The sequence below is a fragment of the Notechis scutatus genome, chromosome Z (assembly GCF_049901735.1).
Source record: "Notechis scutatus isolate UNSWTSFEM ecotype Mainland chromosome Z, rNotScu1.2, whole genome shotgun sequence".
NCBI lineage: Eukaryota > Metazoa > Chordata > Lepidosauria > Squamata > Elapidae > Notechis > Notechis scutatus.
Window position 1 is genome coordinate 117,320,342 of NC_142025.1, and position 129,044 is coordinate 117,449,385.

At 45.9% G+C, this 129,044-nt stretch overlaps 3 protein-coding genes across 4 annotated transcripts; 2 read left to right on the forward strand and 1 right to left on the reverse strand.

The window, feature by feature from the left end:
• Positions 1-13,738: 13,738 nt before the first annotated feature.
• Positions 13,739-74,932, reverse strand: CARMIL3 (capping protein regulator and myosin 1 linker 3). Its single transcript, XM_087946891.1, is given in 42 exon segments — positions 13,739-14,376; positions 14,464-14,588; positions 16,163-16,303; positions 17,399-17,588; positions 18,558-18,715; positions 19,015-19,104; positions 20,225-20,294; positions 21,559-21,693; positions 22,701-23,028; positions 24,518-24,611; positions 24,614-24,629; positions 26,123-26,328; positions 26,968-27,031; positions 28,344-28,472; positions 29,808-29,895; positions 31,531-31,706; positions 31,921-32,034; positions 33,348-33,476; positions 33,702-33,800; positions 35,072-35,165; positions 38,330-38,398; positions 39,112-39,284; positions 39,634-39,688; positions 42,556-42,652; positions 44,218-44,299; positions 45,082-45,151; positions 45,961-46,065; positions 46,163-46,239; positions 47,005-47,082; positions 47,849-47,958; positions 50,007-50,093; positions 50,780-50,874; positions 51,050-51,138; positions 52,264-52,339; positions 53,669-53,742; positions 54,364-54,434; positions 55,426-55,523; positions 56,065-56,186; positions 56,384-56,443; positions 58,288-58,338; positions 61,410-61,504; positions 74,828-74,932. Coding segments are annotated over 42 exon segments (4,572 nt in total). The 5' UTR covers positions 74,868-74,932; the 3' UTR covers positions 13,739-14,124.
• A 6,461-nt stretch (positions 74,933-81,393) lies between these two features.
• On the forward strand, positions 81,394-97,274 carry LOC113422249 (dehydrogenase/reductase SDR family member 4-like). The gene is made up of 8 exons (XM_026683055.2): positions 81,394-81,785; positions 86,263-86,440; positions 88,717-88,818; positions 89,329-89,399; positions 90,523-90,574; positions 91,956-92,087; positions 93,280-93,335; positions 96,297-97,274. The coding sequence occupies exons 1-8, from the start codon at positions 81,667-81,669 to the stop codon at positions 96,409-96,411; spliced, it is 825 nt and encodes a 274-aa protein (XP_026538840.1). The 5' UTR covers positions 81,394-81,666; the 3' UTR covers positions 96,412-97,274.
• Positions 97,275-98,235: 961 nt separating this feature from the next.
• Positions 98,236-123,801, forward strand: JPH4 (junctophilin 4). 2 transcript variants are annotated; one of them, XM_087947919.1, is made up of 6 exons: positions 98,236-98,408; positions 99,681-101,281; positions 103,314-104,103; positions 115,459-115,577; positions 117,049-117,657; positions 122,106-123,801. In XM_087947919.1, the coding sequence occupies exons 2-6, from the start codon at positions 100,903-100,905 to the stop codon at positions 122,183-122,185; spliced, it is 1,977 nt and encodes a 658-aa protein (XP_087804045.1). In that variant the 5' UTR covers positions 98,236-98,408; positions 99,681-100,902; the 3' UTR covers positions 122,186-123,801. The 2 variants fall into 2 exon arrangements, with proteins under 2 accessions (XP_087804045.1, XP_087804044.1); XM_087947918.1 differs by lacking the exon at positions 122,106-123,801 and having other exon boundaries at positions 117,049-118,058.
• The last annotated feature ends 5,243 nt before the right edge of the window (positions 123,802-129,044 follow it).

The following is a 129,044-nucleotide window of genomic DNA, read 5'->3' on the forward strand; positions in this document are numbered from 1 at the left end:
ACCTACATGGAGATAATTTGGATGTGTTTGGCCGCGCTGTGATTGTGCTTAAGGCAAGGCAGGGCCCATATGTTAATTTAGGGATTGGTTTCCTTAATTCAGATTATCTAAAGTTATTTATTTTGTCAATTAAGTTCATCTCAACGGGTTGCAGCTTCAGAGCAGGGCAAATTTGGCAAATCCCTGACGAATCCTTGCAAACTTAGAATTCACGTGTTTTCCCCCTGCAGGAGTGTAGGATGGGGTGTGGACTAAACAAGCACCTGGGATCTGGAATAATGAGCTTTGGAAATTCGACAAGGAAAGACCGGTCAAGTTGCTAGACCTCAGGATGTCAGAGAAAATCGAAAGCTGCCGGGATGGGTTTTTTTTCCCTCCACGCCCAAGTGATGCTGAACTTCTAAGAATGCAAGTGGATTTCCTGAGCTTGAGACAGTCCTTTTAAAAAAACTTATCTAACAGATTTGGGTCCGTGGTGGTTTCCTTGCAGATGTTTCACAACCATACTAGGTAACATCATCAGTACTCCTCCTCCCCCCTCCTCCTCTTCCTCCTCCTCTCCAAAAGTCTCCCACCCTTCTGGCACTGATAATGTTTCCTAGTTCGGTCATGAAACGTCTGCCAAGAAACCACCAAGTTCAGAGACTACCAAGGACCCCACAGTCCTTCTCCCATTTTTCCTCCCTCCCTGCCTCTTCCTCCTCCTCCTCCTCCTCCTCCTCCTCCTCCTCCTCCTCCTCCTCCTCCTCCTCCTCCTCCTCCTTCCCTTTCTCCTCCCCCTCTCCACGATCTCCCCTTCTATCACTGGTGATGTTCCCTAGTTGGGTCATGAAACGTTTGCAAGGAAACCACTAAGCTCAGAGAGCACCAAGGACCCCACAGTTTTAACCTTGAGATACAAAACATTCTCTTTTATGAGTTTGGTCCTTTACACAACTCCTGTGTTTTCCCAAAAATAAAACCCAAGCGGAAAATAAGCACTAGCGTGCTTTTTCAGGACGCTCATAATATAAGCCCTACCCCTTACAAAATAAGATCCAGTTAAGATAGTCAGCCACGTGTTTTGTGCTGTATTTCCTTCCCATAAGACTTAACAGGAAAATAAGCCCAAATGCATCTTTTGGAGAAAAAATTTAATCTAAGACCTGTCTTATTTTCCGGGAAACACGGTAAGCATGATTGGTAAATTTGCACAGAGGAATTGCAACATTTCAGAGATTCTAGCTGTTTTGGGGCTCATTTTTTTAATGCTTCCCCTGGGACCAGCCAGATATTTTAATATTCCACCCTATTTTGCGGGTCAGCCCAGCTCTATTAATCTCCCTTAATCCCATTTATTTAAATGCCCTGTTCATTCAAATGGCTGTGAGCATCTCTTTTGCATCCTCCTAAATCCCCAGAGCCAAGATCCCCGGATCCCACAAAATTAGGGACCGAATTCTCGTGGGAATTTTCCGCTGAAAAAAAAATGCACACACAGCATGGGAGAACCGCTGGAAGCCTGCTGGTTCTTTCTATTCTGGTAGAAGCCACATTCACTCATTCGTCACACGCTGCGAATTCTGGGAATCTTGTTCCTAATTTACTGAGGGATCCTGGGAATTGCAGAGGTAGTCCTTGACTTACGACCACAATGGAGCCCAAAATTGATGTTGCTAAGCGGGACATTTGTTAACGGAGTTTTGCCCCATTTTACAACCTTTCTTGCCATGGATGTTAAGTAAATCCCTGCAATAGTTCACTGAGGAATCTGGGAATCGTACCCCTAAACCACTGAGGGATCTGGGAATCATACCCCTAACCCACTGAGGGATCTGGGAATCGTACCCCTAACCCACTGAGGGATCTGGGAATCATGTTCCTAACCCACTGAGGGATCTGGGAATCGTACCCCTAAACCACTGAGGGGGTCTGGGAATCCTATCCCTAACCTGTAGAGTTGTAATTGCAGGAATGTTCCTATCTCGGATGGCAAACCTCAGATAAAGAATGTTTCCAAACAAATACAACTCAGGTAAACAAAGTCACCTATCTAAAGGAGGATTAGAGAGAGGAAGTAAACATATGTTAGACTTTAACTAGAGATAATTAATTGTATTTAGCACAGATTACTGTGCTAAACAGTAACGAAAGTTAAGCAGTAACCAAAGTTAACCAATGATGGAGGATAATTAAAAATGTGTATAAATGCAAGACTAGACTCCAATAAAGATCATCATGATTCAGTTGTTCATGATCAAACACCTCAACTGCCTCGTCATTACAACAAGTGGCGCCTGAACAGGGACCCATTTACTTCATCTGGCAAGGTTTTGGTGCACCTTCAACCCTTTGTGGTTTCTTCAACCTTTTGGTTTCTGTAAGTATGGGGTCTTCGCTTTCAGAGGAACAAAGGAAGCATGTAGATGAATTAGGCTATTTGTTGAAGAAGAAGAATACTGAGGTACCACAGAGAAATCTCTTAAGGCTGGTCCAGGAGATTGCAGCTCAGTGCCTATGGTACCCAGAAAAGGGGTCTTTAAAATTAACTGATTGGGAACGTATTGGGAAAACATTGCATACTGAACCTCAAGCAAAAATAGAAGTTTTGCATGTGTGGCATTTATGTAGGCATGCAATTGAAAAATTTGGTCACAATGAACTTTCTCTTTTAACACCTCCACCTTCACGTTATACTAATGTTGTCATTTGTCCTCCTTCTTCACCTGAATATATGTCTTCAATTCCCTCAGCTCCTGCAGATACAGGGCAAAAGCCTCCTGACTCTATTATTCAGTCTTCTTTTCAGAAAATGGTAGAGACTTGTAAAAGGGATGCCTCTGTCTCAGGAACAGAACTTGCAGAATTACTGTCTGTTTGTCCAGTACAATATCATCCTGGTCAGGGGCCACAGCTTGGACTGCAAGTAGCAGAACGGGAGGGTCTGCCTTATCAGATCTTAAGAGAGTTAAAAAAAGGCAGTTACAGATTAGTGGTATTTTTTACAAGAGGACTTGTAGAAGGAATAAAAAATGGTTATACAATGATCCCTGAAGATTGGAAGCAAATATTTCACATGATTTTAACATCCATGCAATATGTGGTTTGGGAGAGTGAATATATGAGACATGCTCAAGCTGCTGCTTTAGGAGGGGGAAGAGCATATACAGTTGAGCAGCTATTTGGTTCTGGACCATTTGGTACAATTCCTACTCAAGTTGTTCTTCCTCCAGCTACGTTAACTATTGTTTCTGAACGTGCCTTTTGTGCTTTTCTTAAGGTACCCCAAGCTGGAGAACCTAGAGCAAATTTTTCAAACATTTGACAGAATGCCAATGAGCCTTATGCTGACTTTGTTGAGCCAAAGCAATTAGACAGCAGTTTGATCATCAGGAAGCTGCTGGTGAACTTCTTCGCCAGTTAGCTATTGAAAATGCTAATGCAGATTGTAAAAGAGCTTTACAGCTGTTAAAGGCTACTGCTCATTACACTCTGGCAGATATGCTGCGAGTCTGCCAGGATATTGGATCACAAACTTATAAAATGCATATGTTAGCAGCTGCTATTCAGAAAGGACAGCGACCAATTGGTAACTGTTTTAAGTGTAAAAAGCCTGGCCACTTTCAGAAGGACTGTCGTTCTACACCTTCTATGCCTCAGAATCGTCCTTCTAAGAAGTGCCCTATTTGCAAAAAGGGATTTCATTGGGCCAATCAATGTCAGTTTCGGTTGGGAAACTTGCCAATGGGTGTGGCACCCACGCAGAATCCAAAGCGTGCCTTTCCCATCACTCTGACTCCTCCAGCAGTCTCTCTCACTCCTCCCCAGCCACAGCCGGTAGCGCTGGGATTGATTTAATCACTCAAGAGGAAATTGAGTTTAAATTTCCCATGGAAGTTAAAATAGTTCCATCTCAATTTAAAGGTCCCTTCGGGATTAGTTGGCTTAATTTTGCCTCGTTCTTCTGCACACAAAAAGGGCTATTTTGCTGTGCCTGGGGTAATAGATTCAGATTACACTGGTATCCTCATGATTCAGATTTGGGTGAATCTTCCTCAAATTCTTCCTCATAATTCTTCTGTTGCTCAATTGCTTCTTCTTCCACATGAAATTCCATCTCCTGGTATAGGTAATCGTGGGGATGCAGGATTTGGATCAACTTCTTTATCTGTAGGCTTACTTCATCAGCTGAACTCCTCTCGTCCTTTGTTAACGCTCTTCCTTAATAAACAACCATTTCAAGGGTTATTGGATACTGGAGCCAATGTTACTGTCATCTCCTCTTTACAGTGGCCAGTACAGTGGCCAAAAATGACAGTTTCTTCATTGTGGGGAATAGGAAGTTCTACAGCTGTTTGGCAGAGTGTTCAATAAATTAATGTTACAACATCTGCTGGTAAGTCCTTTTTCCTACAACCGTACATTCTAGATATTCATACTAATATTTGGGGCCGTGATATCCTTTCTCTTCTTAATGCCCATTTGATTCTTGATGATAGCTCTTCCTCTTAAATGGCTCTGTTCTACGTTTGTTTGGGTGGAACAATGGCCATTATCAAGGGAAAAACTCGTTGCTTTACAACAATTGGTTCAAGAACAATTGGCTGCTGGTCATATAAAACCTTCTACTAGTCCTTGGAATACTCCTGTTTTTGTTATAAAAAAGAAAAATGGGAAACATAGAATGTTGCACAATTCCTCCATTCCAATTCTTCCTGAATTACAAGTACAGAAATCATATACATTAGTACAATGGCAAAAATTACTTGGCATTATTAATTGGGCACGCCCATTCTTCTACATTACAACTGGTGATATGTTGCCCTTATTTCAGTCTTTGAAGGGAGCACAATCACCAGGAGATCTAGTTGTATTAACTGGTCCTCAAAGAACATGCCTTCAAGAAATATTGAATAAGTTTAAGCATCGATATGTGGACAGGATAACATCCTTAACAATAGGACTTTGCTTAGCAATTCTTCAGACTACACCCTTACCCACGGGATGTCTTTATTCTAATGCGTCCCCGCAAGCAGTCAACATTCATGAATGGATTAATTTGTCAGCTACTCTGCCTAGAAACATTTATCCTTATCAATCAGCATTAGAGGAGTTGATTATTAAAGGTCGTAAATGAGCCTTACATCTTACAGGACAGGATCTCATTAGCATAGCTTTCACTCGTACAAAAGTTGAACATGAGCATTTGATGATGATTTCAGAATCATATCAGATAGCCTTTTCTCAATATGTGGGAAACTTGTTGTATTCTTTACCCAAGGATCCTAGAATAGTGGTTACTACTACTTTAAATCCGGCCTTTTATTCCATTTTTGTGCAAAATCCTATTTCTAAAGCTCTCATAGTCTTTACTGATGGATCACCTACACGGGGTGTGGTTATCTGGCAGATTCAACAACAATGGTATTCTAAATTTACTGCCACGCAGACTTCAGCTCAACATGCTGCGCTGGCTGCTGTGATTTTGGCTTTACGATTGTTCCAATGACCAACCTATTAACTTGATCGTTGATACTCAATATGTGTATTTAGCTATGCAATCTCTTCCCTTTTCTTATTGTGCTCTCTCTTTGGATAAGAATTTATTATCCTTGTTTTTATCTTTAAAGAATAGTTTGGAAACTTGCTTGTATTCTTTGTATGTAGAACACATTCAAAGTCATACTCCCTTTACTAATGCCTTGACTGAAGGAAATCGGAAGGCAGATGAATCCTTAAAGGATGTTGCATCTTTGTTTGCTGATCCTGTTGCTAGTCATTCTTATTTTCATCAAAATGCCAAATCGCTTGCAAAGCAATTTAAAATTTCATTATCTCAAGCCCGGGATATTGTCCGTGCTTGTCCAGCTTGTCAGCAACTGGCAGTTCCCTTTCCAGTGGGTGTCAACCCACGAGGAACCCAAGCTAATCAAATTTGGCAAATGGATGTAACTCAATTTTCAACCTTTAAGCCATACTGTTATCTTCATATGTCTATTGACACTCATTCACACTTCCTTTGGGTTACTGCTTCAAAACATGAACGTACTTCAGATGTTATTTCTCATTGCCTATCCTCTTTTGCTGTAATGGGTCGGCCTTCTCAGTTTAAAACTGACAATTGCCCCGCTTATATTAGTAAGGAACTTCAAACCTTTTGTCAGAAACGGAATATTACTTTAGTGCACGGAATTCCTTACAACTCTCAGGGTCAAGCTATAGTTGAGCGAGCTCATCGTACTTTTAGCATTGCTTCAGAAACAATTACAAACTGAGTCTGGCCCTTACCATCTGCAAAAGATTCAAAATCTCATTGCTGTAGCATTATATACTTGGAATTATTTAACCTTTTTAGATTCTCTTGCAGACTCACCTGTTAATTTGCATTTTCGAACTACTGAATCTTTAGCAAGGCCTTTGGTAAAGTATCGCCAAGCTCCAGATCCAACCTGGAAAGGCCCTACACCGCTGATCACCTGGGGTCACAGTTACGCCACCGTGGAAGATCCTTCTACACGACAAGCAGTGTGGGTTCCAACACGCTGTGTTTGTCCGTATCATGGCATGGCATCAGGGCCTTCACAACCCGATTCCGGATTTCAATCTTCATCTGAACATGGAAGTCCGTCTTCCAAGGTCGACGCGCCCGCAACCCATCACTTGGGGCCAGGTTAAATCTACTACATATCAAGCTCAACAACAACTGCAACAAGCCTCATTACCTCAGACTCCTGAAAATCTTGTTGCTGCTGTTTTTGCTATTATTACTGCTAACTCTGTTACCATTTTACTTTGTATTTTCTTGTTTATGGTTAATGGTGTTTCTGCTCAAAATGACACTTCTGTGGTTCGTCTTAACCCTAATTTGTGGGTTCATCATGCCCAATACATGTTTCTGACCCATGGCACAAATATTATTTTATACTATGAGCCCCCAATGGCATTTGGTCAAATTTCTTTTACCCCTAACTTGATCATGTCTTCTACATTTATTGTCTCACAACTACAATCTATTTCACACTCCTGGCTATTTTCTACACCCCCTATGCAGTTGAATTCTGTCCGTTGGCATTACTTGAAAGTTAGTCAATTTACAAGGGGTCTGTGTTTCTGTTGTCATGCTAAACACACTTGGCTTCATAATTGGTCTGATTATGATGCTGCTCAGCACATATTAAAAAAGCTAGGGAATTATAGTTATTGTTTTGACTACTATTGGTTGTCAGGTACCTTTAATTCTTCTTTGCATGGAATTAATATAGCTCCTGATATGTATCCTGACAATTTTCCTATTTTTAATGCCTCTGATCAATCTAATACAGGATCGATATGCGCTGGTTGGCAGCTTAAGGATCCTAATATGTGGTTCTTTTTGATAAATATGCTACTAATGTTCATCCTCAGAATTATCAATGTGCAACTATAGGTTATTTTACTCTACCTGTTCAAATAGGTACGCTCCCATCAACTCGACAGCGGCGTTCCTCTCTGGGGCCTACATGTAATGATGAAGTCATTATTGACACACAATTGTCTTCTGGTTCTACATTTGGCCATGCATTGGCAGGGGCCATTACAGGAGTCCTTACTCTAGGCTCTTATCCTGGCATAATTGCTCAAGAAAACAGACGATCTATTCTTGGTCTCACCTGCAGACTTGAAAAATCCATCAATGCTACCGCTGCTATTATTCGTGATTTGCAGCATGAAATAGAAGACTTAAATCAAGATGTCTTACAGCAACGTTTTGCCATCTTTTAGCCTGTCAGGGAGGGTTCTGTACGTTAGTTGGATGCCGTGGATGTGCTGTATATTTTCATTCTTTGAATAAAACTATTGAGGATGAGCTTGCCAATTTACAATCATACATTCAAAATAATATCCATGCTCATTACTCACCTTTTGAGTGGCTAACCAATTGGCTCCATGATTGGTCTTGGCTCAGACAGTTTTTCTTTTATGCTATAATTATTATTATTGTACTAATTGCAACCTGTTGTTTTATTCAATGTATTCCAAATTTATTCGCATTTTTTCGTCCTGCTTCCCCCTCTCTTAATCCTCTACAATTGCGATACATTCATAAATCTTTGAATCCTCCATTTAAAATAAAAAATTAGGATATGTAGAGTTGTAATTGCAGGAATGTTCCAATCTCGGATGGCAAACCTCAGATAAAGAATGTTTCCAAGCAAATACAACTCAGGCAAACAAAGTCACTAATCTAAAGGAGGATTAGAGAGAGGAAGTAAACATATGTTGGACTTTAACTAGAGATAATTAATTGTATAGATTACTGTGCTAAACAGTAAAGAAAGTTAAGCAGTAACCAAAGTTAACCAATGATGGAAGATAATTAAAAATGTGTATAAATGCAAGACTAGACTCCAATAAAGATCATCATGATTCAGTTGTTCATGATCAAACAACTCAACTGCCTCATCATTACAAGACTAACCCACTGAGGGATCTGGGAATTGTACCCCTAACCCAATGAGGGATCTGGGAATCGTACCCCTAACCCACTGAGTGATTTGGGAATCGTACCCCTAACCCAATGAGGGATCTGGGAATCGTACCCCTAACCCACTGAGGGATCTGGGAATCCTATCCCTAACCCAATGAGGATCTGGGAATCGTACCCCTAACCCACTGAGGGATTTGGGAATCGTACCCTAACCCACTGAGGGATCTGGGAATCCTATCCCTAACCCACTGAGGGATCTGGGAATCGTACCCCTAACCCACTGAGGGATCTGGGAATCCTATCCCTAACCCACTGAGGATCTGGGAATCGTACCCCTAACCCACTGAGGATCTGGGAATCGTGTTTCTAACCCACTGAGGGATCTGGGAATCCTATCCCTAACCCACTGAGGGATCTGGGAATCATACCCCTAACCCACTGAGGGATCTGGGAATCGTACCCCTAACCCACTGAGGGATCTGGGAATCGTACCCCTAACCCACTGAGGGATCTGGGAATCGTACCCCTAACCCACTGAGGGATCTGGGAATCCTATCCCTAACCCAATGAAGGATCTGGGAATCGTACCCCTAACCCACTGAGGGATCTGGGAATCGTACCCCTAACCCACTGAGGATCTGGGAATCGTACCCTAACCCAATGAGGGATCTGGGAATCGTACCCCTAACACACTGAGGGATTTGGGAATCGTACCCCTAACCCAATGAGGGATCTGGGAATCCTATCCCTAACCCACTGAGGGATCTGGGAATCGTACCCCTAACCCACTGAGGGATCTGGGAATCGTACCCTAACCCACTGAGGAATCTGGGAATCATACCCCTAAACCACTGAGGGATCTGGGAATCGTGTTTCTAACCCACTGAGGGATCTGGGAATCGTACCCCTAACCCACTGAGGGATCTGGGAATCGTACCCCTAACCCACTGAGGGATCTGGGAATTGTACCCCTAACCCACTGAGGGATTTGGGAATCGTACCCCTAACCCACTGAGGATTTGGGAATTGTACCCCTAAACCAATGAGGGATCTGGGAATCGTACCCCTAACCCACTGAGGGATTTGGGAATCGTACCCCTAACTCACTGAGGGATCTGGGAATCCTATCCCTAACCCACTGAGGATCTGGGAATCGTACCCCTAACCCACTGAGGGATCTGGGAATCGTACCCCTAACCCACTGAGGGATCTGGGAATCATACCCCTAACCCACTGAGGGATCTGGGAATCGTACCCTAACCCACTGAGGGATCTGGGAATCGTACCCCTAACCCAATGAGGGATCTGGGAATCGTACCCCTAACCCACTGAGGGATTTGGGAATCGTACCCCTAACCCACTGAGGGATCTGGGAATCCTATCCCTAACCCACTGAGGGATCTGGGAATCGTACCCCCTAACCCACTGAGGGATCTGGGAATCGTACCCCTAACCCACTGAGGGATCTGGGAATCGTGCCCCTAAACCACTGAGGGATCTGGGAATCATACCCCTAAACCACTGAGGGATCTGGGAATCGTGTTTCTAACCCACTGAGGGATCTGGGAATCGTACCCTAACCCACTGAGGGATCTGGGAATCGTACCCCTAAACCACTGAGGGATCTGGGAATCGTGTTTCTAACCCACTGAGGGATCTGGGAATCCTATCCCTAACCCAATGAGGGATCTGGGAATTGTACCCCTAACCCACTGAGGGATCTGGGAATCGTACCCCTAACCCACTGAAGGATCTGGGAATCATGTTTCTAACCCACTGAGGGATCTGGGAATCGTACCCCTAACCCACTGAGGGATCTGGGAATCGTATCCTAACCCACTGAGGGATCTGGGAATCCTACCCTAACTCACTGAGGGATCTGGGAATCGTGTTTCTAACCCACTGAGGGGTCTGGGAATCGTGTTTCTAACCCACTGAGGGGTCTGGGAATCGTGCTCCTAACCCACTGAGGGGTCTGGGAATTGTGTTTCTAACCCACTGAGGGGTCTGGGAATCGTGTTCCTAACCCACTGAGGGATCTGGGAATTGTACCCTTAACCCACTGAGGGATTGGGGAATCGTGTTCCTAACCCACTGAGGGATCTGGGAATTGTACCCTTAACCCACTGAGGGGTCTGGGAATCGTGCTCCTAACCCACTGAGGGATCTGGGAATTGTACCCTTAACCCACTGAGGGATTGGGGAATCGTGTTCCTAACCCACTGAGGGATCTGGGAATTGTATCCCTAACCCACTGAGGTCTGGGAATCGTGCTCCTAACCCACTGAGGGGTCTGGGAATCGTGTTCCTAACCCAATGAGGGATCTGGGAATTGTACCCTTAACCCACTGAGGGGTCTGGGAATCGTGCTCCTAACCCACTGAGGGGTCTGGGAATCCTACCCCTAACTCACTGAGGGGTCTGGGAATCCTACCCCTAACTCACTGAGGGATCTGGGAATCCTACCCCTAACTCACTGAGGGATCTGGGAATCCTACCCCTAACTCACTGAGGGATCTGGGAATCCTACCCCTAACCCACTGAGGGATGTGGGAATCGTGTTCCTAACCCACTGAGGGATGTGGGAATCATACCTCTAACTCACTGAGGGAATCCGGGAACTGTGTTCCTAACCTACCAGGGAATCCATTGGATCCCCACCCAGGGCTGCTGAGGGAAAAAGCTGAGTTTTTTGGTTCATGAGGACCTGCTTGGTGTTTTGCCCCCTTCCACTTAGGGTGTCCCTGGGGGCCCGGCGTGGGCGTGGGACAGCTGCCTCTGCGCAGGCTGGCATCCCACTGGTGCGCACCACATGGGGCCCCAGCCTGCCATTTCACGCTGAGCAGCTGCCAAGGCCTCTTTGCGAAGGGTGGGATCATCTCCCGCGGCTCAAATTATGGTCTTCCTAGCCGATCGTTATCTGGCAAGGAAGCCCCTCCCGGCTTTGCCGTCAGCCGGAGGAAGGGAAGGAATCATACGCGGGGCCGGGAGGGAGGAGGGGGAACATTTGGCAGTGGCTGCTGGGCTTGGGGATGGATGTTTTCAGCTTGTACATCCAGCCTCATTTCTGGACGGGAGGGGGAAGGGGAGAAACTTCCAGAAAACTTTCGTCTCCACAACTATTTTCAACGACTGAGCTCAGCCAGGTTTTGGGTCAGGAGAGACTGTTTCTGAGCATGTGCAGAAGGCTCTTCCTTCCCCAGGACCTGCAACTCTCCATCCCATCGACTCAGGATTGCAAAGGTTCAGAATTTTTTTCCCCCTCAACTTTATTTTATCATTTGCAACCAACATGGCGATGGGAAGTTCCAAGCCACAAATAAATTCAGGCTTACAACAGCTCATTTAGTGGCCGTTCGAAGTTACCACGGCCCTGTAAAAAATGACTTAAGACCCATTTTCCACACTTTCGACTGTCACAGCATCACAAGATCAAAATTCAGGCGCTGGCCAACCGGCTCTTTTTTTTTTTTTTTTTTGGCAACCTTCAGACGAGCAAAGTCAAGGGAAGCCAGATTCATTTAACAACTGTGTTGCTAACTTAACCACTGTGGTGATTTACACAACAGCTGTGGCAAGAAAGGTCGAAGGTAGGAAGAGAGAGATAGGGAAGGAAGGAAGGAAAGATGGGAAAGGAGGAAAGGAGGAAGGGAGGGAGGAAGGAGATGAGCGGGGAAGGGAGGGAGGAAAGAAAGAGGAAGGAGGGAAGGAAGGAAGGAAAGAGGAAGGAAGGAAGGAAGGAAGGAAGGAAGGAAGGAAGGAAGGAAGGAAGGAAGGAAGGAAGGAAGGAAGGAAGGAAGGAAGGAGGAGATGGGTGTAGGGAGGGGGAAGGAAGATGGGAGGGAGGGAGAAAGGGAAGGAAGGTAGGAAGAAGAAGGAAAAGAATGGGAAGAAGTGGAGGGAGGAGGGAATGAAGGAATGAAGGAAGGAAAGGGGTATATGGAATGACGAAGGAAGGAAGGAAAAGAAAAGGAAAAGGGAGTGAGTGAGGGAAGGAAGGAAGGAAGGAAGAAGTAAAGGAAATGGGTGTAAGGAAGGAGGAGGGAAGGAGATGGGAGGGAAGGAGGGAAGGGAGGGAGGAAGAGAAAGAAGGAAAAGAAAGGGAAGAAAATGGAGGGAGAGAGAAGGGAGGGAGGGAGGGAAGGAGGGAGGAAAGAAGGAAGTTGCTGGAAAGCAGAGATTTCAGAGAGAAGCAAAAGCGAATGGGAAGAGCCAGAAAAAAAATCTTGATGTTCTCAGCCAGGTCTTTCTGCAGCACCACTGCTGCCATCTGCTGACCGGTTAGGCATATCACGGCTTATCCATCTCTCCCTTCCTTCCAGGTCACAGGAGGCTGGAAACTCACACTCACAAATACACACAAAATACACCCACACACTTCTAACATCTTTTTTCCTTGAGGAAGTGTTCATCATCTGAAAGCTTTCTTCTCAACCCAGTTGAAAAAAGGTGTTTTGCAAGATACTCATCTGGATCTATTGAAGTTGAAAATTGTTAAATGGGTTTTGCCTAATTTTTACGACCTTCCTTTCCTCTTCCCCATTCCTTCATTCCCTCAATATTCTTCCCTTTTTCTTCTTTTCCTTCCTTCCTTCCTTCTCCATCTTCCCTTCCTTCCTTTTCTCCTTCCCTATCTCTCTCCTTCCTTCCTTCCCCCTTTTCTGGCCACCGTTGTTCAGTGAATCCCCATAATGGTTAAGTCAGGGACAGAGTCGTTAAGTGAATCTGTCTTCCCCGTCGACTTTGTCAGGAGGTCGCAAAAGGGGAATCACAAGACCCCCTCAGGACACTGTGACCGTCATAAATAGGAGTCAGTTGCCAAGTGTTCTGAATTTAGATCGCGTGACTGTGGGGATTTTACAATGTCCGTTAATTGCGGGGAAAGGGTGATTTAAGCGGGGGGGGGGGCTGCTATTGGTTCGCACAGGTTTGGGTGAACCGGGTGTTAATTTTACATCTGGTTCACCAAACCGGTAGTTGCAACGGCTGGCTGGCCACATCCACCCCTCCCCTCCCCGGAGTCTCCACGCGGCACATTTTGGATCGCAGGTAAGGGCAGGGCCCATGTGGAGACTCGGGGTGGGTGAAAAACGGGCCTCCCAGAGGCTTCTGAAGGCCGGAAACGGGACCATTCATGCCGTTGAAACAGTCCTTAAATGAATGGTCGTAAGCCGAGAACTATCTGTACCGTCACAGGACCACTGAGTTGGTTGGAAATCACCCCAGAGATGTGAGGGTGGAAGGCGGAATTTTCCTAAGAGAAAACAACCCAAGACTCAAGATATATATATATTTTTAAACATCCATATATAATTTATTACGGTTCTCTTTTATTTTATTTTATACAAGCTGAAAATAAACCGCGGAGGAAACGTAGGGAGGATGGCAGGCAGGCGGGTGGGTGGGGGGGAACAGGTTGGAAATCTGGGTCCACTAGGATGGGGGGGACACAGGATGGGGAGGGGGAGGAGGAAATTGGGGTCCAGAGATTTGGGAAAGGGGGCGGACTAAGAGAAGGGAGTCCTCCCCCGGGGGACAGGTGGTAAGGAAGAATATTTTGTGGCTTTGTTGTTTTTCTCACCACCCTGGTTAAAAAGAAAGCTGGGGTGTGTGTGTGTGGAGTGGGACGAGAATCTCCCCCTCCCCAGGCAGGAGAGGGGTGGGCTTTTGACCAAAAGTCAGAGAAGAAAGAGGCACAAATGGAAGGAAGGAAACGAATGAAAGGATTCCGCTAGGAACCTTTTGGAGCAGGACAGGTCTTTTTTTTTGTGGGAGGGGGAGGCAGCTTGAAGAGACCCTCCCCATGGTTTGCTCTCCCCCTTGGTCTTCCGGCCAGACGTTGGAAAGTTTTCAGAGATTCGTCTCAATATCCCCACCCCACCCCCCCAGGAAAGGGTCTCTCCGTCACTCTGGCCCAGTTCGGGGACCTCCTGCAGGGAAGAAAAGACGATCAAAGGCGAGAAATATTGGAGTGATTTCCTCCCACCACCACCCACCCAGGGGTCATCTATACTTACCCCCGTTCCAGTCTGCTGGAAAGAGATGAGGAGGAGGAGGAGGAAGAGCAGGGCGAGATTTCCAGCCGGGTGGGTCAAGTAGAGGGGGAGGTGGTGGTGGGTCAGGCAGGGAAGGTCACTGGCACCTGGGAGGGAAATCGAGGCAGGGGAGAAAGGGAGAGAGAGAGGTGGAGTTAGCCACGGGGGCGGGGGAGAGAACCGGGTTCGAGGGGAGGGCCACGACACCGTAAGCTCGCCTCTTCAATCGCTGTGGGATTCCCCGCGTGAGCCGGTGGGTTCCCTGCTGAGCCTCGTCTTTCCGACTTCCCGGGGGAATAAGTCATACAAAGTTTTTACGAAATTTTGCAAAGTTTCGCGAAGATTCACAAAGATTCGCATTATACAAAAGTGCACAGGCAGTCCTCGACATACGACCACAGCGGAGCTCCAAATTTCAATTGGGAAGCGAGACAGTGAAGCGAATTTTGCTCAAGGGACAACTTTCGTAACACAGTTGTTACGTGAATCATCGCAGTTGTTCACTTAGTAACCTGGTTGTTAAGCAAATCTGGCTTCCCCCTCCCCTGACTCCGCTTGTCAGGAGGTCACAAAGAAAGGATAATAACGTGACCCTGGGACGTGGTGACCTTCCTAAATACATGCCCGTGGCCAAGTGGTTGAATTTTGATCACGTGATCATGGGGTTTCTGCAATGGTCGTTAAGTGTGAACAGAAGTCAAAAATCCCTTTTTTCAGTGCTGTTGCAACTTCAAATGGTCACTAAATGAAGTCGAAGACTACCTGTACGAAGAACAGCATGCACCGAGGGCTTTTTCCTTCACCAACAAACCTGTACCACTCACCCCAGTTCAACCCAATTTGTTTCTTGCGAAGAGCTTTTGTCAAGGGCCAAATATCACATTCACGTGCAAAGGTTCAATTTAACCGCTTTATTGCTGAAAGCCCAGGCGCAGGAATCTTTCCAACTAACCACAAAAATTCAAGGAAGTTTCACTCAGTTCATTTGCCAAGTGTTCTGAATTTAGATCACGTGACTGTGGGGATTTTAGGGAGAGATTCTAGGCCAGGGGTGTCAAACTGCATTTCTTTGAGGGCTGGATCAGCATTATAGTTCTCCTCCGCAGGCCGGAAGTGGGGAGTGGGAGAGATGGGATGGACGCCTCCAGCAGCATTCCGGCCAAAATGGGGCATGGGTGGTGGTGGTCACACACGGCCCTTTCTGCACCCTATTTTTGGCCTGGATGGCCTCCTGCGGCACTTTGCGGGGTAAAGGGGGCTGTGTGGAGACTCGCACGTCCATCATGGCCCATTTTCGGTCTCTATAGCCTCCTGCAGGACTCTTGCCAGCCAAAAATGGGCTGTGGGAGGAGCTTGCGTAGCCCCCCCGGCGGGCCATTTTCGGATGGCAGAGTGCTGCAGGAGGCTGTAAACAGGCCATGGGGGCTGTGTGGGCCCCCCATGACCTGTTTTTGGCCAGTGGAGGCACCATGAGCTGGTCCTTTGATATTTCCAGGCCGGAACCGCGGGCCGGATCTAAACAGTTTGATACCTACGTTCTAGGCTGATTCCTCTTTTGACTCTACCCCTAGTTTTCTGTCATTCCTTCCCTACAGCTTTGCTGCTACCCGCTCCAAAGGTTTCCTACCACGACCACCACCTTCTGAATCCCACGAGTGTGGGAACACCGGCCACGCCTTACCTCCAGATCCCAGGTTCCGTCCCCGATCGGACTCCAGCTTGTCGCAGGACTGTGCCCGCCGTGTTCTCTTTGGTTTGAGAGGCGCCGTCTTGCGTCCCATCTCAGGCTCCCCTGGAATGGAAAGAGGAGCATCAGAGAGTCCTGAGCCCCAGGGAGAACTTGCTGGTTAAGGTGACCCTCTCTGGGATGATAAAAAAAAAAAAAAAAACCCACACGATTTCATGGGCCACTAGAGGGCAGCACAGCATTCATAATTTTTCCTCCATTGCTCGTTGCTGCCTCCTGCTGGAAAGGTTTAAATAAGAGTTTAATAATATGGGTCGTTCTCAACTTACAACCGTTTGTTTAGTGACTATTCGAAGTTACAGTGGTTTATGTGACTTATGACTGTTTTTCACAGTTATGACCTTAGCAGCATCTCTATGATCACTTGATCAAAATTAAGATGCTTGGCAAAGGATTCATATTTACGACGGTTGCAGTGTCCCGGAGGCATGTGATCCTCTTATGCGACCTTCTCCCAAGCAAAGTCATTGGGAAAGCCAGATTCACTTAACAACGGGGTTACTAACTGATCAGCTGCAGTGATTCACCTAACAACGGCGGCCAGAAAGGTTGTAAAATGGGAGAAAACTCAACAAATGTTTCACTTAACAACAGAAATTTGGGGCTCAATTGTGATCTCCCTCCATCTCTTTCTCTCCTATACAAGTATCTTTGACTTATAACCATTTGTCTAGTGACCGTTCAAAATTACAACAACACTGAGAAAAGTCCTTATGACAATTCTTCACACTTGCAACCACTGTAGCGCCCCTGTGTTCACGCGAACAAAATTCGAATGCTTGGCAATCGGCCTGTCTTTATGACGGATTCCGTATCCCTGGGTCATGCGATCGTCTTTTGCGACCTTCTGGCGAGCGAAATCAATGGGGGAAGCCCGATTCACTTAACAACCATGTTACTAACCTAACAAGCACAGTAATTCGCTTTAACAACTGTGGTGAGAACAGTTGTAAAAATGGGGCAAAGCTCACTACTTAACAACGGTCTCCCTTAGCAGCAGAAATTTCAGGCTCAACTGTGGTCGTAAGTTGAGGATTAATTGTACCACAGAGAAAATGCTATTATCCCGAAGTATAAAGTTCCTGCCCTTTGGAATTCTTCTTCTACCAATTAACCCAGGACCTGAGTCATATAAATTGAGACCTTGTCTTAGGATCTGAGGGCCTTCACCTTCGTTTTCCTGCTCCTTGGGTCTACGCCGGGGTTGAGCAACGGGAGGGAAGGTGCAGGAATCTTCTAGAATGGCTCCGCTGCCTTCCTCACTGCTGCGACTTCTCTCTGGTTGGCTGGGAGTCTTACGGCCCCTGGGGAGGGCAACCGGCTTGGGAGGACGTTGTGTGGATGAGAGATCCCTGAATTGCTGGGAAGTGAAAGTGGAAGATATAGACATATGAAAGGACAGGAGGGAAAAAAAATAGAAATTTCTCAGCCATTTGGCAGAAAAAGCTTGCGGCTATTACTGGACTACGTTTCCCAGCAAACCTAGCCAGCATGGAATGCTGGGAATCGTAGTTTTCAACCTCCAGAGCAAAGCCTCTTAACCTGGGCCACTTGTGAGGACTTCAACTCCCAGAATTCCCCAGCCCACCATAAACCATTCATTTAGTGACTCTTCAAAAGCGACTTACGAGCTGTTCCTCACGCTGACAACCATCATCCCCATGGTCGGGTTCAAACTTTGGGTGCTTGGTAAAACCAGCTTGTATTTATGACTGTTGTAGCACCCTGGGATCACATGTTTGCCATTTGTGACCTCCCCAGGTGGCAAAGCCAATAAGGGAATCTGGATTCGCTTAACGATCATGTGAGTCACTTACCAGGATGATTCACTTAACAACTATGGTGAAAAAGTACCAGTAGTCCTCGACCTATGGCCACAATTGAGCCCCAAATTTCTGTTGTTAAAACATTTATTAAGTGAGTTTTGCTCCATTTTATGACTTTTCTCTCCACAGTTGTTAAATCAATCACTGCAGCTGGTAACCTGGTTGTTAAACGAATCTGTCTTTCCCCGTTGACTTTGCTTGTCAGAAGTTCTCAAAAGGGGGATCACGTGGCTCCGGGACACTGCAGACGTCATAAATATGAGTCAATTGCCAAGCGTCTGAATTTTTATCACAAATTTAGAATTGAATTGAATTTTGAATTTTGAACAGCCATTAAATGAACTGTTGTACAGCGAGGATTTACGGTACCTTTAGTAAAATTGGGCATGACGGTCTTGCTTAGCGACAGATATTCTGGTCTCAATTGTGGTCCTTCATCCCCCAACCCCCCAAGCCCCCAGCCCCCAAATAATTCTTTCCCACCCCTTGAATTCCAAAAATACCTGTTGCTTTGCACTGGCTGATGTCATCAGTCGGTCCTTCTCAGAAGTTTGTGTGGCCTCCATCAGGCCCCTCACATCGGCCCCCGTTTGCTTTTCTTCGAGGGGGTGGTCTCGCAGGGGGTCTTTGCCACCACATTCCCGGGTGGAGCTCTCTTCAGCTGCGGAGTTGGGAGAAGATGAACAAGGAATTAGTTCAACTGATTCTTAACTGCAGAGAGTCCTTGAGTTACAACCGTTCATTTAGCGACCGTTGGAAGTTACGATGGAAGTTAAGGCCACTGGACTTCATCTCCTAGGGTTGCCAACTGGGGAATTCTGGGAGTTGAAGTCCACTGGCCATCTTAAAATGGCCAAGGTTGAGAAACACCAGCTAAGCTGGGCCTCCAGATGTTATTTCTGGCCCAGACTTGCTCAAACATTGGCCAAAACTTGGGCAGTTCTAGGAATGTCTACCCACCAATATCCCAGCTGGCTTCTGCCCGCCGAATGGTGGCAAAGCTTGGCTTGGTGCTCTGCAGGGGAGGGTGAGGCCTCCATCCTCTTTGTCCTGTGTGGATTTAACACAAAATATATATATATTGATCAATATCACACACTGTCCTAGAAATCGGGAGATGGGGAGTTCTAGTCCTGCCTTAAGCTTGAAAGCCGGCTAGGTGACTTTGGGCCAATCATCAGGAGATGGGGAGTTCTAGTCCTGCCTTAGGCATGAAAGCCGACTGGGTAACTTTGGGCCAATCACCAGGAGACGGGGAGTTCTAGCCCTGCCTTAGGCATGAAGCCAACTGGATGATTTGGGGCCAATTACCAGGAGATGGTGAGTTCTAGTCTAGTCGTGTTTTAGGCATAAAAGTGCACTTGGTGACTTTGGACCAGTCACCAGGCAACCGTGAGTTCTAGTCCCAACTTGAGCATGAAGTTGACTGGATGATTTGGGGCTAATCATTAGGAGATGGTGAGTTCTAGCGTAGTTCTGCCTTAAGCATAAAAGTCCACTGGGTGACTTTGGGCCAGTCACCAGGCAACAGAGTTCTAGTCCCACCTTAGTCATGAAAGTCAGTGGGTGATGTTAGGCCAATCATCTGTCAACAATGAGTTCTAGTCCCACTGTAGCCAAGCCCAACCCACCTCACAGAGGTGTTTTTGTGGGGAAAACAGGAACTTGGTACACAGATGACTTACTCTCTGGAAACAAATATTATGGAGGTAAGACACCCCTAACACCCCTCACTATTAAGATACAGCCTGTTGTGCCTTCAAATGGCTTCTACCGTACTGCCTTAAAATGGCTTCTACTGTACAGTGCTGTGGAGTTGCCATGGTAACGGCTTCACAGTACTCCACAAGGGGCTCTCTCTGGTAAGGGGGGAATCAAACATTAGAAATAATGTTTGTTCCGGGTCGCCGAAATCATGTATCCCTGTCTAATACAGGAGTAGGATAAATAAATACCAGGGTAATGCCAGCTATTGGCTAGTAAATAAATAAAACATTAATTTTCAGGGAGGAACCCCTTCAGGAGAGCACTTCCTTCTTTGATATCCTCGATTTTAAGCCGCAGACCCCTTGAAGTGATCCGTATTTCGAAAGAGCTTCCCTTGGCCACATGATGCCCTTGGACTCATATTCGCAAGGGGAGAGGAAAACGAGCTGAGAAGGTTGCCTACCTGTGTCATCCGAAGATCGCCTTCTTTGCTGCTCCCGCAAACTTCCCATCTTTTGCTCCATTTCAACGCTCTAACCAAGGAAGAAAGCTGATGAATTGCGGGCCACGGACAAGGAAAACAGACTTGGAAGAGGCCTTGGAGGTCTTCTAGTCCAACCCCCTGGTCAAGCAAGAGATGCTACACCAGGGGTGTCAAATTGAAGGGCCGAATCTGGCCTGCAGGGTGCTTAAATCTGGCCTGCGGGCCTGCCCTGGAAATATCAAGGGACTGGCCCGTGGTGCCTCTGGCAGCTGAAATGGGCTGTATGCGCCCCCACTCGTTTTCAACCTCCATGGCCTCCTGTAGTGCTCTGCTTGCTGAAACTCAGCTGAAAAATGGGCCCAAAAGAGGCTGGAAAATGGGCCAAAAAAGGGCCAAAACAGGCCAAAAAATTAGCCCCAAACAGGCCAAAAATGGGCACAAAACAAGGCAAAAATGGGCACAAAACAGGCTAAAAATGGGCCCAAAGGCTGAAAAATGCGCCCAAAACAGGTTGAAAAACAGGCCAAAAATGGCTCAATATGGGCCAAAAAAGGGCCCCAAACAGGCTGAAAAATGGACCAAAAATGGCCCCCAAACAGGCCAAAAAACAGGCCGAAAACAGGCTGAAAAAAGGCCCAAAAGGCCAGAAAACAGGCCCATTTTCAGCCAGCAGTGCTGCAGGAAGCCACAGAGGGCGAACATGAGGCGCAGGGGGGGCCACAAGCAGACACCCCCCCATGCCCCGTTTTGGCCAGCAGGGCACTACAGGAGTCATCCATTCTCCCCCCTCCCCCCGCTTTTTCTTGGATGAGAATCAAAATGTTCAAGAAAAAAAAAACACCAAGTCAGTTGCTTCTTGAAAAAGCACCTTTGAGACAACCATGATATGGACTATTGAAAATGGACAGGTGCTGCTCTCGTGTCACGCCCTAGTCCTTCATCAAACTGGACATACCCAATTCCTGCAACCGTTCTTCGTATGGTTTAACCTCGATCCCCCTGATCCTCCTCGTTGTTCTTCTCTGCCCTCTTTCCAGAGTCTCAACATCTTTTTATATTGTGGCGACCAAAACTGGATGCAGTATTCCAAGTTTGGCCTTACCAAGGGATTATAAAGCGGTATTAACACTTCACGTGATCTTGATTCTGTCCCTCTGTTCATGCAACCTAGGTTGTTTTTTGTTTTGTTTTGTTTTTTTGCAGCTGCAGCACATTGCGGGCTCACAATTACGTGATTTTTTCCACTTAAAGCAATGACAGTCCGTGTTCCCCCTTTCCCAGAATCAGGCTTTCTTCCCGTGATGGACAGTTACCTCCAGTTTAGCATCCAAACTCCAACCTTTAGCCCGTTCCATTCCTGGCAGCGCTACTCCTTGGACCCGTAATGGCTGTAGCAGCTCGGTCCTCCGGGCGTCCGCCGGTGCCCTCTCTGAATCAGGAGTGGAAATCTAGTTTCGGATGGAAAAGAAATTGGCTTAGTAACAACCAGAATAGAGCTGGAAGGGACCTCAGAGGTCTTCTAGTCCAACCCCCTTCTCAAGCAGGAGACCCTATACCATCTCAGACAAATGGCTGCTCAGTCTTTTCTTAAAAACCTCCAGTGATGAAGCCCCTTACAACTTCTGGTGGCAAGCTGTTCCACTGGTTAATTGTTCTCACTGTTAGAAAGTTTCTCCTTAATTCCAAGTTGCTTCTCTCCTTTGAACAGTTTTCAAACATTGTTTCTTGCCTTCTGGTGCTTTGGAAAATAATCGTGGCAGCCCCTCAAATACTGGAATACCCCTATCATGTTCCCTCCCTCGAGACGGACCAAACCCGAATCCTGTAACCATTCTTTGTATGTTTTTGCTTCCAGGCCTTTAATCGTCTTAGTTGCTCTTTTCTGCACTTTTCCCAGAATCTCAACATCTCTTTTGTAATGCGGTGACCAAAACTGGATGCAGCACTGCAGGTGTGGCCTCACCAAGTCTTTATAAAGGGGTATGAATACTTCACGTGATTTTGATTCTATGCCTCTGTTTGTACAGCCAAGGATTGTATTCGCTTTTTTGGCTGCTGCCGCACACGGCTGGCTCCTGTTTAACTGATCGTCCGCTAAGACTCCAAAGTCCCTCTCACAGTTATTGTTTCTGAGCCAGGTCTCGCCTACTCTGAACTTATCATTATTTTCTTTTAATGACCCTTGCAGGGTGGAGACTGGGCAACTGAATGGAGCCGAGTGTTTACTGGCCAGATGCCCTTCTTGTCGCCAGTGTGGAGTTTTATTCAGCAGATATAATCTCATTGTGCCCAGAGAGAGAAATATCAGCCTCTACCTAGGATTGAACTCACAGGCGAGAGCTCCACCTCAAGGCCACTGCACCACTCCTACTTTCTGTACTTGTTTTGGTTTTTTTCCTGCCTGGGTGTAACCTTCCATGTCCCAGCCCTTTCCCCCGGAAATAAATTTCCTCACCTGTTTGGAACGGCCTGGGAGGCCTTTCACCCCACTTCCAGGCACTCCCGTGACCGCCATTCCTAGAAGGGGCATGGACCCCCCTGTGATATCCTGGTCGAATTTCCAGTCTTTCTCGTGGGCGACGGAGTGCATCAGGGGTTTCGGCTCCTCCCCGCCCAGGGGAGGCGGGGGAGGATTGGGGGGCAGGTCATCGGGGTCCCGCTCTCCTTTAATGCTGCGGTATCGACGAAAATGGAAGAGCCCCTTTTTCCTCTTCCTTTGAAGGGGCGGGAGGGAATCGGACATGCCCGGCCGTACCGCACAGCTCTCCGAGATCCGAGGATAGCTGCGCGGGAGAGAAACGGCGGAACTAAGATAGCGGGAAGTAGTTTGGGAAGACAGAAGGGAGAAATGTTAAGATTTATAGGTGGTCCTCGACGTACGACCACAAGGGCACCTGAGATTTCAAACACCAAGTGAGACGTGTTCAGTGAATTTTGCCCCATCTTATGACCTTTTTTGCCGCGTTTGTTAAGTGAATCACTGCAGTTGTTAAAGTTAGGTTGTTAAAGGGAAATCTGGCTTCCCGGTTGACCTGGCTTGTCAGAAGTTCGCACAAGGGGCTCACGTGACCCCAGGACACTGCAACCGTCGTAAATACGAGTCAGTCGGCAAGCGTCTGAATGTTGACCACATGTCCCTGGGGATGCTGCAACATGTGAAAAGCCACATTTTTCAGTGACGTCGAAACTTCCAACTGTCACTCTACGAACTGTTGTAAGATGAGGACGGCTTGAAACACAGCATTAGGAAGATAGCCAAAGATAACAGACCCTGAAACTAAATTGGAAACTGCTTTCTTTCCATGCTGAGGTCAGCAAAGGCAGAATCACCGAGTTGGAAGGGACCTTGGAGGTCTTCTAGTCTAACCTCCTGCTCAAGCAGGCAACCCTATGCTATTTCAGACAAATGGTTGTCCAATCTCTTCTTAAAGGCCTCCAGTGTTGGAGTACCTACAACTTCTGGTGGCAAGCAGTTCCACTGGTTAATTGTCCTCACTGTTAGGAAGTTTCTCCTTAATTCCAGGTTGCTTCTCTCCTTGATTAGTTTCCACCAGTTGCTTCTTGTCCTTCTTTCAGGTGCTTTGGAGAATAGCTTGACTCCCTCTTCTTTGTGGCAGCCCCCCAAACACTGGAACATTACTATCCTGCCTCCCCTGGTCCTTTTTATCTCTAGACTAGCCATACACAATTCCTGCAATTGTTCTTCATGTATTTTTTTTTCTCCAGGCCTTTAATCCTTCTTAGTTGCTCTTCTTTGCACTTTTTCCCAAGTTCCAACATCTTTTTGAAATTGTGGCTACCAAAACTGGATGCAGGATTCCAAGTATGGCTTTACCAAGGCCTTATAAAGCGATATTAACGTCTCACGTGATCTTGATTCTATCCCTGCAGACTAGGATTGTGTTGGCTTCTTTGGCAGCTGTAGCACACGGCTGGCTCCTAATTAAGTGATCGTCCACCAGGACTCTCCGTACTTATCATTATCTTCTTTTAATGACCCCCTAATCTTTTGTGGGGTGGAGTTTGGGCAACTGAGTGGAGCGGGGTGTTTACTGGCCGGATGCCCTTCTTGTCGCCAGTGTAGAGTTTTATTCAGCAGATAAAATCTCATTGTGCCCAGAGAGAGAAATATCTGCCTCTACCTAGGATCAAAGATCCCTCTCACCGTTCCCGGGATGGAGCCGGGGGCCACCTATTCCACCCCTGCACCTTTGGTTTTTCTTGCCTGATTGTATGCCAACCTTGTCCTATGGAGAACCTCCCTCAGCTCACCTGATAGTGTTGCTCAGAACTCTCCGGTTAAAAAACTCCTCGAGACCCTCATCCAGCCTGGGCCCCAGCCCGTTCTCCTGTTCTCTAGATTCCAGGAACGGAAAATTCGGTTCTGAAAGAGAAGAACGGCACCCGGATCTGTTAATTCATCCCGTAGATCAGGGGCATCAAACTCGATTTCATGGAGGGCCGCCTCAGGGTTGTGTTTGAGCTTGGGGGCGTGAGGGGCGTGTCCACTTGTGTTGGGTGGGGGCGCCTGCAATGGCCCGAGTGTTTTGCCAGAGAAAACGGGCTCCGAAACTTAGTTTTCGGCTGGGACGGCCTCCTGCAATTCTCTGCCAGCCCAAAACGGAGCTCGGGAGGGCGTGTCCTCTATTTTTGCTTGGAAGAGGCACCCTGAGCCCGTCCTTTGCTATTTCCAGGGTGGCCTGAAGGCCAGATCTAAGTCCCCACCGGGCTGGATCCAGCCCCCCGGGCCTTGAGTTTGAGAGCCCTGCCATAGATTGAATGGAATTTAAAAAGAACCGGTAAATAAAAGAGAAGACTGGAAAACAGCTGGATTGAGAAACCTGTTCAGGTGGTCTTCAACGTGTGACCAAAACCAACTGCCACGTTTCTGTTGCTAAGTGAGATCGTCGTGAAGCAAGCTTTCGCCCGTTTTACAGCCTTTCTTACCACCGTCATTAAGTGAGTCACTGCAGTCAGGGTGTTCAGTGAATCTGGTGGTCCCCTGTTGATTTTGCTTGTCAGAGGTCGCAAAATGAGATCCCGTCACCCTGAGATATGGCGACCGACATGAATACACGCTGGTCGCCAAGGGTCTGAATTTTAATCCCATGACCACGGGGGACGCTGCAATGGTCGTAAGTCTGAGAACCAGTCAGAAGTCACTTTTTACAGGACCGTTGTAACTTTGAATGGTCACTAAAGAAGTCGAGGATTACCTGTCGTGGTATGCGGGAGACGGGGGAGGTGGGGGGAGACATCCTGCCTAGGGAACAATCAGATAACACAGGGGTCCCCCAACCTGGGCCGTGGACTGTCACTGGGTCGCGGCATGCTAAAAACCAGGCCGCACAAACAAGCGAAGCCCCATCTGTGGGATACAGGTGGCACGTGAAATCATGCCACCTCTGGTCCATGGAAAAACCCCTCTTCACGGAACCGGTCCCCGAGGCCCCCCAAGTTGGGGATGGCTGAGATGAGGGACAGCCTAGCCCAGAGCTGTATAACAGACAGAGGAAAAAAAAGCTCAGGAAAGAAACTAAGTTTATCGGGCTTTAAAAGCAACTATTGTGGCCTGTCAGCTGCCGGCCCCTCCAGCGGCCGAATCAGAGGAGGAGGAGGAGGAGGTGTGGGAGTCGGGGTCATCTGTCAGCCCTCAGCCTGGTCTGGAAGTGGCTGATGAGGAAGAGGAGGTACAGCTGGGTCCAGTGCCTGACGCACGGATGAACAGAAGGCAGAGGAGAGGAGAGCAGTGGAAATCTATGGGCCGGTCCTTGGGATGGAAGAGCCACTGCTTCTAACGAGGCCCACCCAAGCTCTGGGGATAAAAGGCAAGTGGAGAAAAAGGAAAGAGAGAGATATTTTGGATAAGCTACTCACGCTGGAGCGGAAGCGAGTTGAGCGAGGTGGCCGGGGTCTGCCGCACGTCCGGTGTTCAAGCCGACTCCCTTCCGTGGGCAGCTCGAAAAGCCCATCGAAGGAGGCGCTGTGCGAATAGGAATACGGTGCGTTGCCGACCAGAGAGATCCACCCAAGTGGGGAGTTCATATTAGTGGCGGTGAGGTCACCGTCCTGCTCCGATCCACCTAAAAAGGGAGGGACATCATCAATCGTTGCCATCAAGACACCACGTGACTGGATTCGACTTTACGATGGTCGTTTGGGGAATCGCATTAAAAGAATATCCAAGGGGAGGGTTTTTTGTCTTTTTTGCCAAAAAGAAAATTTGGGGGGAGATCTGCAGCCGCTTTGCACTCAAAATGGACCCAGTTTTAAGGCTGGAATCTTTTTTCATCACCTGGAGACAGGCAGTCCTCAACTTACGACCGCAATGGAGCACCAAGATTTCTGTTGCTAAGCGAAATGCGTGTTAAGTGAGTTCCCTCCCATTTTACGACCTTTCTTGCCACCGTTGTTAACTGAATCAACACATTTGATAAATTAAGTCACACGGATCTGGCTTCTGCCGTTGACTTTGCTTGTCAGAATGTCGCAAAAGGGGACCCCGAGGATGCCGCGACCGTCATAAATGCGAGTCAGTTGCCAAGCGTCCAGGTTGTGATCATGTGATCATGGGGAGGCTGCAATGGTCGTAAGTGCGAAAAAGGGTCCTAAGTCACTTTTTTTCAGTGCCGTTGCAACTAAACGTCACTAAACAAATGTCGTAAGTCAAGGACTACCTGCATGGATTAAAGAACAGGGTCTGGGAAACTCGTTGCACTCACTAATAAAGGCAGATGCGGGCCGTATCCTGCGGCAGTTCTTCTGTCTTTTGATAGCCATGGTGTCCTGTAGGAGAGAACATAAAAATAACAGAGTTGGAAGGGACCGCCAAGGTCTTCTAGTCCACCCCACTGCTTAAGCCAGAGACTTTATACCATTCCAGACAAAGGGTTCTCCAACCTCTTCTTAAAAACCTCCAGCGATGGAGCACCTGAAACTTCTGAATTAACCAATGATTAATTGTTCTTTCACAAAATTTCTCCTTAATTCCGGGTTGCTTCTCTCCTTGATTGGTTCCCATCCGTTGCTTCTTGTCCTGCCTTCCGGGGCTTTGGAAAATAAATCTTCTTTGGGGCAGCCCCTCAAATATTGGAGCACTGCTATCATGTCTCCCCTAGTCCTTCTTTTCACTACTCTAGACATACATAGAATAGAATTAGAAGAGAATAGAAGAGTAGAATAGAATAGAAAATATGGAATAGGAATACATTAGAATAGGATTTAGAATAGAATAGGAATAGATTAGAATAGGATAGAAAAGATGGAATGGGAATAGGAATAGATTAGAATAGAAATTAGAATAGAATAGAATAGAATAGAATAGAATAGGAATAGAATAGGAATAGATTAGAATAGAAATTAGAATAGAATTAGAATAGAATAGAAATTAGAATAGAATAGAATAGAATAGAATAGAATAGAATAGAAAATATGGAATGGGAATAGGAATAGATTAGAATAGAAATTAGAATAGAATAGAATAGAATAGAATAGAATAGAATAGAATAGAATAGAATAGAATAGAAAATATGGAATGGGAATAGGAATAGATTAGAATAGAAATTAGAATAGAATAGAATAGAATAGAAATTAGAATAGAATAGAATAGAATAGAATAGAACAGAACATATGGAGTAGGAATAGGAATGGGAATAGAATAAAATAGTTGAAAGGGACCTTGGAGGTCTTCTAATCCAACCCCTGCCTAAGCAGGAAACCCTATTCCGTTTCAGACAAAAGGGTTGCCCAATCTCCTCTTAAAAACCTCCAGGGTAGACATACCCAACTCCAGCAACTGTTGTTTACATGTCATAGACTATCGAGTTCCCCCAATCCAAGTCTGGCCTTACTAAGGCTTTTTGTAAAGCTGTACTAGAACTTTACGTGATCTTAATTCTATCCCTCTGCTAATGCAGCCTAGGATCACGTTGGCTTTTTTGGCTGCCGCTGCATGCCATTAGCTCCTATTGAAAGCGGTGGTTGGCTTAAATATGAGCCAACAGAGAGCCCACGTCAGTCACGCTGTCCCTCAAACTCTACACAAGGCAGGGCTTGCTTCAATAAGGGTTTTGGGCGGAATCAGCCCGGAGCCACTTACGATGTTGGAATCGAGTTCGTGGTCGGTGAAATCTTTCGGGGCCTGGAGTTGGGGTTTCCCCAGGTGTTCGGGAAGGATGAGGTTGTCCTGGCTCTCCGAAAGCCGGTGGAGATGGCTGATGTGTTGGGCCTGGGGTTGGAAACAGGAGGGAGGGGAGACAGAAGCGGTCAGATTGCAATTATCCTGATAACAGATCTGCGGTACCACAGCTCAAAACAAAGTGGGTCAAAAGTAAAGTAAAATAAAGTACAATAAAATAATGAAATAATAAAGTGAAGTAAAGTAAAATAAAATAGAATAGAATAAGTAATAATAGGTAGTCCTTGAGAGAACTTGTTGGTTAAGGTGACCCTCTCTGGGTTTTATATTTTTATAAAAAGCAGGGGCCACTAGAGGGCAGCAGAGCAGTTATATTTTTTTTCTCCGTAGCTCTTTGCTGCCCCCTGCTGGAAAATAAGTGTTCAATAAATAATACAAGGTAGTCCTTGACTTACAACTGTTCAGTTGCTGACTGAAGTAACAAAAGAAAAAAGTGACTTATAATTGTATTTCGCACTTATGACCATGGCAGCATTATTGTGGTCATTTGATTTATATTCAGATTATTGGAAAACTGGTTCATATTTATGACGCTTGCAGTGTCCCTGGGTCACATGATTCCTCTTTTGCAACCTTCTGACAAGCAAAGTCCGGGGGCAAACCGGATTCACTTAATAACCGTGTTCCTAGCTGAACAATGGCAATGTTTCAATTAATGATTGTGGCAAGGAAGGTTGTAAAACGGGGCAAAACTCACTTAACAAATTTCTTAGGTTCTTAACAACACAAATTTTGGGCTCAATTGTCATAAGTTGAGGTAATCCTCGAGTTACGACCACAATTGAAGCCAAAATTGATGTTGCTAAGTGAAACATTTGTGAAGTGAGTTTGCTCCATTTTATGACTTTTCTTGCTACAGTTGTTAAGTGAATCATTGTGTATGTTAAGTTTGTCACATGGTTGTTAAGTGAATCTGGATTCTCCCCTTGACCTTCCCTCCCCTTTGCTTGTCAGAAGGTCACAAAAGGGGATCACATGACCCTGGGACGCTGTAACCGTCATAAATATGAGCCAGTTACCAAGCGTCTTAATTTGGATCACATGTCCAGAGAGATACTGCAATGGTCATAAGTGGGAGGATTGGTCGTAAGTCCCTTTTTTCAGGGCCGTTGTAACTTCGAACGTTCACTCAATGGTTGTATGTCGAGGCCTGCCTGCATCCAGAGGTTCTACTGCCAATACTGGGACTTCCTTATGTCTCCCATCCAATTACCAACCAAGTCCGACCCTGCTTAGCTTCCAAGTTCAAACAAGCTCAACCGGACACTCTGATCGACTGAGATACCAGGCCGCAGATCGGAATGAAATTATGACATGGAAGTGAGGGAGGTGGGGTCATTGGGACACCCTAGAGATCATCCTTACCAGGTTCTTGTGAGCGTAATATAACTCCTCCAGAAGCTCCTCCACAATGGTGTTGGTGAGATATGTCACGACCGAAAGCTTCACCTCACTAGTGGAGAATCCAGGTTGAGGAATATTAGAAGATGAATAACAAAATAACAGAATAACCAAGTTGGAAGGGAGGACCTTAGAGATCTTCTAGCCCAACCCCCCTCTCAAGCAGGAAGCCCTATGTGCCATTCCAGACCAATGACTGTCCAATCTCTTCTTAAAAACCTCCAGTGTCGGAGCACTAGTGGCAGGTTGTCCCGCTGATTACACACTTACGACCACAACGGAGCCCCAAAATCTCTGTTGCTAAGCGGGACCTTCCTTAAGGGAATTCTGCCCCATTTTAAAACCTTCCTTGCCCCAGTTGTAGTTCTATCGCGGCAGGTAGTTCTAGCGACGTGATTTGTACAGTGAATCCGGCTTCCCCCCGTTGACTTTGATTGTCAGGGGGTTGGAAAAAGGGGATCATGCAACCCCCCCGGTGACACTCCGACCGTCATAAACACGAGTCAGTTGGCAAGCACCTGAATTTCGATCTCGTGACTGTGCGGAAGCGGCAAAGGTCGCTAAGTATGAAAAACGGTCCTAAGTCACGTTTCTCAGCAGCGTTGTAACTTCGAACGGTCACTAAATGAACCATTGTAAGCCGAGGACTATCTATAATTGTTCTTCTCCCTGTTAAGGAATTCCTCCTTCATTCCAGGTTGCTTCTCTCTTTGATGAGTTTCCACCTGTTGCTTCTCGTCCTGCCTTCTGGTTCTCTGGAGAACAGGTGGACCCCCTCTTCTTCTTTGGGGCAGCCCCCCAAATGTAGAAAGACTGCTATCGTGTCACCCCCCCTAGTCCTTCTTTAAACGCCCATCTTCTCGTGCTCAAGGTGCCATTCTTCCATAATAACCTGTCACGCCCCTGTCGGAGCCTGAATCTGCGGGGGAAGATGAGCGGAACGAGGGAGATCAAGGGGGCGGCTTCGTTGGCTTGGGGGGGAAATGGGGAGGAGAAGGCCCAGTCAGGCCAGGGCCTTCCAGTGATTGGGACGGCTGGTAGGCAGGGAGGAAGGAGGGCAGGACGACCAAGAGAGGCTCAGCGGGTGAACGTGAGAGACGGAGCTCAGGCGATGAGCGAGGACCGGCCCCCTCCTGATCCTCCGGCACAGAGAATGGAGAGAAAGCGAGGAGGACAGCGCAAGCTAAGGAGAGCGCCCTGACCCTCTTCACAGGGCACACCCCGGGGGACTGAGACATAAGGAGACGCTGTGGGGAGGGGCGTTCGTCGGGAACAAACAAACGCGGAATTCCCGGAGTTTGAACTTTCCTGGGTTCCTGGCATTCCTTCTCGATTTGGGGTTTACCTTCCATGCTCCTTTGATTCCTGGACTCCTCGACTCGCCCTGATGGATTTCTTGCTTTGCGGCCATTGTGCTCACAGCGTCAGGCTGGACTATTTGCAGCCAGAGGCTGCTTTGTGAGTGTGTGTGTGTGTGTGTGTGTGTGTGTGTCATCACTTTGCTCTGGGACTTGCCAGAAATGTGGGAGCAATTAAGGGGCGGTTTGAACTGGCAGCTGCCTGTGTTACCTCTGTTGCCGTACCTCTGATCATCACGGTAACTTTGATCAGGAGCTCACCTCCACCACTAAGCCTTCCCTACACCGCCCCCCCCCCGCCAACAAAAATCTACCCCCTCAATTCTTACTTCAGCTTGTTCTGGATATCCTGGCCAGCTTGTTCCAGCAAAGCGCCTCGGATGAAGTTTCGGGGCACGGTGATATGCTCCGAAACAGCTGCCAACATCTTGTGATGCTCTTCAGCGGCCTGGACGGCGTGCGGACACAACTCCTGCGTTAGAGCCACCATGGATTCCAAGATCATCTGGCAGAAAGAAAAACCAGGAATCAGGGGTTATCCGAAGAAAGCGTTCAGGTAAATCGAGGTGGTCACCTTGAATTCTTCACCACCACCACCCCGCCAAAGGCCCCCTTGTTTCAAATTCCCAAGACCTTACAACCCTGGGACGTCCCGTCGGGAGGACTTGCCACCATAAATAGTGTGAACGTGTAGAAGGTGATCGTGATGCTTTCCTCACCTGCAGTTCCTTGTCGACGGCTTTCGCCACTTCATTGGCCATGGATTCCAGGCGGTGTCGCACAGGCCCCTCACTGGCCAACAAGTGCCCAAGTTCATACAGGCTGGGAAAGAGCTGTAGGAAAGAGATGATGAAGAATGTTCCTCAAACTTAGCATCTTTAGGAAAGGTAGACCTTAATTCCAAGAAGTCCTTAGCCAGCTCTGTTGGCTGGGGAATTCTGGGAGTTGAAGTCCACCCTTCTTAAAGTTGAATTCTATCTTTCTTAAAGTTGAAGTCCATCCTTCTTAAACATGAATCCCACCCTTCTTATACTGGAAGTCCACAAATTTGAAGTCTGTCCTTCTTAAACTTGAAGTCTACTCTTTTTAAACTTGGTCCACCCTCCTTAAAATTATAGCCCACCTTTCTTAAAGTTGAAGTCTATCCTTCATAAACCTGAAGTCCATCCTTCTTAAACCTGGTCCATATTTCTTAAACTTGAACTCTTATCCTTCTTAAACTTGGTCCACCCTTCTTAAAATTATAGCCCACCTTTCTTAAAGTTGAAGTCTATCCTTCTTAAACTTGAAGTCCATCCTTCTTAAACCTGGTCCATATTTCTTAAACTTGAACTCTATCCTTCTTAAACTTGGTCCACCCTTCTTAAAATTATAGCCCACCTTTCTTAAAGTTGAAGTCTATCCTTCTTAAACTTGAAGTCCATCCTTCTTAAACCTGGTCCATCTTTCTTAAACTTGAACTCTATCCTTCTTAAACTTGGTCCACCCTTCTTAAAATTATAGCCCACCTTTCTTAAATTTGAAGTTGATCCTTCATAAACTTGAAGTCCATCCTTCTTAAACCTGGTCCATCTTTCTTAAACTTGAACTCTATCCTTCATAAACTTGAAGTCTAGCCTTCTTAAACTTGGTCCACCTTTCTTAAATTTGAAGTCTATCTTTCTTAAACTTGAAGTCCATCCTTCTTAGTCAAGATTGAGAAACACTGCTTAAGAGGAACCTGATACAACCATGTTCCTTGATGACAACAGTGATGTTGGAAAACCTAAAAGGCCAGGTAGGTTGAGGAAGGACTAAAAGTCAACGCTGATACTGTTTAATAATCAGCCCATCAATCAACCCGACAACCAACCAATCTTCCCCTCCCCTATTCATGGGATCCTAGAATGGAAGACAACTACAAATTCTGGGAATCAAAGTCCAACAAGTCTGAAGACACCAGGTTCCAGAATAACACAACTGGAAGGCGCCTTGCGGGTCTTCTAATCCAAACCCTCTGCTCAAGTGGGAGACCCTATGCCATTTCAGACAGATGGCTGTCAAATCCCTTCTTAAAAACGGCCATCTGTGCGAGGACCGGGTTTAAGTCACTGCTTTTCAGTGCCGTTGTGACTTTGAACAGTCCCTAAATGAGCATCTGTCTTACCGCTCTTGAATTCTTGGCTTCTTTCATCAACTTCCGGGCATATAGGACTTCCTCCTGGACAGAATCAGCCGAGCACGTCCTCAGAACACGTAGTTCCTCCTGAACTCGCACACAAAGCCGGCTCATCATCTAAGGAGGGACAGGAGAGGAGAATGTTAACTCAGACCGCCACTCTTCGACATGAAAACCCTCCGATGTGTCCGTCGCCACGAACCCATCAGAGACCCCGGAGGCATTCAAGGACACCCGAATCCCACCCGGTCTTGCGGTATCCCCCTTGGTCATGTCCACAAGGCCCCCCAGCCCCCCAGGACGTTAAGGATGGAGAGGAGAAGGGGAGATGGGAACGTTTACTTGCTCGGCGCTATGGGTGACGATTCCTTGGTGGAGGCGGAAAGCGTGATCCTGGGAGATCTTCGAAGAGTGGTTGTTCCGCAGGAGACACCACTGGATCTGAGGAGGGAAGAGAAGACGGAGATAGCGGTGGAGACAGAACGGCTGAATTGCCAAAGGGAGGAAAAGACAGATGGAGTGAAGGCACAATGGCTAAATAGCAGAAGGGATGAGAAGACGGAGATAGCCGTGAAGGCAGAACAGCTGAATTGCAAAAGGGACGAGAAGAGAAAACGGAGATAGCGGTGAAGACAGAACAGCTGAATCGCAGAACGGAGGAGGAGACGGAGATAGCGGTGGAGACAGAACGGCTAAATTGCAGCCGGTCTTCGAGTTACTATCATCATGGAGCCTGTGCATTGCAGATATAAATCATAGCATTAAACCAGGGGTGGGCTGCTAAGGGGTCGCCTGGTTTCGGGTGAGCCCATAGCTAATGTTATGGCTGGTTCGGCAAACCAGCAAATGCCCTACAGGGGTGGGGTTGAATTTTTTTTAACGACCGGTTCTGTGGGCGTGGCTTAGTTGGTGGGCGTGGCTTGGTGGTCCTGTGACTGGGTGGACATGGCTTGGTGGTCATGTTATTGGCTGGGTGTGGCCAAATCAACATCACTCACATCGAGGCACGCATCTCCTCGCCTGGCCTCTCATGACTGTGGGGATGCTGCAACAGTCGTAAGTGTGAAAAATGGTCATAAGTCGCTTTTTTCAGTGCCATTGTAACTTTGAATGGTCACTCCACACAAGCAAAGTACCAGCAAAGGAGGGGGAAAAAAACTCCAGAGAAATTCCTGAGACAGGAAGTCTAGTCCTGCCAAGAATGTAATAAGGGTTAACGGAGAGGCTGTTTCTGTAAGCAACACCAGAATGTTTCCTTCCTGCCTTCCTTACAGGATTAGCCCAGTAATTTCTTCTAACATCCGGTTCTCCGAACTGCTTAGAATGTTCTAGCGAATAGGTGCGAACTGGTAGAATCCAACCACTGATCCCATCCCTGGCTGGCCCTGCCCACTCCATCCCGCCCCTCTTACTCCAAAGATCGTAACAGTGAAAAACGGTCCTAAGTCCCTTTTTTCAGGCCCGCTGTAACTTTGAACAGTCCCTAAATGAACTGTCGTAAGTTGAGGACTACCTGTAACTCAGTGGGAAGGGACCTTGGAGGTCTTCTAGTCCAGCTCCCTGCTCAGGCAGGAGATTCTATACCATTCTGGACAAAATGGTGGTCCAGTCTCTTCTTAAAAACCTCCAGTGTTGGAGCACCCACTACTTCTGGTGGCAGGTAGTTTCACTGGTTCATTTAATTAATGCCAGATTGGTAGGAGGGGGCTCACCTTTTGCCAAACCTCGTCCGTCCGGTCGGGGGCATTGCGGTAAGCTGTGGTGATGTCACTCATGGGCAAAGCCATAAACTTGAGTGTGTAATTGCTGAAAAAGAAGACAATTTGAAAAAAAAAAATCTGTTCAGGTTCAAACCAGCATGCAGTGTGCCAAAGGCTTACAGCTGTCCCTGGACTTACGACCATAATTAAGTCCAAAATTTCCTTGTGGCTAAGCGCGGCAGTTGTTAACAGCAATAGCACTTAGACTTAGATACCGCTTCGCAGTGCTTCACAGCCCTCTCTAAGTGGTTTACAAAGTCTGCCTCTTGCCCCCAACAATCTGGGTCCTCATTTTACCCACCTCGGAAGGATGGAAGGTCGAGTCAACCTTGAGCCGGTGAGGATCGAACTGCTGGCAGTTGGCAGAATTCACCTGGTAGTACTATATTCTAACCACTATGCCACCACGGCCCTTCCTCCCTCCCTCCCTCTTCCTTCCTTCCTTCCTTCCTCCCTCTCTCCCTCCCTCCATCTCCCTTCCTTCCCTCCATCTTCCTTCCTTCCTCCCTCTCTCCCTCCATCTCGCTTCCTTCCCCTCCCTCCCTCCCTCCATCTTTCTTCCTTCCTTCCTCCCTCCCTCCCACCATCTCCCTTCCTTCCCTCGACCCTTCATCTTCCTTCCTCTCTCCCTCCCTCCTCCTTCCCTCCCTCCATCTCTCTTACTTCCCCCTCACTCCATCTTCCTTTCTTCCTCCCTCCCTCCCTTCCTCCCACCCTCCCTCCCTCCATCTCGCTTCCTTCCCCTCCCTTCCTCCTTCCCTCCATCTTCTCCGTCCCTTCCTTCCTTACTCCCTCTCCCTCCCTCCATCTCCCTTCCTTCCCTTCTCCCTCCATCTTCCTTCTTTTCTCCCTCCCTCCATCTCCCTTCCTTCCCCCTCGCTCCATCTTTCTCCCTCCCTCCATCTCCTTTCCTTCCTTCCTCTCTCTCTCCCTCCCTCCATCTCTCTTCCTTCCCTCTCACTCCATCTTCCTTCCTCCCTCCCTCCCTCCCTCTTCCTTCCTCCCTCCCTCCCTCCATCTCCCTTCCCCTCCCTCCATCTTCCTTCCTTCCTCTCTCCCTCCATCTCGCTTCCTTCCCCTCCCTTCCTCCCTCCATCTTCCTTCCTTCCCTCGACCCTTCATCTTTCTTCCTCTCTCCCTCCCTCCTCCTCCCTCCATCTCTCTTCCTTCCCTCTCGCTCCATCTTCCTTCCTCCCTCCCTCTCTCCATCTCTCTTCCTTCCCCTTGCTCCATCTTCCTTCCTTCCTCCCTCCCTCTCTCCATCTCGCTTCCTTCCCCTCCTTCCTCCCTCCCTCCCTCTTCTTCCGTCCCTTCCTTCCTTCCTCCCTTCCTCTCCCCTCCCTCCCTCTCCTTTCCTTCCCTTGTCCCTCCATCTTCCTCCCTCCCTCCCTCTACCTTTCTTCCTCCCTCCCTCTCCCTTCCTTCCCCCTCGCTCCATCTTCCTCCCTCCCTCCCCCTTCCTTCCTTCCTTCCTTCCTTCTCTCCCTCCTTCCATCTTCCTTCCTTCCTTCCTCCCTCCCTTCTTTCTTCCCTCCCTCCTTCTTTCATCCTCCCTTCCCTCTCTGTCTGCTTCCTTCCGTCCCTTCCTTCCCATCTTCATTGCTTTTATCCTCATCTTCCTCCCTCCCTCCCTCCCTCCCTCCTCGCTTCCCACTTAGCGCTAGCACTTAACTTATTCACGCTTCGCAGCCCTCCCTAAACAGTCATCGTAGTGCAATCGGGGGGCCTCATTTTACCGACCTTGGAAGGGCGGAAGGCTGAGTCAACCTTGAGCCTGGTGAGATTCGAATTGGCGACCTGCAGGCAGCCAGCAGGCAGCAGGAGGAGCCTGCAGGGCTACCTTCTAACCACGGCGCCACCACGGCGCAAGGGAGTTGTGTCTTTAGAGTTGCCTAGTTTGGAGATTCCTGGACTAGACGTTTCCAGTTCCTGCAATTATTCACCATATGTTCTAGCGAGTCCCATCTAACCTTCAACCGCCAGGCTCTTCCAAGGCTAAGTCAGTCGGTCACCGTCTACCTCCTCCATGAACCTCAAATTCCACCTCCTTCCACCTCCTGCCCTAGGCGGTAAGGAAACCCAACCCAGCGCCCCCAACCCCACGCTCAACCAATCCAGAACCCAAGTTGACCTCTCCTCCTTGGTTGGCCACCCAACCGCTTGCTCCAAACTTCGGAGCAGAGCTGGACAAGGGCCAGGCCGGTTGGTTGAGCGGCTCGCTCCATGATCCATCACCTTCTGCCCCTGGAAGGACGTCTCTACCAAAGCCAATGGGAGGAAGCTCATCGGTTCCCTGACTCGTCCAGGTTCATGATTCATTGATGCCACGGTGTGGACCCATTATCCCGTGGCTGTCTTCCCACTGAGGGGGACACGCCAGTAGCGGAGTGGGCCAAAACCCAAGGCATACGGGGCAGTATGTCTCTCCCTACCTCCTTTTTTGTGGCACCTCTTTTTCTTTCTCTTCCTTCTCCTTTCCCCCTTCTCCTCTCCTCCTCCTCCTCTTTCTTCCCCATCCCTTCCTCTCCTCCTCCATTTCTTCCTCTTTTTCTTCTCCTTCTTCTCCTTTTTTCTTCTCTTCCCCTTCCTCCATCTCCTTCTTCTCCATCCCTTCTCCTCCTCCTTATGTCTTCTCCTCTCCATCCCTTTTCTTCTCCTTTTCGTTTTCCTTCTCTCCTCCACCCTCCTCCATCTTCTCCTCCTTTTCCACCCCTTCCTCTCTTCCTCCTCCTCTTCCTCTTTTTCTTCTCCATCCCTTCTCCTCCTTCTCCTTTTTCTTCTCTTCAATCTCATCTTCTTCTCCATCCCTTCTCCCTCTTCTTCTCCTTTTCCTTCCCCTCCATCCCTTCCCTTCCTCCTCATTTCCTCCTCCCTCTTATCCTATTCCTTCTCCTCCCCCCCTTCTCCTCCATCTCCTCCTCCTTCTCCACCTCTCCTCCTCTTCCTCCTTTCTTCTTCATCTCTTCCTCTCCTTCCTTCTCCTTCTCCTCAATCTATTCCTATTTTTCTTCTTCTTCTCCATCCCTTCCCCTTCTCTCTGTCTTCCTCTCTGCCCAGCTGAGCTGTGGATCCTTTCCAACGGATGCTTTAAGAAGAACTCTGGCATCCTCAAACCAAGGCTTTCCTTCTGTTTCCAGTGGCTCGAAAACCACCATCCAGAGATGGTTCATCCTTCTCTGTCCAGGTAGACATTCCTTCCTGCTCACTCACTTCTCCAAGGCCCGGGCGATGTCCTGGAAGCCTTGGGCAGTGGTCCCATTCCTGTCCCAGGAAATGCTCCTAGAAAAGAGGAAGACGGTCTGGTTTAGAGTAAAATTTCCTCCCCTTGGATGCATGATTTGGGCCCTATTGTGTTGTGGCCTGCTGGAGGCCAACAGCTGGCGATAAACTCAGACAGTGAGGAGGTCGGGGAGGAACATGGGCCAGTCCTGGAATCTGGGGAAGGCTCTGACGAGGGCTCTGCATCGGACGCAGGGCTGTCCAACAGTTATCAGCTGCCTTTGGAGTCGAAGATCAGTGGGGAAGAAGAACAGCTGGAGCCTGTTCCCAGTGTGCACATGCACAGAGCTGCCAGGAGAAGGGAACAAAGATCAACTTGAGAGTAAGGGCACAAGTGGATGGTGAATGGCCCCTCCCAGAGGGAATAAAGAGGAGCGAAAGGAGTGTGGTGTTTGCAGGACACAATTAGTTCAATTCATTAGGGTGGAGATCTTGTTCCTGACTTCTTGCCAAGTAATTGCTGCTACAGTGTGGCATTTGGAAGGGATCGGCCTAGCAGCTCTCCCAGCCTGATAAAGGTCTGTAGTTGTGAAACCTCATGAAAGACTGTTTGCCGGGACTTTGCGGGAGAGGAATTCGCTTTAACCTAAACAAAAGGGGTTTTATCCGGACGAGGAATCTGCTTCATGATCTTGGGAAGGTCTAGGTCGGAACATCTTGTAGCCAGCTTCCATCTTTGGAGCTTCTGCGGTCAGACGTCATGTCCTACCTACCTGAGTGTGCTGTTGATCTGCAGAGCCTTGGACAACATCTTGGCACCAAGATCTTCCATGTGGTTCCCACTCAGGTCCACTTTGGTCAAACAAGTGTTACTCCCTAGAGCGTTGATCAGGATGCTGCAACGGGTTTTCAGCCGGGAATCAGCCACCGAGAAGGACTGTAAGGACTTTGGGGGACGGGGAGAGAGAAAGAGAGAGAGGAGGAGAGAAAAGGGAGGGGGTTTGGTGTGGAGGGGGAGCTCCCCCCTCACAAACAGGAGGCCGTGAGTTCGATCCTAAGTAGAGGCAGATTTTTTTCTCTCTCTGGGCATAGTGAGAATATATCTGCTGAACAAAACTCCGCATTGGTGACAGGAAGGGCATCCGGCCAGTAAACACTCAGCTCCATTCAGTTGCCCAGACTCCACCCCCACAAAGGGATTATGGGGTCATTAAATGATGAACAACTCATAAGCCCTTTAATTATTATTAATAATAATTCTACCGAATTACGCTTTGGACCGGCCAAGAACTTACGCACTCTTCGTCTTGGATAAATTGCACTAACTTCTGGAGAATTTCTTCCAAGGTCCTGAGATTAAAAAAAAATTAAAATGGCTTCTGTCAACATTACATCCTCCGCAATGTCCCCATACTCTTCCTCCTCCTCCTCCTCCTCCCATTCAAAACTGGGAAGGAACTGCACTCGTTACAAGGCAGTCCTCAACTTATGACCACAATTGAATTCGACATTTCTGTGGCTAAGTGAGACAGTTGTTAAGCGAGTTTTGCCTCATGTTACAACCTTTCTTGCCACAGTGATTAAATGAATCACTGCAGCTGTTAAATAGGTAACACGGTTGTTAAGTGAACCTGGCTTCCCCTTTGACTCGGCTCGTCAAAAGGTGGCAAAAGGGGATCACATGACCCCTGGACACTGCGACCGTCATAAATATGAGTCAGTTGCTAAGCATCTGAATTTTGATCACATGACCGTGGGAATACTGCAACGGTCATAAGTGTGAAAAACGGACATAAGTCACTTTTCTCAGTGCCGTTGTAACTCTGAACAGTCACTAAGCGAATCATTGTAAGTTGAAGACAGCCTGTTGCTAAGTCAGCATATTTGGGCAATATATCAGTGATTCTCAACCTCAGCAACTTTAAGGCTTCAGCTCCCAGAGTTGTTGAGTGAATTTTGTCCCGTTTTACAACCTTTCTTGCCGCGGTTGTTAAGTGAATTGCTGTGGTTGGGTTAAATCGGTTGTTAAGTGAACCTGGCTTTCTCCGGTCGCAAAAAGGGATTCCCACGACCCAGGGACACAGCAACTGTCCGTGAAGTGTGAATCAGTTGCTAAGCAACGCTGGCTGGGGAATTCTGGGAGTTGAAGTCCACCCGCAGTGAGGCGTTTTTTTTTAATCAACCTAGTCTGCCCAATTATGGGATGGCGTATGCTGCCTCCGCTCTCGCCTTTCAGCCCCAATCCAAGGGTCTTCGCAGGGCAGTCGCTTTCTCTGTACTTTGCGTTGAATTTATGTTTTACCAAAGAAGAAATAAAGGGAGACTAGTATAGATCTACCTTAAGCTATTTAAGCTCTCATCGACTAGCCATACCCTTCTGGGAGCCTTCCTTCCTTCTGGGAAGTAGACCGAGTTCGAATCCCAGAAAGGTATGGCTAGCTGATGAGAGATAAATGGAAATAGGCCAACTCAATACCACTCACATCGAGGCACGCAGTTCCTCACCTGGCCTCTCATGACTGTGGGGATGCTGCAACAGTCGTAAGTGTGAAAAATGGTCATAAATCACTTTTTTCAGTGCCATTGCAACTTTGAATGGTCACTCCACACAAGCAAAGTACCAGCAAAGGAGGGGAAAAAAAACTCCAGAGAAGTTCCAGAGAGAGGAAGTCTAGTCCTGCCAAGAGTGTAATAAGGGTTAACGGACAGGCAGTTTCTGTAAGCAACACCAGAATGTTTCCTTCCTGCCTCCCTTACAGGATTAGGCCAGTAATTTCTTCTAACATCCGGTTCTCCAAACTGCTTAGAATGTTAACAACCGGTTCTAGCGAATAGGTGTGAACTGGTAGAATCCCACCCCTGCTTGGGACCCTGTAAGGCCTCCTGCTCCAAGAGGCTGCGCTGGCAAAGACTAATTTCTGGCAGAGCTTGGGGGGAGAGAAAGAAAGACTTCTGCTGCTTTTCTTGCACGCAGCCTGAGAACGGTGCTCAAAAGCAGGCTAGAAATGGGGCTGCTTTGGAGAGGGTGGGTGTGTGTGAAGGAGAGAGAGAAAGAGAAAGAAAATTACCAGCCCTCAAGGTTAAATCGGACCTCTCTCTCTCTCTCTCTCTCTTCTTCTCCCTCCCACCAATGTCAGCAAACCAGTCAAAATTCACATTAGTGGTCCCCAGGATTTAAAATAACAAGTTTGCTGGTCCCTGAGGTCCAAAAGTTTGGCGCCCCCTGCTTTATACTACCCAAAATTTCTTTGGGGTCTTATTTTCTTTTTGGCCCCAAAATAAGTACTAGGGCTTATTTTCGGGGGGAATGACTTATTTTTTTCCCATGTAAGGGAGTCCCTCGTCTTCTGCTTGCTCACGGTGGGACAGGAGGCCATGCGGGGTGTGTGTGTGTGTGTGTGTGTGTGTGTGTGTGTGTGTGTGTGTGTGTGGAGCTGCCCCTCGCGCACTGCACCAACTTACCTCAGGGCTCTTGCAGCCAGGCCACCCATGCTCCAACATGTGCCTTGCCTCACAGCAGCAGCTCCACCAGCAAGACCCCGCGTGGCCATCGGCCCACTTCTTCCGCTTGCTTGCAGCCACGACGGAGCAAGAGACACCAGTGACGTGCCAGTGTCGCAGCCATGATGCAAGGCGGGGGTGGGTGGGGGTGGAGCTGCCCCTTGCACCCCATACCGGCTTACTTCAGGGCCCCTGCAGCCTGTCCATTCCCTAACAACAGCCTCCCCTCGTAACACACCACTTGGCCTCCTGCTCCATTGAGGTCGCAAGCAAGCAGAAGAAGTGGGCCGGCGGTCATGGAGTCTCCTGCTACACATGGATGCTGGTGCTACCGCCACAAGGCAGGTGTCGGGGCGTGGATGGCCTGGCTGTGGGGGTCCGGAGGTAAGCTGGTGCAGGGCGCATGAGGCAGCTCTACCACCACCCTGCCTTGCTCGCACCGCAAGCACCCAGACGGAATGGGTGGCTGCTCAGGCTCTTAAGTAGGGCTTTTTGGGGGGAGTAGGGTTTACATTAGGCACACGTGTAAAAAAAAAAAAAACCCAGCTAGGGCTTATTTTCAGGATAGGTCTAATTTCAGGGAAACAAGGTAATCTCCCTTTATTTCTTAGCCGGTAAAACATCAATTCAACACCCATCGTAAAGTTGCCGGAATTGAGAACTGAGAAACAAACTGTTTTAATGGCCGGTTTATTACAAATTAGATTGTGGCTCACCGGGATTTGACGTTGAAATTCTTTCCGAGCCAGAGATGTTTCAAAGATTTGTTCTTACTCAACGCCGGAAGCAAAGTAATCAAATCTGCGTCGAAGCCTGTTGGGACAAGAAAGCAGCAACCAATCATGTTTATTTCCTTGCACAGGTAATCCTCGGCTTACAAACAGTTCACTTAGTGACCAAAGTTACGATGGCATTGAAAAAAGGGCTGTTTTTCACACTTAGGACCGTTGTAGCATTCCCTGTGGTCATGTGATCCAAATTCAGATGCTTGGCCACTGACTCATATTTATGACGGCTGCAAGGTTTTGGGGGTCACGTGATCCCTTTTTGCGACTTTCTGACAAGCAAAGTCCATGGGAGAAGCCAGATTCACTTAACAACTTAACATTTAAGAACTGCAGTATTCACTTAACAACCATGATAAGAAAGGTTATAGCTAACTTAACAACTGCGGCGATTCACTTAACGACCAGGCCAAGAAAAGATATAAAATGAGGCATTTAACAAATGTTTCAGTTGGCAACATAAACCTTTGGCTTAGTTGTGGTCGTAACTAAAAGACTGCTTGTCATTTATTTCTATTTCCAGGTAGTCCTTGGCCTGCGACCACAATGGAGCCCCACATTTCTGCTGTTTTTACGACCTTTCTTGCCACCGTTGTTAAGCGAATCACTGCAATTGTTAATTTAGTGACATGGTTGTTAAGTGAATCTGGCTTCACTTCACGATGGTGGCACAAAAGATCGTAAAATGGGTCAAAGCCCATTTCACAACTGTCTCACTTAGCCACAGAAACCTGCGGCTTGGTAACGGTCGTAAGTCGAAGACTACTGGAGATGAACTTGCAAATTCGGAATGTGGTCGTTAAGCCAAGGGCCGCCTGCTATTTCCCTGCTTATCACAAACGGTTGGACCAGACAAGGCCGCAGGTCTCCAATTCTCTCCTCAGAACTTGCTTCCAAACAGGATTTTTGAGACTCACCGTTATCCGAAATATCGAGACCATTTTTCAGAATAGAACAGAGCTGGAAGGGACCTTGGAGGTCTTCTAGTCCAGCCCCCTGCTCAAGCAGGAGTGCCTATACCATTTCAGAGAAGTGGCTGACTAGTTTCTTCTCAAAAACCTCCAGCGATTTCTGGTGGCAAGCTGTTCCACGGGTTAATTGTCTTCACTGTTAGGAAGTTTCTCCTTAATTCCAGGTTGCTTCTCTCTCCTTGATTAATTTCCACCCGTTGCTTCTTGTCTTGCCTTCAGGGGCTTTGGAGAAAAGCTTGACCCCCCCTTCTTTGCGGCAGTCCCTCAAATACTGGAATACTGCTATCATGTCACCTCTAATTCTTTTTTCTCTCTAGTCTAGCCAGACCCAATTCCTGTAACCATTCTTTGTATGTTTTAGTCTCCAGGCCTTTAATCATCTTAGTTGCCCTTCTCTGAACTTTTTCCAAAGTCTCAACATCTTTTTTGTAATATGGTGACCAAAACTTGGTGCAGTAATCCAGGTGTGGCATTACTAGGGTTTTGTAAAGCCGTAGTAATACCTCACGGGACCTTGATTCTATGCCTCTGTTTATGCAACCCAATATTAATGATACAATTCTCAAATTCTACCCTTCCGTTTCCACAGAACTTGCTTCCAAGCAGGATTTTAAAGACTCACCGTTATCCGAAATATCGAGACTGCTTAAGGCGTTTATCCCGGGCATCTGTTCTTGAAGGACCTGAGCTCCCGGAGAACGCAGCTAACATAAAAAAAGGCGAAAAGAAATCCGTATTTATTTATTTACCGTATGGCCCACTCATATCTTATTTCAGTAAAAAAAGGAACACAGGGCTAAAATTACAAACGTAGAATATAAAATTGGAGACCTTGACGGGAAAATTACGAACGGATATCTAAAGTGCAAATATAATTCTTTACAGGTAGTTCTCGACTTACAACAGTTCACTTAGTGACCATATGAAGTTACAACGGTGCTAAAAAAAGGGACTTATGAGCATTTTTCACACTTGACCGTTGCAGTGCCCCTTGGTCACATGATCAAAATTCAGGTGCTTGGCAAGTGGCTCACATTTATGACGGTTGCAGTGTCATATAATCCCCTTTTGCGACCTTCTGACAAGCAAAGTCAAAGGGGAATCCAGATTCACTTAACAACCGGGAGACTCACGACAATTGGAGCAATTCATTCATCAACTGCAGCAAGAAAAGTCATAAAATGGGATAACCTCACTTAACAAATGTTTCACTTAGCAACATAAATTTTGGGCTCAATTGTGGCCATAAGTCAAGGACTACCAGCATAAAGTTTAAACTTTATATAAAAGTTTGAGTGCTCAGAGTCTCCTGCTTGGGCAGGGGGTTGGACTAGATGACCTACAGGGTCCCTTCCAACTGTTTTCTTTTCTTTTCTTTTGTTTTGCTAGAGGCCGGTCGAAGAAGAGATGTGCCAAAAGGTTTATGCACTTCATGGACAAATATCCTAATTTTATATCCTAATTTCATCCCATATCCCAATTTTACCTCACATCCGCTCAGATCCAGGTGCAAGTCACTGAGGTGGGTATTGGCAGACAAACCTTGCATGAGAGACCTGTGTGAAGGATGCAAACATGGATTATGTTTTCCCCAATCTCTTGAGCCTTTGAAGAGGGAGGTTTAATTTAATAGGGTGGCCTATCAAACCACCAAATATTTATAAACAAAATGAACTCAAAAGGCTAAACCACAAAAAAAGATACGAAGTCAGGAATGGGGTGAAATTGTTAACTGGTTAGAGCCTCTGTTTTCCCAACAAACACTCACAACACTTGTTCAAAGAACATGCGTTAAAGAGCCAGTTTGGTCCAGTGGTTAAGGTACCAGTTTAGAAAGCAGGAGATGTGAGTTCTAGTCTCACCTTAGGCATCAAAGCTGGCTGGGTGACTTTGGTCCAATCACCAGGTGACTGTGAGTTCTAGTCCCACCTTAGGCATGAAAGCCAACTGGGTAATTTTGGTCTGATCACCAAGTGACTGTGAGTTCTAGTCCCGCCTTAGACATAAAAGCCGGCTGGGTGACTTTGGTCCAATCACCAAGTGACTGTGAGTTCTAGTCCCGCCTTAGATATAAAAGGTGGCTGGGTGACTTTGGTCCAATCACCAGGTGACTGCGACTTCTAGTCCCACCTTAGGCATGAAAGCCGCCTGGGTGACTTTGGTCCAATCACCAGGTGACTGTGAGTTCTAGACCCGCCTTAGGCATGAAAGCCGCCTGGGCCAATCCCCCTCTATCGGCTCAATCCATCCTTACAGGGTTGTTGGCTCTTTTTTTGTGACTTGACATCCCGATAATATTGCCCGTAAGACAATCACGCCCCCAGTTTTGTTCCAGCCCAACGTGGGGGCCGTGTTTGAGACTCACCGCAAGGCTTCTACGGGGACCCTGATGCCGGACAGGTTCACACAGTTGAGTGAGTAGGCACTGCAAAAGAACTGCTTCAGAGAGGGCGGGAATTCCTTTCCCTTCCTGGGGTGGGAGAGAGAGAGAGATCCTCTTATTTCTTAGCCAGGAAAAGGGCCCTCTCCTCTCCCTTCGCAGGCGTTCAAAAAAATATTATCCTTACCGGTGGGGAAAGGAGTTTCGTGAAAGATTGAGGTAGCAGAGACGAGGGCAACAGCCGTGCAGCAATGCACTAAAAAGCTACGGGAAAAATTCACACCCGGGTGTGAGCCGTGGTCCTGCTTAATAAAACCCAGGACACCCTCGAAAATTGGCAACCCGCCACACCACAGGTACTCCATAGCCCAGCGAGCACCCATTATTCTGGCTTGGCAGATTGTTCTGTTGAGCGACAGGCGTCCACCCCGACTCCATTTGCCCGAGAAGTGGGCACACGCGCCCACCGCTCCCGCGAATGGAGCTGCTGGCACGCACAGCCCAGTTATGAACGGGTCGCGGCCACAGGTGGGTTGCTACCGGTTCACACCGGTTTGGGTGAACCGGATGTTAATTTTATATCTAGTTCGCCAAGGCAGTAGTTGCGACCTTTCCGTCCCCCCCCCCCAAGAGTCCTCACATGGCCCGTTTTGGATCCCAGTTAATTGCAGGACCCACGCAGAGGGCGATAAACGGGACTCCTAAAGGCTCCGGAAGGCCAGAAACGGGCCTGTTTCTGACCTCCACCCAGCCTCCGGAGCCCAGAGAGGCTGTTTTTGCCCTCCCAGAGGTTCGAGAAAAGCCTCCGGAGCCCGGGGAGGGTGAAAACGTGCCACCCCCATGATGCAGGAGGCCGACTAGGCCATGACCACCATGGCCAGGCCCACCCAGAAACCAGGCCAAGAACCGGTTGCTAAATTTTTTGAAGCCCACCCATGGTCGCGGCCCGATAAATGGGCTGCGGCCTGCGGGGTTGGGGACCCCAGCTGTCGCCCACCTGTCCCCGTATCCATTCTCTGAAATCCTTACCGCGTCTACTGCACAATCCGTGGAGGACACGTCCAGGTGTATCAGTGCATTCGGCTGGGCCAGGAATGAGTAGAAGCTCTGTAGGAAAACCAAGAAGGGAAGGCATAAAAGCGAGCAGGGATACACAGGCAGTCGTACAAAACGGTTCATTTACTGACTTCCCAACATTACAAAACGGCAAACAAGTGAATAAATTGTTTTTCCACTCCGCCCCGGTCGCGCAATCGAAATTCAGGCGCTGGGCCGCCCGACTCCTCTGTGGTTGCAGTGTCCCAACCACAACCCAGTCCAGCATTTCCGTTGCTCAGGGAGATACGTGTTCAGTGAATTCTGCCCCATGTGGCGGCCTTTCTGCTTTCTGGACACCGTTGTTAAGTGAAACCCTGCAGTTGTTAAATTAGTCACAAGGTTAAGTGAGCCTGGCTTCCCTGTTGACGTGGCTTGTCGGAAGGTCGTCAAAGGGGAATCACATGACCCTTTATTTTGTTTTATTTTATTTATTAGAATTTGTCAAACAAAAACGAGAACAAGAATAAGGGAATAAAAATACAGTGGCAGGGACAATAGGCAGGCCAGTGCATTTCTGCATGCCCCCTCAAATGGCTGTCCCATTTCTTCTTAAAAAGAAAGAGAAGGAGCAGAAGGAAAGAAAGAGGGGGAAGAAGGAAGGAAGGAGGGGGAAGAGCAGGAGGAGGAAAGAAAGAGGGAGAGGGAGGAAGGAAGGAGGATGAATAACAGAATCACAGAGTTGGAAGGGACCTTGGAGGTCTTCTAGTCCAACCCCCTGCTCAGGCCGGAAGCCCTCTACCATTTCGGACAAATGGATGAGATGCCAATCACTCACGTTCGCCTCGTCAGTGCCCAGAAGGCCGGGATTTTTGCTTAAATCAAGATGGCGGAGAGAACTGGTAAAGGCTGGGTTGGCACTGAAGGTCTGGCACAAAACGGCAAGTCCTGAGCAAGGAAGCAGAGAACAGTTTGGGTCCTGAGTGGTCAAAGCCAACTTCCCCAATGGGGATGGGAGGACTTCCATTCCCAGAATTCCCTGCACTGGCTATGCCGACTGAGGAATCCTGGGAGTTGAAGTCCAGTAGACATTCAGGGACATGAAGGTTTCACATCTGGAGAGGCCCCAGTTAGTCTTAAGCAATATTTCTTAATCTTAGCAGCTTGAAGATGTGTGGACTTCAACTCCCAGAATTCCCTGGCCAACATGGGAATTCTGGGAGTTGAAATTTAACTGTCATCAATTTACCAAGGTTGAGAAATACTGGCCTGGAATATAAGATTGGTTGAATTCCCCAATCTGACAGGAACCCATATTTTATCCACTTATATTTGGTGCTTCTATTCTAACTGTTAGCCACTTAGCGTCATCCAAATATAAATGTATAAATAAAAGTAGTGAATTAATTCCTTCCTTCTTCCTCTTCCTTTCGTTCCTTCTCTACTTTTTTCCTTACTTTCTTCTCATTCCCATCTACTTCCTTCTCTCCTTCCCTTCTTCTTCTTTTCCTTTTTTCCTTCTTTCCCTCTTTCCTCCATTCCTTCCTTCCTTCTCTTCCTTTCTTTGTTCCTTCCTCCTCTTTCTTTCCTTCTCTATTCTTTCCTTCTCCCCTTCCTTTCTTCTCCTTTCCCACCTCCTTGCTTCCCTCCCTTCCTCTTTTCCTCCTTTGCCTCTTCCTCTGTCCCTTCCTTCCTTCTTCCTTTGTTCCTTCTTCCTTCCTTTGTACCTTCCTCCTCTCTTCTTTTCTTCTCTTCCTTTCTTCTCGTTCCGATCTCCTTCTTTCCCTCCCTCCCTCCCTCTTCTTTTCCTTCTTTTCCTCTTTCCTCCATCCCTTCCTTCCTTCTCTATTCTTTCCTTCTCCCCTTCCTTTCTTCTCCTTCCCACCTCCTTGCTTCCCTCCCTTCCTCTTTTCCTCCTTTTGCCTTTTCCTCTGTCCCTTCCTTCCTTCTTCCTTTGTTCCTTCTTTCTTCCTTTGTACCTTCCTCCTCTCTTCTTTTCTTCTCTTTTCTTCTCATTCCGATCTCCTTCCTTCCCTCCCTCCCTTCCTCTTCTTTTCCTCTTTCCTCCATCCCTTCCTTCCTCTCTTTCTTTCCATCTTTCTTCCCTCCCTCCCTCCCTTTCTCTTTCAGCTACCTGGAGCAAAGAATTAAAGATCCTTCTGTAAAGCAAAGGAAACCACAGACCCCTCTTCCATCTTTCTCTCACCCCCCCTCCCCCACTTGCTTCCTTGACCCCAATGGTCAGAATGGGACAACTCGCCGTGGTCAACTCCCCACAGCCAATTTGGCATGGCCAGCTTGCCACAGCCAACTCACTGCAGCCAACTCACCACGAGACAACTCCCTTGCGGGACAATCCAACAATTCCATATAATTGCTGAAAACAGTCAAAAAAGCCTTTAATATTTGTCGTTCACATTTCATCCCTTCTTTGGCATCCCCTGTCAACCCTGAAGCTGGTCTGACTGAGGCCATTTTGAGACTTCAGTGCTGACACACCGGAGAAGAGGAACAGGGAGAGGGGAGTAAAGATAGCTGGGGTGTCGTAGGCAAAACAAAATTATTTCTCGTGGGAACCAAGGACAATTCCTGCAGGTGCTCGGAAGGAGGGGCCTGGAGTCACCCAGCAACTGGACTGTATCCTGATTGGACAATGTGACTGATCCATTTTGGCAAAGTGACAAACTTTCACTTTTAACTAGGGGAAAACCATGGGAGCATTCAGAGTCGGTTTTCACCAGCTTGTGCCAATATGACACATCCAACAAACCTATTCTTTGAGGAATTTGCCTGCCTTAGAGTTTGGTTTGCTATGGCTATGCTACTTGGAACCCTGACATCCGTTCTGTAATGGTTCTGTTCCACTACTTCTTTGCTATGGGTGTAACTCTTGCCCTGCAGCAAGTTGTCCCGTTGGTCATGGCAAGTTGTTCTGTGGCTCGTTGTCATAGACACACAAACACACACACACATATCCGCAATGGTGCCCGGGGTACCTTTAGCAGTGACGCCGGTCTTGGAAAGGCAAAGTTTGCTAAGGCCTTTGGGGAAACACAGGAGCTGCTGACTTAGGGCACCCAGGCCTGTGCAGAGGGGAGAGAAGAAAAGGGTCAGAGGATCCTTCCCCCACCCTCCACGAGAACCAAGCTTAGGTCGCCCCACAGTCTTCAGCAGGGTCCAGTGTTCGTGGACGCTGCTGGATCCCCCACCTTCACACACCCCCGCCCTCAAGATATGGTGGGGTCTGAACTGTCTGAGCCCCTAATTCAAAAATTTCAGCAACCAGTTTTCTGCCGGGTTGCTGGGTGGGTGTGGCCCTGGTAGGCGTGGCCTAGTCGGCCTCCTGCACCACGGCGGGGGGGGAGGCGTTTTTACCTTCCCCGAGCTCTGGAGGCTTTCCTTGAACCTCTGGGGAGGGCAAAAACAGCCTCCCTGGGCTCCGGAAGCTGTGTGGAGGCCGGAAACGAACCTCCAGGAGGCCTGTTTTTTTACCTTCCCCGGGGTAACCTCCACGCGAGCCCTGCACTTACCTGGGATCCAAAATGGGCTGGGAGAGGCGTGGCGGGGTGGGCATGGCCAACCAGGGGTGGGATTTGCCGGTTCACCGAACTGGCTATAAAATTAGTTACCGGTTCTCCTGAACCGTGACGAACCGGTAGCAGCCCTCCCCCCCTGCCTAACTCTAGCCAAGTCTGGATCCTGGGAGCTCAAGTTTGCCTCCCTCCCCAACTTGTGGGGAGTCCTGGGGTGGGTAAGCTCCATTAATCACCTTTGTCCTCCAGCGGGTTGTGTGAGAGCGTCAGGGCATGGAGGGTGGTGTTGGGGTTTTCCGCCAAAACGTTGGCAAGTTTGATGGCAAAATCCCTGCGGCCAAAGAGAAGGAGAGCAGATCAGGCGGGAATCTTACTGGGGAAGCGCTGAATGAAAGGCAAAGGTGAGAGAAGAATGGCAGAAAGGCGAGAAATTCTCTCTCCTGCAGCAGCGTCAACCTTTGCATGTCAGTCAGTGGGGAATATCAAAATCTAGACAAGAGCCTCACGTTTTTAACCCTGCATTGTCCAGCACCAACTCCTCCAGGTGATGGGACTTGCTCACTGTGTGCAAAATCTGTTCAGCTACCTCGGAGCCCTGAAAAAGGGGAAGGAAAGGGTGGAAAGAGGAGGAGACAGGAGAAGGACTTCAGCTGGCCTGGATGACTGGAAGTCCAGCCAAACGTTTGAGCTTATCCATCCATCCATTTATTTTTCCATCCATCCCTTCATCTATTCTTGCATCCATCAATCCATCCATCCATCCATCCATACTTTTCTCTATCCATCCATTCACCTATCCATCCATCCCTTCATCTATCCATGCATCCGTCCATCCATCCATCCACCTATCCATCCATCATCTACTCATCCATCCATGCATCCATTCTTCTCATCCATCCATCCATCCATCCACCCATCCCTTCATCTATCTTGCATCTATCCATCTGTCCATCCACCTATCCATCCATCATCTACTCATCCATCCATCCATCCATCTATTCTTCTCACCCATCCATCTATCCATCTATCCACCCATCCGTTTATCTATTCTTGCATCCATCCATCCATACTTTCTTCTATCCATCCACCTATCCACCCTCATCTACTCATCCATCCATGCATCCATTCTTCTCATCCATCCATCCATCCATCCATCCATCCACCTATCCATCTATCCATCCATCCTTTCATCTATCCTTGCATCTGTCCATCCATCTATCCATCCACCTATCCATCCATCATCTACTCATCCATCCATGCATCCATTCCTCTCATCCATCCATCCATCCACCTATCCATCCATCCCTTCATCTATCTTGCATCCATCCATCTGTCCATCCATCCATCCACCTATCCATCCATCATCTACTCATCCATCCATCCATTCTTCTCACCCATCCATCTATCCATCTATCCACCCATCCCTTCATCTATTCTTGCATCCATCCATACATACTTTCTTCTATCCATCCACCTATCCACCCTCAACTACTCATCCATCCATCCATTCTTCCCACCAATCCATCCATTCATTTTCCATCTATCCCTTCATACATCCTTGCATTCATCCATCTATCCACCCACCCATCACTCACCCATCTAGCTATCTATCCACCCATCCATTCTTCCCACCATCCATCTTGTAAGTCGAGGACTACCTGTAGTGTACAGGAGGTGACCCCAGATAAGAAAGGACTCAAGAACAGTCATAAGAACTTACCAGCCGCAAATCCTTGCAGTAAAGTTTGGTAAACCACTGGTTGTAAGCCAAAGCTGCCACAATCAAAGCGAGGTCTCTGGGACGAGAAGAAAAAGAAGGAAGAAGAGGTTAAAATAGAATAGAATAGAATAGAATAGAATAGAATAGAATAGAATAGAATAGAATAGAATTCTTTATTGGCCAAGTGTGATTGGACACACAAGGAATTTGTGGTGCAAATGCTTTCAGTGTACATAAAAGAAGGATAAACCAGCGATACTTCATCTCAAAAAGTTGTCCCCTGCTTTTAAAAGTCACTCTTGAATTTTGAAGTACTGTTTCTTGACCTAAATCCCTTTAAAGCTGCATGAGCTAGAACTCCCAGAATTCCCCAGCCACCATTTTGACTGGCGAATTCTGGGAGTTGAAGCCCACATAACGTAATGTGGTAGAAATTGAGAAAGAGCCTTGGAGTCCCTGAGAAAAGAACAAAAGGAGAATGGAAGAAGGGACTGAAGGAGGACAGATCCTTGGTTGATTTATGGCACTACAACTCCCATGTTCCTTGGCGGGAAGGGAGAGGTGCCATCTTGGATTCCCCCAATTAATGATTTTCCAGTTTTAGAAACCATCCTTCCCCTCAAAAAGAAAGTGCTTTCAAATTCTGTATCTTATCTGAGATGACCAGCAAATCACCACTTTGGAGATCTCCATAATAATTTAGGATTAAGATGAGGAGTGGGATTTAAGATTTAGTTAAAAGTTCCAGGGTTATCTGACACAAGAGGGGGGGAATTAGAAAGACAAGATGTCACTGTGGCTGCACCTAAGATATTTTTGTCGTTTTTTTGCTAGGTTAACACAATACTCTTCATTCAGTAACTGAATTCACCCGTTTCCAGATTCACATAATTTTCTGGTGATTGTGAAATGAGTTAAACCATGTGGTGATGGGTAGAATTCAACTCCCAGAATTCCTGTGTCTGGCTGGAGAATTCTGGGAGTTGAAGTCCAGCCCATCTTCAACTGACCAAGGTTGAGAAACGGTGAGCTAAACTGCAAAAAAAAAAAAAAAAAACCCACAAAAAAAACCCCCAAGGTAAGTTTTAAACTACGCAAGCTTAGCGTGTTGTGCAAATGTACCCATGAGCTTTTTCACTAACTAGGTTACGTGTCTTACGAGGTGGGTGGAGGTTGCAAATATAAGCAATGAAGCAGAAAAAAACAACCCTTCCCTCATTTCATTCAAAAATAATAATAATAATTCTCTTCTACTCTCAGGTTGTGTTGAAAGGGCTTCACACAATTGTGGGCACTGGGCTCGGCAACCGTTGGAAGGACCAGCAAAAGAGGAGACCAATCAACCCAGGAGGACGTGGGGTTGAGGAGGTAGGGAGGGTGGAGGGCCCCAAAAGTGGCTGCTCACCGACTTTCCAAGTGGGAGAAATCCAACAGGTTGAACTCCCGGTTGTCTTCGGAATGATAAATCGTGTCCACATCCTGGAAGTGGTTGAAGCGCCAAAGATAAGAAAACGTTCAATTATTTTTACAATTTCCGCAGATTCCTCCCAAGGCCTCCAACAGCTCCTTAAGCACCCCTGTTCTTTCCATCTTCACCTCCCCGCCATTGTCATGGCCTGCGAGAAGGACTGTGGGAGCTGGAGGGAAAGCCGCAAAGTACAGAACAGATAGATAAGAGGCTGCTGAGCCCTCAGAAGAAATGGGACTGGAGAAAAATTCTGGGAGAGGGAGAATGGAGGAGAGGGAGAGGGAAGGAGAGGCACAGGGAGAGGAGAGGAAGGCAGGCAAGCAGGGAGAGGGGAGAGGGGGAGGAGGGAGGAGAGGGAGGGAGAGGGAGAAAGGAAGAAGGGGAAGGGAGGGGAGGAGGAGGAAGGAAGGAGAGGGGAGGAGGAAGAAGGAGGAGAGGGAGAGAGAGGAAGGAGAGGAAGGAGAGGAAGGAAGGAAGGAAGGAAGGAAGGAAGGAAGGAAGGAAGGAAGGAAGGAAGGAAGGAAGGAAGGAAGGAAGGGGAGGGGAGAGAGAGGAGGAGGAAGAAAGGAAAGAGGGAGGGAGGGAGGGAGGGAGGGAAGCCACCCCTTCCTCTTCTTGGCTGGTCAACTCACCCACTGAACTTCTTCCCGGCAGGACTGTCCATTGTAATCGCAAAGGGCGGCATACGTTTCTGAGAAACCTCCTGAAGACAAGGCAAAAAAATAAAAATAAAAGAGTTATATTCCCCCTCATCCGGCCTTCACGGCCAAGCTTGACAATCTGAGGATCCCACTTATATACTTGCAACCTTCTTACGAGAGTTTCTATTTTATTCTTAACCCAAACTTGGCATTTTAGACCAAGGCTGCATCAGGGTTGTGTTTGACCTCAGGGGGGCTGGGGTGGGCATGGCAGGGTTTGGCTTTGCCAGGGTGGGCATGGCCAGCTCGACATCCTGCAGCCCTCTCCTAGGGCTCCATTTTCGGCTACTTTTGCTGGCAGAATCACCTTCGCTATTTCCGGAGCGGTCCCACGGACCAGATCTAAGCACCCTGTGGGCCTGGGGCCTTGAGTTTGACACAACCCTGATCTGGACAATCTAGTGTCTCAGAAAGGCCACTTAGGAGACAAATATCTCACTGAGATCCTCACAAACGGTTTGTTCCAAATTCTTCTTTCAAAGATGGCTGGAGCCCTTCATTTCTGATTAGGCTTATAGCGTTCATATTTATAATCTTTAGCCTACGCATTATCAAACGTTTAGAAGGAGCCACAACAACTAGCAAACCGTGATGTTTAAAATGGATTTTTTTCTGCGTTCAGCTTCCTTGAAATGAAACCTCAACCTCTCCAGGCGGGAAACCTTTGATAGCCAAGAAATGGGGTGGGTGGGGGGAGATGACAGAAATCTGATTTATACGCTTCTAAAGGCTCGGTGGCTACGAGCGCTTAAAAGCAGAATTACGTGGCTAAGTGGACATGGCCGCATCCAGCAAAGCAATTTGTAGCTTTTTCTAAAGAATGCTTCCGGGATTCAGGTCAGTGGGCTAAGTGTATAAAATATACCATCACTATAATTAAAATTTCATACAATTTGCTTGGCAGGAAGATGGCAGCGCCCAAACTCTCTGGAGTACAAGGATGCGGGGCTGAAAAACTCCGCCGGACTCCGCCCATCAATCGCCTTCTCTTACCGCAAATGCTGTGAATGGTGGAATTCGAACTTTCTGAATTGGGGGAGACATCCCGGGAGGTCTCCGGCGTTTCCACGTTCCCATGACGGATCAGGCAGCTGGAATGCAGTAAGGTGGGGGGGGGAAAGGAATTTATATCAGGGGCACCCGAGTTCTGAATTTTAATCACGTGACCACAGGGGCGTTGCAATGGTGCGAAAAAGGGTCATAAGCAGTGGTGGGTTGATACTGGTTCGCACTGGTTCCAGCGAACCGATACGAACGACGATCAGTTGGCCCCATCCACCCACCCCTGCGCTATCATGTCTTACATTTCCTCCTTTTGCAGCTCAGCCGATTCGTGTGGCAAAGTGGATTACCGCACCTCAGCTGTTCTACTTACTGGGAAGGCTAGAAGGTGAGCTGGAGAGGTTCAAATGGTTGTTTATTGAATGCTGCACGCACACGCTCACAAAACCGGTTGTTAAACTGGTGGCAGCCCAGCACTGGTTATAAGTCACTCTTTTCAGAGCTGTGGTAATTTTGAATGGTCACTAAATGAACTGTCGTAAGTTGAGGACTAGCTGTACCAGCAAAAAAAAAATCATCAAGTATTTTTTGATGATTTTTCTAACATTCTTGCTGTTCTCGTTTACTCACACGGAAGCCGGGTTTGGGAAAATTTTGGCTAAAGCAGAGTTGACATGTCTGGTCATCTGTCCGGCACTTTCTGGAGTTGGAAATTTCAGGTTATAGTTGGCTTTCTCTGTTTCCACCAAGATCTGAATGCCGGGAGGGAGGGAGGGAGGGAGGGAGGGAGGGAGGGAAGGAAGGAAGGAAGGAAGGAAGGAAGGAAGGAAAGGAAGGAAGGAAGGAAAGGAAGGAAGGAAGGAAGGAAGGAACTTTGTAAAATTTGATCCCCAAGCCAATAAATAAAACCAATTTTATTTTACTTTTAGCGAAATGAGCAGTTTCTTACCTGGTTGTGATTCAATGGGTTTAATGCTCGGATCTCCAAGACGTTGAATGAGCTTTCGGGCTACACGAGAGAAAGAAGAAATTTAGTCTGGATTTCTACAGGTATCATTTCATTCAAGTCAAATGGCATTTCAGGCATTTGACCATGTGTTTTTTTTCTTGACAACAATACAGAATAGGTCTCTTCCTAATTCCTATGTGATTTTTTTTTAAGCCACAATGTTGGCATTTCCAATCTCCAATGTCTAATAATTCTGTTCTGTTCTGTTCCATTCCATATTTTCTATTCTACTCTACTCCACTCCATTCCATAATTTCTGCTTCTATTCTGTTCTGTTACATTCTGTTTCATATATTCTATTCTATTCTGTTCAATATATTCTATTCTATTCTCTTATTTCTATTTCTATTCTATTATGTCTTTGTATTGTATTGTATTGTATTGTATTGTATTGTATTGTATTCTTATTCTATTCTATTCTATTCTATTCTATTCTATTCTATTCTATTCTATTCCATTCCATTCCACTTATTCCAATCTTCTATTCTATTCTATTCTATTCTATTCCATTCCATTCTTATTCCAATCTTCTATTCTATTCTATTCTATTCTATTCTATTCTATTCTATTCTATTCTATTCTATTCTATTCTATTCTATTCTTAATCTTCTCTTCTCTTCTCTTCTCTTCTCATTCCAATCTTCTATTCTATTCTATTCTATTCTATTCTATTCTATTCTATTCTATTCTATTCTATTCCCAATCTCCTATTCCATTCCATTCCATTCTATTCTAAATGTTATTCCATTCTGTTCCATTCCATTCATTAATTTTGTTTAGCTTCTCCAGACACAGTTGTGGCATGACTCTTGATCTAGAATTGGCAACTTACAGGTAATCCTCGACTTACAACCCTAGGTTAAGGCCAATATTTTTGTTGTTAAGTAAGACATTTCTTAAGTGACATCCCCCCCATTTTACGATCTTTCTTGCCACAATTGCTAAGTGAAGCACTGAAGTTGTTAAGTTAGTCACGCAGTTGTGAATGGCTTCCTCATTGACTTTGCTTATCCGAAGATCGTAAAAATGGATCACGTGACCCCGGGACACTGCAACCGTCATAAAAATGAGTCAGTTGCCAGGTGTCCAAATTTTGATCATGTGACCGTGGGGATGCCACAACAATCACAAGTGTGAAAAATGATCATAAGTTATTTTTTCCCTTGCCGCTATAACTTTGAACGGTCACTAAATGAACTGTTGTAAGTTGAGGACTATTTATAATACAAGGATGGGACACCACTAGGAAATCCTAGTGGGGTAAATTAGACTGGGACTCACAATCTGGAGGAATCTTACCCTAAAAAGAACAGGGATATATGTTTGTTGAGGTCATCAAGAACTGAGGTCCCTTTTAGACTAGCTTTAGCTAGTTTTAATTTTAATCTATCTATATAAAAGCGAAATACCACTCACACATCATCACAAAATATCCAGAACCGTAAAGCCTACAAACTTGAAATTGGGCCCGTATGTTCCTCTTGGCTTCTAGGTGCTCACTAAGAAAGGATTTTATCAAATGACCATCAGAGCATTTAGAATATTTCCATTAATTATTATTATTATTATTATTATTATTATTATTATTATTATTATTATTATTATTATTATTATTATTATTATTGGTCAGAACCTGCTAAATACCCACCTCTGCATTTAACCCTCTTCCCTTTAGATCAATGTTCTTCAACCTCAACAAATTTTAAGATGTGTGGACTTCAACTACCAGAATTCCTACCTTTGGTGGCTGGGGAATTCTGGGAGATGAAGTCCAGCCACCTTAAAGTTGTTGAATAGCGATACACCTTCTTAAATTAACCTCTTTTCTCCTTTGTTTCACTCACCTTGGCAGGCATCTTAATTCCAAATAGATAAATACGCCAGGTGGTAAGAACCTGTCAAGAAGAAAAATCATCATCATCATCTTTTAATGATCCCATAATCTCTTGAGGAATGGATGTTTACTGGCCGGATGCCCTTCCTGTCGCCAACGCGGAGTTGTTGTTTTTTCAGGAGATATATTCACATTGTGCCCAGAAAGAAATATCTGCCTCCACCTAGGACTGAACTCACAGCCTCCTGATTGTGAGGCGAGAGCTCCATCTCTAGGCCACCGCACCACTCAAGAAGAAAAATAACAACAGTAATAAAACAGAAGAAAGTTAAAACCCGTGAGTTTCACAGCACAAATTGGCTACAGTCAGAGATGGGATATGTGGCTCTTCCTCTCCCCCTCAGAATTTCAGAGATTCTGAAATTGTGTTGTTGTTTTTTTTGTTTAAAGTTTGGCTTTGCTTTCTGATCCATGCTCCCTGCCCCCAACGCCACCCTGGCTTGGCTGGGGATGATGGGTGCCGTAGAAGACACCCAATCAGACACATATAAGAATTCCTCTGCACACTGTGATGCTTTGGAAGGGAGTATTGGAAAGCAGAACCGAGGAAGGCATTTGTGAGTTGTGTGCGATTGAGAACAAAAAAAAAAATGACAAATTGACTAATCAGGGAGAGGCGGGGAGCGAGTGTGAGCCATTAAGAGATCTCATGCAAGGGAAACAAGAAAGGATGAGGCCATCTTCGCCCATTTGCAAGGGAGAAGAGGTGAATTATTGATGGCTTAAGATTTCTCGCTTAGCAACGGGGTTGGGAGGCACCAAGGAGGCCCGGAGATAATATAAAAACCGGCACAATTGCTCCCTAGCCGTGATTGTAAAAATAGAAATAAACTCAGGAGTCTGGTGGCAGCTTTTACGACTCACTCTTTTTATTAAAAAGCAGAAGCTTCCCTGTGCATCCGAGGAAGCAATCAGCAGCTTGTGAAATCTGCTTTCTCGTAAAACGAGTGGTTCAGAAAAGACGCTACTGGACTTCTGAAATTTGGGGGGCGCGACTGCAGAATTACCCCGTTCTTCTCCTTTTTAACGGGGGGTCAAAGTCAAGGCCTGTGGATGCTGAGATCTGGCCCATGGGGCCACCCTGGAAGCAGCAAAGGTCCGGCCCGCGGTATTTGGCAGAGAAAATGGAGCTCAGCGGGCCATGCGTGGCCCTCGCAAACTGTTTTTTGCCGTGACGGCCTCCTGCAGTTCTCTGCCAGCAAAAGAGCTCGGGAGGCTCCATTTTCACTGGCACAGGGCTGCATGAGGCCATCACGGCCCAAAACGGAGCTCAGGAGGCCCATGTGCGGCCTCCCCGAGCTCCGTTTTCGCTGACACAGGGCTGCAGGAGGCCATCGCAGCCAAAAATGGAGCTGGGGAGGCCCATGTGCGGCCGCCCGAGCTCAGTTTTCACTGGAACAGGGCTGCAGGATGCTGTCGCGGTAAAAAATGGAGCTCGAGAGGTCCATAGGCAGCCTCCCTGAGCTCCGTTTTCGCTGACACAGGACTGCAGGATGCTGTCGCGGTCAAAAATGGTGCTCAGGAGGTCCATGTGTGGCCTCCCGAGCTCTGTTTTCACTGACGCAGATCTGCAGAAGGCCATCACAGCCAAAAATGGAGCTCAGGAAGCTCACGCGTGGCCTCCCCAAGTTCCGTTTTTGCTGGCACAGGGCTGCAGGAGGCCGTCACGGCCAAAAATGGAGCTCAGGAGGCCCACACGCTGCCTCCTTGAGCTCCGTTTTCACTGGCAGAGGCCTGTAGGAGGTTGTTGTGGCCAAAAACGGATCTCTGGAGCCGGCTTTCACTGGCAGAGTGCTTGGGCCACAGGCACCCCCGACATGAGTGCCCACTCCCATCCTGGCCACACTGGTCAAGGTGGCCACATCCACCCTCACCACACACACACCCACAGGTCAAACATAATCCTGATGCGGCCCTCGATCGAGTTTGACACCTTAGTTCTTAAGCTGTGTGAAACTCGATCCCCCTTCCTGTTTCCTTTTTTTATCGTTCTGCTCCGCCATGTTATCATCTGCCCAGGGTGCCCAAAAATGATGTTTTTTGCTGTGGGAAAACAGCCCTTGCAAACTCCGACAATCCCTGCACTTCACTCAACCCTCCGTATTTAAGAGATTCCACTTCGAAATTTAAGGTGCCCGTATAAGTGAAATTTAATTTCAGCATCCAAATTTGGCAGCCACTGCTTCATACAGGTAGTCCTTGACTTAAGACCACAATTGAGCCCAATAGTTCCATTGCTAAGCAAGACGTTTTTTAAGTAAGTTTGGCTCCATTTTACGACTTTTCTGGCCACATTGGTTGAGTCAATCATTGCAGTTGTTCAATTAGTAACACAATTGTTAAGTGAATCTGGGTTCCATATTTGGCTTGTCAAAAGGTGCTGCCAAAAATAAAACTCTAAAAGCAGCAAGCTAGCAGGTGTGGTATTCTTGCCTTGGGGTGGGGAAAACTCTACCAGTTGGTTTAACAGCCTAAACCCGATGGTATGGGCAGATCTGCTGGTATGGGCAGATCCCCCTAGGGCAGTGATGGCTAACCTTTTTATCATTGCGTGCCAAAAGTGCAAGAGCGCACGACAGCACACGTGCGTGCCTACATCCATAATGCGATGCACCCGCCCCCATCCTGCTTGCCCCACCCCCTGCGCATAAGCGTGCCCACCCTCCCCCGCTACTTCGCACATGCGCACGCAACTCCCCCGTGCTCCTATTGCTCCCCATGCAACCCCCCTGCACCCCCTTTTGGGCCTAGTAGGCCTCCCTGCAGCCTCCTGGGAGCCTAAATGGGCAGCGGAAGGAGGCCGCGCTGCACACTGGAGTTGAGCTGGGGTGACGGCTCATGTGCCACCACAGTCCTAGGGATTCTGGGAAGGGAGGAGAAATGGGAAAGTTCCCCCAGGGGATTCTGGGAAGGGAGGAGAAATGAGAAGATCCTCCCATCTACTCTTTTCCCAGAGGATTCTGGGAAAAGCACAGACACTACTCCACAAGTCAGCAGCAACGAGTGTGTTTGCACATATCTCTCCACCGCCACCCTCTCTCCGGCCTCTGCCCCGTCCCTGGAAAATCTCACCAGCACCCGGTCTTCATTTTTCTTGGGTTTGGTTTCGAGCTTCACCCTCACCAGGAGATGGACCGCAGGCCGGTTGAGAACCTTCCGGATGCTTTCTGCGAAGGAGAATTGCCAAAATTAGGATGGGAAAGAAGGACTTCCTCGACCGACCACCTCAGTGGATTTGGGATCAGCTTCCAAGGACAAATCGGCCCTCTGGTTTGTTCCCCATCTGCAGTCCCTGGATTAAAAATGCCATAGATAACAGAATAACAGACTTGGAAGGGACCTCAGAGGTCTTCTAGTCCAACCTGCTCCTCAAGCAGGAGAAAAACTGTCCACAGTCACTTTTTTCAGTGCCATTGTAACTTTGAATGGTCACTAAACGAACTGTTTCAAGTCAAGGATTGTTGTACACCTGGAACTTGATATTACTAATATTGTTGTATTGTACTGTATTACATTGTATAATTATATTGTATTGTATTATTGTATTATATTGTACTATTGTATAGCATAGTATAATTGTACTGTATTGATTATTGTATTTATTATTGCATTGTATTGTATTGTATTATATTGTATTGTATTATTATTGTATTGTATTATATTGTATTATTGTACTGTATTGTATTGATTATTGTATTGTATATAAACAATGCTGCACAGTTCAATGGTTAGATGGCCCAGACATTGTTATTTGAACTTTGAACATAGAGCTTTTTTGACATTTATATTTTATTGTGTTTACTAATCTAGGTGAAATGTTTATATTGCTTTTCCGTATATTATTATAATATGTAACAACAACAACAACAATAATAATAGGCTTTGATGGATATCAACTGACCACTGTCTTCCTCTGGACCACCTCTTAGCTTTGGCCCAAAGAAGCTGTCTGGGAAAGGTTATCGTTTTCCATTCTCACCCCTCGGGCCAAACCGAACCCACAAACCTCGTGTGTGCCGAGTGCGAGGCAACAAAGGCCCCGGCTGGGTGCGCAGGGCAGTGGACCGCAACATTAGAGATGACAGTCGTGGTCAAGAAGATGGATTGGTCTTGACAGCCGAGGCAGAGGCAGCCCAGGAGAAGAAGAAGGAGATTGTGGATGATAGGTGTCTCAAGTTATTGAGCCACGTTTGACACTGGGGCAGGGGGGAATAGAGGCAGATAAAAATGGAGGCTGAACTCTTCTAACCATTCAAATATTTAAATAAAAATAAACTCTAATAAAAGACTTAAATATAAACAGTAAGGGATCCCTACCGAATACAGGAAGTCCTCGACTTACAACCACAATTGATTTGATTTGGTTGCATCTATTGTTTGCAAACCACGATGCCCACTTTATAAAGCATTGTAAACCAAATTTTAATTTTTTTATTTAGTATATCTATCTATCTATTTATATATTTATCTATCTATCAATATATTACAGATTAGGGCAGTGTTTTTCAAACTTGGCAACTTTTAAGATTTGTGGACTTCAACTCTCAGAATTCCACAACCAGCCTAAGGAATTCTGGGAGTTGAAATCCATCCATCTTAAGCCTGCCGAGTTTGAAAAAAGATGGTTAGAGTAAGGCTTGAGTACAGCTAAGCATCAATGTCCCACCCTAGATCCTGCCAGCAGGTTCTGATCAGTTCTGGAGAACCAGTAGCAGAAATTTTGAATAGTTCAGAGAACTGGCAAATACCACCTCTGAGTGGCCCCACCCCCATCTCTTCTCTGCCTCCCGAGTCCCAGCTGATCGTCTGGGTCTTCTTTGGTTGCCCTGTACAGGAGAACGGAGCTGGAAAGCAGGTTAGTGGGTGGGGAGGGAATGAGATTTTGCTGTATCCTTCCCCTGCCACGCCCATCAAGCCAAGCCACGCCCACCAGGCCACAACCACAGAACCGGTAGTAAAAAAATTTGAATCCCACCACTGATCCTACATTAAATTTTGAATGTGATCAAAAGGGCCAATTAATAAATTATTTATTATTTAAATTAACAATTCAATTATTAATGAATAATTCTGGGAGTTGATGTCCCACCAATAATAAAGCTATGACTCTACCCTCGTATTGACTGCATTTAATACTACGGTCTTTCATTATATTTAAATCAAATGTATTTATTCTGGGCCTGTCCATTCCTTTTTCAAAATGTTTAAACTTTAGCCGGGCTGCATAATCTTCAAAACAAAGTTTATTTTTATTTATTTTTCATTTCAGGCCTATAATATTTTTTCTCTCAGTTCTCTTAGCTCCTGCCTTTCACTTCCTTTAGTTTGTTATTTCTCAGCCTTTTTCCTGTCCTTGCATAACATTTCTTAACCTGAGAGAAAATAGCAGGTTGGATCTATTTTGTTCAAAGAGGATGCAAGCCAATAACAGTTAAACGAAAAATCACTGGAGGCGATTCCTTGTGGTTCAGCTATTTAAACCCAGTTTTCTCTGCTCTATTTCTTTGTCTCAGGGACGGGATGCAAAAGGAATTAAACCCAATACGGTAGCATTTCGGGATGGGGCAGAAAAAAGATAGAAAATGAAGATTTGGGAGTGGGGGGGGGAATCATGGAATGCAGAGGAGAAAAGGTGTTTGACTGGATTGAGAGGGTTACTATACAGGTAATCCTCGACTTATGATGACAATTCAGCACCAAATTTATGTTGTTAAGTAAAACATTTGTCGAGTGAGTTTCGCTCTGTTTTACGGCCTTCCTTGGCACAATTGTTTAAATGAATCACTGCAAATGTAAGTGAATAATCTGGCTTTCCCCATTGACTTTTCTTGTCAAAAGGTCACAAAAGGGGATCACATGACTCCAGGGCACTGCGACCGTCATAAATATGAGTGAGTTGCCAGGAATCCAAATTTTGATTATCCTATTCCTATTCCCTTCTATTCCATTCCATATTTTGTGTTCTGTTCTGTTCTATTCCATTTTTCTACTCTACTCCATTATTCTATTCTATTCTATTCTATTCTATTCTATTCTATTCTATTCTATTCTATTTTTTCTATTCCATTCCATTCTATTCATTTTCTGTTCTATTCTGTTCTGTTCTGTTCTACTCTACTCCATTATTCTATTCCACTCCATTCCACTCCATTCCATTATTCTACTCTACTCTACTCCACTCCAATCTACTCAACTCCATTCCATCATTCTATTCTACTCTATTCCATTCCATTTCACTCTACTATATCATTCTACTCTACTCTACTCTACTCTACTCTACTCTACTCTACTCTACTCTACTCTACTCTACTCCATTCCATTCCATTCCATTCCATTCCATTATTCTACTCTACTCTACTCTACTCTACTCTACTCTACTCTACTCTACTCTACTCTACTCTACTCCACTCCACTCCACTCCACTCCACTCCACTCCACTCCACTCCACTCCATTATTCTATTCCAGAGGTCTCCAAACTTGGCAATTTTAAGACTTGTGGACTTCAACTCCCAGAATTCTTAAAGCCTTAAAGTTGTCGGGTTTGGGGATCCCTGTTCCATTCCATTCCACTCCACTCGATTCCATTATTCTACTCTACTCGACTCCCATCTCATCCCACTCCATCCCATTCTTGAAGATGGCTTCATTTCTCTTACGATCAGATCCAGGAAACCAGAAATCAATTCTACCCTTAACTGACCCCATGTCCTGTTACAGCTCAGGAAAAAAAAGGAACACCCATTACAGGTAGTCCTCGACTTAAAACAGTTCATTTAATGACTGTTCAAAATTATGACAGCAATGAAAAATGCGACTTATGACCGCTTTTCACGCTTACGACCATTTGCAGCATCCCCACAGTCGCATGATCAAATTTCAGGTGCTTGGCAACTGGTTCCTACTTATGATCGTTGCAGTGTCCCAGAATCACGCAATCCTTTTTTGCAATCTTCTGACGTGCAAAGTCAACAGGGGAAACCTACGACGGGACTAGAACTCACCATCTCCTGGTGATTGGCCCAAAATCATCCAATCAGTTTCATGAGGGGGGAAGCAGGGGGGATTCTACCAGTTCGCACCTGTTCGCTAGAACCGGTTGTTAACAATCTAAGCAGTTTGGAGAACCGGTTGTTAGAAGAAATTACTGTCCTAATCCTGTAAGGAAGGCAGGAAGGAAACATTCTGGTGTTGCTTACAGAAACTGCCTCTCCATTAACCCTTATTACACTCTTGGCAGGACTAGACTTCCTGACTCTGGAACTTCTCTGGAGTTTTTTTCTCCTCCTTTGCTGGTTCTTTGCTTGTGTGGAGTGACTATTCAAAGTTACAATGGCACTGAAAAAAGTGACTTATAACCATTTTTCATACTTACGACTGTTGTAGTATCCCCACAGTCATGAGAGGCCAGGCAAGGAGATGCGTGCCTCAATGTGAGTGATATTGAGTTGGCCACACTGAGCCAATAACATGACAACCAAGCCATGTCCACCCAGTCATATGACCACCAAGCCATGCCCACCACCTAAGCCACGTCCACAGAACCGGTTGTTAAAAATTTTGAATCCCACCCCTGGGGGGCAGTCTCTCTCTCACACCCAGCCTACCTCACAGGCTTGTTGTGGTTGGGAAATAGGACAAGGAAGATGTATTAGGCCATAAAGATCTCTCTAGGGTTCTAATATTACTTTTGTAATATTAGAAAGAAAAAGGAATATATACAGGCTTAGCATTCATATTTTGTGTTAAGCCATAATGTAAGCTTACTTTGGTTTAGTGTAAACAAAGCCCAAACCCAGCATTTGTGGTTTGTCATCTATGGTTTATAGCTTAGCACGCTGTGCAAACTTTAGAAACAAAGGTTCAGGCACTAAACCAGATTTAAAGAAACTAGGGCTCAGCGGGACAGATAAGCCACAGTTTATCTGCCCCGCTGAGCCCTAGTTTCTTTAATCTGGTTTACCGCTTAAACCATCATTTCCAAAGTTTGCAATCTCTCTCCTCCTTCTTTCTATTCCGGTGTTTGCTGTCACTGCAGACAACATGGAGCAAAAGAATATAAAACAGACAGAGGCAAATCTCCCTCCAGACAAATTTGGTGCCCACTGACCATTAACCCATCTGTGTAATTTTCTTGGCAACAATAGAAAAAGGATTTAGCCATGCTCAGAGAGCAGCTAATGGCACCCAGTCCTGTGCAACAAGGAAAGTAACCCAGATTTAAAAAATGCTACTTTAGAATTTTTCCATGACCAATACTGGGGATTTGGGTCCTCCACTCAGAGATTAAAATCCTTCCTCTTCTTGTTCAAATAATTTAACATACTTCATTTGGGATACTTAATATTTTTAAAAATGATCTACCACCCATCGTACAATGTCAGCAATTCTGCTGATATTATTTAGAACAGAGTAATAAAACAGAGTCACAAAATCAGAGTTGGAAGGGAGTTTGGAAGTCTTCTAGTCAACGAAATTCAATGTAGAGAAAAGTAAAGTCTTACACCTAGGCATGAAAAACCCAAAGTACACATATAGACTGGGTGAAACCAGGCTCAATAGCAGTAACTGTGAGAGGGATCTTCGAGTCTTAGTAGACAACCAGCTAAATATGAGCCAGCAGTGTGCGGCAGCAGCAGCCAAAAAAGCTAATGCGATCCTAAACTGCATTAACAGAGGGATACAATCAAGATCAAATGAGGTACTAATACCACTCTATAAAGTCTTAGTAAGGCCACATCTAGAGTACTGCATCCAGTTTTGGTCACCACACTATAAAAAAGACGTTGAGACTCTAGAAAAAGCATAGAGAAGAGCAACCAGGATGATGAGGAGACTGGAGGCTAAAACATACGATGAACGGTTGCAGGAACTAGGCATGGCTAGTCTAGGGAAGAGAAGGACCAGGGGAGACAGGATAGCAGTCTTTCAATATGTGAGGGGCTGCCACAGAGAAGGGGGGCAGTATCAACCTGTTTTCCAAAACCCCTGAAGGCCAAACAAGGAACAATGGATGGAAACCGATCAAGGAGAGATTCAACCTGGAAATGAGAAATTTTCTGACAGCAATCAACCGATGGAACAGAAGTTGCCTTCAGAAGTTGTGGGAGCTTCATTCCTGGAGGCTTTCAAGAAGAGATTGGACTGCCATCTGTCAGAAATGGTGTAGGGTCTCTTGCTTGGGTGGGGGGTTGGACTAGATGACCTACAAGGTCCTTTCCAATTCTGTTATTCTTTTCAGAACTGGACGGATATGGCCCATAAACAAAAGATGGGAAAGGGGGATGGGGAAATCTCTCTCTCCTTTCCTTAGAAAACTGGAAAGCCAGGATGGCTGCATTCACAGAAGATTCAAGACGAAAGAAGTCTTGTTCGCACAATGCATAATTTATGGCTTGTGGCCACCAGCTACAGAGATCAATTGCAGACTTAAATGGCTTGAAAAAGTAATGAAACAGAAAAACAAGGGAGGGGGGGATAAAAGGCAGGGATTCAGAAGCATCAGGTAGAAGAGGTATAAAACTCCTAATGATGGTAACATGGAGCCCTTTAAAGCCAATTGTTCAAAATGGATGCATTCTCCAAACATTTGCACAGTCTCCTTTTTAAAGCTATCTCAGTTTGCACTCACTGCCCTGTCTTGTAAAAATTCAATTCCCTAAGCGAGATTGTTGTTCAGTGAGTTTTGCCTCATTTAGATACAGAGTTGTAAGGGACCTTGTAGGTCATCTAGTCCAACCCCAGCCCAAGCAGGAGACCCTACATCATTCCTGACAGATGGCAATCCAGACTCTTCTTGAAAGCTTCCAGTGATGAACCTCCCACAACTTCTGAAGGCAACTTCTGTTCCATGGGTTGATTGTTCTCGTTGTCAGAAAATTCCTCCTTATTTCCAGGTTAAATCTCTCCTTGTTCAGTTTCCATCCATTATTCCTTGTCTGGCCTTCAGGTGCCTTGGAAAATAGCTTGACCCCTTCCCCTCTAGGGCAGCCCTCAAATATTGGAAGACTGCTATCCTGTCTCCCCTGGTCCTTCTCTTCTCTAGACTAGCCAAGCCCGGTTCCTGCAACTGTTCACTGTATGTTTTAGCCTCCATCATTCTGGTTGTTCTTCTCCACATTCCTTCTAGAGTCTCAACCTGTTTTTTATAGGGTGGTGACCAAAACTGGATACAGTACTCTAGGTGTAGCCTTACTAAGGCTTTATAGAGTGGTATTAGTACCTCCCTTATCTTGATTGTTTCCCTCTGTTAATGCAATTTAGGATTGCATTGGCTTTTTTGGCTGCCGCTGCACGCTGCTGGCTCATATTTAATTGGTTATCCACTAAGACTCCAAGATCCCTCTCACAGCTACTGCTATTGAGCCTGGTTTCATCCAGTCTGCATGTGTACTTTGGGTTTTTCTTGCCTAAGTGCTTGGCAACTGACTCACCTTTATGACCGTTGTCATGTCCTCAGGGTCACGTGATTCCCCTTTTGTGACCTTTTGAAGAGCCAAGTCAATGGGAAAACCATTTCCACTTAACAACCATGTGACTAACTTAATCACTGCAGTGACTCACTTAACCACTGGGGCAAGAAAGGTCATTAACATGGAGCAAAGCTCACTTCACAAATGTCTCGCTCAGCAACCAAAATTTGGAGCTCCATTGTGGTTGTAAGTCGAGAACCACCTATATTATCCGGCTAATAAATTCCTTGGTTTTGCGATGGTTGCCGCATCCTGGGGTCATGTGACCGCCATTTGCAACCTTCCCTGCGGTTTCAGACAAGGAAAAGCCAATAGGGAAGGTCAGATTCACTTAACGACTATGCAAATCACTTAACGACTGCAGTGATTCACTTAATGGCTTTGGCAAACAAGGCCGTAAAATCAGGCATGCCTCACTGAGCAACTGTCTTGCTTAGCGGTGGAAATTCTGGTACCAATTTTTGGAGTTGTAAGTCGAACACTACTTTGTACTATCTATCAGCATTAGTATCTGAACAATTCTAGCCAAGGGTAAAACTTCTTCTTTTATCGTTTATTTCTTGTTTATTATCCTTATTTCTCGTTCATCAGCCTCTGAGCCTTTCACATTCCTGCAAAAATGGCACATTTTGTTGGAAGAAGAATGAATGGGACACAGGAAGGAAAAGAGAAGGGCGGGGGGAAGCATGGGAGATAGCAACACCAAGTACTTAAGATGGTGGACTTCAACTCCCAGAATTCCCCAGCCAACATGGGAGATAGCAACCTCAGCCACTTAAGATGGTGGAATTGAACTCCCGGGATTCCCCAGCCAACATGGGAGACAGTAACCTCAGCCACTTAAGATGGTGGACTTCAACTCCCAGAATTCCCAGCCAACATGGGAGAGATAGCAACCTCAGCCACTTAAGATGGTGGACTTCAACTCTCAGAATGCCCTAGTCAGTCATGGTGGTTGGGGAATTCTTGGAGTTGAAGTCCACATACCTTAAAGTAGCCAAACTTGAGAAACACCGGCTGGCAATCAGGCAAGAAGTCTGGGTATCAATCAATGTCTATAAAAATAGTGTAATCAAAGATGTATGGAAATAAGGATATCATTTGGTGATCGACATGCTGGACGACCTGTTTAAAATGTGTGGGATGGCAACCATCTATGGCTGGTGTTTGGAAAAATGCTATTATTGTTCCTATACAAAACTAAAGAGAAAATGCAAATTGCAAAGGTTTTCTTTGCTAAGAGGCCATTTTTAAAAGGAGTTTCGATGGGAAGGGAAGAAAGAAGGGCTAACACTTTGGAAAAATCCAGTGTGGATTAAACTCAACCAGAGAATTCAGAAAGGTTTTGGGATTTCAGCAAGTTTTTAAGAAATACACAAGGAATGAGAGTTTATTAAATGTTTGCTGATTTGGAGAAAGAGAAGGATATCGATTTTGAACCAGAGTGACTCCTGGGAAGTTTTGTGTAAGAATAAAGTTAGAATTGACACACTGGAGGGGACAGTGAGGGAAAACCTCAAGGAAGTGTCTAATTTTCTCTATCTTGAAGGAAGTTTTATGAAAGATGGGGAAAAGCCTGGGAAAATGTGAAGTATAGGAAGATCTGGTCAAAAGAAGTGAGCAGCGTGGGGTATGTTGTGAAAAAGGAACATTTAATAGTCTAGGTAAGTATTTTTCTACCTTTGCAACTTGAAAATGGGAGGATTTCAACTCTCAGAATTCCCCAGCCATTCTGGGAGTTGAAATCCACCCATCTTCAAGATGCAAGCTTGAAAAAACATGGGTTTATTTTCTGCAAACTTGACTATCTGGACTTGAGAATCGGGCATGGCACAAGGAACACAAAATTATATTGAATGAAGAGAGACGATGAGATTATTCCGATGCATATTTTTGTAAAGCCCCCTCAAAAGAAGATTAAAATGAATGAGTGACAGTGAAAATGGACGTTGTTGGAGGCACAGTCCCCAGAGAGGATGGAAGGAGGGAGGGAGGGAGGGAGAGGAAAGAGTGAGAGAGAGAGTTAGGGAATGGAAGGAAGAAAGGAACAAAGGAAAGAAGCAGGGAGGGAGGGAATGGAAGGAAGGAAGGAGGGAGGGGAGGGAAGGAAGCAAGGAAGGAAAGAATGAGGGAGGGAGGAAAGGAATGAAAAAGGAAGGGAGGGATGGAGGGAGGGAGGAAGAAGAGGTAGGTAGGTAGGGAATGGAAGGAAGGAGGGAGGGGAGGGATAGGGGAAGGAAGGTGGAAGGAAGGAAGGAAAGGAGGGAGAGAGGGAATTAAAACGGAAGGAAAGGACGGAGAGAGGGAGGTAGGGAATGTATGGAAGGAAGGAAAGGAGGGAGAGAGGGAGGTAGGGAATGGAGAAGGAGGGAAGGAAAGGAGGGAGAGGTAGAGAATGGAGAGAAGGAAGGAAAGGAAGGAGAGAGGGGGTAGGGAATGGAGAAGGAAAGGAGGGAAGGAAAGGAGGGAGAGAGGGAGGGAATGAATGGAAGGAAGGAAAGGAGGTAGAGAGGGAGGTAGGGGATGGATAGAAGGAAGGAAGGAAAGGAGGTAGAGAGGGAGGTAGGGAATGGATAGAAGGAAGGAAGGAAAGGAGGTAGAGAGGGAGGTAGGGAATGGATAGAAGGAAGGAAAGGAGGTAGAGAGGGAGGTAGGGAATGGAGAAGGAAAGGAGGGAAGGAAGGAAAGGAGGGAGAGAGGGAGGTAAGGAATGAATGGAAGGAAAGACGGAAAGGAGGGAGAGAGGGAATGGATAGAAGGAAGGAAGAAAAGGAAGGAGCGGGGAGGAAGGGAATGGAAGGAAAGAATTGTGGTCCCTCCCAATTGTGGTCGTAAGACAAGGATTACCTGTATTACGGTGAGGCTGTAGGTAGGTGGGGTCATCCCAGCTACCCGTTTACCAGCTTTGACTTTGCAATTTCCTCTCCGCCCTGCCCATACCACATTGCAGACTGGGGTAAGTACCACTTCCTTCCTCTCCTCCACTGATACCCCAAAGGGCCTAGTTAGCCCCACCCTTTGAAGGGAAGTGCTTCCTTTGCACACTTGTGTGCGTGCATGTGTTTCTGGCAGAAAAACCAGGAACAGAAAATAACAGAATAACAGAGCTGGAAGGGACCTTGGAGGTCCTCTAGTCCAACCCCCTGCACAAGCAGGAGACCCTATCCCATTTCAGACAAGTGGCTGTCCAGTCTCTTCTTAAAATCGCTCAGTGATGAAGCACCCACAACTTCTGGTGGCAAGCTGTTCCACTGGTCAATTGTTCTAAGTGTTAGGAAATTCCTCCTTAGTTCTAGGTTGCTTCTCTCCTTGATGAGTTTCCATCTGTTGCTTCTTGTCCTGCCTTCAGGTGCTTTGGAGAATAGCTTGACTCCCTCTTCTTTGTGGCAGCCCCTGAGATACTAGGGCACTGCTTCATGTCACCCCTCGTCCTTCTTTTCATTAAACTAAACATACCCAGTTCCTGCCACTATTGTTGTTGTTGTTGTTGTTCGTCATTTAATGACCCTGTAATCCTTTTGCGGGGTGGAGTCTGGCCAACTGAACGGAGCTGAGTGCTTACTGGCCGGATGCCCTTCCTGTCGCCAATGCAGAGTTTTTGCAGCAGGTATGTTCTCATTGTGCCCAGAGAGAGAAATATTGGGAGACTGCTATCATGTCACCCCCCTAGTCCTTCTTTTCATGAAACTAGACACCCCCGATTCCAACAACCAATGTCCTATCTTCATGACTCTTCTTTGCACTCTTTCTCGAATCTCTCTCTCAATTTTTTTTTTATATTGTGCCAACCAAAACTGGATACAATACTCCAAGCGTGGTCTTATCCGGGCATCATAACGTGCTATTAACACATTGTGTGATCTTGAGTCACGTGTGTGTGTGTGTGTGTGTGTGTGTGTGTGTGTGTGTAAGGGGAGGGAAATTAACCTGAAAGTACACCATGTAGTAACTGTGATCGCTGCCCACCTCCCTCCTTCCCTGTTTTTTATGAACACCCTGGATGGCATTCCTCTTGGCTGCCGGGAGTTAACAAGGAGAAGAGAGCCTCTAAGCATGTACAGAGAGCTGCTTTGCCTTTTTGGTAGGGCTGAAAGCTTTGTAGGCAAGACACAGCTCTCTAAAGGAGGCTGTGGCCTAACCTGAAAAGGAAGGTGCCACGGAAAAAGACAGGAGGCCAAGTATGTTGGCACATAGGCCCACACACACTGATTTTAACTTTCCCTATTTCCCCCCATGCAACTATCTAGAATAGTGTTTCTCAAGATTGTGGTCGCTGGAAGAAGGGTGGACTTCAACTCCCAGAATTCCCAAGTCAGCATGTCTGACTAGAGAATTCTGGGTGTTGAAGTCCACCCATCTTAAGCGGCTGAACCTCCATGCTGCCTGGGGAATTCTGGGAGTTGAAGTCCACCCCTCTTCAGGTGTCCACAAGTTTCAAAAAACCCATCTAGAACCTACAAGGATTCTCTTACACACACCCTTTTATAAGATTAAAAGCTGTGGCAGATGCCAACAAGCCAGCCCAGCCGGGAATTATGGACCCTATTATTCAATGCCAAGATGAAGCATCCTGCCTCTTTGAAAACCTAAGCAGCGTAGGGCAATATATTTTGGGCACAGACCAAAAAGGATATAGTGAAACACACGCTCACGGAGAGACCCAACCTCCCATAGTCCCCACCATCATCCACAGCTGAGCCAAGAAGGAACAAACCTTCTATTTGAGAAAAATCCTCACCAGACCACCCCTCCCCAACTCTCTCCCCTCTCTAACCCTAATCTCGGCCCCCAATGCAGCCCCCCTAATTGAGGGCCTTAATCTGCAAAATCTGAGTTTTTTCCCACAACAGCCCAAAGTCCTAAAGCTTAGAGGACGAAACACAGTTTGGCCAAAACGTGTTGGGTGAGGTTTGGTTAGCTGCCGATGATGATACCACCTTCCCACACACACCCCACCCCCGTATTATATGAATGCAACTCATGCCTGGATAACTAGTATGGATGTATATCAGGGAGGGAAGAATTAAGCACCCTGGACTGGAAAAAAGGAATAGATTTGGGAATTTATTCCTGGGGGAAAATTAACAGGGGATTTTATTTTATTTTTTTGCAAGAGGAGAGGGTTTTGAAGTGTGCAAGAAGAAGATTTGGGCATTTCTGTATATTATTTATTGAATTTTATCTGCCTTCCATCAGGTAGCAAATGACTCTTTTATGGCGATTGATTGGTGCCCGGGAGGCAGAATCTGTACCCATCCTGCTTCCCATGCGACCCGAAGGAATCGAGGGTCTCTTGATGGGGGGGCAGAGAAGCCCTTGCCCCCTCCCCTCCCGGACTGAAACATGACCCCAGGCTTATCGGAACAAGAGAAGGAGCTGAAATGGGGCTAGTCCTTATGATTTTCAGGAATTCAAAACCAGGGTTTCGGGATTGGGGGGAGGTTTTCCCTCCTGCCATGGCAAAGGGGGCGAAGCCCCCGACTGACATGTGGGATGGAAGAGGAACACACAACCAAAAGTGAAAGGGATAGGGGAGTGGGACTTTGGGGGTCTCCGGGTGGGGACAGCCCCCCTGTCGTGGGCTGGGATGGGGCAGAAGGGAAGCCAAGCAGTGGGGTGATGGGGAACGGGGGGAAGAGAAGAAGGGGGCTGCTTGGGGGGAGAAATCAGTGGGGGAAAGCAGACAGACTCTGGGGGTGGGGGAGAGAAAGAGATGCACCCGGAGACCCTTCCTCACTAGGGCAGCCTCAACCGAAGGGGGCTGTGGGGCAGAAGCATGGATGGAAAGGACCAGCATCCCCCCACCCTCATTTGGGCTGGCGGAAGAGAGGGGGTCTCTCTTGGAAGGAGACAACGGTCTTTTCCTTGGGGGGTGTCTTCCTTGCCCGGCACCTTGCTTGGGGACGATACAACGAGCCGGGGCAGGAATGCTGCGGGCGCGGGGAGGATGCCCTTCTCACCCCCTCCCTCCCCTTCTCTCCCCCACCCCCCACCCCACGGGAGTGGGTGGGGGTCCCTACCTTGCAGCTCGCGAGCAACCTCCCACCCGGCGCGGGCCATCTCAGCTGCGGCAAGAGCCGGCACATGCCTGGGCTGGGGCGGCGGTGGGAGCAACGGAGGCTGCGCATTCGCCTTCTTCTCACCCCCCACACCTTTTTTTTTCCCCCCTCCACGGGCACCGGCTGCTGGGCGGAGGCGAGCAGACGACCCCCTCTCTCTCTCCCGACGCCCCCTTCCCGCCCCAGACTCCCTCCCCCACCAGATTTCTCCTCTCCGGAGGCTTCTTTGAAACCCCTCCCCATTAGGAACCTTTGAGGGGGAACTTCCCCCTTGTGGAAAGCACTGACCCCCCAGGAGAAAGGGCTCTCTGGGATAGCCCCCCTCCTCCCAGTCTTCCCGCTTTCCCTGGGAGGGTCAAGCCCTGGTTTGAATGGGGCAGAGATGGCAAAGGGAGGGGCGCCCTCTTTTCTCCTCCTGCGCCCCCTCCCCCGAGAGACACAAGCTTAAATTTGGGGAAGGGCTCCTTCCGGGACCCCAGGCTGACTCCCCACCCTCCTGCCACTTTCATTGCGAGGGTCAAATCCTGGTTTGAACAAGGGCAGAGATTGCAAAAGGGGGCGTCCTCTTTTCTCCCCCTGCCCCCAAGACACACGCTTAGATTTGGGGCCCTTTCTCGTTATCCTGCAGGACCTCCCTGTCCCCCAATAAGCGCCCTGCGTGCCTCCCAGCAAATTCTCCCGGGGCGACCAAGATGGAAAGCAAACCGCGGTTGCTTAGAAGCGAAATAGCAAGCCGTCCCTCCATTCCTCCGTCCTCTGGTTTCCCCACACAAATCACAAGCCAAAGCTGGCTTCACAGCCCGGAAATCTCAGTTTGTCGGGTCAACAGGTGAGTTTCCCTAAGACCTGCCAACTGTAACTAGCCGACCTGTTGGGCACCCTTGACAGGCACGCTGCAAATTCATCAGCCCGGAAATAATAAATCGGATTGCACTCAGCGGGAGGATGCAAAGAGCTGCCCTTCATTTTGTTTTGTTTTTAAATTAATTTATGATTAAAATTACTAGCAGATCAAAATGATCCAGATCCAGAAGCTGTGAATGCTCCAACACTGGAAGTTTTTAAAAAGATGTTGGATAACTATTTGTCTTAAGTGGTGTAGGGTTTCCTGCCTAAGCAGGGGGTTGGACTAGAAGACCTCCAAGGTCCCTTCCAACTCTGCTATTCTATTCTATTCTATTCTATTCTATTCTATTCTATTCTATTCTATTCTGTTCTGTTCTGTTCTGTTCCATATTTTCTATTCTATTCTATATTCTGTTCTATTCCATTCCATATTTTCTTTTTCCTTTTCTATTCTTTTCCATTCCATATTATTTATTTTATTTATTTTATTTTCCATTCCATTCCATTCCATTCCATTCCATTTTCTATTCTATTCTGTTCCATTCCATATTTTCTATTCTATTCTATATTCTGTTCTATTCCATTCCATATTTTCTTTTTTCTTTTCTATTCTATTCTTTTCCATTCCATTCCATATTATTTATTTTATATTTTATTTTATTTTATTTTATTATTTTATTTTATTATTTTATTTTATTTTATTTTCCATTCCATTCCATATTCTATTCTATTCTATTCTATTCTATTCTATTCTATTCTATTCTGTTCTGTTCTGTTCCTTAGATGATTTAAAGTTACTTGCAGGTGAATATCATCCTTTCTCATGGCTCGGAAGGAGCCACCAGCCCAACGGAAGAGGCTGGCTTGTGAAAAAGGAAACACAAAGCCACATCACAAGTAACCAAACCAACATTGACAGTTCAACCAGGATCTTGTGGCTCAACCGACAGCTTTGCAGCCAAACCAGGGTTACTCCAAATCAGCCATTTTAAAATGGGTGGACTTCAACTCCCAGAATTCCCTAGCCAGCTTTTTCAAACTTTAGGAAAGGTGAAATGGATCCCGTCCTTCTTATCAAAGGATCGTTAGAAAATTCTTAATGAGAGGATCAAACAAATTTGTAATTAGAAGATAAAAACCCATTTGACAATTGTCATTGGCTGACTTTTGAGTAGTTTTGGGTGGGTTAATACAGGTTGTCCTTGACTTACTAGCACAATTGAGAGGAAAAAATTCCTGTTGCTAAGCGAGACAAGTTGTTTTGAGGCGAGTTTCACTTAAATTGCCATCCAAGGTATCCCAGGAAGTCCTCGACTTACAAACCACAATGGACAAGCCCCAAATACATCTGGCTTAAAGGAGAACGTTGTGAAGGGAGTTTTGCTCCATTTTACAACTTTTCTTACCACTGTTGTTCAGGGAATTGCTGCAGGTCGTTAAGTCAGTCACATGGTTTGTTCCATGAATCTGGCTTCTCCATGCACTGGGCTTGGACGAAAGTTGCAAAAGGGGATCGATCATGTGAGCCCCTTCCACCACCACCACCCCCGGGACGTTGCGACCGTCATAAATACGAGTCAAGCTGCCAAGCGTCCGAATTTTGATCCCGTGTCCATGAGGATGCTGCGAGGGTCTTTAAAGTGTGAAGAATCGCTGTAAGTCACTTTTTACAGGGCCATTGTAACTTCAAATGGTCACTGAGCGAAGTGTTGTAAGTCGAGGACTAGCTGTAAAGAAAAAAAAAATCCTAGGAGATTGGTAGAATGGTTGTTAGCCCAATATTGCTGGTCGTTGCTTTTTTTAAATCCGTTTTTTCTTTCCTTTTCCTGTCTGCCAGACATAGAACAGACTTTGGGGCGATTTTGCAAAACTGAAAAAGAGCCAATAGAAAACCAGAAAAAAAAAAGAGAAGCAGCTTTGAAAAACGGGGCCCAATCCACTTCCTCGTTTTCGCTTCCCAAAATTGCTATGAACAGAATTGGATAAGCTTAACATTTAACAATAATGATGATGCAATACGAAACTAAACAAATAAAATGAACAGGTAACTATGGTCATGTTTGTATTGAGATGTGAAACCTGGAACCATACTGCTTGCCAAATGAGTTTATTTAAAATAAAATAAAATGAAAACAGGGAGAAAATTGAATGATGGAATTACTAGGTATGTTTAACTGATATGATGGTAGGCATTTGGAGAGAGTTTTGAAAGGTTGAAAATAAGCATTGAAGGATTATGAATTAATGTGAATATATGCTTTGAGAGATATGATTGGTATTATTAATTTTGCCTATACTAAAATGTATGATATTGATGCCACACTGTTGATGTATTGTGCATATGCAGATTGAAATAAAAAAAATTGAAAAAAAAAAAGCAAAAACAAAATTGCTACGAACAATTTCATGGTTACCAGCAAACTTTATAAATTGAAGATCAATTCCCCTCCCCCGCTTTTTAAAAAAGGTGCCAAGCCCGTTAGAAAGTCGGGAGGTTAAAAATACTTCCTTAACGATACACTTAGTCCACAACTTATAACATTTCACTTAGTGACTGAAGTCTTATGACCATCGCAGCTCCACCGCAATCTCGTGACTTACATTCGTACTCTTAGCAACTGACTCGCATTTATGACAGTCGCAGTGTCCCGGGGTCGCGCGATTCCCTCCCCTTTTGCGGCCTTCGGACAAGCAAAGTTCCAAAGGGGGGGGGACCAGACTCACTTAACGACCATGTGACTAATTTTAACGACTGCAGTGATTCACTTAACAAAGTGGGCAAGGAAAGTCATAAAACGGGGCCAAACTCATGAAGTTCTAATTTAGCAAGATAAATCATTCTGGTCGTAAGTTGAGGACTAGCTGAAATACACTGGACAGCATGACCAATGTTTACTGGACACCTGGAGACTAATATCGTCCATCAACCGGAGAGGTTTTAATCTGGATCGGTGTGCAGAGAGGGATGGGGTGGATTGGATGACCTCGCGGGATCCCTTTCAGGATTCTACAACTTTATGGCACTTTTGGAAAAGGAGGGGCTGGCTCTATCTCCCCCTTTTCACCTCACCTTCCTGGAGAGTTTCGAGGGGAACTAAAACCACCATCCAACCCGTTTTTAACCACATTTAAAAAAAAATTACCTCATAAAACTGAAACCGAGTTTGCCAATTTTGGAGGAAGATTATAAAATAAGGATTTTTTCTTCTTCTTTATTTAAACGGTTTCATTGAAGGGCCCTAAGATTGAAGAGAGGCTTAATCCAAGACTTAAATCTTGGATTTACAAGCCGTGAATAGAAACTCCATTGTGAATTAATTAAAAAAAACAAAACTCTGCGCATGTTCAGGGAACGGCGACTTTTCTTGAAACCTCAAAAGCCAGAAATGTGCCAGGAAGGAATACAAGGGTGTGCTTCAAATGCGGTGGGGGGACGAATAGCAGTAGAATCGGTAAGAGAAAGAGTCTGGATTGCTACAGCTTTTTTTTCTCCATTTGTGAGATGTGTGTGTTTTGCGCTTGACTTCCTGTTGTTGGGGCTTGGTTGCCTCTTTTCTTGCACAACTACTTCCTTTCCATCTGTAAGTGAATTCTGGGCTTCTGAAAAGAGACACTTATTTTTAGTCCTCAGCTTACAACCACAATTGAGCCCAAAATGTCTGTTGCTAAGGAAGACATGGACTCATTTTACCAGGTTTCTGGCCACCATTGTTCGGTGAATCGCTGCAGTTAAATTAGTAACACGGTTCCTTCTTGCTATCTCTTTTCCTTCCTTCCTCCCTTTTTCTTCCTTCCCTCCATTTTTCTTTTATTTATTTTTTTCTTCTTTCTACCTCTCCTTCCTTGCTCCCTCCATTTTTTCTTTTGTCTGTTTATTTCTTTTCTTCCTTCCGTCCTTTTCCTTTCTTCATCCTTTTTTCTTTCCATTCTTTTCTTGCTTCCTTCTTTCTGCCTCTTTTCCATCCTTCCTTCTGTTTTTATCACTTTTCTTCCTTCTTTCTACATGACTTCTTTATCTCCTCCTCCCTCTCATTTCCTTTCTCCTTTCTTTTCATACCTTCCATTTTTCTTTTATTTATTCTTCCTTCTACCTTTCCTTCCTCCCTCCCTTTTCCTCCCTTCCATTTTTCCTTTATTTCTTTTGGCCTTTCTACCTCTCCTTCCTCCCTCCCCCACTCTTCTTTCCTTCCATTTTTCTTTTAGAATAGAATAGAAAAAATAGAATAACAGAATTGGAAGGGACCTTGGAGATCTTCTAGTCCAACCCCCTACACCATTTCAGACAAATCGTTATCCAATCTCTTCTTAAAAACTTCCAGTGTTGCAGCACTTACAACTTCTGGAGGCAAGTTGTTCCACTGATAAATTGTCCTTAACTGTCAGGAAATTCCCCCTTATTTCTAGGTTGTTTTTCTCCTTGATTAGTTTCCCTCCATTGCTTCTTGTCCTACCTTCAGATGCTTTGGAGAATAGTTTGACTCCCTCTTCTTTTTGGCTGCCCCTGAGATACTGGGACACTGCTATCGTGTTGAGTCCTTTTCATCAAACTGGACATACCCAGTTCCAACAACTGTTCTTCCTATGTTTTAATTTCCAATCCCCTAATCCTCTTTGTTGTTCTTCTCCGCACTCTTTCTAGCGTCTCCAGTTGTTGTTTTTACATAGTGGTAACCAAAACTGGATGCAGTACTCCAGGTGTGGTCTTATCAAGGCATTATAAAGAGGTATTAACGCTTCAGGTGATTTTGATTCTATCCCTCCTCTCATGCAGCCTAGAACTGTGTTGGCTTTTTTGGCAGCTGCAGCAGCACACGGCTGGCTCCTATTTAAATGGTTGGAGCCCACTAGGACTCCAAGATCCCTCTCACAGTTACTACTATCGAGTGAAGTACCACATATACTGTACCTGTGAATTTGCTTTTCATTCCATTCTTTCTTTCTTTCTTTCTTTCTTTCTTTCTTTCTTTCTTTCTTTCTTTCTTTCTTTCTCCCTCCCGCTTCCTCCCTTCCATATTTCTTTCTTTTTCTTTCTTTTACCTCTTCTTCCTTTCTCCTTCCCTTTTCCTTCCTCCCATTTTCCTTCCTTCCTTTCTTCTTTTCTTTTGCCTCTCCTCCCTCCCTCCCTCCCTCCTCTTCCTTCCTCCCATTTTCCTTCCTTCCACCTCCCTCTCTTCCTTCCATATTTCCTTTATTACTTCCTTCCTTGCTTGCTCCCTCCCTCTTCCTCCCATCTATTTTTTATTCCTCCCTTTACCTCTCCTTTCTTCCTCCCTCCTTTCTCTTCCTTCCATTTTTCCTTTATTTTCTTCCTTCTGCCTCTCCTCCCTCCCTCCCTTCCATTTATCCTTCCTCCCTTTTATCTATCCTTCCTCCCTCCCTCTTCCTTCCATTTTTCCCTTATCCCTTCCTACCTCTCCTTCCTTCTTACCATTCCATTTTTCCTTCTTTCCTTCCTTCCTTCCTTCCTTCCTTCCTTCCTTCCTTCCTTCCTCCCTCTGCCATTCAATCCCTATTCCTTCTCTTCCCTCCCACAAGGCGGCTGCTCAACCTCATATAGACAAATGCAAAGACATTCCCCCCATTTCCTGGCGCGGCTCGGAATTCGTGCAAGAACTCCCTCAGGGAGGCGACGGCCACCCTCCTCTTCTAGCCCCCCCCCTCCCCGGTCCCCGGGCGACAGCCTCCCAGGGTGTCGTCGAAATCGCGCGCGGAACTCTCGCGGTGTTGACCGCCTCCGCTGCATGCTGCAGCACTGGCCTCGCCCACCAGGGAGCGCCCGCTACCCCTCCTCGTAGCTCTCCACCCCGGCCCCGCGCCCACCCACCCCTTTTGCTCCCCTGCGCCCTTGCAGCCGTGCAAGCGGGGTAGAAGCGAGATTTCGGGTTGCAGTCAGATCGGCGCATTGCAGGCGGAGCTGCGCGGCATCCAGAAGGAGGCTTTGCGCGGGGGGCCCCATGCAAAGAGCGCTGCTCTCCGGCTGCTCTGTTTGGAGTCGCTTTGCCAGGATGAGCAGCGTCCCGGCCGGCCGCTCCCTGGCCGAGAAGGTGGCCCTGGTGACGGCCTCCACCGAAGGGTAAGCAAGCCCCCCGCTCCGCTTGGGGTGGTGGGGAGAGAAACTTACAAAGCTTGGGAAGACTGCAACTCCCAGAATACGCCGGGCTCGGGTCGCCTGCGAACCCCCCTTCTCCTTCTAGGGCATGCTGGGAGTTGTGGTTCTTCCCCTCCACCCCCCAAAAATATATATATCTGGAGGAGGCCCTGATGGAAACTTTGCGCATCCAAATGGAAGAGATGGCCAAATTTTGGAAAGAGGAAGGGAAAGCACTTTGCACTCGCCCAGAGGCACTCTTGCACTCCCGCCAGCCTTGAAACTGTTCTCTTACCAGTCCCCTGCTTCAAATTAAATCTTGGGGTGCACTTGAAGGAGAGATCAGGAGCTGATTCTTGCGGTTCTGCTGAAGAGATGGCTTTTTGTGACCTCTTTGCTTTTTTTTTTCTTCCTTCCCTCCCTTCTTCCCCTTCTCTCTCCCTCCCGCCGTTCTTCCTTCCCTTCTTTGCCCCTTCCCTCCCTCTCTCTTTTCTTCCATTCTTCCTTCCCTTTTTTGCACCTTCCCTCCTTTCTTCCTCTCTTCTTTCCCTTCTTTGCTCCCTCCCCTTCCTTTCCCCCCTCATTTTTTTTCCTTCCTTCCTTCCTTCATTTCCTACCTACCTTCCTTCCTTACTTCCCTCCCTCCCTGTTCCTTTTCCTCCTCCCTTCCTTTCCCAATTGCAATCCCTTCCCTCCCTCCTTTCTTCCCTTCTTTGCCCCTTCCATCCCTTCATTCCCTCCTTTCTTCCTCTCTTCCTTCCCTTCTTTGCTCCTTCCCCTTCCTTTCCCCCCTCATTTATTCCTTCCTTCCTTCATTTTCTTCCTACCTTCCTTCCTCTATCTTCTTTTTCTTCCTTCCTTACTTCCCTCCCTCCCTGTTCCCTTTCCTCCTCCCTTCCTTTCCCAATTGCAATCCCTTCCCTCCCTCCTTTCTTCCCTTCTTTGCCCCTTCCATCCCTTCCTTTTCTCTCCTTTCTTCCTCTCTTCCTTCCCTTCCTTGCTCCTTCCCTCCCCCTTCCTTACTTTCTTTCTTCCTTTCTTTTCTTCCTTCCTTCTTTCCTTCCTTCCTTCCTTCCTCCCTTCCTCTATTTTTCCTTTCTTCCTTTGCTCCCTCCCTTCCTCCTTCCTTTATCTTCTCTTCCTTCCTTCTTTCCTTCCTTCCTTCCTTCCTCTATTTTTCCTTTCTTCCTTTGCTCCCTCCCTTCCTCCTTCCTTTATCTTCCCTTCCTTCCTTCCTTCCTTCCTTCCTTCCTTCCTTCCTTCCTTCCTTCCTTCCTTCCTTCCTTCCAACCATCTATCTCACTCACTCTCTGTCTCTTGTTTTTTTCCTCTTTTCTCTCATTTTTATCCCACCTTTATTACTTTATAAGTGAGTCAAGGTTCTGTTTGCATTTTCAACCCACTTTGCTCTTTCAAAATAAATATTTTGCCATCCTTTGCAGACTCCCCGAGACCAAACAGGACTTTGGAAATAAGCAAAAGTTCAAACATTGAGAATTAATAGCTGATGTTTTAACTGAGACGTGCAATCTTCTCTGCTTGAACAGGGCTGTAAAATCTAAATTCAGTATGACAGGATTTGTTTCTGAGAAAGCAACCACAGATTATAACCTTAGCTCTGTTACCTATCATAGTATTTTAGTCTTTCTCAATCTTGGCAACTTTTAAGATGGGTCGACTTCAACACCCAGAATTTCCTAGCCAGCCATTATTAGCTGTGGAATTCTGGGAGTTGAAGTCCTCTCACCTTAAAGTTGCCAAGACTGAGAAACAATGTAGGCCCTTTTAACATTCATTTTCCCACAATTCCTCGTCCTTCACAAACTCAAGTATTTTAGTCTGAATCATGAAATCTGTCATGTTTTTAGATTTATATGAATAATTTTGCTTTGTGTTCCCTCAGACTTGGGCTAAATAAACAGATCGTTTTCGAAGCCAATCTTGATTCACCTCAGTTACATTTACTTTTGGGTCACCACATGGAGAAATTTCTCTTGCTATGATCTCTTATCAAGTTCCCACCCACGTAGTGCTATTATTCAATAAAAGAAAAATTTTCTTACTAAATAATTTTATTTCAAAATGCTGAACAATTTTGCCTCAAATCCTTTCTTCCTCCGCCCCCCGATCTATTTATCTATCTGTTATCTATCTATATCAACAATCTATATCTATCTATATCTATTTATCCTCTCTCTTATTCACTCACTCACTGTCCCTTATTTTCTTTTCTCTCTTTTTCTGATTTTTATCCCACCTTTATTACTTTATAAGTAAGTCAAAGTTCTGCTTGCGTCTTCAACCCACTTTGCTCTTTTGAAATAAGTATTTTGCCATCCTTTGCAGAGCCCTGCAAACAAGACTTTGGAAGAGGCAAAAGTTCAAAAATTGAGAATTAATAGACGAGAAGCGCAGTCTTCTCTGCTTGAATGGGGCTGCAAAATCTAAATTCAGTATGATCGGATTTGCTTTGGAGAAAACATACAGGGTTTATAATCTTAACTCTATTACTTATCATGGTATTTTAGTATTTTCAACCTCAGCAGCTTTAAGAAACTATGGACTTCAATTCCCAGAATTAATTAATTAATTGATTAATTAATTCTTTTTTTCTTTCTTTTTCCTTTCTTCTCTCTCTTTTCTTTCCTTCCTTCTCTTTCTATCTTTTCCTTCCTTCTTTTTCCTCCCTCCTTCCCTCCATTGTTCTTTCTTTTCCTTCCTTCCCTCTCTCTTTCTTTTTCTTCTTTTCTCCCTCCCTTCCTCCATTGTCCTTCCTTCTTTCTCTCTTTTCCTTCCTTCTCTCTTTTTCTTCCTTCTTTCCTCCCTCCCTCCATTGTTCTTCCTTCTCTCTTTCTTTCTTTTACTTCGTTCTTCTCTCTCTTTTTCTTCTTTCCTCCCTCCCACCCTCCTTTGTCCTTCTTTCTCTTTTCCTTCTCTCTTTTTCTTCCTTCTTTCCTCCCTCCCTCCATCCATTGTCTGTCCTTCCTTCCTTCCTTCCTTCCTATTTGTATCCCACCTTTATTATTTTACGAGTAACTCAAGGGAGCGAGTTTCTTTCCAGTTTCTTCCTAGATCAAGCATGCAGCTACTTGCAGCTTATGAATTCCCACTTCTGTATGCTTTTGCAATGACTTGTTTTGTGACCTAATGAAACTGAATAAGTGTTCTGTTTATATGATGTTTACATGCTCTGAAAACCAGAGCTAATCTTCAAACCAGATCCGCTCCTTTCTTCCTTTCTAACCACCCACATATTTAGATAAATCCTACTTCGAGCTACGATTTTGAAATCCCTTAAAAACACATCATTATTTCACTCTGCTGTAATTTTCGACTCTAGTCAGGTGTGGAAGTTGTCGATCCGGCTGATCTGGATTGGAAAAAAGCTCTTCTCAGGGATTTAATTTCAGACCTGAGTCACTGAAATGAAGGTATAGATATATCGGATACAGTCACTTAACAACTGTCATAACTTCAGTGATCGTTAAGTGAGGACTCCCTGTATACTGTACAGATACTCTTCGACCTACAACGGTTCATTTAGGGACCGTTCAAAGTTACAACACTTATTTTTCACACTTATGACCTTTGCAACATCCCCCGTGGTCAGAGGATCAAAAGTCTGATGCCTAAGTTGAAGCTTAAATAAGAATTGAATGGATAAAATTAAAAGAACAAGGAGAGATTCAGCCTGGAAATAAGGAGAAACTTTCTGACAGTGAGAACCATCAACCGATGGAACAGAAGTTGCCTTTGGAAGTTGTGGGAGCTTCATTCCTGGAGGCTTTCAAGAAGAGATTGGATGGCCATTTGTCAGAAATGGTGTAGGGTCTCCCGCTTGGGCAGGGGGTTATCTGATTCACTTAACAACAGTGACAAGAAAGATTGCAAAATGAGGCAAAACTTACTTCACAACTGTCTTGCTTTGCGATGGAAATTTTAGTCTCAATTATGGTCATTCGTCAAGGACTATCCGTGCCTGTTTTATCTGTAGAATGGCACCAAGAATTGCACGAAAAGGACTTCTGCTGGATACATCCTATTACAGGTAGTCCTTGACGTACGACCACAATTGCACCCCAAATTCCTGACGCTAAGTGAGATGTTGGTGAAGCAATTTTTACCCCATTTTATGACTTTTCTTACCACTGTTGTTAAGTGAATCATTGCAGTTCTCAAATCAGGGACATGTTAAGCGAATCTGGGCTTCCCCATTGACTTAACTGGCCAGAAGGTCGCCAAACGGTCATCACATGACTCCTGGGATGCTGCGACCATCATAAATAGGAGTTAGTGGCCAAGCGTCTAAATTTGGAACCTGTGACCACAAGGATGGTGCGATGGTTGTAAGTGTGAAAAACAGTCCTAAGTCGCTTTCTTCAGTGCCGTGATAACTTCGAATGGTCACTAAACGAACGGTTGTAAGTTGAGGTCAACCTGTGTCGTGTCTGTGTCTTGGCAGAATCGGCTTAGCCATCGCACGCCGGCTGGCACAAGATGGGGCACACGTACTAGTGAGTAGCCGGAAGCAAGCCAAAGTGGACCAGACAGTGTCCGAATTGCAGGCCGAGAATCTCAGCGTGTCGGGGTTGGTGTGCCACGTGGGAAAGTCAGAAGACAGACAACATCTAGTGGATGTGGTAAGAACCCCCTCCTCCGTGGTGTATTTTGACCCATTGCGTCCCTACAGGCAGTCCTCGACTTAACGACCACAGCTCTGTCCCTAAGTGAGAAAGTTCAGTAAATTTCACCCCGTTCTGCTACCTCTCTTCCCACCATTGTTAAGCGGGTCTCCATTGTTAAATCAGTCACACGGTTGTTAAGTGAAACCGGCTTCCCCGTCCACTTGGCTCATCAGCAGGTTGCAAGTGGGGATCACGTGACCCCAGGACACTGCAACCATCATAAGTACAAACCTGTTGCCAAGCAGCGGAATTTGGATCCCAGGGTACTGCAACGGTTGTTAAGTGTGAAAAATGTTCATAAGTCGCTTTTTTTCAGTGCCTTTGTAACTGAACGATCACTAAATCCTCATCTTTCAATGATCCCATAATCCCTTGCAGGGTGTGTCGGGGCAACTAAATGAAGCTAGCAGGGTGTTTTATACTGGCTGGATCCCCTTCCTGTCACCAGTGGGGAGTTTTTTGTTCAGCAGATATATTCTCATTGTACCTAGAGAGAGAAATATCTGCCTCTACCTAGGATTGAACTCACAGCCTCCTGATTGTGAGGCGAGAGCTCTGCCTCTAGGCCACCGCACCACTACCTTCAAGTGGTCGTTAAATGAATGGTTGTAAATTGAGAACTCCCCTGGAAGAGAGGAACTAAGTCTGTTTCCAACTTTTTAGGTGTGAGATTACAAATTCTCTGCTGAATCAACAAAAAACTCAGTAAACAATTTCAAGAGCTTTATTGACATTTGCAAAGGCCGGCACCTTGTCCTCTTCTGGGTAGAGGCAGAAAGGGCAATGAGACAATTGATTTACAGAGTTTTATATACTTCAAGATCCCCAAAACTCCCACCTTCCTCACTGCCCCATTGGTCCAAATTAGCATCGGTTGATTCTAGGATGATTTTTGGGATCACAGTCTGTCCCCATAGTAATATGCTTAATCATTGACTTAACATTGTTTAACAGTTACTACATCCTGACATTATTTGCACTAACTGGTGTCCTTTTCTGGGAATATCAGGACAGTTTATGCCCTGACCTGGGCCAGCGTGACAATTGTCCTCACATGGACTATTTTACCAGGGTCTTCTTAGGTTATATAGAAGAGAAATATGCAGAAAAATAGATAATTCTGCTTTTTTCTTTAAAGGGAATAATTTTCACTTCTCACAATAGGGGAGTGAAAATGGACTCGGCACACTGTCAGCCATGGAATTTCTTCGACAAGTCAGGATTTCCAAGGGAATCCTTTTGCACCTTCGTTTGTGCTGTGTGTGTTGTATTTGTGTGTATGTGGTGGAGAAACCAGAGGCTAGATTGATATATTCCCTCAGGCGAGTATCTTGCAATCGAAATTCTCTGACATTGTGGTTTTCGTGGTACAAGACTCAACCTGCCACAGAGGCAGAGAATTGGGTATTATTTTCCCAGTTTGCATTCCCAACTGGGCTAGGATGAGGTAAAAAAAGTTGTTTCTCATTGCCTGCTTTTCCAAAAGGGGAAAAAAAACTTATTTTATCGAATTTTCAGGACTTCTTCACTCTTCCTCGGTGGTTTTAAGATCCTAAAATGGGAATTTTGCTTCTTTTTAAAAGGGACTGGTTGGTTTCACCATTTTCCTTGGAGTATATACAGGTTGTCTGCAATGTATGACCACAATGTAGCCCAAAATTTCTGTCGCTGAGCGAGACATTTCTGAAGTGAATTTTATACCCCATTTTATGACTTTTCTTGCTACTGTCGTTAACTGAACCCCAGCAGTTTTTAAGTTAGTGAATCTGGCTTTCCCCCTTGAGTTTGCTTGTTGGAAGGTTATAAAAGTAACCCCAGGGCACTGTGACCGTCATAATATGAATCAGTTGCCAAGTGTCTGAATTTTAATCACGTGGCCGAATTTTAATCAACGACTGTTGTAACTTTGAATGGTCACTAAGTGAACTGTCATAAGTGGAGGACCACCTGTAGGTATTTTGTGTCCCAGGAAGCGAATTGGACCGAGTTGCATATAGCTTTCTATCGCATTTGTTTTATTAAACAGTTACAAAAGGAGATTGAATTTGTATTTGGAAGGGTGTTTTTTTAAAAAAAACAAAAACTTTTAAGATGGGTAGACTTCAACTCCCAGAATTCCCTAGTCAGCCAAGCAAAGCTTCTTAAAGTCCTCAAAATTGAGAAATAATTGCATTACAAGCTGGGTTAACTTTTTAAACAACAGGTGTTTAATTCTCCGCTCTTTTCCACAGGCCATGGAGCGCTACGGTGGAATTGATATTTTGGTCTGCAACGCGGCCGTGAACCCATTTTTCGGAAATATGTTGGACGCCTCGGAGGAAGTCTGGGACAAGGTGAGAGCTTGCGGAAGGGGACAGAGGAGAAAAAGATGGGCTTTGTAGTCCAAAGAGTGCACCCTGTGGGGGAAGCTTAGCGTGCCCAGATTGACCCGACCAATCTGGTGGCAAGGCCAAACATGGTTTTGGAAAAACAGTTGGGGATGAAAATATTGCTTTCCCGCTTTATAGCTGGTCCTCACCTAATGGTGGTTCGCATAGTGACCGTTTGAAATTAGGACAGATCCTTCCCCCTCAAACCCAGGACAGTGATTTATTGCGAGTTTCCAGTCTTTTCAGCCACTTTTCCTCCAAACTTGACATACTTTGTGATGGCTGTGCTTGTTTTATGATGTCCGTGTATGCTTTTTATGGTGGGGGCACATGGTTTTCGGCCTGTGGTGATGGCTTTACCATGGAAAAATTGGGGGTTAAAATCAGGTCAGCAAAATCGCGCGGGTGTCTCGTATTACGGCCGTAAGGATGCGTTATGGTCATAAATCCAGGTGCGCCTGTTATTTGTTTCAGATATTGGATATCAACGTAAAGGCAACAGCATTGCTAATCAACCTGGTGGCTCCTCATATGCAGAAAAGGGGGTGAGTATGTCACGGCAACCTTAATATTTTGGGGTTTTTTCTTCTTAATTTACATACAGGCAGTCCTCGACTTACGACTGTTCATTTAGTGACCGTTCCAAACCACAAGGTCACTGAAAAAAAGTGGCTTATTTTTCACATTTATGACGGTTGCGGCATCCCCAGGGTCACATGATCAAAATTCGGCCACTTGGCCACTGACTCACACTTATTATGGGGTCGCAGAGTCCCGGTGTCACGAGTCAGTGGCAAAGCCAGATTCATTTAACAACTGGGTTATGTCACAATAGTGTCGAGTCACTTAACAACGGAGACAAGAAAGGTTGTAAAATGGGGCCTAACTCACTTAACGACGGTCTTGCTTAGCAATGGAAATGTGGGGCTCAATTGCGGTCGTAAGTTGAAGTCTACCTGTACCGTTTTTCAATTTAAAGCAGGGGTAAGATCCCTCAGTATGATGTATATAAGTTTGTCTATATATTATATTCTAAGTTATGTTTGGGCTGAAAACCATTACATTATTATTTTTTCCTCCTCTTTCTTTTTTCTTCTTCTTGCCGATTTTCTGATCCGCTTTGACTATGGGTATTTCTTTTTTTTTTCTTTTTTTTCTCCTCACAAGCATTTCAAGCTTCTAGTCCTAATTGTGAATTTCTCCCGTCCTTTGAAATCTGCTCTGTCTTAAGCCTCCTCCTCTTCCTCCTTCTATAAAGAAAAAGAAGACTTGATTCGAATAAATTCCTGACTTTGTGAAACAGGGCGGCTCCATTTTTTTTTCAAGGGAGGTAGAATTTGCACTCACAGCCTGCTGCATTCACGAGAAACGCCACAAATTCTCAGTCTTCATGGCCAGACCCCTTATAACCTCAAAAAAAAAAAAAAAAAAGTAATTTTCTTGCTACAGAACATTATTTCATTTCACATTTCGATTTGTAAATGCTTCTTTCGGTAGATTAGGGAGATAAATCCTAATTTTGGTTGACAACAACTCTGTGAAGTAGGTTGGGAGAGAAATAGTGACTGATTCCAGGGGAATAAAGGAGTACGAGAGGGGAAGGAAAAGGAATATATATATATATACACAGTATATTTCTGCCTCTTTCAATTCCTTGCTTTGTTCCAGAAACGGCTCCATCGTTATCGTGTCATCCGTTGCTGGATATATGCCATTTCCAGTGAGTTAAGCAAATAATTTTCTATCTGTTTTGCTTCTCTCAAGCTGTCTGTAAAGATGGAATAAAAGAATTAGGTGGGGGGTGGGAAAGGAGATTTCTTTCTCCTTGAACCTGAATAAAAGCCAGCGGCATTACACAGCTGCGAAAAAGGCAAACGCAATTGCTGGCAGCATCTAGGAAGTTGGTTTTCCAAATTAGGAGAAATAAATTATTCCCTTTTATTCTGTCCTGGGCCTCCCAGTTTAAGTGGGAGGATTCAGAGAAGTTAGACATAAGGAAAGGTAAATAAATCGAATGAGCACTTTTAATGATAAGAGGATGATAAGAGAGAGAGGGAGAGAAAGAGAGATACAGATAGACAGATATGGATGGATAGATATAAATATGATACTGATATACATAATTACATAGAAAGATACAATAGATAGAGAGAGATGGATGAAGGGTATAAATAAGATAGTTAACAGGATAGATAGATAGATAGATAGATAGATAGATAGATAGATGCAGATAGATGCAGATAGATACATAGATATATATGGATACAGATAGATATAGCTTCTATAATGGATAAATAAGGTAGATTGATATATAGATAAATAGATGGATATAGATGGACGGATGGATAAATTAGATATGGATCGGGTGGGATTCAACTGGTGTTACTACTAGTTTGGTGGGAGTTGCATTTTGCTGCGCGCGTGTGTACAACATTTGCAAAAAGACATCGGCTGTGCCGCCAGGACAGCTGACAAGCGCTGCACGCAGTTGCGCAGCATTTCAAACTCCTTTCCTGCTTTTTCAATCTCAGCTATGCCGCGCAAAGCAGCTGAGGTTGAAAAAGCAGGAAATAAAGGACAGCCAAAAGCCCGGGCAGGTGGGTGGGCCAAACACCTGGGTGGGTTCGGTGTCTCCTGCTCCTCAGAGCTACCAGTTCTATAGAACCGGGCCAAACCGGTAGCATCCCACCCCTGATATGGATGGATACAGATAGATAAGATAGTTACAATAGATAGATGAACACAGATAGATAGACAGACAGACAGATATAAACAAAGGAATGGATAGATGATATGGATGGAGATGGATGGATGGATGATAGAGACAGATATAATAGTTGATAGACGCATGGTTGGATAATTAAGATGATAGATAGATACAATAGACTAGATGACAGACAGATGGATAGCTAGATAGATGACAGAGAAATAGAAAGATGGAGAGAGAGAGAGAAGAGAAAAGAAAAACTCCTACAAGGAGAGATGCAAGGAGCAGGGCCTGTTTAACTTTGAGACCAGCCTGAGGGAATCGGGGAGGTCTAAAAAAAGGTTGCCTCTTAAAGGTACCCCTGATTCTGCTTCCTTCGCCTCTTCTCTCCTAGAACATCGGGCCTTACAACGTCAGCAAGACAGCCCTCTTGGGCTTGACACGCAACCTGGCCATCGAACTGGCCCCTCACATCCGTGTCAACTGTGTGGCGCCTGGTCTGATCCGCACAAAATTTAGCGCGTCTGTGAGTATTTTTAAGGCTGGAAAGAGATTTTAGAGCAGTGGGGTGTTCCCCACCCGCCACCCCATCTTTGACTACTTTGAAATGGGTGGACTTCAACTCCCAGAATTCCTCAAGCCTCTGGCTGCGGAATTCTGGGAGTTGAAGTCCAGCCAATCTTAAAAACGGGTGAGGTTGGGAAACGCGGCTTTTGGGAGTCGAGAATGGCAACAGCCCAACACAGGAGAGAAAAAAAAAATCAGAACCAAGCTTTTAAAAAATTGTGTTAATTTGACAACTGGCGGGTTGTTCTCTAGCCTCACCATCGCTTGCTTGGACAGGTGAGCCTCAATTTACAACCACAACTGAGTCCCAATGTTTTTGTCCCTAAGCGAAACACTTGTTTAATCAATTTCGCTCCACGTTACGAGCTCTCCTGCCACGGTTTGCTCCATTTTGCGACCTTTCCCGCAGTTGTTAAATTAGTGAAGTCACTTAATCAGTTGTTCAGTGACTCTGTTTTCCCCCATTTGCTTGTCAGATGGTTGTGTAAAGGGATCATGTGACCCTGGGACATGCCGATCGTCATAAATATGAGTCAGCTGCAAAACTTTGAACAGTCACTACTCCTATTTCCCCCAAAATAAGACCCTGTCTTATACAGTATTATTGTTGCCACAAAAAAGGTACCAGGTCTTATTTTGGGGGGATGTCATCAACTGACTAACCTCACTTGCATCTGTCACCCCCGCCCTCCTTTTCGCTGTTATCAGAGGCCTTCAGTAACTTCTTCTGCAGCCGGCAAGGCATTCCTGAAGGCCTCTGCAGCCAATAACAGCCGATAGCTGTTATCAGCTACAGAGGCCTTCAGAAAAGCCTTGCCGGCTGCAGAAGAAATGGGCTGGCAAGGCAGGTATCAGGGGGTGCGAGGCCAGGCTACAACTGTCCAAAGGTAAATAGTAGGGTAGCTCCATTCTCCCCCCCCTCAATCCCCTCCCAGCTTAATTTTTACCCGTCCACCCTGGAGTGGGTGGGATCTTAATTAGGGCTTATCAAGCTAGGACTTACTTTCAGGGTAGGTCGTATTTTCAGGTAAACGGGATAAATGAATGGTTGTAAGTTGAGGACGACCTGTAATTCCAAACAGTGGGACTCGCTGCACCCCAAAATTAAAAGGACGCCATTGAATCATCTCACAGCTGTTCCTTCTCTCTAGTTTTGGCAGGACGAAAACATGGAAAGCAAAGCACTGGAAGTAATGCGGATAAGGAGGTAAAACTTGGGATAAATCAAGAGTTTTGCATTAAAACAAGGGCTCCGGGATCTGATTCTATAAACTTCCAACAAACTTTAGCTGTTCTTTTTTTTTTTTTGAAGTGTTGCAAAACCTTAAAACTGACAACTCTCACCCATTTTGGCACAGGGAAAACTCCACAGCTAGCCATTTATTTTTAGATTTATTTTATTTTACTTCTTTTGTTTAGACATCTATAATTATATCATTCAATTTAATTTGCATTTATAATTAAATTATAAATTAATTTTCTATTTGATAATTATATTTTAAGTAAATTATAATTATTAAATTTCTAATTATATTTATATTTTGAATGCCATTAGAATTTTTGTAATGGTACTGATATTTATAATTGAATTGCAGTTTAATTTAGCTGATACTTATAATTATGTTGATATTTCTAAGTACATTACAGTTTCATTTAATTTAAATTTATAATATTGATGCTTATAACTAACATAATTTCATTTATCTCACGTTTATAATTATATTCATATTGATAACTGCATTACAATTTAACATTTATAATTATCTTCATATTTAGGATGACATAATTTAATTTAACTTATATTTCTAATTATCCTGATACTTATAATTAATATATAAGTTAATTTAATATATATATACACACACAATATATACACACACACACACACACACACACACACACACACACACACACAGAGGTAATCCTCAGCTTATGACCACAATTGAGCCCCAAATTTCTGTTTCTAAGTGAGATAGTTGTTAAGTGAGTTTTGCCCATTTTACAACCTTTCCCGTTGCAGCCGTTAAATGAATCACTGCAGTTGTTAAGTTAGTAACACCATTGTTAAGTGAATCTGGCTTCCCCATTAACTTTGCTTCTCAGAAGGTCGCAAAAAAGGTTCACCTGACCCCAGAAACACTGCGACCGTCATAAGTATGGGTCAGTTGCCAAGCATCTTAATTTTGACCACGTGCCATGGGGATGCTGTAACAGTCGTAAGTGTGAAAAAAGGTCATAAGGCACTTTTTTCAGTGATGTAACTTTAAACAGTCACTTAATGAACTATTGTAAATTGAGGACTATATATCTACATTATATATCTTTATATCTAAGATAGATAGATAGAGAGAGAGAGAGAGAGAGAGAGATAAATACATGATATAAAGATGATAGATAGTAATATATATACGTGATATAAAGATGATAGATAGATAGATAGATAGATAGATAGATAGATAGATAGATAGATAGATAGATAGATAGATAGATACCAGGAGAGAGGGAGGGAGGGAGGGAGGGAGAGAGAGAGAGAGAATAAATGACATAATAGAGAGAATTGTTGATAGATAAATAGCAAGATGATAGAATAGATAAAATAGATGAGAGATAGATGAGAGAGGATAATGGATGGATGAATGGATAGTTAGATGAGGGAGAGGATAATGGATGGATGGATGGATAGATACAGTAGATAGATGATAAATAGATAATAAATGACAGATAATAGAAAGAGAATAGATGATAGATAAATAGCGAGATGATAGAATAGATAGATAAAATAGATGAGAGGATAATGGATGGATGGATGGATGGATACGGTAGATAGATGATAGATAAATAGATAATAAATGACAGATAATAGAATAGATGATAGATAAATAGTGAGATGATTGATGATAGAATAGGTAAAATAGATGATAGATGAGAGGATAATGGATGGACGGATGGGTGGGTGGATGGATAGATAGATAGAAAATAAATGACAGATAATAGAGAGAATAGATGATAGATAAATAGCGAGATGATAGATAGCTACAATAGCTAGATAAAATAGATGAGAGGGGATAATGGATGGATGAATAGATAGATAGATAGATAGATAGATAGATAGATAGATGATAGATGATAGAATTGCTCTTCTATTTGCGGCTTTTCCTGCAGACATTTGGCCTAGTCTCCCTCCCTCCCACTCCGACTTGATCCACAACTGCACATCCCTTGCTTAAAACACCCCCCAAAATAGACCTCCAGATGGGGTTTGATGACCAAATTACCTATAGGGGACCTGTCCAGAATGATACCATAGAAACTACACCCCCACACACCTTCCTACCTAGGAACCATGCTCAGCCTTCTGGGTAAATACAGCAAACATCTGGTTGGTTTGTCATCCAAAGCCATTGCTTATTTTAATTACGAGTTTATTGAGTTCAATTATGGTGCTGCCCGACTCCAGAGTAATCCTGGCGGCATCAAACAGCTAGCGTAACAAGTCATCATAAGCCCGAGTCTCAGACGTTTGCTTATAATTCTTGTAAAAAAAACAAACAGAGGAGAAAGTCCAAAAAAAAAAAAAAAAAAAAAGCCAGGCAGAACATGAAGAGACGCTGAAGGAAATATTTCTTGGGGAAGCTGAAGGAGATATTTCTCTTATTTTTCCACCCCAATCCGGTGAAGCTTACAAGAGATAACACACAGGCCCAAAGGTATATTCTTCAAACAACACCTCACTAACCTGTGGATTTCAGGAGATTGAAGGAAATATGCTGTTAATAGGAAGGTAACGTGAAGATGGATGGCATTCTAGAAATCTGTCCTCCACAAGATTGAAGGAACTCCAGAAGGATAGATTATTTGAAGACCATCAGCATAGACTACATGTGACCTGCAAATTGGAGCAGATACCTCCAAAAATTGTGTCAACTGCAGAAGGACTCTGTCTCCTTGTAGGTACCGTAGACATCTGGTTGACCACCAGTAGATGCAACCTTCTGAACCAGGATGGGCTTTTGAGTGATTCACCAAGATAGTTCTTGGTTTGATGTTCTCCAGTCCTACATCCCTAAGCTTCCACCCGCAAACTATGTTCTGGATGAAGACAACAGATCTTCGGGTCTCCTAAAGTTCCTCTGACCACTAACCAGGTCCCCCTTCTCCTCTCCCCCAGGCTCGGAGACCCAACAGACTGTTCGGGCATTGTCTCTTTCCTTTGCTCTGCCGAAGCCAGCTACATCACTGGGGAGACGGTGGCGGTGGCTGGTGGCATGCTGTCCCATCTGTGACCAGAGTTCGTGTCGCCTTCCGATTCAGCTATGACGATGGATAGATAATCGCACAAAAGGATCTCAGAAATAAGATATGGGGATGATGGGGGGTGATGGGGGGAGGGGTATCCCAGCAGCTCCCAGCTGGGTTGGAGGTTGAATCAGCTTCAAGAGAGGGAGGTGAACTTTCTTGAGAAGAAGGGATGGCCAACAAAAAATGGACCTCCTGCTAACCAAGTTTGAGGTTGGGTCAAGTTCAATAGAGAGGGAGGTCAACTTCCTTGAAAAGAAGTGATGGCCACCCCCCAAAAATGGACCTCCTGCTAACCAAGTTGGAGGTTGGGTCAGCTTCAATAGAGAGGGAGGTCAACTTTCTTGAGGAGAAATGATGGCCACTCCCCAAAAATGAACCTCCTGCTAACCAGGTTTGGGATGTATGTGTCTTCTGTTGGGTTTTAGGTGGAAAACACAAGGAGGCTGTTGCACATGGCTGAGTTGGAAGGATTCATTTGCGGAATCCTTCAACCTCAGGAGAGCCCACCCACCCACGCACAAGCTGTCTCCGAGCTGTGTTAAGCGAGAGGTGGCTAGGTTGATCCTGGTTTGTTTTAACTTCGTACCTCTTGGAGGTTGGGGACGGGGATATTGAGGGAGATGTTGGGGATACAGGAGGCTCCCCTAATGCTTCTTGGGAAATTAGGGGAGAGTCTTTCCAGGAGAAGGTCTTCAGTGGGGGGGAGGGAACCCAGCTTGGATCGGCTCCAAGATTGGGGGAACAGCCCAAATCTGGGGGGTGCAAATAGTGCTTGGTGCTCATTCCGCCCTGCCTCAGTCAGTGCCTTGTGTGTAATAATTAAAATAAAGACATATTTGGAATTGCACACCCTTCGTTGTGTCTGTTTCTCTCTTGGGGAGGGGGGATGCATGGAGGGGAACCCCAAAGCCCACCACCACCAAAGGGGTTCCACCAGACAGTAACCCAACCAACAGCCACCTCTCCCCTCTCCCGTTTCGGATCTGATGCCAACAACCCCCTTCTGCATTTGAGTGAAGGGGGGATGGTTGGCATACCCAAGGAAGACCCTCCCTTCCTAGTCTTCCCCCTCCCCATTTTCCCCCCACCTCCAAGGGACTTTCCCAGGGCACCGCCGCCCTCCCGTCCATCCTTCCATCAGAATAATTCCGATCCTCTCTTTTATTCCGATCCTGATTTTTTTTCTCCCCTCCTTCCTTTCTCATTCAATCTGCCATCTGGGAGGGTGGGAGGGCAGTGGCGGCGGAGAACCCCCAATTTCTCCCAGTTCCCCCCCTCTCCTAACCAGCCGGTTGCCTTCCTAAGCCCCTTCCCTTGTGTGTCTCAGTGCTGGGGGAGGGAGGAGGAAAGTGGTCCAGCCGGGTGCTTTTTAATTATTATTATTATTACTTTGCAAATATATATATATAGGTTCTGCCGTTGGGGGAGCACGGATCAGGGCTTCCCCTCTTCCCCCCCGAAAAAAAACAAGATCTTTTGCTTGGTGCCTTCGGTGGGTTTTCTTCAGTTTTCATTTCATCTCTCTCCATCTCTCTCTCTCTCTCTCTCTCCAGCCATCCCTCTTTCCCAACCCCCCAGCCGCGTCCCGTGCATTTTCCTCCGCCTGATCCCTCCATCATCATCTATTCGTCTGCCTCTTCGCCTGATCCGTTTTGTATTGTTTTTTCAACCCCTTCTTTTCCACACCCCATACCCTCCCCTTCCCCATTCCACGTTTTGGAAGGGTCCCGCCAGCTCTCACCACCACCACCCCTCCCTCCTGCTTCCTCCGTGGGGCTGTATTTTTCCCCGGCCCCCACCAGCGGTATTCCCAGCGGAGATCCCTCTCCATCGATCTACTGGCTCTCGCCTTGGGTGTGTCTCTGAAGCGCATCTGTACCTTTCCAGAAGATCTGGCGAGTGGCTCCCTCCCCCACCCACCCACCCACCCCCTTTCTTCTTCTTCGCCTTCCAGACTCTATCGTGGGAATCCACACACCCGGTAAGCGTGGGGATTATTCGGGGATATTTCTCCGAGAGCGACGGGGGAGCTGTTGCTTTGAGGCTTTTCCTGCATGCGGCGATCGTATATATACATACATAGGTATGCATATATATTTCCGCCCATCCAATGCACCGTGCAGATTTGGGTGAGCAGGATTTGGCCAAGCGTGTTTTTAATGTTCGTAGCTTGTTTCATGCTTCGAGATACATAGGCGATCTGGGCTTAGAATGAGCCCTTGCTAAGGCTTGTCCCCTTTTGCTGGCGAATGTGGGGCACGTTTGGGGCGGGCTCTGCAGCTGACACCAATTCTGCCTGGGTGTATAAAAAAAAGTGAACCTCGCACAACGGAAGCAGAAGGGTGGTACACACCAGACCCTTGCTCGTACACCCTGCCTTATTATTATTATTATTATTATTATTATTATTATTATTATTATTATTATTATTATTATTATTATTATTATTATTATTATTATTATTATTATTATTGCATGTGCACAGGTCTGGATTTGGGGTGTGCAATTGGGTTGGGTGTGCATGCGTGTGTGTGTGTATGTGCAGCCTTCTGCTGACAGCATGAATTCCTGCTTTATTTTTTTGCAGCTTGTATGTGGGTTGGGGGAGCCCTGGTTTTGTGTGTGTGTGTGGTTTTTTAACACCCATTTCGAGTGCCTGATACATGCGTGTGCGTGCATGTGTGTGTGTGTGTGTGTTCACGCGCATGTGTGATCTTTCTTGGGTGATGTCAACCTGCCTTGTGGGGTGGACAGCTTTGATCGTGGTCCTTGTTTACAAAAAAAGTGCCTGTATGTGTGTGTGTACAAGAGTGTGGCGGAGGGGGGTGTTGCACATCTGTCTCCCTTAGGAGGCAACGGTGTGAGATGTTTTCGGTCTTGGCTTGTTAACAAACAGAGGTGAATCTTATCCTTTCCCTCTGATTCTTTGCTTCTTAATTTCTCTCTTTCCCCCTCCTCTCTCTCTCCCTCCCTCGGCTCGCTCTCTCCGTTTTTTTTGTAACATGCATGGATTATAATCTTAGTTTTATTAGCCATCCTGGTATTTTAGTGTTTCTCAGCCTTGATAACTTTAAGAACTGTGGACTTCAAATCCCATAATTCTTTCTTTTCTTTCTCTTTTCTCTTTCTTTCTTTTCTTTCTCTCTCTTTTTCCTTCCCTTCCTCCCTCTCTCCCTCCCTCTCTCTATCTCTCTCCACTGTTTTTGCAATGTTCGCTTGGGTATCTGCCTAATCCTTCTGTCTCTCCATGCAGGTGGTTCTCTGCGTTTTGTCCTAGCTGGTGCTCCTCCTCGCCAATCCTACTGCCTCTCCATCGCTCGGAAGAGGTTGGCTGATTGTGGGGATGGTCTAGATTGCTTCTGATGGGCTCTAGGGAGGGAAACCCCAGGATCCACTTTTCTGTCTGATGCTACAGAGGTTTGTGGACTCTGGATTCCAGAACCTCCATTCAGGGATGGGCTCCTAACTAAGACCAAGAAGAGTTCAGCAAGTCTAGTTGAGGACCTCAGCCACCATGAATGGAGTATCCTCATGCCTTCATGGCCACCTGCACTTTCTGGTTGTCTTCTGTCCCTAAGTCATCACTGATCAACCCAGACCACCCTAAGCTTCTCAACCAAAGAGTTCAGGCCTACACATTTGTCTATATCCTGAACTTGTGACATGGAAATGTTTGTCTCTTGCTGCTGAAGAAGCAAGAGGACTCACCAAAATGAAGTTCTTCTAGGAACTAGCATGTTTGGTCCTCGCCAAGGAAAGACCAACTGGCTGTCCCTAGGCTCCACAAAGCGCTTAGATTGTCTTTGGCGCCACCAGATTCCTCGACAACCTCTGAAAATCCATATCTTCTGATATTCCAGGTGTCCAACACATCTCCAGTTCTCTGGACCTCCAACACAGAGCCTTGAGAAACATCTATAGATAACTCCTGGATAACTCCTTTCTTTGGAGTTGCAAGACTTTTTTGGGGGGTGGGGGAGGTTTCTATTATACTAGGAAGAGTAGTGTAGCTCAGACGATTCCACAGGATTGTGCCCAGACGATTTTTTTTTTTTACGCGTATTTTGCACTTTCACGCCCATGACTTTTTCTAAACTTTAATATAATCCCATCTCCGCCGCATGTTCGTTACCACTAAATGTTGGGCTCACCCTACTGCTAGTTTCTTCCTGCTTCGGGACTCTGGAGCGTCGGTGCTCCTCCTCGGTGCTCCCCGGAGTTGATGCCCAACAAAAGTCGAACGAGCCAGCGTTAGCCAAATTGGAATTGCAGCTCAGCTGAACCAGAGGCTCCTGGCTAGAGACGGAGAACGGCTTGCCAGATCGATGTCTGGCCATCCAAAGGGAGCCATGGAGGACTGAAGCCAGTCTGGGTGGAGCCGAGCCATGTAGAAACGACTTCGACGGGCAGGAGGGATGTGCACGGGGACTCGGAGGTAACTGCAGCCCGACTGGCTGGGGAGAAACATTACATGAATGTCCAACGGAGGCAGATTTGATTTTGATGATGGAGGCTGTTATGTGGGCGACTGGGAAGAGGGCCGGGCACATGGCTATGGGGTGTGCACAGGCCCAGGCGCCCAGGGGGAATACAGCGGGCGTTGGAGTCGTGGCTTCGAGTCTCTGGGTGTTTACACTTGGCCCAGCGGGAATACCTACCAGGGCTTCTGGAGTCAAGGCAAGCGCAGCGGCCTGGGCACGGAGCGGAAGAGCAAGTGGAGTTACAAGGGGGAGTGGTGCCATGGGCTGAAGGGCCATCTGGGCATCTGGGAAAGCCACTCGGGAGTCGTCTACGAAGGCATGTGGCGTGAAGGTCTTCAGGATGGCTACGGGATGGAGACCTACGCGGACGGAGGTGAGTCAGGAGAGCAGGCTGAGAAGGGGGTTGGGGGCTGGGCTGTTATTTCTTCTTGGTCTGGTGGTCCTGATGTCGTATCTGATTGTCCACTTGGCCCACAGCATTGTGTCCCTGTCCAGTTCTCCTCCATAAGTCTGTTGAGGGGCAGTTGGAGAAGAACTGGGTTCTCTCCATCTCTCCATACCCTTTTCATTCCCTGTTGCTTCACTCCTTCGTCGAGATGCTCCTCTAGCATACCTCCTTGGGACATCCACTGTCCTAAGTCAAGGGGTGTCAAACTCAAGGCCTGCAGGCCGAATCCAGCCTGTGGGGTGCTTAAACCTAGGACCGGCCTGCAGGGCCTCTGCGGGGCCCATTTCTGACTGGTAGAGTGCTGCAGCAGGCCATTGAGGCCAAAAATGGGCTGTGCAGGGGCCTCCCATGGTCTCCCATACCTTGTTTTGACTGGCAGGATGCTGTCCCATCTCCCCAGAGGAGAACTACAATGCTGATCTGGCCCTTGAATAAATCCAGTTTGACACCCCTGGTCTAGATGTCCTGCTAGGTGCCGAAGTACCACCAGTAGCATACGTGTACCACAGATTGAAAAATATGGTCCTAAGATATTGGGGGTGATGGTTGATGGTGATGTGGTCCATAGAAAGTAGACCAGGTTTCTCCATAGACTTTTCAATTCCCTCTTGCTCCATTTCCTCATCTAGATATTCTTCCGCCACACCATCTGTGTGTCCTAAGACAATGATGGAGGTGGGAGTGGTAACTAGGTTAGTGTTGATGATGGTGATGTGTTCCCCTGAAAGTTGGTGAGATTTCTTCATGCACTTTTCGTACGCCGTTGCTTTGTTTCTTCATCTAGATGTTCCTCTAGAACACCACCTGTGTGTCTTAAGATAACGGTGGAGTTGGTGGTGGTGACAGTGATGGTGAGGGTTGTGGTGAGTGAGGATGACGCGGTCCATAGAAAGCTGGTCAGATTTCTCCATGTACTTTTCATTCATCCTTGCTCCATCTCTTCATCTAGATGCTCCTCTAGAACACCATCTGTGTGTCCTAAGACAATGGGCGGAGGTGGTTATGGTGGTGATGGATGGAGTGGTGGTGATGAGGATGGTGATGAGGATGGCAATGGTGGTGGAGGTTCTTTCCATCTTTCTCACACACACTGTTGCTTTGTGTCTTCATCTAGATGTTCTTCTACCACACCACCTGTGTGTTCCAAAATAGTAGTGGAAGTGATGGTGGTTGAGGATGAGGTGCTCCATAGAAAGCTCGTCAGATTTCTCCATATGCTTTTCCATTCACCCTTTCTCCATCTCTTCATCTACCAGTAGATGTTCTTCTAGAACGCCATCTCTCTGTCCCATGACAGGTGACGGTGATAGTTGTGGTGATAGTGATGATGGCGGCAATGGTGGTGACACTTCTTTCCACCTCTCTCTCATGCATTGTTCACACACGGTTGCTTTGTGTCTTGATGTAGACGTTCCTCTAGAACACCATCTATGTGCCTCAAGATAATGGGTGGAGGTGGTTGTGGTGTGCGTGATGTGGGCCAGAAAAAGCTGATCTGATTTCCTAGTAGAGTTTCAAACTCAACTGGGCCATGTAATGTAGCAAGTTTTCACACACAGATCGCACGCCGGCTTCAAGCAACCTTAACCTCTTTAAACGTGGGAATAACCAACTAATCTCGTAAATCCTTGAAAGAACAGTAGGAGGCAAACCAACACGAATGAAATCCCATCCGTGACATTTAACCACTGTTTTCAAAAATGAAACCCTCGGGTCTTCTGGGGAAGACACTCCTGTGTAGGTCCTTGACCCTCACTCATGACTTTTCTCCGTGGTCTCCAATACAAACACCTGGGGTTCTTGATCCAGTTTCCATATACCAAGACGATTCTTGGTAGGTCTGAGAAGGCCTGAGTGGTCTTCTTCAGCTGGACTGCTTTGTTGGACATCTCTTGTCCAAGAGATGTGGAATGTCCTTCATCTTCCTTGGTTGACCTCATCTTTCCCTCCATTGTAGGTACTTACCAAGGCCAGTGGCAGTCCGGCAAGCGTCATGGATATGGAGTGCGCCAGAGTGTCCCATATCGACAAGCCACCCTGGTGCGCTCCCCACACCGGACCTCCCTGGAGTCTCTCCACAGTGAGGCCGATCACAATGCCCCTGTGGTACCTCTCCCTCCTCCTTCACTGCCACCTCCACCACTCCCTGGGGACAGCCCTGCCTCAGGATCTAGGGGTGGCTTTGTTTTAGCTTTCCCTGGAGATCCAGACTTCCCCAAAGGGACCAAAAAGAAGAGCGGGGGGTTCTTCCGGCGTTCCTTGCTCCTGAGTGGGCTAAGAGTACGGAGGGCCGAGTCTAAAGCCTCTCTGGGCAGCAAGCGAGGGTCCCTCAAGAGTGAGGCAGGGGTCAGTTCAGCGGGAAGCGAGGCCACCACCCTCAGTTATGCCGAGACCGAACCTCCTGAGCTGCCTTCAACTCTGACCATTGAAGGTTCTTCCACTGAGGTCTACGCGGGGGAATGGCGGGCTGACCGGCGCAGTGGCTATGGGGTGAGTCGCCGCTCTAATGGGCTGCGGTACGAGGGCGAGTGGCTGGGGAACCGGCGACACGGGTACGGGCGCACCACCTATCCTGATGGTTCCAAAGAAGAAGGGAAGTACAAGATCAACCGGTTGGTGAGTGGGAAGGTGAAGAACCTCATCCCGCTTCGACGGAGCAAAGTCAAAGAGAAAGTGGACCGAGCAGTTGAGGTGGCCCGGAGAGCAGTCAGCATGGCTCGTCAGAAGCAAGAATTGGCCATCGCCAGGTAAGAAGGAGAACTGGGGGTGGGGGCGGGAAGAGGATAGAGGGCAGCACGTTCCTACAACCCTCTCATTGATGGTCTCATTCAACGGTTGACATGAGAGAAGGTTGACTTGCCTTGAAGGAATCTTCAAAATGTGGGTGGAGAGTGATTGAGTCAATGAGTTATCCTTACTAGATATCTGTGAACATCAGAACATCAGGTGGTATGCTACCGGTTTGAACCGGTTCAATTGAACCGGTAGTAAAAAAAGCCTCCCACGATCAGCTGAAAGGAAAAAGAAGAGAAAAGCACAGGATCAGCCCTCCCACCTGCCCTTGTGTTTTTCTTTATCCTCTCAGCTGATTGGCGCTACAGGCCTCTACAGGCGCTACAGCTGGCGCCACAGGCCTCTACAGGCGCTACAGCTGGTGTGGGGAAAGCTGCAGGCACACGATAGGTGCAAATGCACACGCACGCAATCACCGAACTGGTAGGTGGACCGGCAGGATCCCACTGCTGATCAGAAAATGTTCTTCCATAGTCTAGACCAGGGATGTCTAAACTTAGCAACTTGAAGACTTCTGGGCCTTCAACTTAAAGATTCCTGTCCTTCAACTCCCAGAATTCCTTAGCTAGCCGTGGATGGCTGGGGAGTTCTGGGAGTTGAAGTCCACAGGTCTTTGAGTTGCCAAAGTTGGACACCCTCGGTTCTAGAACTAAAACAAGCTTCACGTGAGGGACAATATTTCTAACAAACCCATTTTACGCTGAGGTTTTTTTTTTGAGTTTTATTCCCAGCTTCTGCCTCAGCGTAAAAGTGGTTCATTGGAAAACATTTTTGTCAATTTATTCTGATTTTTTTAAAATATTTTTTTTAAAGACAGGATGCAGGATTACAGATGGTCATGAGGAGAATTTTTCCCTCTCAGCAGGAGCCATTTTAAAAAGAGACGGAACAAAAATGCTCTTTCTGCTGTTTTTTTTTTTAGAGTCTCACACAGACTTTAGCATGTAAAAATCCATTGTGATCGGGCCTCCCGGGTAGAAAATTCATTATAAAAATATTGGTGGCAAAGGATTAAAAAGGCTTGTTGTTATTGTTTTTGTGTGTGCATTAGGTGTGTACACTTTGGCTCCACTCCTCAAAATAAAGAGAGATAAGATGAATTGATACAACTTTCTAAGTCTGTCCATCTTTTTTTTTTCTTCTCTTTTTTTTCCATCTGCATTTTCTTTCTTTTTCATCCTTCTCCTGCTCTGCCTCTATTTTCCTCAGTCACCAAATCCCCCTTTTCCTTTCTTTTTTCCTTTCTTTTTAAAATATTCCCTTTTTTTAGCCCTTTTCTAGCTGTTTTCTTTTCACATCTCTTCCTGCTCCCTAACCAGGCCTCCTTCCCCTCTCTCCCTCTCTCCCCCTTTCTCTCTCATTCTCCTTTTCTTTCTTTCCCTCTCTCTTTCTCTTTCATTCGTTCTCTCCTTTTCTCTCTCTCTCCCTCTTTATTTCTCTTTCTCTCTTTTTATCTTTCTTTTTCCCTTTCTCTCTCTCTCTCCCCCTTTCTCTCTTTCTCCTTTTCTTTCTCTCCCTGTCTTTCTCTCTTTCACCCTTTCTCTTTCTCCCTCTATCCTTTTCCCTCTCTCTCATTCTTTCTCTCTCTCTCAGCATAATAAAACTGTAGGTGAGTCCATCTGTATCTGTATGTGCGCGAGTGCGCACGCGCGTATTTGTGTTTGTATGTGTGTGTGTGAGTGTGTGAAAAGGCCGGCTCCTGGTGTAGGCTGCCCAGGTCACCTAGGTAACAGGAGGACGGGATGAGGCGATTGGCTGACGGCTGCCATGGCAACAGCCGCAGCATCCTACGGGCATGGACCAGGGAGGGAGAGGGGAGGGAGGGGAGGGAGGGAGGCGGAGCCATCCAGGGAGAGAAGAGACAGGAATGGGGCTGATCTAGAAATGTTGTCACACAAACACACACACACACACACACAGGAGGATGGGGAGAAGAGCGGAGAGGCATGGAAACAAGAGAAGCAGACAGTGAAGAGGAGGAGCTGTGTGCATAAACAAACCAGGATACTAGTTGCGTGGGTGAAGGCAAACCAGGTGTTGTGGGGGTTGACATGTGTGTATGGGGAGGGGAGTGAATTGCAAGGAGGCAAACAGCCTTCTTCTTTGGGGAGGTGTTGGGGGTTGCATCCAAGCAGAGCCACCCCATTGCAGCAACAATTCCTTTTTGATTTCCTTCTTTTCAGATTCCATGGCGCGTTTTTGTAACCTGCAGGTAGTCCTCGACTTACGACCCCAATGGAGTCCTGTGTTTCCCTTATTTAGGGAGGCATTCGTTGAGCGAGCTTTGCCCCCTTCTTATGACTTTTTCTCGCCACTGTTGTTAAGTGGATCGCGGCGGTCGATAGGTTAGTCACCCGTTTGTTAAGTGAATCCGGCTTTCCCCCGTTGATTTTGCTTGCCAGAAGGTCGTAAAAGGGGATCGCGGGACCCACGGGGCGCTGAGACCGTCATAAACAGGAGTCAGTTGTGCCAGGCATCTGAATTTTGATCAGGTGACCATGGGGATGCTGCAAAGGTGTGAAAAACAGTCATAAGTCCCTTTTGTCAATGCCGTTGTAATGTTGGTCACTAAATGAACTGTTGTAAGTCGAGGACTATCTATATTGGGGTTAGGCGATGATTAAAATGGCATGTCTATGGAGGTCCTCAACCATCCAGGTCAGGGTTGTCCCAAAAGTGCTTTTTTTTTTCAAAAGGCAATTGGACTTTCTTTGTTTTTCCTTGAAGAGATTTCACTTCTCATCCGAGAAGCTTCTTCCGTTCCGAGTGAATGGTGGAGGATGGAAGGATTTATTCAGATAGTCCCCATTCAAAGTTACAATGGCCACTGAAAACAGTGACTTAGGAATGCTTTTCACACTTATCACCGTTATCCCCAGGTTTACGTGGTAAAAATTCAGAAGCTTGGCAAATTGACTTGTATTTATGATGGTTGCAGTGTCATAACCATCATTTATGACGGTTGCGGGGTCATGGGATCACCTCATGCAACCTTCAAACAAGCAGAGTCAATGAGGAAGCCAGATTTACTTAACAACCACAATGCTAACATAACAATGGCAGGGATTCACTTAACAACTGTGACAAGAATAGTCATAAAATGGGGGCAAAACCAGCTTAACCAATGTCTCACTTTAGCAACATAAATTTGGGGCTTAATTGGGGTCATACATCAAGGACTACTTGCATTCCTTGCAGTCCTCTGGCCGTTAGTACTCTCTCTGAGAGCCCTTGAGGCAACTTGGAGGTTTATTTGTGCCCTCGGAGTCCCCTGAATAATGCAAATAGGTGTGGAACCTTCTTAGAAGTGCTGAAGGGACCGTGTTGTAAAGATTTACAAGCATTTGCACTATTCAGGGGAACCTGGGGGCACGGATAAACCTCTAAGTCGCCTCAACGACTCTCAGAGAGAGTACTAACAACCAGAGGACCGTAAAGGAATATAACTCCTTCCGTCTCCACCATTCAGTTAGAACTGAAGAAAGCTTCTCAGATGAGAAGTGAAACCTCTTCAAGGAAAAACAAAGAAAGACCAGTTGAGTCTTGAAAAAGCACCTTTGGGAGTTAAGATGGCGTGTTGTAGTTCCAACCAGTTGTAAGTGGAGAGAGAATGAAGACTCGGGGATATGTTTTGATCCTCAGAAGTGGAGGCCATGCATGGATTGAGGTGCAAGAAGTTCAGGAAGAGCCGGCCTTCATCCAAATATTAGAGTGCTCGTTTACAAGGCCTGGAGACTAAACCATATGCAGAACAGCAGCAGGTTTTGGGTCTGGCTAATCTAAAGAAAAGAAGAATTAGGGGTGACACAGTATTCCAGAATTTGAGAGGTGCCCCAAAGAAGTAGGGGTCAAATTATTCTACAAAGCACCTAAAGGCAGGACAAGAAACAACGGATGGAAACTAATCAAGGAGAGAAGCAACCTGGAATTAAGGAGAAACTTCCTAACAGGGAGGACAAATAACCAGTGGAACAACTTGCCACCAGAAATCATGGACGCTCCAACAGTGGAGGTTTTTAAGAAGAATCTAGACAGTGACTTATCTGAAATAATAGAGGGTCTTCTGCTTGAGCACAGGGGGTTAGACTAGTTGAGCTTTAAGGTCCCTTCCAGCCAGAGGTGGAATTCAAATTCCTTTACTACCGGTTCTGTGGGTGTGGCTTGGTGGGCGTGGCTTGGTGTGCATGGCAGGGGACGGATACTGCAAAATCCCCATTCCCTCCCCACCCCACTAACCTGCTTTCCAGCTCCGTTCTCCTGTGCAGGGCAACAAAGAAGACCCAGCCAATCAGCTGGGACTCGGGAGGCGGAGAATAGATGGGAGGCGGGGCCAGTCAGAGGTAATTCTCAGAACTACTCAAAATGTCCACTACCGGTTCTCCAGAACTGGTCAGAACCTGCTGAATACCACCTCTACTTCCAGCTCTATTCTATTCTATTCTATTCTATTCTATTCTATTCTATTCTATTCTATTCTATTCTATTCTATTCCATTCCATTCCATTCCATTCCATTCCATGTCCTCACCTTACAACCACAATGGTGGAAGAGTATTTCTGTTGCTAAGCAAGGCTCTGGTCAAGAAAGTTTTGCCCAGTTTTAACAAATGTTTTTCTCGTGGTTGTTAAGTGAATCGCTGCAGTTGTTAAGTGAGTCACACGGTCATTAAGAAGAGTCCAGCCTCCCCCATTGGCTTTGCTGGTCAGAAACTGGTGAAGAAGGTTGCAAATGGTCATCCCTTGATGCTTGATGTCATAAATACAGGCAGTCCTCGACTTATGACTGAATTTGAGTGGCCAAGAATTGAGTTGAAAGTTGAGCCCAGAATTTATATGGCTGCGTGAGAAATTTTATTTTTGGACCCATTTTACAACTTTTCTTGCCGCGTTTCTTAAGTGAATCACTGAAGTTGTTAATTTAATAAGAACGGTTGTTAAGTGAATCTGGGTTCCCCATCAACTTTGCTTGTCAGAAGGTCTCAAAAGGGATCAGGTGACCCCCGGATGCTGCGACCGTCATAAATGCGAGTCAGTTGCCAAGCGTCTGGATTTTGATCACATGATGGTTGTTAAGTGTGACAAATGGTCCTACATCACTTTTTTCAATGCCGTCATAACTTTGAACGGTCACTAAACTTGTTGTAAATTGAGGACTACCTATACATGGCGGTTGTCAAATGTCCAAATTTTGATCACAGGATTGTGTAGGGACTGCAATAATTGTAAGGGTGAGGACCGGTCATAAGTCTTTGTTCTGTCCCGTTGCAACTTCGAACGGCCACTAAGCAAATGGTTATAAATCAACTTTATGTATGACCTTCTAGTAAATTCTCAGCCTTAATTTCTCAACCTTGGCTCCTTTAAGAGAGGCGGACTTCAATTCCCAGAATTCTGGGAAGTTGGCTAGGGAATTCTGGGAGTTGAAGTCCACCTGTCTTAAAGGGGCCAAGGTTGAGAAACCTGCTAAAAAGAGAGAGGTTAATTTTGATCAAATTGCTTCAAACTAATAACTTCTGAAACCAAAGCTGGAATAAAATCACGAAAACATAATTTTAAACACAACAATAGCGTCTAATGACAGCAGAGGAAACACTGCTGAGAGGTGAATTGGATCCTGAAGCGGTAAATTACTATTTTCTGAATTTAGACAGAAATGCCATGCAGGCTTCGACTTACAACAGCTCATTTCGTGACCGTTCGAAGTTTTACAATGGCACTGAGAAAAAGTGAGTTGTGACCATTCTCACACTTACGACCGTTGAAGCATTTTCGTGGCCACAAGCTCAAAATTCAGACCCTTGGCCACTGACTCGTATTTATGACAGTCGCAGCGTCTGGAGGTCACGTGATCCCCTTTTGCGACCTTCCGACAAGCAAAGTAGACGGGGAAAGCCAGATTCAGTTAACAACCAGGTTCCTGACTGTAGTGATTCACTTAACAACAGTGGCAAGAAAGCTAATAAAATGGAGCAAAACTAGTCAATTATCAACGTGAATTTTGGGTTCGTTTTTGGTTGTACATTCGAGGACTAGCCGTAGCAGTATGAAGAAGGTGTTAGATACACGGGGGCTAATCATCCATGCATCTTTCTCCTTCTTGTAAAATCGGAGTTTCAAAGCTTGCACCAAAAAAGTGGGGGGGAAATAACATAGCAAGAACATAACATAATAAAATAAAATATTCACAATGCTAGAGAACCAATAATTAAAGTTGTAAGATGCTAAAATGGCTGGATCGGGTTAAAGAGAACGCCTTGGAGGAGGCCGAAACACTAAGAAAAACAAGTTTTCCCAATTTTATTGCAGGCAGTCCTTGAATTATGACCAAAAATTGAACCCACCACTTCCGTTGCTAAGCGAGACAGTTGTCAAGTGAGTTTCCCCGTTTGACCTTCCTTGCCAAAGATGTTAAGCGAATCACTGCAGTTGTTGTTAAGTGAATCTGGCTTCCCCCTTGACTTTGCTTGTCAAACAGTTGCTAAAGGGGATCACGTGACCCCGGGACTACCGTGACCGTCATAAATAGGAAACAGTTGCTCGGCGTTTAAATTTTGATCACGAGGAGGCTACCACGGTCGTAAGTGTGAAAAATGGTCATAAGTCCCTCTTTTTTCCAGTGCCGTAGTAACTTTGAGTGGTCACTAAATTAATTTTTGCAAGACGAAGAATTACCTGTATAATTCCACACAAATGGCTCTCCAATCTCTTCTTAAAAACCTCCAGTGTTGGAACACCCACAACTTCTAGTGACAAGCAGTTCCACTGGTTAATTTCCCTCACAGACAGGAAATTTCTTCTTAGTTCTAGGTTGCTTGTTGTAAGTCAGCTGCCTATATTTTATTGATTGATTGATTGATTAATTAAAATATTATTGCTGTCCACCTCGCTATCGCAAATGACTCAGTCTTGTTTTAGCACAAAATAAATCGATGCATCCCTCCAAAAAGAGCTTTTTCCCATTCTTGGTCATCCTCAAACAAGGGGGGTAAAAAACATTTTTGGGGGCGTGGGAGAAGAGATAATGGAGAGCTGCAACGAGCAACTTATTTGTAGCACCAAAATGGTGAATCACAAATTTATTCTTGGTGTGTGTGTGTGTGTGTGAGAGAGAGAATTGGTTGTCTAAGGATTAAAGAGACTTAAGACTTTTGATTTTAATGCATTTAGCTTAAAAAAAAAGATATACAGGTAGTTCTTGACTTACAATAGTCCATTTAGTGACGGTTTGCAGTTGCAACGGCACTGAAATAAGTGATTCATGACGTTTTTTCACACTTACGACCAATGCAGCGTGATGCATGGTCACATGATCAAAATTCAGATGCCTGTCAACTGACTCGTATTTATGACGGTAACGGCGTCCTGGGGTCAGATGTCCCTTTTTGCGACCTTCGGACAAGCGAATCCAATGGGGAAACCGGATTCACTTAACAACTGTGGGACTAACTTAACAACTGCAGCAATTCACTTAACAACCGGGGCATGAAAGATGGCAAAATGGGGCCCAACTCACTTAACAAATGTCTCGCTTAGCAATGGAAATTTGGGGCTCAATTTGGTCGTAAGTCAAGGACTATCTATATAAGCACTCATTTAGCAATCGTTCAAAATTAGAACATCACTGAAAAACATGACTTGTATTTACGACGATCCTGATTCTTACGTCCACATTTGCATCGTCACATGACCAAAATTCAGATGCTGGTCAACTGGCATGTTAGTTATGACAGTCACAGCATCCCGGAGGTAACATGACCGCTATTTGCAAGCTTCCCAGCCAGAGTTCAACAAAGGAAATCAATGGGAAAGCTTAGCGAGGACATGATTTACTTAACAACCAAAGTGATTCACTTAGCAACCGCGGCTGAAAAGGTCATTAAAATGGGGGTTGGCACACTTCACATCCGCCCAACTTAGCAACAGAAATTCTAGTTCCCATTGTGGTCATAAGTCGAGGACTTTTGCCAAAATTCCCATCTTAAAAATGAGCTGCGTTAAAAGATTGATAGGCCGCAAATGGGGAGACCATTTTGGCTGGGGAATTCTGGGAGTTGAAGTCCACATGTCTTTTTTTTTTTTTTCAGTCAAAATTGTTTATGAAATTGTATAGAGTATTATAAAATACAAAAGGAAGTAGAACAAAATTAAATACAAAAGTAAATAGAACAAAATAGAACAAAAGCAAATAGGAACAGAAGTTGCCTTTTGGAAGTTGTGGGAGCTTCACCATTGGAGGCTTTCAAGAAGAGACTGGGCTGCCATCTGTCAGAAACAGCGTCTCCTGCTTTGCCGGGGGGGTTGGACTAGATGACCTATAAGGTCCCTTCCAACCCTCTTAATCTGTAAATCTGTAAATAGAAAAACAATGGGAGGGGGAGGGGAAAGGGGGAAGCAAAGTAAGGAAAGATAGGGAGGAAGGGGGAAAAAAGCACTGACTTCCGACTCTATCTGTTTCTCATTTAGATTATAATCTAAATTTTAAACCCTTCGTCCACATATTTTCCCATTGTTCAAGCATCACGTTATCTCCAACATTCCTTGCCCGCTGAATCGTACAATATTTTTTTACATGTTCATTTTCCAAATTCAATTTCAATAGCATTTTTTAAATCGTAGCAATAATATGTTCATCATTGCCACATATTGAACGTTCCCATTCATTTTTAACAAAGTCAAATCCATAGCACTTTTTATCCAAGTCCACGGTATCTTAAAGCTGCCAAATTTGAGAAACCTTGGATTAAATGATCTTTCTATTCCCTCTCCATCGCCACAATTCTGTGCTTTTGTGAATTAGGCTGGGTTCCCACAACCGGCTAAATTCAAACCAGCGATTAACAAAGTTGAATTGCTGTACGCAGATAACAAGGCAACAAATAAACCAGTTTAAGAAGGCTTATTAAGGTGGTAGAACAAGCTGAGATAATGGCTGGGACTTCACAAAAAATGACCCCTTCTTATTTTTTGCTTAATCTCCTATCCCGAGGGTCCCGCTCTATAAAGTTTATGTCAAATTTCTTAAGAAGGTTTGTTCTCCACAAATATTCCCTACATTTTTTAGACAGACAGGGTTACAGTTTGCAAAGGGACGATATTTGGAAGATAACATATATATATATATATTCTTAAGTTTTCGCTGGTACTTACATGTATGGTATTCAGCTTTGTTCGGGTATTTTCACGTCATTATAGTTGTGCTTTTAAAGTTGTAGCAACGTTTCGGCAGAAACTCATCTGCCATCATCAGGCTTCTGTATTGTGTCTGTCTGTGAGTCAGACTTTCACAGACGAACTCAATACAGAATCCTGATGATGGCAGATGAGATTCTGCCGAAACGTTGCTACAACTTTAAAAGCACAACTATAATGACGTGGGAAAATACCTGAACAAAGCTGAATACCAACTATACATACATACATACCTACATACATACACACGCACACACACACGTAGACTTTCCACCACAATTGAGCCCAAATTTTATGTTGTTCCTTGAGGCATACGTTAAGTCCTTTTATATACCTTTTAACCCATTTTTACGAACTTTCTTATCATGGTTATTAAATGAATCATTGCAGTTGTTAAGTGAGTAACACAGTTCTTAAGCGAATCTGGCTTTCCGATTGACTTTGCTTGTCAGAAGGCCGCAAAAAGGGGATCACATGAACATGGGACACTGCAACCGTCGTAAATATGAATCATTTACCAAGTGTCTGAATTTTCAGCAGGTGACCGTGGTGATGTTGCAATGGTCTTAAATGTGAAAAATGGTCGTAAGTCCCGTGTTTCAGTGCCACTGTAATTTTGAACAGCCACTAAAGGACCTCTTCTTCTTCTTTGTCATTTAACAACCCCATAATCCCTTGCGGGGTGGAGTCTGGGCAACTGAATGGAACTGAGTGTTTTTTGGCCGGATGCCCTTCCTGTCACCAAGGCAGAGTTTTGTTCAGCAGATATATTCTCATTGTGTGCCCAGAGAGAGAAATATCTCTCTCTACCTAGGATCAAACTCACTGCCTCCTGATTGTGAGGCGAGAGCTCCGCCTCTAGGCCATCGTGCCACTTTATTGTAAGTCAAGGACTACCCTGTATAAACTAGTCTGAAATGAATTTACATACCATTAGTCCTTGACTTGTGACTGCAAATGAACCCAAAATTTCCGTTGCTGAGCGAGAAGGTTGTTAAGTGAGTTTTGTCCTTCTACAGCCTTTCTTGCCACACTTGTTAAGTGAATCCCTGCAGTTGTTAAGTGAATCACATGCTTGCTAAGTGAATCCAGCTTCCCCCATTGCTCATCAGAAGACATCTAGGAAGTTGATCATATGATCCAAGACAGTGCAACCATATTAAGTACATGCCAGTTGCCAAGCCCCCGGGTTTTGATCACATGACCATGGGACTGTGGCAACGGTCCTAGGTGTGAGAAACACTCTCGTTGCCATTGTAACTTGAACGGTCACTAAAACGAATGGTTGTAAGTTGAGGCCTACCCATACCTCAGCTTTCCCCCAAAGCCATCAGAATTCTCGTTTTCCAGACGAAATTCCTTATCAAAATCCTGTAGCCCAATGGATTTGGGTTGAAAACATTAAATAACAACAACAACAAAGTGGACAAGACCTGTAAAATGTAACTATGGAACATGATGATATTTTCCCAAATTTTTCAATACCTGTGGGAAGGTTCTCCATCAACTTATGCCGGGACGAATGACCAAGGTTTGGAACAGATGTGAATGGTTAGATTTTGATCCCAAAACACTTGGACACTTGTTTGATCAATGATTTCGGCTCCCGTTGCGGAACGAAATTGTGATGTGAATCCATAACGTGTTTTGAAAATGAAGGAAAAGGGCTGAGTAGCTCCAGATCTGAGATTGAGGACCAGCCTGAAAGTTTCAGGAGCAAAAAATATGGAGGCAACGTTAGTTGCGATGCTCCTAGCTAAGGTGGCCTGCGTTGACCATCTTGAAGTGATTCTTTGAAGGTAAAGGAGGACCTTAAGAGGAGAGGACCTTCTTTCTCCATTGACCCAACACTTTCTCCATCAATTCTTTGAACATCATGGGGGGGCTAACCATAGGAGGACAAGTTTTAGACAGAACTTTCCCCATTGACCCTATACTTTCTCCATCAATTCTTTGAACGTCATGGCCACCTTAGGAGGAAACGTTTAGGAAGGACTTCTTTCTCCATTGACCCAACACTTTCTTCATCAATTCTTGGAATGTCATGGAGGGCCACCTCAGAAGGCGAGTCTTCAGAAAGGACCTTCTTTCCTCATTGACCCAAAACTTTCTCCACCCCAGGGCTGCAGATGCTCGTCTGAAGGCGGCCTCTGCCCTCGGGGCAGCCGAAAAGGCTCTCGAAGCTTCCCGTTTGGCCAAAATTTTGGCTCAAGAACTACAGCCCATTCTAGCTGACTCAGGTGAGATGTTTGCATGATGGCTCTTCCCTCCAGAAGTAAAGATGTTCTACCTCCTTCGAAATTCAGCCCTGGAGAATGGGGTGGTGGTAGTCCTTTTTTTTGGCAGGGGTGGTGGCAAAGGCCCAAGAAATCAAAGGGTGTTTGGTGCGTAGTCTCATCTTCTGACACATGACACATCCCTCTACTCCCCTTCTCAGAGGGTTCACAAGTCCTCAGTTCCCTTCTTAACCCAATGGTACATTCCTGGGATCAATGATTTGTCAGAAATGTTATAGAGCCGTGATGGCGAACCTATGGCACGTGTGCCATAGGTGGCACGCAGAGCCATTTGTGCCGGCACAAATTTACCTCACTGCGCATGTGCGTGCCTCAAAGGCTTGAGGAAGGCTTCTGCAGGCTTCTGCAAGCTTTGTAGGCCGAAAACTAGCCCCTTTTTGTCACTCCTGGTATTTTTTGAAAAACAGGAAATAATGAAATGGGGTTAGTTTTTGGCCTGCAAAGCTTGCGGAAGCCTGCAGAAGCCTTCCTCAAGCCTTTGGGAAGCCAAAAAAGGCCTCAAACTGGCTGAAAATGAGGCGCAGTGCAGGTAAGGGGGCAGTGGAGGTAGGTGGGTGGGTAGGGGATTGCACACGCATGTGTAGGGGACATGGGGAGGTGTGCATTGCCTTCTGGGTGCTGGCGCGCGAGCGCGAGCGTGCAAGTGCACCCACAATTTTTGGGACAGGAGCCCAAAAAAGGTTAGCCACCATTGTTATAGGGTCTCCTGCTTTTAGCAGAGGCTGGACTAGAAGACCTCCAGGTGTCCTTCCAACTCTGTCATTATGTCGTAAAGTGCCATGTATATTACATTAATGTTTTTGTAGAAGAGCATTTTTTTTGCCTTAGTCCCTTGAAGGTAGGTGGACTTCGACTCCGGAATTCCCAGCCAGCTAGCTGGGGAATTCTGGGAGTCGAAGTCCACCTATCTTCAAGGGACTAAGGTTGAAAAATATTACCGTGAAATCTAATTTAAAAAGGGATGTCATTAATAAATAACAGGACCGCTCCTATTACACACTTGTTCTGATTTTTACAATCCCAAGTGGACATTTAACTACAGTGGTACTTTGGTACTCAGATGGTTTGAAGCTTATTGGATTTGGTGTTCAAAACATTTTGACATGAACAATTTGATCCGGTACTCATCCTTTCTTTGATACCCAATGTACCAGCTAGAACTTGTCGGTGTTGTGACGCATTACAGTATTTCTTATGGGAAAAAAAAGATTCGGTACTCATTGTTTTTGGTACCTGTCGTGTCTCCTAGAACCAATTAACGACAAGTACCGAGGTAGCACTGTACTTTCGTCCTCCAATCGAGAACAGGAGATTGTGATATCAGAGCAATTCCCACCGCCAAACTTTCTTGAGCCCAGAGCTTTTTACATCCACCCATTCTTTCTTTAACTGCCAGTCGCTTCTCCTTCCCCAGAGCCACGGGGCCGGTTAGATTCAGAAGGCACCGACACCGATTTTCACGAGTACGACAGTCCCCACGTCTACGAGAATGGCATCACCCCTTCTGATGTTACCCCGGATCCAAGCTTACCGCCGAGTTACCCTCCCACTCCGCTGCAACCCTGGCGGGGGGACCCTCGGCGGACTTGGCCTCCCTTGGAGAACGGGGGTCCTCGCCAGCTCTTCCCCGAAGCCGCGGATATAGAGGAAGAGTGGGGTTCGCGGGGTAGTTTCCCATCTCAGACACCGCGGCTCGTTCCTGAGGGGTTGTGGGAAGGCGAGGAGGAACAGGGGCAGCTAAGTAGCTATGAAGCTGAGGAAGAAGATTATGAAAGGGTCCCTCAGCACCCTCAGCCAGGCAGCCCAGCTAGTGGCAGCTCGGGCAGTCTGCGAGAAGAGGAAGAGGAAGAAGAGGAAGAAGGGAATGCTTCTAAGACTTATCCCGGGGGGAACCAGGACGATACGGTACCCTTGGGAATTCCGGTTGATGCAGAACCCAAGAATGAGGAATCGTGCAGGTCTTCTCTTCTGCTGGAGGGATCAAAGAGTCTACAAGCAGTCCAAAGGGGGAGACAGGTAAGAGGTCAACACATTTTAAGGAGGGTTGGACACCTTAGATCAGGGGTCTCAAACTCACGGCCCGCGGGCCAATTGCGGCCCGCAGGACGATATCCTGTGGCCCCCACCGTGATATGAAAGTATAATATTAGTGCGGCCCGCAGGGGGAATGGACCTCTGAAGGAAGTCCCGCCCGCCGTTCCTCATCGTGGCTGACATTCGGTGCTAGGCTAAGCTACACCGACTTCATGCACACTACGCTTGTAACGGAAGTGGAAATGACGTCATTTCCGCGTGTGGCGGAAGCGGAAATGATGTCATTTTTGTGGAATCCCTTATGCGACCCAGCCTCATCCAGACTCTGCCTCCAGTGGCCCCCAGGTAAATTGAGTTTGAGACCCCTGCCTTAGATGGATATTAGATTCAGGTCCTTCTGGCTAAGCTGAGCACAGTTTATGATACCCTGTTTACCCTAAAATAAGACCTACCCAAAAAATAAACCATGGCCTGATTTTTTAAGCATTATCCTAATATAAGCCCTATCCCAAAAATGAGCCCTTGTTAGGGTCATCAGTGGGAGGCGTGACTGGCACTAGAGGCAGCAAAGGGGACTGATAACCATTATGGCGTCCCCAGGGTCATGTGATTTACATTCAGACACTTGAAAATTGACTCATAGTTTATGACGGTTGTTGCAGTGGCCCAAGCAAAGTCGTGAAATGGGAGCAAAGCCCACTTAACAACAGTCTCGCTTAACAATAGAAATTTCAGGGCCAATTGAGGTCATTATGTCAAGTACTGCCTGTACTCAAAGTTACAACAGCCCTGAAAACAGGGACCTGTGACACAGTTGCACGTCCAACCAGGACTGGGTGCCCACACCACCCAATTGTAGGTTTGCACACTTGGCAAATTGTTGTCCTCTTTTTGCGACGGGTGCAGCTGTATCCCCCAGACCCATGTGCGCTATTGTCTGTGTCCTTCCCGGCTGGCTTCCGACAAACAAAAATCAATATGGAAGTCATCCAGGAAAAGCCACAAAGGCCCGATCACGTGGTGTCTTGCTTCATGGCCGCACCGCTTGAATTTTTATTTTCCATGTCAATTGCGGTCGGTAAGCCGAGGACTTCCCGTTTTCAATTGAATTGCAGTCGGGGGGAGGGGGGCAGTCGGAGGAAGGCTGTAAGTTTTGCAAAACCACCCACCCACCCACCCAACATTGCCAAGAGCATCTCAACACCCCCTTAAGAGAAAATAGCCACCCCCTCTCTACTAGCACAATCCACGCAAACCGAAACAGTTCTTGTGTGATGCACACAATTATCAGAGATCTACAAGAAGTCCCAAAATCCACCCAAAACACAATTTTCTGCTTTTCCATAGAATGCCTTCCCCCACCCTCCTCCCTGCAATCTGGACTAAACACACCCCCCATCCCATTTGCACAACAGAGGAGGGGCAAATCCTCACCCTCCCTTTTTTAAACCTTTTTTAAACCTGTTCATAAGACACTCCGCCCTTCCCCAAGTATATCACTGCAAGCATATCCCTGCCCGACAACAAACAAACCACAGTTTGACCCTCTTGGTGGAACCGTGGGATATCTACTGCCCCTTATAAAACACCCTTGGGGTCTTTTCACAGTGCTTGCCCTTCCTCCTTTCTCCCCCTCCCCTTTTCCCCCACCCCCAAACCACGTCTGTTATTTTCATTTTTTTTAAAATGTACTTTCTCCCTCCTTTCCTTCTGGAATACAGCTGGGAATAAGAAGCAGGAAGGATGGAAGGAGGGAGGGAGGGAGGGGGTTGGGAAGAACCGACCGCCCCCCGCATCCACAAGGGGATTGGCTAGCCGCTTTCCTCCCATTGCTAGGCAACTGCATCCTTTCTCTTGGCAACAGCATCCTCGTTGGTCCCGCCTTCTTCACTGCAGCATCGAGCCGGGCCTTGCCAGTTGGTCGGTCGGCACAACCGCAGTGGGGGCGGGGGTGTTGGGAAGGACGGGTAGGGGGACCGCCAGAACTGCAGGTCATCAATAATCCAGCAGTTTCGCTCTCAGGGGGCTTGGAGTTAGACTGGTGGGGGGGACAGCAGGAGCATAGGCCGTGATGTTATCCAGGCGCTGGTTTGGTGAATGTGCCAAGGACAACATTATCCCCGGGCTGTGGCTGCCAAGCAGACCTGGGTGTCTGGGGGGGTTAATGTCCCTCCTCCTCCCTCCCCCTCCTCCTCCTCCCCCCTTTGCCTCTGTATCCCATATTTTATCCGTCTGCCCGCCCCGTCGGCCTGTGACTGCACGTAGAGAGCCAGAATGCTGGCTCAGGGAGAATTTTCTCCGCTGTTGGACAATAGTACAGCTTGCACACTTGAAAAGAACAGGCGTAGCACGCTCAGCAAGGTGGCGGTCACAGGGGCGGGGGAGTCCTCCTCCTCCTCCTCCTCCTTTTAAAGAAAAGATTTGACAAGCATTTGTCTGGAATGGCGTAGGGTCCCCTGAGCAGGGAGGAGGGGTTGGAGTAGAAGACCTCCAAGGGTCCCTTCCAACTCTGTTATTCCTCCTCTTCCTCCTTTCTTCCTCCTCCGTCTCTTTCCCCCTCCTCCTCTCCTCCTCCTCCTTTTTAAGGAAGGAAGTGATAGACAACGATTTGTCTGAAATGATATAAGGTGTCCCGCTTGAGCAGAGGAGTGTTAAAAACTCAAGGCCTGGAAACAGCGAAGGACTGGCCTGCGGTGTCTATGCCAGCAAAAAACAGGGCTGGAGGAGGAGGCACACGGAGCTCAGGAACCCCTTTTTCGCTGGCAGGGCTCTCGGGCCGCCACAGGTGCCCCTCCCAACATGAGTGACATCAAACTGGCCACCCCCCACCCTGGCCCCCAAAGTCAAACACAACCACGATGCGGCCCTCAATGAAATCAAGTCCGACCTCCCTGGTCTAGAAGACCTCCGAGATCTCTTCCAACTCTGTTATTTTGGCATCCTCCGAGCCTCCCCGGTTGTCGCGGCTTCTACGTCTAATTTCTACCCCTCCGGGTATTCAACTTAATTCTGGTTTTCAACAGAATAACAGAGCTAGAAGGGACCATGGAAGTCTTCGAGTCCAACCCCCTTCTCAGGCAGGAAACCCTACGCCATTTCAGACAAAATTGTTTGTCCAATCTCTTCTTAAAAACCTCCAGTGTTGGAGCACCGACAACTTCTGGTGGCAAGGAGTTCCACTGGTTAATTGTCCTCCCTGTTAGGAAGTTTCTCTTTAATTCCAGATTGCTTCTCTCTTTGATTAGTTTCCATTCATTGTTTCTTGTCCTGCCCTCTGGTTCTTTGGAGAATAATTTTATCCCCTCTTCTTTGTGGAAACCACCCAAATATTGGAAGACCGCTATCCTGTCCCCCCTGGTCCTTCTTTTCATTAAACGAGACAGTACCCAATTCCAGCAACCGTTCTTTATATATGTTTCGGTCTCCGGCCCCTCGGCTGTTCTTCTCTGCACTCTTTTCTAGTGTCCCAGCCAGGGGTGGGCTGCTACCAGTTCATTCGGGCAAAATGGTAGCTAATTTTATCATTTTTAATAGCCCGGTTCGACGAACCGGAAAATCGGAACCCTGGCTGGCCCCTCCCACCCCTCCCCCTCCCAGGAGTCCCCCACACGGCCCATTTTGGATGCCAGGTAAGTACAGGGCCCGCGTGGAGGCTCAGGGAGGGCGAAAAACGGGCCTCCCGGAGGCTCCAGAAGGCCAGAAACGAGGACCATTTCTGGCCTCCAAATGGCCCCCGGAGCCTGAGGAGGCCGTTTTCACCCTCTCAGAGGCTCGAGGAAAACCTCCGGAGCCCAGGCAGGGCAAAAACGCTTCCGCCCCCCTGCCCCCCGCATGTGGTGGTGCAGGAGGCCGACTAGGCCACGCCCACCATGGCCACGCCCACCCAGGCATAGAACTGGTTGCCAAAATGTTTGAAGCCCACCCCTGGTCTCCCAACCTCTTTTTTTTTGTTATATCATGGCAACCAAAACTGGATGTAAGTTTCCACGGATGGCCTTATCAAGTGATATTAACCTGATATATATATATATATATATATATATATATATATATATATATATATATATATATATATATATATATATATATATATAAAATTTATTTTATTTTATTTATTTATTTGATTTGCCAGTTGTTTACAAGATAATAAGTATAAGTGTATACATAGTTGTGAATACATGAAATGGGTACATATAAGAAAAATAAAAGAAGAATAAGAGAAACAATAGGACAGGGACGGTAGGCACGTTGGTGCGCTTATGCACGCCCCTACAGACCTCTTAGGAAAGGGGTGAGGTCAATAGTAGACAGTCTAAGGTTAAAGTTTTTGGGGTTTGGGGAAGAAACTACAGAGTCGGGTAGAGGATTCCAGACATTGACCACTCTATTGCTGAAGTAGTATTTATTGTGATTTCCCCTCCCCCTCTTCTCTTTCAGGGTCTCACTTGCTGGTCGTGGCGGCCGTCCTGTTGGTGGATATTAGTCTGGCTTACCTGTTCTCCCTCCTCCTGGCTTGAGACAGGATGATGAAGGCAGGAGTAGCCCTCCCCTCCCCCCATTTCCTCCTCCTCCTCTTCCTCCTCTTCCCCCTCCCAAAGAAGTTTGATAACAAACTCTGATCTCTGCCTCTCTTTTCCCACCCACCCACCCGCCACTCCCCCTTTCTCTCTTTTTTCACATGTCTTTACTCACCCCAGCCATGACTCCGGCTGCCTCTTTAAATTTTCTAGATCGTTTACATATAAAGGGCTCTCTTTCTACTGGCGATTTTCATTCCCTCCCTCCCTCTTTGCTGCTTTCGCCCCCCAAATAACATCTATCTCCTTTTTCCTGCTTCATTCATTCATTCATTCATTCATTCATTCATTCGTTCATTTTATTTTTTTCCCCCTTCAATTGTGGAACCTTTGGGCAACGAACAGTGAAATTTATTATATATATATTATATATATATAATATATATATATAAATAAAGGCACGGGAGTAAAATTGAGTCAAGGTCCAAGGAGAAATTTTACTCTCCGGAGAATTAAATATTAGGATGGTTAGATTAGAGAAAACGTCAACATTCGTTGGCCAGTTTGCTTGTATCGAAGTTACAAACACACACACAAAACACACAATTCCTACATTATTGAAGCTGTTGGTTCTGGGTTCTTCACCTCTGGCCTTAGGATTACAGGCAGTCCTCAACTTAAAACCAGAATTTCCATGACTAAGGAAGGTGGTTTTTAAATAAGGGAGCCACATCTAATTTTATGGCCTTTTTTGCTGCAGTTATTAAGAGAATCGGACAGATGTTAAGTGAATCTGGCTTTCCCTCCCTTGATGTTGTATTGGAAACTGGCCGGGAAGGTGATCACATGATCCCCAGGAATTTTGTTCACCTAACCTTGAGGATGGTCATAAGAGCGAGGACCGGTCATACATTGCATTTTTTTTCCAGAGGCCTTGTAACTTTCAGCGGACTAGTTCCTGTGACCTTGAGGACAGTTCTTAAATGTGAGGACTTAAGTGCTTTTTTGAACGGTCGCTAAATGAACGGTCATAAGTTGAGGACTTCCCATACAGGCAGAGAGACGGTTCCCGTTTCAACCAGGGGTGGGATTCTCTCCGTTCAGACTGGTTCGGCTGAACCCGTTATTCCGACGATCAGCCCTCATTCGCTCCGACGAGCAGCTCCTGCTCTTTTCTCCGCTTTATGTCTTTTTGTTACAGCACAGCTGATTCGCGCAGTAGAGCTATTTGCCGCTCCTCAGCTGTTTTCTTCAGCTGCAGTTGAAGGTAAGTATTAGCTTTTTTTAAACCCGGAGCACGCATGCAAGAGCGTGCATTTGGCACGCATGCGTGCGCTCACCGAACCGGTTGTTATCCCGGTTGAATCGCACCCCTGCTTTCCACACACAAAAGGTGGATTGTTTTTTCTGCCTTCCAACTTTCTCCAAGTAACACCCACCCGTCCTTAGAAAGGGTGCAAATCTGAGAAAATTCACAACGTTTTCCCGTGCCGCTCTCTTTATTTCTTTCCCTAACCTTTAATTCTCCCACCTTTTTTAAACCAACAAACCTTTTCCTCTCTCTCTTTGCTTGCTTCCTTTTTCTCGACCTCCTTCTTTTCAAAACAAACCGACAACGGGGGAAAAAAACCCCCAACCCAACCAACCAACAAACCAGACCGTCGCCTTGCCACCCGTTTCCTTTTACGCTTTTATAAACCTTTTTCTCGCAGCGTTTGAATACTTTAAAAACAAAACAAACAAACAAACAAAAAACTTATAACTTATAACGAGAGAGGGCGAATGGGAGATTCCTGACGCCGGGATTAGGGTTGGGGGTGTGGGAGGGGTAGGAGAGGAAGGGGGAAAAAAAGAGGGTATTTCTGGACCACGTTAACGAGGTGCCTCTTCGGGGAAACGGAAGGAGGTGAATAGGTCACAAAGCTGAGGATGTTTGCTCCTGGGAGAATCTCTTTGGGATTATTCCAGCCCCGATTCTTGGGGGGAGGGGGGATTTGCAAAATATGAAATGGAGAAATTGCAAAATTTCTGAGAATGAAGCACTTTAAACAGGCGTAGCGTCCCCCCCCCTCCTATTCCCCTGCGAGAAAATTCACCAGCCAAGGAAGCAAAAGGCTCACCTTGACAGGGGCTGGGACTTAGAAGGGTAGGTGAGGGGTAAACGGGAAGAGATGATTTGCCTTCTAGAGGGTAAGCGTTTGACCCCCCCTATGGGGGAAAAAAAAAAGACAAAAAATCCCTGAACTCAACAAGCTGTGCCTTTGGAGAGAAAAAAAATGTGCAATAGAAGAAAAAAAAAAAAAGCACCTGGAACAGCCCGGATCCAAAAGGAAATGGAAGAAAAAATGTTTAAAAAAAAAATAAAATCCGGATTTTTCTAGGCTGCATCGCGTGCAATACAGAAAAACTGCCTTCGGGATATAAGCAAGGAGAGGCAATTTTTTTTGAAATAAAAAAAGGGCAGTTGATGTTAAAATGAGGGCTTCTGAGGGCAAGGGGCTGCGTGGCCCCTCTCTCATTTCAGTTTGGTGGGTGCTTGGGAACGACTGAGGAGGCTTGCGCGAGAGCCGCCGAAAGAGGAGGATGAGGATGTTTTGGGAGGTCCTTTGGTCTAGGATGGTGTCCCCCGCTTTTTCCCCAAGGAATCTCTTGTTCTACCCTTTCCTGGATTTTTTTGCATGAGGTTGTGACTGACCCTTTGCTGCGTGCCGTGTATAACCGAGAATGTCTGTATAGCCAAGAGAAAAATAAAAAATAAAACAACAAAAGAGACAAAAAAAATAATAATATGAAATAATCCTACGAATAATCATGAATAACCCTTCTGTACTGGATTTTCTACTGCCTGTTTTCCCCCCACCCCTTCCCTTCCCCCTTTTTTCCTCCCTTCCCCGTTCCTTCTTTCTTCGTTTGCCTTTTCGACTGAATATTTCTAATTTCGTGTCTTTGGGATTGAGAAAAAAAAACAAAAAAATTAAGTCTTGCAGGAAAAAATAATAATTTAATAAAATATATTCATTAAAAAAGTACGACAACGATCCTGGAGGCTGTGTGTACTTTTCTTGCAGGGAGCGGGAGGGACTCTACGGCGGGTTGGGATAACGGCGGAAGTGAAAATTGTGAACGGGTTAAAAAAGTCATTTTTAAGGGAATCAGTGCTATGCTTGCACATGTGTAAGTGTGTGAGTGTGCAGAGTGTGTAAAAGCATACAATCAGGGCTACAAACTATCATCCGCCCTTCCACATGACTAAACCATGAACAAATTTAAGCTTAGTTTAACAGTCTTCTCCTGTGTCTTTATTCTGCCCAATATTTGTGGTTCAGCTAAGCACATTTGTTGAAATCACTGTGTAATTGGAAAGAGGGGCATAAAAGTAAAAAATATATGTGTAATTTACATCCCTGCCCACCCCTTTTTAAAAAACTTGGGGTGTCTTTGAAGGGGACTTCGAACTTCCCCTGAATCTAGTCAGTCCAGATTCGGAAAAGTAGCGTGTTTGGGCCGTTGAAGTATCCTTAGTTAGCAATTGCCTCGCTTCGCAACCATTTGCAGTTATGACAAATAAAATGGAAGAGGGGCAGGTCAAATAACCCACAGAGGGCAGCCAAGAGCTCCAGAAAACTCAACTCTTTGTTGCTGTCTAGTGTTTGGTTCAGAAAAGTAGCAGCCCTGACCTAACGGCCGGCAGAAGAAAGTTAGTATAAAAATTGGAAGGCAATTCTGATTTGCCCCAAGCGTGCATTGTCCTGCTGTAATCCTTCTTGGGTGAGAGGAAAATGGAAAAGGAGAAAGAAGGAAGGAAGGAGAAGTAGAATTGAGGGAAGAAAGGAAGGAATCGGAGAGGGAGAGAAGGAAGGAAGGAAGGAAATAGGGAAGGAGAGAAGGAAAAGAAAGGGAAGAAAATAGAGGGAGGGAAGGAATCGGGAGGGAGAGAAGGAAAAGAAAAGGAATAAAATTGAGGGAGGGAAGGAAGGAATCAGGGAGGGAGAGAGAAGGAAGGAAGGAATCAGGGAGGGAGAAAGAAGGAAGGAAAGAGGGAGGGAGGGAGAAAAGGAAGGAAGGAATCAGGGAAGGATTCTACTCATTGCAGAATATCTTCTGCCACCAGACTCAAAATCCTTGACCTAGAAAACCTACAACTACGCCCCCTTCGGTCCGATCTAAGTATAGTATATAAAATCATACATTGCAATGTCCTACCTGTCAATGAATATTTCAGTTTCAACCATAACAATACAAGAGCAAACAATAGATACAAACTCAAGGTTAACCGCACCAAACTTTTGCAGGAAATACGACTTCAGAAACAGAGTGGTCATTATCTGGAATACTCTACCTGACTCTGTGGTTTCTTCTCCAAACCCCAAAAACTTTAACCTGAGACTGTCTACTATTGACCATGTCACCCCTTTCCTAAGAGGTCTGTAGGGGGTGTGCATAAGCACACCAACGTGCCTACCGTCCCTGTCCTATTTTTTCTTTTTCTTATATGTATCCATTTCATGTATTCATAACCATGTTTATACTTATACCTGTTATCTTATAATCGCTTGACAAAATAAATAAATAAATTTCCGCTCTTTAAACGCACCTATGGAAACAGTGTACTGACACCGGAAACTAGGCAAGTGGTTCAGTCAATTCTGTTATTTTATATATCTATGGTAATGTGAAGCTTCGAGAGGAAAGGCCTTCGCCCAAGAAAGACGATTTCCGGATGGCGACGCTCTAGCCGTTTTGTCGATCGTGATCAGAAAGTTTTACTGCCCCCTGCCGCTTGTTTTAGTTTTTATTTTACTTCTCTGGGTTCTCCCTGCTCTAGCAGGCAACGGTTCTTGGCTAAGGATGATGGATTCTGTAATCCAGAAAATATTTTGGAGGCCGCCGCCAGATTGGGTGAAGCTGTGAGACGCCAGCTTTGCAGACCCGAGATTTCATCGATCATCCTCAGCTTTCCCTTCTGGGACACGTGCAGAAAAATGGAACTGCCCAGCATGTCTGAATTTACCGACTTCCTACATTCCTGCAGAAATAATCAGTAGAGGGAATTGGCAAAAATCAGTAATTTGCATCAGGCTGGCTTTAAGGTTGGAGCTGGCTTTAAAGAATTGCACGATACATAAAGAAAGAAATAGTAGGAATAAAACATAAAATAAAATTGCTAGCAAAATAGGTATGACGTCTGGATCTGGGTGCAAACTCCCTTACCTTTCTGCGATCCAGTTTTCTTCTCCAGGTAAAATATTTTCTGCACGGGATTTTGGCTAAAACCCTTGGAAGGTTTTGGTTTTTTTCACTGACTGTACCACTACGATAAATCAGAGTTTTCCACCTTTGACAAAGTTAAGATGTGTTGGTTTCAACTCCCAAAATTCTCCAGCCAGCGTGCTGGTGGGAAGCACTGCAGTACTTCATTGTTATTATTGTTATTATAGCTATTACTACTTTTGCTTTTCTTAGTTTTCTTAGTTTGATAGGAGAGGTGTGTGAGAGAGAGTGAGAGAGATTGTTTTAGATTGATAGATTTGTATAGACAGAACGAATAGATATAGATAGATAGAGATAGATTAGATAGATAGATAGATAGATAGATAGATAGATAGATAGATAGATAGATAGATAGATAGATAGATAGATAGATAGATAGATGACAGATAAGTAGATAGATGATAATATAGATAGATACTTTAGATAGATAGGAAGACAGTGCAGTACTGCAAGCTACTTCTGCAGCCAGTTGCCTAGATGATGGGTAGGTGGGTAGGTAGATAGACAGACAGGAGATAGACAGACAGATAGACAGATACCATAGATAGATAGGAAGACAGACAGATAGACAGACATCTAGACAGATATAGATAGATAGATAGATAGATAGATAGATAGATAGATAGATAGATAGATAGATAGATAGATAGATAGACAGATACCATAGATAGATAGGAAGACAGACAGATAGACAGACATCTAGACAGATATAGATAGATAGATAGATAGATAGATAGATAGATAGATAGATGATAGATAGATAGATAGATAGATAGATAGATAGATGATAGATGATAGATAGATAGATGATAGATACTGTAGATAGATAGGAAGATGATGGGTAGGTGGGTAGATAGGTAGACAGACATCTAGACAGATATAGATAGATAGATAGATAGATAGATAGATAGATAGATAGATAGATAGATAGATAGATGATGATAGATAGATAGATAGATAGATAGATAGATAGATAGATAGGTAGAGATAGATAGATAGATAGATAGATAGATAGATAGATAGATAGATAGATAGATAGATAGATAGATAGATAGATAGATAGATGATGGGTAGGTGGGTAGATAGATAGACAGACATCTACACAGACAGACAGATAATACATAGATGTTACATAGATAATAAACACTGCGGACAGACAGACAGACAGACAGACAGATACCATAGATAGATCGGAAGATAGATGATGGGTCTGTGGGTATGTAGATAGATAAATGGATGGATGGATAGATGATACATAGATGATAGATGGACAGACAGATAGATAGATTTAGGTTGATAGATTTGTATACACAGACAGATAGATAGACAGACAGACAACTATTAGAATTTTGCCTGGCAAGACCAAGCTCCAATTTTACTCCCCCATACCCAATACTTAAACATTATCCTTCATCATAACCACAGATTATAAGGCAGCTAAAATCATATAAAGCGAGACAGATGGGAATATAAAGCGAGTGAATAAATGCATTATGACAGTGGAGTCCTCTGGGTTCTCTGAGCTTGGCTGTTTTCTTGCAGATATTTCATGACCCAACATCTGGAACATCATCAGTGTAATTATCAT

Coding starts and splice junctions, on each gene's coding strand:
- LOC113422249 (XM_026683055.2), top strand. CDS start 81,667: ATGCAAAGAGCGCTGCTCTCCGGCTGCTCTGTTTGGAGTCGCTTTGCC. Junction 81,786..86,262: donor GTGACGGCCTCCACCGAAGG/GTAAGCAAGCCC, acceptor GTGTCTTGGCAG/AATCGGCTTAGCCATCGCAC. Junction 92,088..93,279: donor GCACAAAATTTAGCGCGTCT/GTGAGTATTTTT, acceptor CCTTCTCTCTAG/TTTTGGCAGGACGAAAACAT.
- JPH4 (XM_087947918.1), top strand. CDS start 100,903: ATGTCCAACGGAGGCAGATTTGATTTTGATGATGGAGGCTGTTATGTG. Junction 101,282..103,313: donor GGAGACCTACGCGGACGGAG/GTGAGTCAGGAG, acceptor CCTCCATTGTAG/GTACTTACCAAGGCCAGTGG. Junction 115,578..117,048: donor GCCCATTCTAGCTGACTCAG/GTGAGATGTTTG, acceptor CTCCTTCCCCAG/AGCCACGGGGCCGGTTAGAT.